Raw genomic sequence first — 144179 nt, forward strand, 5'->3', positions numbered from 1 at the left:
TGTAGGTGTCCTTGTATTTGGGGCATAGATATTTAGGATTGAGAGTTCATCTTGGTGGATTTTTCCTTTGATGAATATGAAGTGTCCTTCCTTATTTTTTGATGACTTTTAGTTGAAAATTGATTTTATTTGATATTAGAATGGCTACTCCAGCTTGCTTCTTCCAACCATTTGCTTGGAAAGTTGTTTTCCAGCCTTTCACTCTGAGGTAGTGTCTGTCTTTGTCTCTGAGGTGTGTTTCCTGTAGGCAGCAGAATTCAGGGTCCTCGTTGCCTATCCAGTTTGTTAATCTATGTCTTTTTATTGGGGAGTTGAGGCCATTAATATTGAGAGATATTAAGGAATTGTGATTATTGCTTCCTGTTATATTCATATTTGGATATGAGGGTATGTTTGTGTGCTTTTCTTCTCTTTGTTTTGTTGCCAAGACGATTAGTTTCTTGCTTCTTCTAGGGTATAGCTTGCCTATTTATGTTGGGCTTTACCATTTATTATCCTTTGTAGTGCTGGATTTGTAGAAAGATATTGTGTAAATTTGGTTTTGTCATGGAATATCTTGGTTTCTCCATCTATGTTAATTGAGAGTTTTGCAGGATACAGTAACGTGGGCTGGCATTTGTGTTCTCTTATGGTCTGTATGACATCTGTCCAGGATCTTCTGGCCTTCATAGTTACTGGCGAAAAGTCTGGTGTGATTCTGATAGGTCTGCCTTTATATGTTACTTGACCTTTTTCCCTTACTGCTTTTAATATTCTTTCTTTATTTTGTGTGTTTGGTGTTTTGACTATTATGTGATGGGAGGTGTTTCTTTTCTGGTCCAATCTATTTGGAGTTCTGTAGGCTTCTTGTATGCCTATGGGTATCTCTTTTTTTAGGTTAGGGAAGTTTTCTTCTATGATTTTGTTGAAGATATTTACTGGTCCTTTGAGCTGGGAGTCTTCACTCTCTTCTATACCTATTATCCTTAGGTTTGATCTTCTCATTGAGTCCTGGATTTCCTGTATGTTTTGGACAAGTAGCTTTTTCTGCTTTACATTATCTTTGACAGTTGAGTCAATGATTTCTATGGAATCTTCTGTTCCTGAGATTCTCTCTTCCATCTTTTGTATTCTGTTGGTGAAGCTCGTATCTACAGCTCCTGTCTCTTCCTTTGGTTTTCTATATCCAGGGTTGTTTCCATGTGTTCTTTCTTCATTGCTTCTATTTCCATTTTTAATTCCTTCAACTGTTTGATTGTGTTTTCCTGGAATTCTTTCAGGGACTTTTGCGATTCCTCTCTGTAGGCTTCTACTTGTTTATTAATGTTTTCCTGTGTTTCTCTAAGGGAGTTCTTCACGTCTTTCTTGAAGTCCTCCAGCATCATGATCAAATATGATTTTGAAACTAGATCTTGCTTTTCTGGTGTGTTTGGATATTCCGTGTTTGCTTTGGTGGGAGAATTGGGCTCCGATGATACCATGTAGTCTTGGTTTCTGTTGCTTGGGTTCCTGTGCTTGCCTCTGGCCATCAGATTATCTCTAGTGTTACTTTGTTCTGCTATTTCTAACAGTGGCTAAACTGTCCTATAAGCCTGTGCGTCAGAAGTGCTGTAGACCTGTTTTCCTGTTTTCTTTCAGCCAGTTATGTGGACAGAGTGTTCTGCTTTTGGGCGTGTAGTTTTTCCTATCTACAGGTCTTCAGCTGTTCCTGTGGGCCTGTGTCTGGAGTTCACCAGTCAGGTCCCTTCCAGCAGAAAAGTTGGTCTTACCTGTGGTTCCGAGGCTCAAGTTTGCTCGTGGGGTGTTGCCTAGGAGCTCTCCGTGGCGGCAGCAATGAGGAAGATCTGTGCCGCCCTTTCTGGGATCTTCCATGCACCAGGGTTCCAGATGGTGTTTGGTGTTTTCCTCTGGCATCAGAGATGTGTGCAGAGTGCAGTCTCTTCTGGTTTCTCAGGTGTGTCTGCCTCTCTGAAAGTTTAGCTCTCCCTCCCACGGGATTTGGGTTCAGAGAACTGTTTATCCAGTAGGTCTCTTCAGGTTCTGGCGGTGTCTCAGACGCAGCGGTCCTGCTGCTCCTGGGCCCTCCTCTAAGGGAACCCAGAGGCCGTATGCAGTTTCCTCTTGGGCCAGGGATGTGGGCAGGGGTGGGCAGTGTTGGTGGTCTCTTCCGCTCTGCAGCCTCAGGAGTGCCCACCTGACCAGGTGGTGAGGTCTCTCTCCCATGGGGTTTGGGAGAATAGAGCTGCTGCGGGCCGGGATCCGCGGGTTTGGGACTCCTGGTAAACACCGGAAGTGCCTGGTCCTAGAGGAATTTTGCCTCTGTTTGTCCTGAGTTCACCAGGCAGGTCTCTTGCAGCAGAAAAGTTGGTCTTACCTGTGGTCCCGAGGCTCAAGTTTGCTCGTGGGGTGCTGCCTACGAGCTCTCCGCCACTTTTATGTCTTTCTTCTTTCTTTCTTTTTTTTTTTCGGAGCTGGGAACAGAACCCAGGGCCTTGCAGTTGCTAGGCAAGTGCTCTACCACTGAGCCAAATCCCCAGCCCTTTTATGTCTTTCTTAAAGTGATGTGTCATCATCATGAAGTGTGATTTTAAATCCAATTATTGCTTTCTGGTGTGCTGGGATATCCAGTTTTTGCCGTGGTGGGAGAACTGGGTTCTGATGATGCCATGTAGTCTTGGTTTCTGTTGCATAGGTTCTTATGCTTGCCAATGACCATCTGGTTATCTCTGATATTAGTTGACTTGCTGCCCCTGACTGTAGCTTGTCACTCCTGTGGGCATGTGATCCTGTGATCTTAGGACTGAGTACGTTCTTAGGAGACTATCTCTCTCTGGGCAAGTTTAGGGTCTGAGAGCTGTGGGACTATTCCAGCTCTGGGTGCAGATGGAGACTGGAAGTGTCCTGTCTTAATCTGCTGTGGGGCTCCCACACTACTGTACTCCAGCATTGTCTCTCTGTGGACAGTCAGTGGAGAGAAAGCAGGGTGCTACTTTGTGGTCTTAGGAGGGAGAGCACCCCTGGCAGACCAGCTTTCTTTGCACAGGTTTTGTGTCCTAGGGCTGTTGAACAGTCCCAGTTCTGGGTTGATGTTAAGAGATATTAAGGTATAGTGATTGTTGTTTCTTTGTTACTTTTGTTGTTAGTGGTAGAATTGTGTTTGTATTATATCTGGTTTATCTGGTGTTAGCTGGTCCTGTTGTTTTTGACAGTGGCTTGACCCTCCTATAAGACTGTGTGTTAGCACTTCTGGGGACCAGCTTTCTTCCAGGTCTGGGTACAGAGAGCTGTGCCTCAGGGTCAGCTCTGAGTGCAGGCAGAAACCAGAAGGATCCTGTCCCAGACTGCTCCTCAGTTCTTCTGTCCAGAGGGTTCCAGGTGGGTCCCTTGGAGCAGAAGCGCTGGTCTTACTTCTGCTCTCTGATGTGTTACTGCTCCTGGTTACTGGCTTTCAGCTGTGTGTGCAGGCAGAGACCAGAAGGATCCTGTCCCAGACTATTCCTAGGTTCCTGTGACCAGAGGGCTCCAGACAGGTTCCTCTTGGACCAGGAATGTGAACAGAAGTGGTGGTCTCCCCTCAGCTCTCAGGATTGTCTGCACTTCTGAGAGTCCAGCTATCTCTATCACAGGATTTGGGTACAGAGAGCTGTGGAACTGAGTCAGCTCCACCCATTTTTCAATTAGGTTTTGTTTGCTTGCTTGTTTTTGGTTTTCTTTGGTTTCGTTTCTTGTGAGTTCTTCATATGTTTTGTGTATTAGTCCTCTTCTTAATGAGGAGTTTGAAAAAGTCTTTTCCAATTCTGTAGGCAGCCACTTTGTCCAAATGATGGTGTCCCTTGCCTTGTAGAAGCCTTTCATTTTCATGAGGCCCTATTTATTAATTGCTGATCTTAGTGCTTATGTTACTGGCATTTTATTTAGGAAGACTTCTCCTGTGTCTACAAGTTCAAAGCAACTCCCCATTTTCTCTTCTATAAGATGTATCTGGTTTTATATTTCAGTCTTTGATCTATTTGGAATTGAGTTTTGTTCAGGATGGTTAAATGTGGATCTTCAACATGTTAGACATCCAGTTGCCCAAAACCATTTGTTGAAGATTCTTTCTTTTTCCATTCCGTATTTTTAGCCTCTTTATAAAAAGTTAGGTATTCACAGGTATATGGATGGATTCATGTATATGTTTAAGATCAATTCGATTCCATTATCAATGTGTTTGTTTTATGCCAAAATCATGTAGAATTTTGTTTCTTTGAGTTTGTTTTCCTTTTGGTTTCTTTTTTTTTCCAACAAAAATGTTAGGAGTTTTATTAGAATTGTTTCAGACCATAGAGTCCAAAAGGAAGTGTGGAATTAATATACATCAAAATAATACCTATTCCTTCCATCCATGAATATGAATAAAGAATAATGTTTAATATTTTTATTTAACTTTTTGAAGGAATTTTCATTTTGTATTTTCCACACATTTTATTAAATGTATTCCCATTTTTATGTCATTAGATATATATTTTTTCCATCTTTATTAACTGAACTATTTCTTATTTACATTTCAATTGTTATTACCCTTCCTGGTTTCCGGGCCAACATCCCCCTATGGGTGTTCCCCTTCCCATCCTCCCCCCATTACCACCCCCCCCAACAATCAGGTTCACTAAGGGTTCAGTCTTGGCAGGACCAAGGGCTTCCCCTTCCACTGGTGCTCTTGCTAGGCTATTCGTTGCTAGGTATGCAGTTGGAGTTCAGGGTCAGTCCATGTATAGTCTTTGGGTAGTGGCTTAGTCCCTGGAAGCTCTGGTTGGTTGACATTGTTGTTCATATGGTGTCTCAAGCCCCTTCAAGCTCTTTCAGTCCTTTCTAAGCTTCCTTCAATGGGGGTCCCATTCTCAGTTCAGTGGTTTAATGATGGCATTCGCCTATGTATTTGCTGTATTCTGGCTGTGTCTCTCAGGAGAGATCTACATCCTTTTGATTTCTTGTAATGTAATCAGGAATGGTAAGATCTCCAACAGTTCTTTATTGATCAGACTGTTTTATCTATTTTGTTTTGTATTTATTTTCATATTATGCTGAGAATTATCCTTTCAAGGTCTATAACGAATATGTTGGTAGTTTGATGTGGATTGCATTGAAACTGTAGATTGCTTTTGATGGGATCATCATTTTTCCTACGTTAATCCTACTGATTCATGAACATAGATCTTTCCATACTCTGACATCTTGAGTTTTTTTTCCAAAAACTTGGTGATGTTGTTATGCATGCTTTTCACTTGCTTCTTTAGAGTTATCCTATGATATTTTATATTATTTGAAGCTATTGTGGAAGGTACTGTTTCCCTGTTTTATTTTTCACTTCTTTTTGTATTTGTATATAGGAAGACTATAGATTTTTGTAAATTAATCTTGTACCCATCTACTTTATTAAAACATTTATTAGTTGTAGAAACCCTAAATCAATACAGCACAAGACTGCTTGAACTTTAGTTTTTATTGAAGTGCTATTTACAATGGCTAAGTTGTGTAACTATCCTAGGTGTCCACAAACAATAAAAAAAATTGGCATATATAGACAAGTTTATATGCAAATGGTATTATATTTATCCAAAATAAATTAACATTTGTCATTTTAAATAAAGTGGATATAACTCAAAATTGCTGTATTATAAAATTATGTATTTCTAGAAATACAAATATTGTATACTATCACACTTCTGAACAATATATTTTGTATAAATATGTAGAATAATGGAAGTCAGGGGTAGAAAGAGGGCTCAACTATTTAGAAGTACACACTGCCCTTCAAGAGAACCAGAGCTCCATTCCAAGGTCTCACATGATGACTCATGACTGCCTGTAACTCCAGTTCCAGGGGATTCTCTTATAGACTCTACTAGCATTAGTTATGTAGTACAAAGCTGTGTATGCAGTCAAACACTCATCTACAAAAGTTAAAAATAAACTAGTCTTTAAAAAATCAAGAATGTTTATATGGTATGAAAGTAGAAGCAAAATTTTCTATGGGACTAAAAGGGGATGGGTATAATAATAGGAAGGTAATATATAGTGTAGACTGTGCTCAAACTACATTATGTCTTTGCAGCTCTGAACCAGTCACTACCATGGTCTTAGTTTCTGAGATAACTAGTGGGCAAGTACAGAACAAAGGTCATTGTATCTTTCATTATATCTTAGTGATAAAGACAGGGACCAAATTCCCTAACAGTATGCTCAGACACCATAGCCTCCTAAGATGACTTGCCTTTTGAATACCTGAACACATAAAGAACTTCTGAAATGTCTCCTCATTGTAGAACCAAAGTGTCTTGTCAGTTTAGAGAGGATGTTTGCCTGGTACTGAACTGTGCTTGTGTAGAAGTGAACCACACTCTCTTCCTCCTAGTAAGAAGGAGCTTTCTTTTCTCTTGATTAACTGCTAAGCATTCAATACTAAGGCACTGCTTCTCTTCCTGTTCCACTGTCAAATATTTCTGGGGTTTCTCCTGATTACTGAAAGACTTTTACTACAATCCTTCACTTCAACAAGCTACATTGGTTTAGTTTAAGGGAGAAGCAGAAACTTTCTGGTTGCCACACGTCTGCCATCTTTCCATTCTCTCTTCCCCTAACTTTATATGAAATGATTGATATTTGGATGTGACAACTAAAATAGTAGAAGAGCAGCTTGCCTAGGCACTAGAGAACTGCGGTGCATATCCTAGCTCTATTCATGACTTGCACTTCTGTAAGGATATCCATTTAGAGATAACTGAGAGAAGTTGAGCAGCATTAGCTAGGTTCTGATTGTTGTAGATTTAACAACCAATAGAGTGTGATATGAAACTGTTATCTTTAAAAGCTTACTGTGACACGAATTCTAATAAAGACAGAAAGCAATGAATCAGTTTTTAAATCATTCTAGTTCGGGGTGGTAGATAAATACATTAAAACATATTTGACCAATAAAGTTCAAATTTTAATGTGAAGCACCCTGGCTTCACAATGGCTGTTGTCGATACATAAAACTTTATGGAGATATGTAGACATGTAGTCAGTTAATTTCTATGTGTAGTGGTTTTTTATTTACAAGTTTTTACACTAAAGTTAATTTTTTTAAAATGCTAATTATCCATTCCTGCATAATTGGTCTGTCACTTGTGTAAAATCAGGCATATTGGGCCCATCTGAAAGGTACTAGGGAATAAGTTATCCCAGGCTCTAGATCTGCCATCTGGTGGACACTGCAAAAATCATAGTGTCACAACCATGTTTCTCAGCCATAGTGTGCTAGAAATAGACAAGGAAATCAGCTATTTTTCCAGAAAAAATCATACTTTTCTGTCCTTTAGGTTGTTATAATCCTTAGACTATTCTTAGATAACAGCCAAATTATCAATTTTTAACCCTATGAAAGTTAAATGTATGTATGTATTACCTATTTAAAATGTTCTATATAGTACATATATTAACTTAAATTTGCATTCACTTGAAATGTCCTTATATAAATCCCAATTGTATAAACTAATTGTATTCACAAATGGAAGCCTACTTGCTTCTAGAACACCAAAGAAAACATAACTCCCTTTGTGTGTCTCTGTGTATGTGAATCAAATAATGCACTAACCAAGAATATAATTTTAAAGATTTGTTGAATTTTTCTCTATCTTTTTTGTGTGTGAACACACTTTTAAAAACATTAAGTGCAATCAATTTGTTAGGAAATTCTTAATTGTAGCATCTTCTCCTTTCCTTTCTGTTCCCTAGTCTGTTCCTGTAACAGACTACACAGAGGAGACATAGAACTTTGGACACTGTGTGGCAACATTCTGAAAAGTTATTGAGTATCAGACACATTTCATTGATCTGCAACAAAAGTAGTAAGATTTTAGCTGAGAAATTATTCCTTGTAGACATCATTTTATATAATAAACACAGAATATCGATGAATCACTCTTGCTCCATTTAGGCAATGAACTGAATGTCTTCATGATGCTGGACACCATGAATGGTCACAAATGTCCAGTGGTAAATAAGTCAGATGCAACTGCTTCTTTTCTATTATTTGTTTGTTTGTTTACTCATTCCCCTCCCAGTCCACCCTCTGTTTGTTCCACATCCCATACTCCTCCCCTACCCCATCCCCATCTCCACAAGGATGTCCCCATCCCACCCACCCTATCAAACTTCTAGACTTCCTGGGGCCTCAGTCTCTTGAGGGTTAGGTGCATCTTCTCTGACTGAACCCAAACCCGGGAGTCCTCTGTTATGTATGTGTTGAGGGCCTCAGCTGCTTGGTTGGTGATCCAGTGTCTGAGAGATCTCAGAGGTCCAGGTTAACTGAAACTGCTTGTCCTCCTACAGGGTCACCATCCTCCTTAGCTTCTTTCAACTTTCCTCTAATTCAGCCAGAGAGATCAGCATTTTCTGTTCATTGGTTGGGTGCACACATCTGCATCGGACTCTTTCAGCTGCTTGTTGGGTCTTTTGGAGGGCAGTCATGATAGGTTCCTTTTTCTGAACACCCCATAGCCTCAGTAACAGTGTCACATCTTTGGACTTCCCCTTGAGCTGGATCCCACTTTGGGCCTCTTGTTGGACCTTCTTTTACTCAGGTTCTTCTCCCTTTCCAGCCCTGCAGTTCTTTCAGACATAAAGAATTGTCAGTCAGAGTTTGATGCTCTGTCTTTATGCTGAAGTTGGGCTCAACAACTTCCCTCTCTCTACTGTAGGGCATTTCATCTAGCTCCCCCACTTTGAGTCCTGAGAGTCTTTGGTACATTCTGGAGGGTCCTCCCAACCTCCTTCCTCCTGAGGTTTCCTGTTTCCATTCTTTCCACTGGCCCTGAGTCCTTTTTCCCCACCCAATACTAGATCATTTTCCCCTCTCCTTCTATCCCCATTCCCCTTTCCTCCCAGGCCCCTCCTTCCCTCTCCCCTTGTGGTTGCTTTCTTCTACCTCCCAAGTGGTACTGAGGTGTTCTAACTTGGGCCCTTCAGCTTGTTGACCTGTTGAGTTCTGTGGAATGTATCTCTGGTCTTGCATATTCTCTACTTTTTGTGGCTAATATTCACTTATTAGTGAGACTGTGCATATCATTTTGGGTCTGAGTTACCTCACTCAGGATGATATTTTCTAGTACCATCCATTTGCCTTTAAAACTAAGGGTATCCTCATTCTTAATAGCTGAGTAGTATTCCATTGGGAAATGAACCACATTTTCTGTATCCATTCTTCTGTCATGGCACATCTGGGTTTTTTCCAGCTTCTGACTATCACAAATAAGGCTGCTATGAACATAGTGGAATATGTGCTCTTGTGGCATGGTGGGTTATCTTTTTGGTATATTCCCAAGAGTGGTATTTCTGGGTCTTTAGGTAGATCTCTTTACAATTTTCTGAGGAACCTCCAGATTGATTTCCAAAATGGTTGTACCAGTTTGCAATCCCACCAGCAATGGAGCAGTGTTCCTCTCTCGACATCCATGCTAACAAGTATTGTCACCTACAGTCTTGATCTTAGCCATTCTGACTGATGTAAGGTGGAATCTCAAAGTCATTTTGATTTGTATTTCTCTGATCACTAAGAACTTTGAACATTTCTTTAGGTGTTTCTCAGCTATTCAAGATTCCTCTGTTGCCAATTCTCAATTTAGTCCTATACCCCAGTTTTTGATTGGATTGTTTGTTTTATTGGCTTCTTGAGCTCTTTATATATTTTGGATATTGCCCTCTATCAGATGTGGGGTTAGTAAAGATTCTTTTACCCAATCAGTATGTTGCTGATTTGTCTTATTGACTATGTTCTTTGCCTTACATAGGCTTTCCAGTTTTATGAGATCCTATTTAACAATTCTTGATCTTACAGCATGAGCCATTGGAGTTCTCTCTAAGAAATTTCCTCAGGTGCCAATGAGTTCAAGGCTCTTTCCCCCTTTCTTTTCTATTAGATTGACTATATCTGGTTTTATGTTGAGGTCCTTGACCCACTTGGACTTGAGCTTTGTGCATGGTGACAAATACGGATCTGTTTTCATTTTTCTACATACAGAAAGCACCATTTATTAAAGATTTTTTCTTTTTTCCATTGTATAATTTTGGTTTCTTTGTCAAAGATCAAGTATATGTAAGTGTGTGGTTTTATTTCTGGGTCTTCAATTCCATTCCATTGATCAATATCTCTCTCTTTACCAATACCATGCAGTTTTTATCAATATTGCCTTGTAGCAAAGTCAAGGATGGTGATTCCCTCAGTCGTTCTTTTATGGTTAAGAATTGTTTTCCCTATTCTCTTTTTGTTTTGTTTTGTTTTGTTTTGTTTGTTTCCTTTTCAAATGAATTTGAGAATTGTTCTTTCCATGTCTTTGAAGAATTGTGTTGGAATTTTGATGGGGATTGCATTAAATCTGTAGATTGCCTTTGGTAGGATGGCCATTTTTACTGTTAATTCTGACAATCCATGAGATGGGAGATTTCTCCATTTTCTGAGGTCTTTGATTTCTTTCTCTAGAGACTTAAAGTTATTGTCATACAGATCTTTCAGTTGTTTGGTTAGATTTACCCCAAGATATTTTATATTATTTGTAGCCAAAACTATATCTTCAGTCATGAAATTTATTGCTCATAATTCTTTCAAATTCTTAATGGGCTTCAAAATGCAGCTCATTAATATGTTATTAGGAATCAGAGGGCTAAAAATAGTCTGACGTATTTTGAGACTCAAAATAAACCACAATTAGTTTCTCAATAGCTGAAGAGACATGTGTCCTTGAATATGTATTTTAATCAACAAAGAAATTTTTAAATGATTAACTAAAAGGAAGAAAGCACAGATGTGATTTTGAAGTAAACTCAACCCACTTTGATGTAAGGATAATTTTAAGATGAAGATGCTTATAAAACTTGAAAATGGTCTAAATAGTGTTCTTCAAAGGTACATGGGCAGAATAATTATGTACATGGTGGGACTGTCCACTTGACTGGATCTAGAGTCATTTAAGAAAGACACCTCTGAGTATGAGTGAATCTCCAGAGAGCTTTAACTGATGTCAGAAGACAAACCTGGTGTCCACAGAGGCCAAATGAGGTATCAGGTCTTCTGGATGAGATGCTGGAGAGATGGTTCAGTAGTGAAGGGCATTAATTCTCTTTCAAAGGAGACAAGTTTGATTCCCAGCACCCGACTGCAGCTCACAGACATTTGTATTCCAGTTCTAAAGGATCTGATACCTTCTTCTGGCCACTGAGGACACCAGGCATGCATGTGGTGCACAGAGATGCATGAAGGCAGGCACTCACACATGTAAACATAAATGTAAATTGAATAAAATTAATAATAAAATAAATAACACTAATAACAATATAAAGGAACTGTAGTTTTCATGCATGCCTGAGACTATAATAAATATGTCTTTCTTTATGTTCCTTCTGTCAGGAAATTTGGTGAAAAAATAGCTAATTCAGAGAATTTATTCTGAGGAGTAAGGTACTCCTGTGTCTCTGACCATGTGGTTTATGGGACTTTGGAACTGATTTGTACAAGGAATGTTAAGAAATCTGAAGATATGGACTGAAAGAATGAGGGAGTGTATGTGCAGAATATAATGGTTCATTCTAGCAGGAATTCAGAAACCCAGAACAGTAATAGAGATGTGGACTGGAAGATTGTGACCATGAATTTTCAGAGAAAATAAGAACACTATTAGGACCTGGGGCAGAGGTAATTAGAATTTTGGCAAAAAATCAGGTTGTATTATGTAAGCCATGAACACTTAAGTCAGAGTCAATTCAAAAGTAATGTCAGTCAGAGAAAAATCAAGATAGTATAATATCCAGGCCACTGTGTACTTATTCAGATTTATAGGGAGGAATAGCAGAAATATATTGAAAAAAATAGTAGTTTTAGGAGAAACTGAGCATGAAAAATTTAACAGCTTCAGAGGAGGCAGGCACAGAGAAAGCTACTATAATTGTTAAGAAATTACCTGCATTAAAGAACAACAGAGTCTCCTTTTGCCCTAAGACAATAAACCATGTGCTGTAAGTTCAAGAAACTACCCATCAGAGCTACAACCAGAAATAGAAGTCCAGGTGGGCTGGAAGAGCCTGAACTCAGAACATTGCTGAGGGAGTCCTGCTCATAACCACCTACAGGAATGTTGAATTAAGTTCCCATGTCATTGAGAGGTGAATACAACTGTAAGTCACTGAGGTCAAACATACTGACAGCAGTATGTGGGAGCATCCTGCATGTGGTTTTTCAAGCATGTATACATGCAAGCTATGGAGTCATAGAGATCTATACCAAGATTTTAGAAAGTTCCTGAGACCGGGCAAGGTTTTTCTTCAAGGAGTCCTAAAATGTAATTTCATGAGGATGGGGAGGTGAAAGTCAATTTGCAATGGATATCTTAGGATGTAGGACATGTTGGGAGCATGGTGTATTTTCTGCAGAAATCTATAGGCATAGATGGGAACTAACTTATAAACATTGTGTGTGGTATGAGCAATAGCACTGAGGGCTTGAGACAAATCTAAAGCCCTAGTGATTCCATCATAAGCTCCAGAGGAAAGACAATGAATTTCCAGGTTTGATATTTCTTTATTCTGGGCTTCAGACTTACCCTGGTGCCTGGGATTTCCATGTGTTTCTGGGAATCTGAACTTAGGTCCTCATACTTGCACAGATTTACTGACTGATCCATCTCCACATATCCAATATAAAAAAATATCTAAGTCAGGCAACATAAAATTAAGTAAAACACCACTAGCTTTTATAAAAATAGGCTTATAGGAAATATAAAAAATATGTAAAGCTAAAGGGTAAGTAAAACTCCCCATTCATACATGAACACTGAGTGGGATTTTCCCTTCAAAATTCAAAGGTGGATGATACATATGGTAGTCTCTAAAGTCATTCATCTTTTTCATTGAAACTAAAGTGTAGGTATCATAACGGATAAAATTATGTTGGTAAGAGGCATATCAACAAAGATGTTTTAAAGATCATTTTGTCTCATCAAAAAAAAAAAAAGCACCATGAATTCATTCACACTCCAGCTTACAAGAACTAAAGGGATGTCAATAGCATCCATGACTGCAACCCAAGCTCTTTGTTGTCAGCATGGAACCTCCCACTGTATACTGCTTCCTAACTCCAGTCCTGTCTAGCCATCTGTCACACGACCAACATTTTTACTACAGCTCCTTTTCTTTCTCTGACCATGTGGTTCTTAGGTCTTTTTATTCCTCTTGCATACATCCGAGTTTGAATGCCATCTCTCTAGAAAGGCCTTAATTGGACGCTTTCTCAGAAACTAAACCCCTCATTAAGTTCATTCTCTAAGCATTTTCTTTACCTCATTTGATGCACTGAGAATGCCTCATGTAAGAAGGCTAGCTCTAGTGTGGCACAGACTACATCTAGCATTGAGCACTGTGCCTGACACAGAAAAACTATGTATGCATATTTGTTGAAAACAGAGCCCAGTAACCTCAGACAAGTATAATAAAAAAAAGAGACTGAAATGATATGAAAGAGCTGTCATAGGCATAGATGCAGAGACAAAAATTATAAATTATGAAAGCTCAGGTCATGTGATGAAATGTTTGAAAACCTAAATGACATTAAAAAATTTTTGTACCAATATAAATTATTGTGATTTTTCTCAAGATTTATTTTATGCACTCCTCAAATAAAATGTGTGCAGGAAGCTCTCCTGCCCTTGTTTTATAGATTAAATAACATTGCCCAAAGCCAGGTTTTGTTATCACAATGAAATACTGGAAACTACTTAAATGCCCAATAAAAGTGTTTAGGAAATTAAACGATGGCCTGCCCATAAAAGAAAATAAACCAAAACCATGAAAAATTATGATACACAGCAGAATTTTCTTGGAGACATGTCAAATGTCTTCCACAGAAAGATAGTATCTTGCCAAATGATATATAAAATAGTATTCTAGTCTTTCTAAGCCATAAACACGGTTTCAATTAAACAAAAAAAATGGGTAAAAACATGAAGCAGATATCAAATTATATTAACTTTAAAAAGAAAGAACAAAATTTACTAATTTCTGTACAAAACTCCTTTTGCCTAATATTTTTTAATGTTTTGTTAAAATCAAAATTTTTAATTGAAAATCAATGTATACACAATGTTTTCTGTGTATTTCCAAACCTTTACTTCTCATATTCCAGTCAAAAAATAAATTTATAAGCCAAAGGAAAGGAGAACATTTGTTGACCACATTCCCTTTGGAATCAATTGCTCCAACAAAAAACAAAACCACTTTTGAACACTTTTGAAAGACTCGTCTCTCTCAGAGTTGAGAGCTGATAAACTGAGGGGCTTTGTGGGAAAGGAAGGACAGATGTGATTCCTTTGACTACCAATCCTTAAGGTTCTACGTCCCTGAAGACTTTTCTGTCTCCTCTTTATCCAAAACAAAATGAAGATACCACATTTTTAAATGTTTCAGGAAAGGTATTAATTGCTTCATTACTGTAAAATAGTACACAATAAATTCATAGCCTCTTACCAGAGACATGCAGAACCAGAGACCTGTGAAAATACAAGTAAACTTACATTTACACAGACTTTCCAGTTTTGTAATCTCCATTATTTGCTATAAAGGGAACAGCCATTTCAAATCTAGAAAGCACCATCACATATATTATATTTCAAGAAGACAAATAAAATCAGAAAATTCCCTTTGAAACTAATTCTGTTCTTTTCATTGACCATACCAAGAAGTCCCTGGAAATGGACCAGAAAAACATATTTTCACAAAACTATAAAATCTACAAAGTGCTTTTGCAAGTATTGTGTTATCTCATAATAGACCATTAATCAAACATTGAAGTCACTTTATTATTTTATTCCTGAAACAGACAACCATCATGCCTTCTTCCAGGCAGGGTTGAAACTGAAATCCAAATTTTCAGGTCTGAAAAGACTGAAATGGTCTTTTCTCTAGACTGGATGATTATATCACTAAGTTAACTACAGAGCATTTTCCAAGTACTTTAGATGCAGCGAAATTAGTTGCAATGAAAATTAGCAGAACACATAAATATTGTCTTTTCTCTGAAAGATATAGGCACAAGTAATTTAATTTACTTATGTAGACCTATGTGGTCGGTGATAGAGGCTGCAAACAGTTGAAGAGTGTCACAGTCATGTTCACGGCTTGGCACTTCAAACAAAAGAAGAGAAAGGGGATCCAACTTTGAATAATTTAGATAAGTCTCCAAATTAAAGAAGAGAGGATTTATGGGAAAAACAGTCTTGTATCTGGGTAGCACAGTTGATAACTGTTAGTTACTCTAATAATAAATTTCTAGCATAGGAAATATTCAAACCGAGATGCCCTTGGAACAACACACGGTCATGATTCATTAGATAAAGCTACCTCGGTGAAGTCATGTCCAGTTGTTTATTGCTCTCTATCTGAAATCCTGCATTAAAGAAACTTTAGTTAGAGAGTTGCCCAGCCAGACTTGGGTGAAATGGATATAACACCCACCAGCAGGGAATGAGGAAAAGGCAACCTCTAGTGGCTATGCCTCAGACTAATAGCCACAATTTCTTCATCTCATCTCCTTTTAAAGTTGAATTCCCATCCCATAGTGATGGAGAGTGAAGACGGGAAACAAAGTGAACAAATATTGAGCTATTGGGGTGCAACGAAAAAGAGTTTGTATCTGAGATCTCCCTTCAAGCTCACTCCTAAGTCGGGGGCCTAGAATAAGAGTGCCACTCTAAATAAGGAAGTTGTTCTATGTAAGCATCAGTAATGAAATCAGGATCTCTGTGGCTTCAGATGTTCAAGTTTGAAGGCCTATGCCACATACTGTGGTATATCTGAGTTTATTAGTTTCAAACAATGCCACAGATCTTTGAAGAAATACATCTGGGTCAAAATGATTGGACTTCATGAATGTGTAGAAGACAGCTGTATAAAAAGCAGAGAGCAAAGAGAATACTGGGAACAGAATGTACATTTTTATGCATATATTCAATAACCTACTTCCTGCAACTACATCGTAGGCAGTTCTCCAGGTTGTCCCCCAAAAGCACCATCAGCAGAGAACCAGTACTCACTACATGAGTCGGTGGGGAAACAGTATCCAAAGCATTATATCTTTTTTTAATTGAATGATTATTTTTTCTATATGCACGAATGTTTTACCTACATGTATTGAGTGTACTACATGCATATCTAGTGCCCTCTGAAGTAGAAAGAGGGTATTGGATTGCATGGACCTGGAGGAAAAGATGATTAGGGTCCCCCTGCAAGAGCAACATGTGCTATTAACCGCGGAGTCTCCTTTCCAGCCCCTCAATCCATAACATCGTAACGTCTTTTATAAACAAAAAGGACTGACACTCATCTCTGAAATGTATTACTATGGACTGTGAACATTTTCTCTCTTTAGCTTTCTGTCATTCTCTCATTCTCTCTCACTCTCTCTCACATAATACATATACACAGACACACAAACATAGGCATATACACACATGTACACAGCATGCACATGAACATGCACACACACATATACATATGCCTGCACACACACACACACACACACACACACACACACACACACACACACACACACGCGCGCGACTTTTTAGAAGGATTTACAGTCTGATCAAGTTAATCCAACAATTGCTGGCTATGAACAGAAACTCCAAGAATCCAGATGTTGCTGAGTCCTGGAGGGTGGATGTCTCAGCTGATCTCAGTATATGCTGGAATAGGAAGTAGGCTCTAATGCCAGGGAAGGAATGTGCTTGCCAGTGAGATGAGAACAAGCAGGCAAAGAGCAAAAGCACTGTTCTTCTATGTCCTTCTGTAGGAGTCAAGTTTAATGTCTGGCCCAGAGTAAAAGTGTGCCCTCCTGACTCAAGGTCTGGATTAAGGGCCCATTTTTTTTCCTAACTCAAATATCTAGACTACAGGAGTGTCTTCCTGTCTCAAAGATCTGGATTCGAAATAGATATCCCTACTTCTAATTAACAAAATTCCCTTTCAGGTGTGCCTTTCAATTTTGCACTTCAGTTAATTCTTAGATGCAGTCAAGTTGACAACAAGAATAGCCATCACATAAGGGACCTGCTGCAGAAGTCCATTTTCTCTATGTGGCCATCATCACCATCAGAAAAGTCAAAATCAAGGCTAACTTTCAAGACTCACTACTTTAGTCCTCTAGATGTTTTCTTTATTTAGTTTGCCTTGGGTTTCTTTTCAGCTATGCTTCTTCTCTTTATCTTTGCTGCAGGCATTGTTTATTAACGTCTTACCTATTTATTTTGTGTGCCTGTGTGTTAAGGTGCATATATGCCAGAGCACACATGTTTAGGTCACAGGCTAACTTAAGGGAGTCTGTCCTCTCCCTCTACTGTGTTGGTCACGGGGTAGGACACATATATATATATGTATGTATCTAGGAATTTTTATAGCCTCTGCATGAGCCACAACATGAACAAAAAGTAAGAAGTTGCCATTGTAGTGTCCCACTTAGCAAAGGTCAAACAAGCAGAATTGCTTTTATCATTCTAGATCTCAATCATTGTCCTAAAGAATTGGTGCTTTTCACTTAAGACTTTCAAACAACCTGTGCATTCGTCAACCCTTAAATTCCTAGGGGAATAAAACGGTGGACAGAAGTTAAGTAGCTTGTATCAATCCATAGCTCAGCAGAGTGAATCGCAGATTCCAAGTTAGACTTTTGGAAACTAAAAATCCTATGTTCTTCTATCTACTCCTCAATTTTAGAACTAGCCTTTCAAAGAAGAGAAAGACATATACAAACTTTTTTGAGTTTTTCAAGCTTGCTGCACGTGCTACCTTTTTTCACTTCCAAACTCTGGTAATATGAGAGAATTAACAAAACACATCAGTGCTGAGCTTAAATCACTCATCTCAGTTATTTAAGCTCTTTTTCTTCTTTGTGAAACAGCAGTTTCTTTTTCATCTTATATTTATAATACATTTCAAATAAAACATTCCATTTCTACTTGCTTTCAGGTTTATGCATTAGAATTGTAAATCATAATGGTAAAAGGAATTGATGAAGGGGAAGGAAAATGTGGCCGACTAACTAACCCAACAGAAATTGAACCATGCGACTGAAAAACACAATTTCTTCTGGAGGAACCAGAAAGTTGGAAATTTCTCTTAGGTCACATTATCCATTCAAATATTCCACCAGGAGCTGCTGTATTCAAATGACCCGTCTTATTGGGAAGATTCAAGCTGGATACCAGTCGTGCGTTTTTAAGGACTAGAAGCACAAGAAGAAATATAGATCCCTCTAAAAACAACGCTAAGGGCTACAATAACTTTTATTTCAGGTTTGTTCACTTGGCCGTGAAGCAAGGGTTCTCGACTTCTGTGTCATGACCCCTTAGGGATAAACCAACCCTTTCACAGGGATCACATATCAGATATCCTGAGTATCAAATGTTTACATTATAATTCATAACAGTCATAAGTCACAGTTGTAAAGTAGCAGTGAAAGATTATGCTTGGCAGTCATCATAACTTGAGAAATTGTATTAAAGAGTTGCAACATTAGAAAGCTTGAAAACTATTGCTCTAACAAATAGTTCTTACAGTTTTGACTGGCATTTAACTGGGTGGTTTGTCTGCTCGTTGGTTTCTTTGTTTGTCTGTTTGTTTACCAATTTACATCTCACATAGTTAAAATTGAGAAGTAAATGGATATTATTTTGGATAAAAGATAAACAACTTAGGAGGGGCAAGTGTCATCAAGAAAAGTATATATAAAAGCCATTAAGGTGAGGTCAGGTGCCTGTAAAATGTGTAGTTCATGAACAACAACAAAACAGACATCCATGGTAATAGTGGAAACCAAATATAAAGTTGAGAGAATAGGAATTGAGCCACGGAATCAGAACAAGGTAAATGCTGAAAAAATTCAACTGCAGAAGTGAAGAGCATGACCTCAATATCCAGCTCTAGCACTATGGCTGTGGGGTTAGGAAGAGAAAGATGATGAGAGGACACATCTAGAGAGTGGCAGACAGTTGCTTAGCTTATGGTGCCTCCACTCCAACTAGCTCACTGTCAAGCTTCAGAATATGTGTTGTATCCTGAAACTGTCTTCAAAAACTCATACTTAAACTCATCTCTTGCGGAGGTAACATCGCAATATTCCCATTTGTGTCTTTCCATTTACCTTTAAGAAAACTGAAAGGACCATAAAACTAAGAGAGTGAGCAACCTACAATTCTCATGCAAGCAGAAACATTGAGACACATGTATGTCGAGTTTTACCTTCAGATGAGGAGGTATGTAAACATGCTTACCTCATATTTAAGTAGGGATGACAGAATCCATTTTAAAATACATATATTTAGGGCCTTGCACAAAGAGATGGCTCTGTTAAATATAAAATCTTAAGGTGCTGAGGGAGGTGGTGGGAAATCAGTGTTTTCCTGGTACTAAGGATGATAGTGATATCGCTTGATAAATTATCTTAAATTATATTTAAGTAATATAAGAAATGCTTTCATACTCATGTAATTTAGTTAGAGATAATGAGTCAGCAGTGATATTCAGCTGAAGCTACTTTATGGAGAAAAGAAGTAAAAACAACTAGACCACTGTCCCATTGTCAAATATACATTTCTTTGAAGACTTTCTCTTGAATAAACTTGCCAAAGATTACCTCAGAGTAGTAAATGGTAAGCTTGTAAAGCTTTTGTAAGGCAATTAAGAAACTGAGATTTCTCCCCACCCCCACCCCCACCCACCACCCCACCACCCTCCCACCACCCCACTCCCCCACCCCCAGAGCTGAGGACCAAACCCAGTCCCTTGCCTTTGCTAGGCAAGCGCTCTACCACTGAGCTAAATCCCCAACCCCGAGATGTCTATAATTAGGAAAAAATTAGGACAGTGAAACTTTCTTTCTTTCTGAGATAGATATATAATTGATTGATATGCAATAGCATGATGGACTATAGATCTTCGGGATTGCCTTTTGCTGTGAAAGAGATCTTTCCCATTTCTGCAGAATTTTCAGGAAAAGTCATTTACAGATCATCTTTCTCCATAAATTTATTGTGGATTCTAATAAGTAAACCAAGGGTACATGTTTTCTCCTGGAAAAATAAATAAGTAAGCCCCATAAAGATAGTCCATTTTTTAGGACACACAGTTATTTTCATACCTTAGTTTCTAATGGGCAATGGTTTTAATAGGTGCCAGAATTTTTTTTATTAACTTGAGTATTTCTTATATACATTTCGAGTGTTATTCCCTTTCCCGGTTTCCGGGCAAACATCCCCCTCCCCCCTCCCCTTCTTTATGGGTGTTCCCCTCCCCATCCTCCCCCCCCCTTGCTGCCCTCCCCCCAACAATCTAGTTCACTGGGGGTTCAGTCTTAGCAGGACCCAGGGCTTCCCCTTCCACTGGTGCTCTTACTAGGATATTCATTGCTACCTATGGGGTCAGAGTCCAGGGTCAGTCCATGTATAGTCTTTAGGTAGTGGCTTAGTCCCTGGAAGCTCTGGCTGCTTGGCATTGTTGTACATATGGGGTCTCAAGCCCCTTCAAGCTCTTCCAGTTCTTTCTCTGAATCCTTCAACAGGGGTACTATTCTCAATTCAGTGGTTTGCTGCTGGCATATGCCTCTGTGTTTGTTGTATTCTGGCTGTGTCTCTCAGGAGCGATCTACATCCGGCACCTGTCGGCCTGCACTTCTTTGCTTCATCCATCTTGTCTAATTAGACGGCTGTCTATGCATGGGCCACATGTGGGGCAGGCTTTGAATGGGTGTTCCTTCTGTGTCTGTTTTAATATTTGCCTCTCTATTCCCTGACAAGGGTATTCTTGTTCGCCTTTTAAAGAAGGAGTGAAGCATTCACATTTTGATCATCTGTCTTGAGTATCAAGTGTTCTACGCATCAAGGGTAATTCAAGCATTTGGGCTAATAGTCACTTATCAATGAGTGCATACCATGTGTGTTTTTCTGTGATTGGGTTACCTCACTCAGGATGATATTTTCCAGTTCCAAACATTTGCCTACGAATTTCATAAAGTCATTGTTTTTGATAACTGAGTAATATTCCATTGTGTAGATGTACCACAGTTTCTGTATCCATTCCTCTGTTGAAGGGCATCTGGGTTCTTTCCAGCTTCTGGCTATTATAAATAAGGCTGCTATGAACATAGTGGAGCATGTGTCTTTTTTATATGTTGGGGCATCTTGTGGGTACATGCCCAAGAGAGGTATACCTGGATCCTCAGGCAGTTCAATGTCCAATTTTCTGAGGAACCTCCAGACTGATTTCCAGAATGGTTGTACCAATCTGCAATCCCACCAACAATGGAGGAGTGTTGCTCTTTCTCAGCATCCTCATCAGCATCTGCTGTCACCTGAGTTTTTGATCTTAGCCATTCTCACTGGTGTGAGGTGAAATCTCAGGGTTGTTTTGATTTGCATTTCCCTTATGACTAAAGATGTTGAACATTTCTTTAGGTGTTTCTAAGCCATTCGGCATTCCTCAGCTTTGAATTCTTTGTTTAGCTCTGAACCCCATTTTTAATAGGGTTATTTGTCTCCCTGCGGTCTAACTTCTTGAGTTCTTTGTATATTTTGGATATAAGGCCTCTATTTGTTGTAGGATTGGTAAAGATCTTTTCCCAATCTGTTGGTTGCCGTTTTGTCCTAACCACAGTGTCCTTTGCCTTACAGAAGCTTTGCAGTTTTATGAGATCCCATTTGTCGATTCTTGATCTTAGAGCATAAGCCATTGGTGTTTTGTTCAGGAAATTTTTTCCAGTGCCCATGTGTTCCAGATGCTTCCCTAGTTTTTCTTCTATTAGTTTGAGTATATCCGGTTTGATGTGGAGGTCCTTGATCCACTTGGACATAAGCTTTGTACAGGGTGATAAGCATGGATCGATCTGCATTCTTCTACATGTTGACCTCCAGTTGAACCAGCACCATTTCCTGAAAATGCTATCTTTTTTTCCATTTGATGGTTTTGGCTCCTTTGTCAAAAATCAAGTTCTCATAGGTGTGTGGGTTCATTTCTGGGTCTTCAATTCTGTTCCATTGGTCTATCTGTCTATCTGTGTACCAATACCATGCAGTTTTTATCACTATTGCTCTGTAATACTGCTTGAGTTCAGGGATAGTTATTCCCCCTGAAGTCCTTTTATTGTTGAGGATAGTTTTAGCTATCCTGGGTTTTTTGTTATTCCAGATGAATTTGCAAATTGTTCTGTCTAACCCTTTGAAGAATTGGATTGGTATTTTGATGGGGATTGCATTAAATCTGTACATTGCTTTTGGTAAAATGGCCATTTTTACTATATTAATCCTGCGAATCCATGAGCATGGGAGATCTTTCCATCTTCTGAGGTCTTCTTCAATTTCTTTCTTCAGAGTCTTGAAGTTCTTATTGTACAGATCTTTTACTTGCTTGGTTAAAGTCACACCGAGGTACTTTATATTATTTGGGTCTATTATGAAAGGTGTTGTTTCCCTAATTTCTTTCTCGGCTTCTTTCTCTCTTGTGTAGAGGAAGGCTACTGATTTATTTGAGTTAATTTTATACCCAGCCACTTTGCTGAAGTTGTTTATCCGCTTTAGTAGTTCTCTGGTGGAACTTTTGGGATCACTTAAATATACTATCATATCATCTGCAAATAGTGATATTTTGACTTCTTCTTTTCCGATCTGTATCCCCTTGACCTCCTTTTGTTGTCTGATTGCCCTGGCTAGAACTTCAAGAACTATATTGAATAAGTAGGGAGAGAGTTGGCAGCCTTGTCTAGTCCCTGATTTTAGTGGGATTGCTTCAAGTTTCTCTCCATTTAGTTTAATGTTAGCAACTGGTTTGCTGTATATGGCTTTTACTATGTTTAGGTATGGGCCTTGAATTCCTATTCTTTCCAGGACTTTTATCATGAAGGGGTGTTGAATTTTGTCACATGCTTTCTCAGCATCTAATGAAATGATCATGTGGTTTTGTTCTTTCAGTTTGTTTATATAATGGATCACGTTGATGGTTTTCCGTATATTAAACCATCCCTGCATGCCTGGGACGAAGCCTACTTGATCATGGTGGATGATTGTTTTGATGTGCTCTTGGATTCAGTTTGCCAGAATTTTATTGATTATTTTTGCGTCGATATTCATAAGGGAAATTGGTCTGAAGTTCTCTTTATTTGTTGGGTCTTTGTGTGGTTTCGGTATAAGAGTAATTGTGGCTTCATAGAAGGAATTCGGTAGTGCTCCATCTGTTTTAATTTTGTGGAATAGTTTGGATAATATTGGTACGAGGTCTTCTATGAAGGTCTGATAGAATTCTGTACTAAACCCGTCTGGACCTGGGCTCTTTTTGGTTGGGAGACCTTTAATGACTGCTTCTATTTCCTTAGGAGTTATGGGGTTGTTTAACTGGTTTATCTGTTCCTGATTTAACTTCGGTACCTGGTATCTGTCTAGGAAATTGTCCATTTCCTGAAGATTTTCAAGTTTTGTTGAATATAGGCTTTTATAGTAAGATCTGATGATTTTTTTACTTTCCTCTGAATCTGTAGTTATGTCTCCCTTTTCATTTCTGATTTTGTTAATTTGGACACACTCTCTGGGTCCTCTTGTTAGTCTGGCTAAGGGTTTATCTATCTTGTTGATTTTCTCAAAGAACCAACTTTTGGTTCTGTTGATTCTTTCTATGGTCCTTTTTGTTTCTACTTGGTTGATTTCAGCTCTGAGTTTGATTATTTCCTGCCTTCTACTCCTCCTGGGTGTATTTGCTTTTTTTTGTTCTAGAGATTTTAGGTGTGCTATCAAGCTGCTGACATATGTTCTTTCCTGTTTCTTTCTGCAGGCACTCAGCGCTATGAGTTTTCCTCTTAGCACAGCTTTCATTGTGTCCCATAAGTTTGGGTATGTTGTACCTTCATTTTCATTAAATTCTAAAAAGTCTTTAATTTCTTTCTTTATATCTTCCTTGACCAGGTTATCATTGAGTAGAGCATTGTTCAATTTCCACGTATATGTGGGCATTCTTCCCTTAGTGTTATTGAAGACCAGTTTTAGGCCGTGGTGGTCCGATAGCACACATGGGATTATTTCTATCTTTCTGTACCTGTTGAGGCCCATTTTTTGACCAATTATATTGTCAATTTTGGAGAAAGTACCATGAGGAGCTGAGAAGAAGATATATCCTTTTGCTTTAGGATAGAATGTTCTATAAATATGTTAAGTCCATTTGGCTCATGACTTCTCTTAGTCTGTCTATGTCTCTGTTTAATTTCTGTTTCCATGATCTGTCCATTGATGAGAGTGGGGTGTTGAAGTCTCCTACTATTATTGTCTGAGGTGCAATGTGTGTTCTGAGCTTTAGTAAGGTTTCTTTTACGTATGTAGGTGCCCTTGTATTTGGGGCATAGATATTTAGGATTGAGAGTTCATCTTGGTGAATTTTTCCTTTGATAAATATGAATTGTCCTTCCTTATCTTTTTTTTGATGACTTTTAGTTGAAAATTGATTTTATTTGATATTAGAATGGCTACTCCAGCTTGCTTCTTCTGACCATTTGCTTGGAAAGTTGTTTTCCAGCCTTTCACTCTGAGGTAGTGTCTGTCTTTGTCTCTGAGGTGTGTTTCCTGTAGGCAGCAGAATGTAGGGTCCTCGTTGCATATCCAGTTTGTTAATCTATGTCTTTTATTGGGGAGTTGAGGCCATTGATGTTGAGGATATTAAGGAATAGTGATTATTGCTTCCTGTTATATTCATATTTGGATGTGAGGTTATGTTTGTGTGCTTTTCTTCTCTTTGTTTTGTTGCCAAGAGTATTAGTTTCTTGCTTCTTCTAGGGTATTGCTTGCTTCCTTATATTTGGCTTTACCATTTATTATCCTTTGTAGTGCTGGATTTGTAGAAAGATATTGTGTAAATTTGGTTTTGTCATGGAATATCTTGGTTTCTCCATCTATGTTAATTGAGAGTTTTGCAGGATACAGTAACCTGGGCTGGCATTTGTGTTCTCTTAGGGTCTGTATGACATCTGTCCAGGATCTTCTGGCTTTCATAGTTTCTGGCGAAAATTCTGGTGTAATTCTGATAGGTCTGCCTTTATATGTTAGTTGATCTTTTTCCCTGACTGCTTTTAATATTCTTTCTTTATTTTGTGCATTTGGTGTTTTGACTATTATGTGACGGGAGGTGTTTCTTTTCTGGTCCAATCTATTTGGAGTTCTGTAGGCTTCTTGTATGCCTATGGGTATCTCTGTTTTTAGGTTAGGGAAGTTTTCTTCTATGATTTTGTTGAAGATATTTACTGGTCCTTTGAGCTGGGAGTCTTCACTCTCTTCTATACCTATTATCCTTAGGTTTGATCTTCTCATTGAGCCTTGGATTTCCTGTATGTTTTGGACCAGTAGCTTTTTCCACTTTACATTATCTTTGACAGTTGAGTCAATGATTTCTATGGAATCTTCTGCTCCTGAGATTCTCTCTTCCATCTCTTGTATTCTGTTTGTGAAGCTCGTATCTACAGCTCCTTGTCTCTTCTTTTGGTTTTCTATATCCAGGGTTGTTTCCATGTGTTCTTTCTTGATTGCTTCTATTTCCATTTTTAATTCCTTCAACTGTTTGATTGTGTTTTCCTGGAATTCTTTCAGGGATTTTTGTGACTCCTCTCTATGGGCTTCTACTTGTTTATTTATGATTTCCTGGAATTCTTTCAGGGATTTTTTGCGATTCCTCTCTGTAGGCTTCTACTTGTTCTCTAAGGGAGTTCTTCACGTCTTTCTTGAAGTCCTCCAGCCTCATGATCAAATATGATTTTGAAACTAGGTTTTGCTTTTCTGGTGTGTTTGGATATTCCATGTTTGCTTTGGTGGGACAATTGGGCTCCGATGATGCCATGTAGTCTTGGTTTCTGTTGCTTGGGTTCCTGCGCTTGCCTCTTGCCATCAGATTATCTCTAGTGTTACTTTGTTCTGCTATTTCTGACAGTGGCTAGACTGTCCTATAAGCCTGTGTGTCAGGAGTGCTGTAGACCTGTTTTCCTGTTTTCTTTCAGCCAGTTATGTGGACAGAGTGTTCTGCTTTCAGGCGTGTAGTTTTTCCTATCTACAGGTCTTCAGCGGTTCCTGTGGGCCTGTGTCTGGTGTTCACCAGGCAGGTCACTTGCAGCAGAAAAGTTGGTCTTACCTGTGGTCCCAAGGCTCGAGTTTGCTCGTGGGGTGCTGCCTACGAGCTCTCCGTGGCAGCAGCAACCAGGAAGATCTGCACTGCCCTTTCCGGGAGCCTCCATGCGCCAGGGTTCCAGATGGCGTTTGGTGTTTTCCTCTGGCGTCAGAGATGTGTACAGAGTGCAGTATTTTCTGGTTTCCCAGGCATGTCTGCCTCTCTGTAGGTTTAGCTCTCCCTCCCACGGGATTTGGGTGCTGAGAACTCCAGAATTTTCTATAATATCTGTAGCATCCTGAGATGAATCTATCTCAGTCATTGGATTCATGCTCACATCACTACAGGAAACATTAACAAAGTTTAACACAAAGAATTTTGCTAAATTGAATTGAAGAGCAAGAATAATTTTTGTCTAAATGTTGCCCCTATTTGGCAAACTGAAGATCTTACATGTGACATCAAGACATGTGATGGCCCATTCCCACCCCTTACCATCTCCAAGAGTTCTGTTTTCTCATCTGTCCTGGTAGGGTTTTGAGCCTTTGAAAGTGGAATCTGATAATTAAGGCAGCAATCTTTTTCTTTACATCCATGACCTCTCTAGAAACATCAGGACTAAGATGATATCTCTCCTGTTTCTTATGCTCCAATTGCAATCTCAGTAGCTGACTCCTTCTGTGGACATGACAGTTCCAAGGCTTTGTGACTAGAGCCAGTCTTCTAAACTTCAGACAGAGTCAAATAGTTCCTGAGAACCTTGAGCTGCTAATACTGTGTACCACACTGAATTACAACAGCACTGACAATCATGGCTGTGCTCAAGGTTTTGCTCAGATATCAGGGCAGCTCAGTGTTCATGGCTTAGCCTTAGGCCCTGTCTATAGCAGTGAATTAGTTAAACTACTTTGGCTCTCAAAGGGTAGTGTGTGTGCATCTGCAGATTTGCAAATGAAACACACACACACACACACACACACACACACACACACACATACACACACCGGCTAATTTTGTTATTTCTTAACTAGCTCAAAGGCTGGACTCTTCTAAACCTCCCCTGCTGCCCACACATTCTTCCCTCCAGCATTCCTGACTTAACACCTCTTAAATCTATATTTCATCTTGTTGCCCTGGCTCTTTCTGGGCAACTCCATTATCACTGCTGCCCAAGATGCTTCTGGGCGTGCCTTCTGGGACCACATTCTTCTTACACCTACATTTCAGCCATTACTCCCTCCTGTTCCTACCCCTTCTTCTGAGGGAAATCCTCCCTTTCTCCTTCCTGTGTTTCTTCTCCCAGGAACCTAGGTCTGCCTCTCTCTCTCTCTCTCTCTCTCTCTCTCTCTCTCTCTCTCTCTCTCCCAGCCATTTGACTTCTATCAGTCAATCGAAAACCAATTGGGGATAGGGGCATTCAGCATTTGTACATGCAGATTGCCGATTTGGGGCCAAATCAAGATAAAGCACTAGAACCAATTTCCAACACTTATCTACTTATCTGGCCCTTCTCTTCCAAGAAAAATAATGCTAACATGTGGCAGTCCAGTCTTTAGCACCTATGTATGAAAACACCGTTACTATAATGTCTGGGCATCCAATAGTTAGTACTAAATTTATGAGTTTGTCTTCCCCAGGTCCTGGCATGTACCACTACAGTTTCAGCTACTAACTTACAACTTTCACAAAGGAATAAATACTCACACAAAGAAACAAACCCAGCAATTGTGTTTCCCTCTTCAGGTGTTCATCCTAATTTAATTTAGATTCAGATTTACAAGGTACACGACTAGTTCATACACCTCCTCCCTCTCCCTCCCTCCCCATCTCCTTCTCCCTCTTTCTCTCCTTGTCCTTCTCTTCCTTTCTCCCTTTTTCTCTCCCTCCCTCACCTCTCTCAGACACATCATGACACATTAGCAATGATAGAGGATGATGAAGGGTGAGAAACAAATATGGGTATCTCAACACCCCCAGCACACCACACCTTCTCCAAGGTTTTCTCTACTGAATCTCAGTTCACAACAATTGTTTAAATCACAATGAGATGTTTACTTCTACTGTTCATTAAAAACTGATTCAATAAAATTAGTTAAAATGAGAAAGTAATGAGTTAAAATAAAACGATCCAACAGTGTCTACAAATGACAATCTATAAGAGAAAATTTAATCAAATTTCTTAGAGTCTAGGAACAAGTCAAGAATACAGCGAATGTGGGACATAAAACCGGAAGTCAGAGCCAACATAATAATGGGGGGGCCGTGAATAAAGGCAAGAAAGGTTAGATGAAAAACTGTAAAAATCGAATTCTGCATACAAAAATGAGATTTGGACATTGATCAGGTAACCTAATTAAAGCAAATGTTTTTGTATTAACTGAGAACAGCAAGTTGCAGGCTATGACAGAAACTCAAGGAAGACAGTGCAGTGTGAAACCCCCAGAACTTGCCTCTTCAGTTTTCGTGACAAATGCAGTTTGGTTTTATGTCTGTTGGACTCTGCAGACTCTTGAAGACTTGAAATTGTTTCTTTATTTTTATTTGGTTGATTGTTTTCATTTGATTGTTTCTACAGTGGTAAATGCATTTGAACATCAAATACATCACCTTTAGGTGGGATCAATAACATCTGTCTGTTTCCAGACCACTTTATTTCTCTCTACTTGAAAATAATTTCTGCTACTGGTAAATTTTCAGTTTTACAAGATGTAAGACTACATTTTGTCCTTTAAGCAATTACAAAAGCATTCAATGTGTAAAAATAGAAGCATTTCAAAATTAAAGAAAGAAAACAGCGTTCTGTGATCAAACCATAGGACATTAAATATTCTAAAAACATTTTCTCATTTTTTTCCACTTGGTATTAACTTTATTCTATTTTTAATAACTTTAAAGTACATAAAGGTTTATTTCCAGAGGCCTCAGGTAATGGGCAGAAGTCACAGGACAATCTTTCTTCCTCTCTTCCCACCAAAAATAAAAAGTTGCATATTTTTGTCAGTGTGTCCTAAAAGGAGAACTGGGATTTGCAGTAGTAATGCTGTACAGTATTCTGGTGTTAAATCAAGACCTCAACAGTCTTCAGTAGAGGTCTTTTTCAGGTTCCTGCAAGGAGCCCTAAGCTGCTAGTGTGACAAGCAGGAGGATGAGTGGGGGTGATGACAGTTATCAGGCAGGGAAAATACGTACTAGATTCTTTAGAATAATTTGTTGCTTTTATTTTTCCCGGTTTTATTTCATTTTTTTTCAGTTGTTCCCCGTGGGAATCAGAGCAGTCACCCCAAGGGAGGATGGAGACATTTCCCCCCATCAGAAAAGGTTTTTGGCACTGTACGGCTATGTTAAGTTTGATACTGACCCAGGTTGGAACGCAGAATGAAAACTGCCTTTAAGAAATAAGTCAGCTTGGAATGCTGGGTGGCAATTCTTAGCTTTTGGTCCCATGCAACCCTGACCTTGCTTGTCAACTAAAAAAACGAAGTTGGTTAGAATCTAACGAAATCACAGGCTCCTGCTATCCCCTGGCCCATGCTCACTGTTAGAAGATGAGTATGCATTCTGATGTTTGTTTCCAGGATGTTTTGAACCCCAAGAACTCTTGGTTGGTAAAATGGCTCTCAAAACTAAAAGCTCCGGCGCTTCTGTCTGGACCACAGCTGTATCAGCTCAAACTGCTCTGCAGCTGCCCTGTGAACAGAAGCTGCACCTTCCGGTGAAGGTCCGCTGACCTGCTGTCCTGCCCACCTCCGACTGAGATTCCGTGAAGGCAAGAGCTGGGCTTCTCAGAGTAGAGAAGCAGTCTGAGAGCAAAAAGGTAGGGGAAATCAAGAAAAGAACTGTTTCCATGAAGAAGCATCCCCTGGTGTGAAGGGAGAGGACACAGGACACACGCATTCACTTAGGCAGCGATTTCTGTCACTGTGGTGACCAACTTCTGACCATTGCATAAGGTCTTGGAATGCTTGGGGACTGGGAATGCATTAAAATCACCGCCTTCAGTAAGATTGAAGTTATTCATCTCAGAAGATTTGGCAGTGATGCTGTCACAGTCCAGGGAGTTCTTGCTCAGCAAGGTTAAGTGTGGTAGCCCTGGCACTTTCCCCATCACCTAAACTTTGACATCCCTATTATTATCGCCACAATGCCCACCACCACGTCATCAAACACCAGGCCAAACTTCTTACAGATATCTAGTGTAATGGAGTTAGTTTTGCCCTTGATTTGCAATGTCCCATTGACACTCTTTTGCATAGGAGCCCCCTGCTTCAGCTCAGTGTCATCAATCACTAGGTTAGAAACAGCTCCTGGTTTCCATTCTCCATTTTTTTGGCTTCCAGTTCCAAAAGAGCAGGCTCCTTCTTTGTGGATGGTTTGAGGGAAGGTATAGTTTGGGGTTTAGGTGCAGGGAACAGTTTCGGGCTACTCTGAACTGCACCGCTCTGAGCTTTCAGGGCAGGGTTCTTGTGACTTTTCATGTCGTCAGATACGTTTCAGGGTGTGTGTGATTTCTCTCCTTAATCTGTGCAAACAGTGCTGAGTGTGAAGCTGAGTTCTCAGAGCCAGAACTGATAGGGATTAGGGGAGGAAGTGAGCCCGGTGTGGGAGGAGGTGGGCCCGATCCCACAAAAGGTCCATAGGGCCATCCACTCAGTTCTTTTGCCACAGGTGCCATCTTGCTCCAGGCCAGGCCAGTGGCATGGAACTTCTTAATGTGAGCCTGTTGTTCTATCCATAAGCTCAAGAAAGTCTCTGACCCAGCCCACATGCTTCTATTCCATGTCTCTGTACTTCTTTGTGGACTTGGTTTTTGTAAAACATGACCACATCATTTATCTATTTCACAAAGAGGCCAGGTTTCTCAGTCAGAGCGACTCATCCCAGGGCCTGGATGCTTTCACGGATAGCTGACACAGAATCGAAAATCTTGCTGCCTTGGTCCTTCTCCAGGAAGGAGAACGTCTTGGATCTGCTCTGAGACAGGAGCCAACAGGTCAGAAAGTTGATTACTAGCTGACTGCTTGCACCATGAAGCTGTAACCAGGAGAGCTCGCTCCAACTTCAGGCCTGTGCGGACCATCTCCGCGTGTTTCTGTGTGTCTCCCCAAATCTCCTTACTCATCGTCAAGTACTCCTCCATGGGAATGGCAAGCAGAGAGTCAAATGCTTGCACATATGGAATTACTCCTTTTGAAGGACTGTCTCCTCATCCACAGTGCATGTCAGAGGTGTGTGACACTGCCTGCAGGCAGCCCACCGCCCTCTTCAATCTGTCTACAAGATTTTGCACGACATAATGTTCCACCTGCTTAACAGTTCTCCCTCACCTCAGGACTCTTCTGTTTTGTTTTTAACATTCAAAATATTAACATTGAACGTGAAAATCATGGAGTGAAGCACACTTGGGTCTGACCAAAGTCATTTATACTTTTAATAAAATTCTTTTCTATACTCTTTATATGAAGTATAATATGAAATGTGATCCTATTTCCTCATCATTTCCCAATTCTATCCCTAAACTCCTTCTTACACATCAACCTGCCCATATCATAACCTCTTCTTGTAATAACGCACTAAGTCTAATTACTGCTGTCCATATAAGCATGGGGCTAGCCACTACAGCATGGGAACCTACTAATCAGTCACACATCCATAAAAGAAAAAATAAGGAGAGGGGAGCACTTGAGGAGTACGTTGAAAAAGAGATTGACCAAAGGAGCAGAGATGGCTACATCTTTTTAGGAGCAAAATGCACCTTTAGTTACCTAAAAGTACCTTTCTATTAGATGCCATTTTTTCATCAACCCAAAAAACTTAAATTCAATCCTGAAGACCCACCTGATGGAATGAAAGAACTCAATCCCATAAATTGTCCTCTAATCTCCACACACATAATATGGTATGCATGAATAAATATGTTAAAACTGAACATCTTATTTTCTATAATAATAGTGATCATTAAATAATGATATTATCTGTGAAAAATGGCAGACGTTGAAAAGAGGAGAGAACATGGAATAAGATATTGGGGAAAGGAAGGGAAAGAAGACAGCCACCATGTTACGTGACTATGCATGAACACGAGTGAAGCAGAGCTTCAGTTCAAAGCAATTTAGCAGGCTCTCTGAGTATACACCCAAAAGAATCAAAATCAGGGGCATAAACAGAACTTGACCAGGGACGCGGCAGGACTAATTATGTCAAATGATAGAAGCAGTTGAAATGTCTATGAATATATATTCACACTCGCATATTAATCAGCCTTTAGCACAGTGGAAATTCTGGCAGGTTTCGGTATTATAAAGCATGAAAACATTATGCCAAGTGAAGTAAGTCAGCAGTCATAGTACAAAAACACGAACGAGTCTATTCACAGGAGGCACTTAGACAAATCAAACGGATGGAAATAAAAAGTGGGATGGTGGTTGTCAGCAGGTCAGAGCGGTTGGGAAGGAACTACTTCTTGGATTTATAATTACAAGTTTCCTGGGAGGGGACAGAGGATCCTAAAGATAGATGGTGGTGATGGTTACACAATATTCAAATACTGAACAACACTGGACGGGAACAAGTAAAAGGTGATCAAGGATGCAACTCATGTTGTAGTTATCATTACAGGTTCTATAGAATGTAAACAAATTCATTGTAGTAATTATTTATTCTGTAGCAGCATTCACCTGAAAATTAAAGTGAAACATAATTTTCAATAGTACTAGAAATCACAAAGGCTCTAAAATCATTCCGTAAAGAATTTTGAAGACTCCTGTGAAGGAAACTTTTATATTCTATGAGAAGACAGAAACTAATACTTTGTTAAATCTATCAGTTTAGATGGAAACCATGATGCTATTTATAGGAAAGGCCCTGGGTGAAACCTTGGCTACATGTGTGGCTACCCTATCCTGGGCATCAACCTACCTTGAATTCATTGTGGCTCTCTTCCTGACGCTTTCAGCAACATGAGTACATTATGTATGGCAGATAGTTCATTCTAGTGTTTAAAACTAATTATAGTCAGGGGTTAAATCAATTCCTGAAAGAGATATTATACATTGCCGTTACATCATTCACTGCGAACTTTGTCTATGGCTGAAGAAGACTGGGTACAATGTCCTAAGAACCATTAAACAGAATAAACTTTATTAGATGCATTTTCAAGTAGCCCAAGGCCATACAGATTCTATATGAACTGAAAAAGCACATAAAGCATATTTGTTTATCACATAGGTTTATGGAGAAATGAGAACTTCCTGCTGGGGCAGACGGCTGAGCCACTTCCTATCAGGTTGCAGCAATCTTACATCTTATGGGTGACTCTTCAGCTGGGACAAACCTCTGCTCATTCTAACTCCCCATTGGGTTTTCTCTAATCTTTCAAGAGTCTGAATTATTGAAATTATATTTATTTCTGACTTTTCTCCCTTTAAGAGAACTGACCACATAGCAGTGTTTCTGTTCCGGGTATAAGAACAGATGGTATAAACTTGGCTTGGTGCTCGGTATTCATGAGTCCGACCTTTCAAAGAACATACTCATTTTAATAGTGATTTTTCTCTAACCTTTCGCTATACATCAACAAAAAAATTGAGATAAAATTGAATACTCAGTAAATAATTCACTACTAAAGGTCTTTATTTCTCAGAATCTACCAATTTAAAACATAAAATGATAAGAAATGTGATTTATAACTTAATTTCCCCAGACCCTGTTCCAAAGAATTATAATACCCACATGCTCTAAAGAATTATAACACAGGCTTAACTGCAAAGGAATTTTGGAAATAAAGCTATTTTGAGGATTTATTCGTATTAATGTGTGTAACAGAGAAAGCATATCGCGTGTGTACACTTGTCCAAAATGGCCAAAAGAGGGTGCCAAATCAGAAGCTGCAGTTACATACAGTTGTGTGCCACCGATATCTCTCACCCTACTCTCTTGCCATGAGAGTCTTTCAGAGGGTCGGGCCCTCTGAAAGATCAATAAGTGTTTGATAATCATTGAGACATCCCATCTCCCCAGCATCATCCAAATATTACAATTTTTAAAAGTAGTTCCTCTCATTTATTTTGTAGAAAATATTATATTATATATTATACAGGAAGAACATTATATTATATAGAGAGAACATATATTATATATAGAGAGAACATTATATTATACTCACTCCCTTCCTGACTCCTCCAAGATCCAGCCCAATGTCGTGTCTTCTTATTTGTAAATGTAAATCATCACATGCAATTATTGCTACCCCCAATATTCTTGAATGTATGGAGGGAGGTCAATCTGCCAAGGCCCAGACCCTTAAAGCTGATGCTCTTTCTCCAAGAAGCTATCAATTGTTCCCTAGCTATAGAGAGGAGTCTTGCACACCTCCCCTCTAAATGCTGAGATTTTTCTCTAGCTTAGATTTGTGTGGGTCTCATGCATTTATGTTTGTATTATTCTTTTTGTTGTATTATTAAATGAGTCGTCATTTAATATCTGTTACTATCATCACACAATTGATGTTCCAAACAAAACATGTCTGTGATTACCTCCTAGATATGATATTTCATCCAAAAAATTAAGTATATGATGCCCCAAATTCTTCCTCATGTGTTTGCTTTAATAACCTTCAGTGGACACCTCACTAGTTCTCAGTTTATTTTCAACAGTCCCATAACCAAAGGAAAACTTATGTAAGTGAATACAACAACAATACTATACAAAAATAAATGTTATACATGAACGGATACACACAAGCTTGGTTTTCCTTTTGGTAGTTGCAAAACAAGTAGAAGAAATTACCGCCCAGCTGCTATTTATAACATTCCCCAACCACCTCCCCCAAGTTTATATGGTTCTATGCAATTTTGTATTTGTCAATAAAAGAGGGAAAGAATCTACAGGACTTTGAATTTAGGAGGCATCACTACGTTTCTACACATAGTGAAACTCCCAGAAGCTCCAACAATAGAGACTTCTGCAAATGACTCTATGGCCAGTGCTATGACAATGTCATCTCCAGAAGGACTTGTACTGTTTGGAAACAGCAAACACCTTCTGATTCCTATCCAGGAATTAAATCGTTCCAAATGACCTCCAAGTGCAGTGATAAATACATAGAAACATGTTACTGGCTAATGTTACTGGTACGTTCTATGTATTTGTTGAGTCTGAAAAGACCAAATCACAGTGTTTGTCATGTAGCTATTTTAAAGAAGATTCCATCACATGTGTTTCCTCCAGAAGTCCTCTTATCTCTTCCTAACCAATAGGCTGTCACAAGTTATCAAAACACATCAATATCATTTACACTAGATGTTACTCTGTCAAATCCAAAGGGAAGTTCTCTTATTGTTGCAGATTAAATATACCTCACCTCTTACCACTCCTCTCAAAACCCCCTCCCTCCACTGGCTTCCTCACCATCCATTGTCCTGCTGTTAGTTTTTGGTTGATTGTCCATTGTCCTCTGTTAGTTTTTGGTTGATTGTTTCCCTTACTTACAGAATAATGTACCTAGCTCCACTCATTTGGTTCACTCCTGTGGTTGATCTACTAGAATTTTCAAATTTTTAGGTTTCATCCTTTTTCTTTATCTCTGCATTTTCTTTATAATTGTGTTGTCATTGAAATTCCAATTTTATGTCTTGTGATCAAACTCTAATCTTGCACATTGGGTAGTTTCTTCAGTATTTCCATTAGTACTTTTAAAAATTGCTGACAATGTTATACATGTGTATAATGTATTTTGATCATATCACCCCATACTACCCTTTCTTACATCACTTCTTATTACCCTCTCTTATGCCTTCTCGCTCCCACTGAACTCCTTCTTCCCAAAAAGTTCCCTGCCTACCTTCATGTCTTCTTTATATGACCCACCGATATTTAATGGGAACATAGATCACTAACCAATGCCTGCGTAACTGAAGAAAATGATCCTCACTCCTTCAGCAACAATTAACTGTTGATAGCTCCAGAGGAAGAGTGGAGCCTCCCAATGCCCTGCCCCATTCATGGTCATCTCATTTTTATTGTTAGTTCTTTGACATTTTATATATGTGTATAAAAAATTACTCTCTCTCAGGTTCTCCTATCTTTTTCTACCAATATCATGTCATTGATTCTCTTTGATTCCCACCCTTTTTTATTCTCTTTCCCAGATTTATGATGTTTTATTTTGTTATATGACCAATGTAGGCTAACCAGTGCTATCTGTGTACCTACTAGACTAGACTCCATAACTTGATGGAGTCACTAGTGGCAATTAAAGGCAATTACTCCATCTTTCCCCGAATCTGTCCCTAGGAAATATTTCAGCAGTGCAGGCCAGGAACACCTCTGTTAATTCTCCATTTTTGCTTTTGGTCCCTACTTGTATTGATGACTTTTGCAGTCATCTTTAGTTATTGAGACTTCATGATTGCAATGTTTATGTATTGCCCAGAAGATGATATTTCCCACTCCTTTTATCTATTTTCTGGTTCTTACATTCTTTCCATGCTTCTATTACAATGTTTCTGTAGTCTCAGATCAGATATTATAAATGTCTTATTTATGTATAAACACTCAACTGTTACTTATTCTTAGAAATGTATTCAACTATGAGTCTTTTCATTCATTGTTACTCGTTAAAAAATACTTTGCTGACTAAGGCTAAGAGTGCTAATTCTCTACTGGTTTGAACATATATGTTTAGAAGATAGTTCAACATTATTTTAATTTAGCTTAAAAATTTAAGCACCTCACAGCACAGCCTATGACTCTCCCACCCGTGGATTTACTGTACGAGGATCTGAGTGGATATGCTATATCAGGTAAGGATTCACTTGTGTAGATGAGGCCTCAAACCCAGTTATCACAGGGTTGGTGGGCTCCATAAATACCATGCCACTATTACGTAAGTGGGCACATTCGACCTGGCAAGTTGGTATTGGAGTTTATTAGGTTTACAATGAGGTAATTTTTTCCTCTGGTGTCATGCATAGGAACTTCCAGTTCTATGAATGCTAGGTAGAAATGGGGAAGGTTCCATCTCAGTTTCTGCTTGCTTTATATCATGCAAAGAAATTGTGTGATATCTTAAAAAACAGGGTCTTATTGTCTAGTTCTGGTGAGCAACCAAGAGAAACAGTAAGAATATGTGTTGCTTGAGATCTGGATTTTTCATAGCTATCATTTAAGTAATTATCCCAAACCAGGCACAGGAAGTTTTTATTTCATAACCTATAAATTCCCTGTGGAAGACTATTTCTCTAACTGTAAGCATTTTTAAGTTGTCTATAGTTCATTAGCTAGACTTTTCTTCTGTCCACTTTAGTTTGTCTATTGCTGCTGTCCTTGATCAGCTCATGTATAGACAGTTACATTATTGGTAATACTCTCGGACTGTAGCTTCTGGCACTACTGTGAGACACAATGTCATAACAAACTCCTCGATCCTCTGGATCTGACAATCGTTATGCCCCTTCCTGTGCCTTGATCCCTTAGCTTTAGGTTCAGGGTTTTTGTTTGTTTGTTTGTTTGTTTGTTTGTTTGTTTGTTCTTGTAGATGTATGCATTGGATTTAGACTTCATATTCTGCATTTTGACTGACTATGATTTCCTGTAATGATCTCTGTCTGTTGCAGAGGAAAGTTTCTTTGATAAGAAGAGTACATTTATTTGTGAGTATTAGAACTAATATTTAAAATGCAATTAGAGGTCATGCTGCTTTAATAAATTATCCATTGTAGGTCCTCCGACAAGATTCATGACTTCTCGAGCACTGGGTAGTTGGCTAGGCTTCTGGTACTAGGCATGATTTCCCACTTTTTAAGCAGGTATTAAGTCCAAGTAAAGAGTTATTGATTGTTACCAGAGTATGAGAGCTACTACTAGACCCTTAGCCTTACCATGCCATGCTAGGTAGTGTTGCAGTTTATAGGTGACACAGGTATGGAGGACTGTTGGTGGTTTCTCTCCTTTGGAAATTTACAATCCCCTTACAGTACAATGAAAGCCTGTCATCAGAAAGGAAGCTTTCAGGCTACTTTCTGCCTGGGTCTCTGAGCCCTGATTCTGAAGTGTATGAAGTCTTCAATAATAGGGACTTGCCTTTTCTTTTGGCATGAGGAAAGGTAAGGACAATAGCAATATCCTGTAATGTTTTGGCAGTCGTTTGGATAACCTTAACAACTCAGAGGGCTTCTTGTTGGATTTTTGTTAGATGGCTTTGCCTATTAGAGAAAGCATTGTCAGTCCAGATGACAAAAATTAATATAAGCCACATGTGTATATTTGCAAATGTACTTGTGTGAATTATGGGTTTACTTGAAGTACATAGTTAATAGTATAATTTCTTTGACTTTTGCCAACACCTTACTATTATTTTATTCTCCTCTCTCCTTTGTATTTATCTTCTCCCCCTCCTTTATTACACCCCCCCCCCAGTTTTTCATATTTTTTCAGGTCAAATCTCATACCTTCTATTCCCCTCTCTATTGCTTTCCCATCCCTTTATCCTGGCAATGGTTCCTTGTTACTTCCCTAGTTCTGCAGGTACTCCAGGATATGTACTTTCATCTGAACATTTGGAGCTAAAAGGCCCCTGTAGAGAGAATATGGTCGCCTCACTCAATATGATTATTCTAGTTCCATCAATTCACTAGCAAAGTTCATGATTTTGTTTTCTTTGCAGTTGTACAGTATTTCACTCTATATGTGTAACACATTTTCATTATCCATTTTTGCTTGATTGCATTTCCTAGTCACTGTGCATGAGCAAGTATCTGCAGAATAGGATGTTTAGAGGCTATGGGAACATTCCAGGGAATAGTACCACTCTTTTAAGGCATCCATCCCCCTTTTAACATCCTCTTTCTAGGCTTCTGGCCTCCAAAGGAACTCAAGGTGAAATACACAAAATTAGAGAATCTTAACTAGGAGTCATGTTTTAATGAGAACATGCAACATTTGTTTTGTGTGCATGGGTCACCTCACTCAGGGTATATTTTCCAGTTTTACCCTTTAATTACCAATTTCACAGTTTTATTTCTCTATATAGATGAAGAAAATTCCATTGTGTGTGTATATATATGTATGTATACATATGTATATATATATATATATATATATATAGAGAGAGAGAGAGAGAGAGAGAGAGATACCATAGTTACATTATGCAGTCATCAATTGATAGACATCTGTGTTGATTCCGTTTACTAGGCATAGAATAGAGGGTGAATAGATTATCAATATCATGAGGATGAATACAGTATCAAACATGAAGAGAACTTATCTCAGTAGTAGAATAAAAAGTCTTAAGTGCATTGGAGACATTCTGGAATTTAGAACAATGGAGTTTTCCATCTGTGTACATGACAACTGAAACAGAATTATAAAGGTGTGATAAATAGTGAATAGACTCTTAAAGCTCATACCTTGAAGTAGTACACATCACCTCTGCTTCCACAAACTTACCAACATAAATCACACAAATAAAGATGTAGAAGGCAGAAGGCAGAAGGCAAAAGCAATCCTCTTCTTGGATGAGGAGAACTGAAATTTTATGAATGAACCTCAATAATTTCTACAAGTAGGAAAGGTGATGGGAACAACTGAGCAGCCAACAAATGTAATAAAGCTGTTGGTCACATGACTGCTGTCTTAGCTACTTGTCTTCTCACTATTTGATTAAAGCAACTTGAGGAAGAAAGTGTATATTGGTTTAATGTTCCTAAAGGCAGGGAAGATGCAGTAGACAGAACACAGACAAGACGGCCACATTGCATCTCCAGGCAGGGTGAGTGTACAAGCAGAAAGAGAGATGATGGTTAGTCCCCATTGGCTTCCTCTTTTATTCTTTCTCTTCACTGTGGAATTCTACTCTATGAGAGAACCTCACAAATTCAGGATGAGTCTTTCCTTAGTGCTCTGGAAACACCCTCAGAGACATACAGTGTATGTCACCTAGGTAACTCTAAATGCATTTGATTATGCAGTTGTCTTCACATCCACAAATACTAAATTGCATTATCCTGAATTTTCTCACTGAACATCTTTTTTTCCCTCTATCAGGAAACGAACTCTCCTTTTGAATATATTTTAATATGTTGCATACATTTAAATGTATGCAGCTCTCCATTTCTAGCATTATTACTTTTGCTATTACCATTATTGCATGTGCAAATAACTGAGAGTGTGCCTTCTTTGTATCCAGATTTTACTCATAAATTGTCAGAAATTTATCATACTATAGATCAAAGGAGGAAACTTCTTCCACTTGGATCTGATTTAAGATGAAAGTGAAAATAAGACTTAACCCTCCCAACAATGACCTTGACCAAGTCCCTCTCCAAACAATATCTCTGACCAAATTTTCAGGGTATTACTTCATCCATTAGACTCATTGTTACACACTCACAGCTACAGAGTATGCAGCCTCACAGATATGAAGTACGCAGTCTCACAGCTATGGAGTACACAGTCTCACAACTATGGAGTATGCAGTCTCACAGCTATGGAGTATGCAGTCTCACAGCTATGGAGTATGTAGTCTCATAGCTATGGAGTATGCAGTCTCACAGCTATGGAGTATGCAGTCTCACAGCTATGGAGTATGTAGTCTCATAGCTATGGAGTATGTAGTCTCAGAGCTATGGAGTATGCAGTCTCACAACTATGGAGTATGCAGTCTCACAACTATGGAGTATGCAGTCTCATAGCTATGGAGTATGCAGTCTCACGACTATGAAGTATGTAGTCTCACAGCTCTGGAGTATGCAGTCTCACAGCTATGGAGTATGCAGTCTCACAGCTATGGAGTACACAGTCTCACAACTATGGAGTATGCAGTCTCACAACTATGGAGTATGCAGTCTCATAGCTATGGAGTATGTAGTCTCACAGCTATGGAGTATGTAGTCTCACAACTATGGAGTATGTAGTCTCACAACTATGGAGTATGCAGTCTCACAGCTATGGAGTATGCAGTCTCACGGCTATGAAGTATGTAGTCTCACAGCTCTGGAGTATGCAGTCTCACAGCTATGGAGTATGCAGTCTCATAGCTATGGAGTATGCAGTCTCACGGCTATGAAGTATGTAGTCTCGCAGCTATGGAGTATGCAGTCTCGCAGCTATGGAGTACACAGTCTCACAGCTATGGAGTATGCAGTCTCACAGCTCTCGAGTATGTAGTCTCACAGCTATGGAGTATGCAGTCTCACAGCTCTGGAGTATGTAGTCTCACAGCTATGGAGTACGCAGTCTCACAGCTCTGGAGTATGCAGTCTCACAGCTCTGGAGTATGCAGTCTCACAGCTCTGGAGTATGCAGTCTCACAGCTATGGAGTATGTAGTCTCATAGCTATGGAGTATGTAGTCTCAGAGCTATGGAGTATGCAGTCTCACAACTATGGAGTATGCAGTCTCACAACTATGGAGTATGCAGTCTCATAGCTATGGAGTATGCAGTCTCACGACTATGAAGTATGTAGTCTCACAGCTCTGGAGTATGCAGTCTCACAGCTATGGAGTATGCAGTCTCACAGCTATGGAGTACACAGTCTCACAACTATGGAGTATGCAGTCTCACAACTATGGAGTATGCAGTCTCATAGCTATGGAGTATGTAGTCTCACAGCTATGGAGTATGTAGTCTCACAACTATGGAGTATGTAGTCTCACAACTATGGAGTATGCAGTCTCACAGCTATGGAGTATGCAGTCTCACGGCTATAGCATATGTAGTCTGTTCTGCAGTGATCCTCCCATTCATTTCACTTGCCTTGTTCTTTTTCAACTCTTGAGTCTCAGATTACCATCTGCTTCAGGACTTATCATTTTTTAAACAGGTTCAGAGGTTTCATTGACATTTTTCACTTGGCTGAGGACAGTAGATTACCTGGAAGATTATCAGTGCTTAACAGCATTGATTGAATGGTAAACCAAAAGTCCATTCTGTATATTATACTACTTCTAAGTACTTGAAAGGAAAGCATTACTTTCTCGTTCAGATTGAGTTGAATGGAATCATACAATCTGCAACTTTACATATATATATAGCTCCTTTTATTCAATATAATTATTGTAAGATTCATCCACATTGGTCCATGTTATTGTTGAGTAGTATCTATTTGGAAAGCTACGTGACTGACAATATCCATTCGCCTGGTGATGAGATTCAGTCCAGCACAGAAGCCACAGCCTTGTATGTGCATCACTGCTTTGACCAATTCTTTGTCTTTCAAAAACTTAGTATTGGTTTAAGTTTAAATTAAGAAACAACAACAAAACGGTTTTTCTCAACCTGTCAGATTTCTCATCCCCCATCTTCTGACCACTTCATACTTCAGGAAACAAAACAACTTCTAGACACTTGGAAGTGTTTTGAGTCTCTTCTCCATCAGTACTTTGCCAGTCTCACTTCTACCCTCAACAAAGGGAATCATTTCCTGTCTGATTTACCCTTTCCTTAATGTCTTAATTTCCTAACGATAGTGTGATTTTATATATGTAATAATTTTTTGTCAATTTTGTAATTTGGCTTTTAACTCCTAGAATACTATCCCACACACAGGCATGCTTATCTTAAAAATCAGACAAAAAGACCATTTTAAGCAAAGTCATATGTAAGCTCCCAGAGAAGATTAATGTCATGTTTATCTCTCTACTGATGATAATGTGGTCATCTTCTATGAAAGACGTGATGGGCTATTATACCTACTTTTCACTGCTGTCAGAATAGCTTTGTTAGAGTTAATACAATGTTAGAGTTAATACAATAGCTTTGATAGAGTTAATACTGGGTCAATGAGACAAGTCTTTAAAGTCTCTGGCAAGTTGCTGCCATGTATTTTCTTTCCATAATTGCTTTTTCCTTCTTGTATTTATAATAGACCTACCAACCTGAAAGTGAATGATAATGCATATTAAATAAATAACTGTTAAATATTAAATGTATGTATACATTTGTGTATACTATAAATAGATAAAGGTATTTAGCATCTATATAATATAATTTAAATTTCTCATGCATGGTATCTGGCAAATGGGAACACAGATATTATTTCATATAAATAGAAACATTCTATATATCTAAACCATTAATATAGTGTTCAAGGAGGATTGAATTATCTAAACATATGTATAATTATATATAGACATGCATATAAGACAGCACATACAGCAGACTTTTTTAAAGCTGTGGGATGTGTGTCGCACTGTAAAAATGGAATAGTTTAAAAATAGCAGGATCATTTTTCTGCTGAAGAAAAGGAATCATAGTGGTGTCACAAACATGGTGTTAAGCTCAGAACCTTCTTGTGTGGCCTAAGAACACATGGGAAGTAGATAAGAGGTTTTTTTTGGGGGGGTATTGGTCATTGTTTTTTATTTTGTTTTGCTTGTTTGTTTGTTTGTTGTACAGTTCAAGGTCTGGCTATCTCAGTCTTCTCCGAATATCAAATATTTATCCTTTAGGACATCACTTCAAAAACACCAGAGCAGGCTGTTAGTATATTGGGGTTACACCTCAGAATATTTCACGGACTTGACAGATGATTGTAAGGAAGGCTGCATTCTGAAAAATCTTTCATCTAAGGCCATACCTTGGGCACATAATATGTTGCTGAAGACTGAGAGGCATGATGGGAGAACAGCTGTGAGTGGGAAGTTAAGATTCTGTGTGGGGCAGCACAGAAGGCTTCAGACTGGTGGGTGCCGGGTTGCATGGCATCCTGGATTCAACAAGGTGTGAATGATTGGGGAACTACTGTTTCAGAGAAGACCTTATGTTACCTCTCAAGGTGAAGGAAGCAAGACTTTGAGCTCTGTGAGTCTCAGTTTCTCATTTCGCCCTCAGTTTCCTCCTGTGCCGTGACCTTCCTACCAACACGTTTTGCATTGGAAACATGATCTGAATCACAGCAATGCTCAGGGCCGTCTGCCTCTCTTTCCTCTTCTCAGTGTTTCATGGGAGATCCAGACTTAGGCTTTGGGCAAGCATATGCAGTGGCGGCAACCACCTGGCCTCTAAGGAAAAGATACTTTCAAGCTGTTGTGCAAGCTGTGTATATATCCTAAATGAAAGTATTTTAAAGATCAAGTAGACTACAGTGCCCCCTCGTTTTAGGCTAAGGAACATTTAAGAAGATATAAAATCACCAAGTAACTCAGCAGTTGATCCCTTCTGGTACCCAACTGTCTCCTCCACTTGATCTCCCAGAAATCCATTGTTCCACTTCTTTAAAGGCAATTTCTATAAACCTCTGTGACTACATGTAAGATACTTTGTAAACGAATAAAACATCAAGTGATTAATTAGTGAATGGTAAATAGAGTGATGAAAATTGAAAATTTGTTTCAGTATCAGTCAATAAGCATACATAAGTATAATAAGTACAGCATAGCCAATAAGCTGCATTGGATATCGCTTTTATGGCCTGCAACTTCAATGATTCTTTTAATTTCCTAACATAAAAGCAGAACATATATGACATACAAGTTCATGAATCTTTTCTCATATGATTCTATCTGACTTTTCTAAAATGTTAGTTGATATTAATAGACTGTCCAGATGCTTAACCACTAATGTTGTTAAGAAACTTGGTATGTTATGCTACTTACTATGAACAGAATTTTAAAAATGCAGAACTCTTTTGCTTATGGATGAGGAGGAAGTTGTGTATGTGAAAATATTTTTCAGGGGACTTCTTGGGAAACTCATTGAGTCCAAGTCTTTGGATATTATCTAAGCCAACAGTATAAAAAAGTTTTGAATTTTATATGCAAGTAAATTAAATTAACTACAATATTTAAGTACCGAAGTAGCAAAGACTAAACTATAGCTAGAAATGTGCAGAGACAGTGATGAGAGAAGCGTTGTTGTACAAAACAGTATACGGTGATGTGTTCTTTGCTTCCCAGCCACACATTTGTGCACTGTTTCAAATGCATCACTAGTTCTCTCTATGCCGGGTTCAGATCATCTCTCAGGAGAAATCACAGTAGATGCTGCCTTTATGGACTTAGTTAAATTTCAATTCAATATTAAATTCAATGCTATTTTTACAAGATGGATTTCATATTGAATATATACTAAGAATTTTATGTATCAATAAATGACAATTCCAAATTAAATATGATAATTCTTTTAGTGAAATACCATATCACTGTGGATTTAAAAACTGCATTATGTGGAAAAAATTGTTTCAGAGATGATATACTCTTCTACCACCTGAGAACCCCATAATGACGTTAATTAATTCTCGATGCTTGAGTTATGTGTTGTTTTATAGGTATCACTTTATGTTTAAGTATTTCTATAAATGAAAAATACTTCTGAATTTGTAGCTGTTTTTCTGGTAGAAAATATTTATAAAATGGAGATACCAGATATTTTAACTTTCTATATTTTCCTATTAGGATAAACCTAAACATCCATTCAACAGGCTAGCTGGAACATGCTGTTTCTAGTAGCACGTGTATATCTTGATAAATGTCTATTGCTTAATCTTGCTGGCCAACCTGATGAAATCAGCTTGATCAAATGAACATAGAAACAAATCTCTGGCCATGCCTCTGAGGGATTATCTAGATTAGATTAATTAAGGTGAGAAGACCCAACCTAAATGTGGGTGCTATTACTCCAGGAGCTGGTTTCCTAGACTGGATGAAATGTGAGAATGTTACCTGAGCATCAACATCCATGGCTTTCAGTTTTCAACTTATGGATACTACATGGCCCAGTACAGTTTTCTCTGCTGTCAGTCTCGGCTAAGGTGGAGTGTATCATCTGGAACTGTATGCCTGTCTTGATAAACTCCTCCCACCTTAAGATGCTTGGTCACACATTTTGTCAGAGCAATGTGATTATTACTAATTCTCACATATGTCTATATTTTAAGACAAATGAGGTGTGAGTGTTGGAAATAGGAAATAGTTTATCAAATAGTTTATCTTAACCTTACTTAAGAAAACAATTGCAGCCACTCTTCTGTTTAGGCATATTGGAGTAACCCTCATGGCTCACCATCTAAATGTAGGATCTGTTTGTGATGGCTAGTGTCATCAACATGACAAAACATAGAACCCTCTGAGGGGTGGCCCTCCAGGGCACACCATTATCTCAATTATGTTACTTGAGATGAGAAGACTCACCCATAGGGAGTGGCACCATTCCCTGGACTGTTATGCCCAGAACCAAATAAAAAGGAGAAGGGGATCTGAAGACATTTGTTCATTTCTCTCTAGTTCTTGCTTGTGGATGTGATTTGAGGAGTGTCTCCAAGCCCATGCTGCTTTCACTTTCCAAATTTAACTATATCTTGAACTGTAAACATAGAGAAACAAAACCGTGAGAGCTCCTTTGAAGGTTCTAGGAAGGAGTGCAGTTTCTCACATACTCTGCCTTACTAAAGACCTGTTCTCTATTTAGGGAAAGTTGTCCTCTTCAATCGAGCACACAGCCTCTGGGGGGATGCTTGGTACCAGCAATTGTGCATGAGGTGCAGTGGAGAAAACCAGAAACATAATCTCTGTGTTAATCCATATCGTGTACCAAAGAAAGCCAGGGCAAGTAAAAAAAAATTAAAAAGAGTCAGACTGCCATAAAGTAGAAGCTTCCTTAAATTTATACATACATGAAGGCATTTTATTTTTTAAACCTGTATTTTTTATTGGATTTTTTTATTTACATTTTAAATGTTATCCCCTTTCCCAGTTTCCCATCTATAACCAACCCCTCTATGCCATTCCCATCCCCCTACTTCTATGAGAATGATCCCCTTTCTGTATATACTATGACTTCCATATAGAGTTTTTCTAGGATCATAAGTGTGTGAACAAAGGAACCTTCTGCATCCCTGTTTCTTTTCATGGCATCTTCTCCTTCTGTTTCTTTTGTCATGTCCTGATATGTCAGTTTTGTTTTAGCTTATATTTTATTTTATTATTACCCCCATAGAAGTCTGTTCGTTTTCTAAATTGAAACAGAAAGTAGCTGGATCCAGTTGCTTGAGGAGGTGAAGAGGAACTGGGAGGAGTAGAGAGAAGTAGGAAAACTGTAATCAGGATATACTAAATTAAAATAACTATTTTCAATAAAAGGAGGAGGGGACCAAAGCATTTTAAAAATCCCTGCTTTTTTTAGTTGCTTTTGTTAGGACATTTTATCACAGCAAAAGAAGTCCAGCTACTGGTCTAACTAACAAGGTTCTTCTTTCTATCTTAATAAACATTCACATGGTAAAAATGTTGCCACTGCTTAGGCTACAAGAAATTCATAGTTCAGTCATGTCTCAAGTGTGCATAATGCTGTATTTCTCCATGTTAATGACAACAGATAGCCAGGGCCTGCAGACCAGGAAGTTATAGTTTTGATGATGTTTTGATAGAACGCATACTGTTGAGCATAAAAAATAGTTTTCTAAAAGTCAGAAGGACTTCTCAGCACAATGAAACGCTATTTGGTCCAATGCTCTAAGTATCTTGAGATAGCCCTTCAGAAGGAAGAAAAGTTCTGCTCCCCTGATAAAAAGAAAACAACAATATTTAATGGTATTTTATAATTCCAGAGGTAATATACACATGAATTCTATATCAAATAGAGTAGGCAAAATATCTAAAACACTTGCTATGTTGATTCTGTATATCAGTTACCATCCCACATAATTAAGGACTTAAAAACAATCATCATTTGCTTGTATGAATGAGACACTTGGAAATACTTTCCTAGGTTTGGATCAGGGTTTCTCAAGATGATCAAAATACTTTCTGGGACTGTTGGAATGAGGTTGGCAGGAACTGCTAATTAGACTACCTATAAATCTTAGAATATTGTCTTGCAAGTTCACTGTCTATCTTTAGCTCTCTACAGAAAAATTCAAACCAAAGAAATTTCCTTGTTGAGAATAAATGAAGGAAGAGGGGTAGGAGGAGAAAGAGAGAGAGGGAGAGGGAGAGAGAGAGAGATTCTTTTTGGCCAATCTTGTGATTAATTGACATCCTATCACTTTCCCTATCTTGTTCCTTAGTATATACTATAACTGTGTATTTAATTCAAGATCTGATGAAGAACAAGGCAGAAAGAAATTATAAGGAAGTGGGTTACTGCTATAATTCAGAGATTATTAGAAGATACTTTAAAAGTTTCTTTCACATTGAGGCTTGGAGCAAAGGCTTTCTGTCTAGTCTGGCCTACAGAACAACAGATTGTGTCTCCCAATCCATAGACCTTGTCAAGCTAATGCCTCAGAGTATAAGAGTTCTATCGGTACAGTACATAAAACTTGTATAAAACGCAACAACCACAAGCATCCGACTCATCGACTAAGATGTTGGAACAAAGTTATACTAGCTTTCACGATCAACAGTTCTCCCTTTACATAACCCTCAGTATAGATTAATTACTCATTGTAATTGTCAAGTGGAGAGAATCAACATAAGATCTGTTGACAGGGGTAATGTATATGCCACAGAAATTCAGCATCCTAGTTTTGCAGGAATACAAGTAGAGGTAATAGTAACAGAAACAGGCCTGAGGAAATGACTCAGTGGTAAAGTGCTTGCTGCTAAAGTGAGAAGGCCCATGTACAAATCCTCACCAGTATAGTAAAAACCAGATAGGCATGAATGGTAGCCACCTATAAATCCCAACGTCCAAACAGCATCCCTGAAGCAAGCTGCCTGGCTAGACAAGCAAGAATGAGAGAGCTCCAGATTCAGCAAGAGATCCTGCCTCAATCAATGAAGTAGACAGTAATAGAAGAGAACACCTTGTTAGAATAAGCTCCTTCCACTCACTGCAATTACTAAAGTCAGTCACCCACTATGAGCTGCATCATTATATCTGAGGCAAAGAAGTTTCTATGATAAAATGGTCTTGTCTAGACAAACATTTCCAAATTGTGGACTGCCAAATAGCACCCAGAAGCTTCATTAATTTTCCATTGTCCAAATCTTCTACATAAACCCCAAGTATCCCCTTTCATTTGGAACACACTCCTTTCCTGGTATATCACTGTTTGCAGTCAACAGTCCATTCTGCTGAGATCATACTTGTCTCTTACCTCCATATGCCTCAAAAATCTAGCACAAGTGATATGAATGTGTACACTCACACATGTGTACCTGTGTGTACACATGCATGCATACTACAGGCACATACACATACACACAAAATTATTAAGAGAAACAAGCAGCCCTCTTTGTCAAAGAACTCGTGGTCGGTTATGAGCCAATGCCATGAGAAGGCATAAAGAGATTGATGTGCTCATTTATGGTAGTGAATCTTCTGCCATATTGCCTCCCCTCTTTCCAGCTATGATGACAGTCTCAGCAAAATAGTCCTCCGGTTAGTTTTCTCAGAATAAAAAAAAAAAGTAACTGAGTCTGCCTTGCAGATGGCTTAACACCAGGAGTCAGCAAACATTTTCTACAAAGGACTAAAGTAAATATTTTGAGCTGTGGGGACCACATGCAATCTGTCACATATTCATTTCTCTCTATTTCTATGTTATGTTTTGTTTTATTTATAACCCTTTATCTAGAAAACACATTCCTAAACCCACAGGCCATATAAAACTGGGCCATGGGCCAGTTTGGGCCTGTGATTATAGTTTTCTAATTCATGCTTGCAGAACAGGCTGTAAGCCCTGTGAGCACCTGTCATCATTAGGGCTTCATTCTAGCATAGCTCTTCAGAAAAGTGAATGCTATAAGCTACCCAGTGGTGCGTTCAATGGTACATTCTACTTTCCCTGGATGAGAGATAACTTGAGATTACCCACTTCTCAAGAGTGTGATGAACGAGGAGAAATCTACCTGAAAGATTGAGGGAGGCACTGTGTGTGTGTGTGTGTGTGTGTGTGTGTGTGTGTGTGTGTGTGTGTGTGTGTGTGTGTGTGTTTCAGCTATGTTGGAATAGTTAAGGCTCGGTGTAGTATGATTGCTGAGCTTTGATGGTGAAATATGGCCCTAGATCTTGGTGATTGTGTTCTTTCTAATTCTCCTCAGGATGAGGTAGGGTGGTTTTTTTGTTTGTTTGTTTTTGTTTGTTTTGTTTTGTTTTGTTTTGTTGGAACTGGGGACCGAACCCAGGGCCTTGCGCTTCCTAGGCAAGCGCTCTACCACTGAGCTAAATCCCCAACCCCTGGTGATTGTGTTCTTACACTGGTATCTAAGTATCTGTATTTAAGATGATTATAGGTCTAGGTGCAAATGTCTGACTTTGTCTTAGTTGGATGGGCATTTTGTTCCTTGGTTTTTGTTTCTTCTTTGGTCTCTGGTCTTGCAACCTGGCAGCTGATGTGACCTCTGGTGCAGCAGGGAGTCCTCATCCAGGCTGGGGGCTGGATTTCTGGTGGCTATCATGGCTTTTGATCCAGCAATGTGTCTCTGTTCTTGTTGGATGGGGGGACAAAATGACGGGGAATGATGAGATTTTGGTAAAGTGTTGGGGCCCTGAGAGCGAGGACCTCAGATGAGCAGCCTCTCTGGAGTTCTGACAGACAACCTGTTCTCACGTCCAGCAAATGAGTCTCTGCCTGAGTTTACCTATCTGTTTTTCTGTCTTGCCTGACCCCAACCTATTCTTCAGATTGCTGTAGCCTGTACCTGAGCAGAGGATATTCACCTCTGTAGGGGCAAGGCATGGCAGCACAGACAGGTAGTGGGGCAGAAAGGGATATCAGAGGCTTAGATGTTTTGGATTTGAACCAAGGCTGTGAGAGGTTTCTGAGCTCAGGTAAGCCTTTTACCTGTTCTTCTGACTAGCATATTTTGGACCCTGAATATCCGACTTTTTAATCTTTTATTAAATTCCCTTTCCCATAGAGGAGAGAAAGAATTCAAAATCTGGAGAACGGGGAAGAATTTCATGAAACACTGCCATTCCAATATAGCATGTGCATGAACACACCGTAGCTATGGATACCCATACAAGAATAGGACCTCCAGGTTTCTATCATGGATAGAAGAAGTGACCGTGATGCCCAACCCATTCTAAAGGAGCCACTGACTTAGTATTTGCTGGAGGGGATGATGTCACATTCTCTGATGATGTAACCACTGTGCTATTACGCAGGTGTAAGGGATTCAGAGGGAAAAGAAGGGATAAAAGAAGGCAAAGTGTATAAATACAATCACAGTACACTGTCCATGTGTATACAACTGTCAAAAAGAGAAATAAATATAGTTCTTATTAATTTAGCAAAGTTGTTTCACTTCAAATAATAATGTTAACCCCAAAGCAATGTAAAGCATCTGAAAAACTGTTATAAGAACCAAAGCGTGCATCCAGTTTAGATTTTCCTAATAGTCTATGCCAAGATAAACTTAACTATGGCGAGACAAGTGAGAATGATGCTTAAGTCAGGGTATAAATTTGTGACAAAGAATTGAAAGCAGGAAGAAGGGAAGTCTGGGATGTACGGTGTAGGTTGAATTTTGTCTCCCTAAAATGCCAATTGAAGTCTAAACCTTGTACTTTCAGTGTGACCCAATAAGAAATCTTTGCAGGTGTAGTCAAATCAAGAATGAGATTGTAGTATAGTAGGGGTACTATAAAATCTGTACACCCCAAGCCCTTCATAACAGAAGAGAAGGAAAACAGGGGCTCATAAAGATGGAGTTAGAACTTGGTTGGACGCAGCTACAAGCCAAGGATCCAGCACAAGTGAGGAAGCCAAAGCGTTCATTCCTTTTAGAAGGGGTAAGGCCAATATGACACATTGAATTTAATCTAAATATCTTATAACTATAACAGGGATATTTCTCTGATTTTAGCACAGGATAAAGCAAACACATGAACCTAGGCACTAATAAAATAGTAATGTTCTATACCTTGGTGGACCTTAGGTTTGTATATTTGTCAAAGCTCAGCAAATGTACACGAGATAGTTGCAGTTCTTCACATAGTAATTTTATTCCTCAAAAAAAACTTTAAACAGATATCAAAATTTGATTAACGATTTATCTGTTGAATTTTTAAGATTGATGCATGGTGATAGCTAAAACTTTCTTTGAATTTCATTTTTAAAATCAAGTGGTATGTGGATGCTTTGAAGATGACAGATATGACCTTTAGCTGATACAACGGGATATTAATTTTGAACCCAGAAAGTAAATATGTAGTTGTTGCTGTAAAGTATCCTGAATTTTTCTACTTGAAAATATTCACAGTAAATTACTGGACAGAGACAAGAAGCAGTATTCCATATCATGATCTGGCTGTTATTCCCTTCTTTCTTTTAGAACTGTAGAAAATCCCTAGTAGTGAAGATCAACACATTCTTTGTAATTTTCCATAGAATACGCTTAGCATCATGAGTAGGCAGGCTCTGAATATGAAAAGACAAAGGTAAGAAATGACGCCTGAACATGTGTGTGTCCAGGGCTTCTCTGATGTGCACAGAACACCCAGCAATCTATAGCTCTGATATCAGCAGAACGGCTGGCTAACTCTAGGCCAGGAAATCCTTGTAGCCAACACTACACAATGCTACCAATTGTAAAGGCTGACTTTTATGAGTCTCAAAAACTTTCAATTACACATAGGCAGAGAGCTAGAAACAAAATAAATTTAGGGACCTTGCCTAATTATGGATTTAGACAAATGTTAGGATCTGTCCTTTTTTAACTATGACAAAATTCTCTTAAACTAATCTCAGTTCTTTTGTTATCTAATATTATTAAATTTATGACAACCTAATACTTGTATATAATCTATTAGGGTCATACTTATCCCTACTACACTTTCTCCCCTTTCCAATCCTGCTGATTACTAATTTTCCTAACTAGTATCCCTCCTACTTGAATGTTCACCTCTCTCTCTCTCTCTCTCTCTCTCTCTCTCTCTCTTCCTCCCCCCTCCCCCTCCCCCGTGTGTGTGTGTGTGTGTGTGTGTGTGTGTGTGTGTGTGTTGTTGGCAGAAGACAGCGTGCTACCACATTCATCCATATTCTCTGGCACTCCCAATCTTTCCACTACTTTTGTTATTTTTTACAATTCTTTTTTGGGGAGATTTTTTAGTTAAATTTCAAATGTTATTCCCTTTCCCTATTACCTAGCCATAAGCCCCCTATCCCATCCACCTCCCCTTCTTCTATAAGGATGTTCCCCTTCCCCAGTGACTCCCCTTTATGCCCCCTGACATTACCCTGCACTGGGGGGGGGTCCAGCCTTGGCAGGACCAAGAGCTTCTCCTCCCATTGGTGCCCAACAAGGCCATCCTCTGCTACATATGCAGCTGGAACCATGTGTCAGTCCATGTGTCGTCTTTGAGCAGTAGTTTAGTCTCTGGGAGCTCTGGTTGGTTGCCTTTGTTGTTCTTGTGCGGTTGCAAGTCCCTTCAGCTCCTTCAATCCTTACTCTAATTTGTCCAATGAGGACCCCATTCTCAGTTCAATGGTTTGCTGCTAACATTCCCCTTTGTATTTGACATGTTCTGGCTGAGTCTCTCAGGAGACAGCTATATCAGGCTCCTGCCAGCATGCACTTCTTGGCTTCAAGAATATTATATAGTTTTGGTGGCTGTATATATATATATATATATATATATATATATATATAGGCTCTATCCCTAGGGAAGGCAGGCTCTAAATAACCATTCCTCAAGTCTCTGCCCCAAGCATTGTCTCCATATCCTCTCGTAGGAATATTTTTTGTTCCCCCTTTTAAGAAGAACTGAAGCATCTACACTTTGGCCATCCTTCCTGTTCAGCTTCATGTGGTCTGTGAATGGTATCTTAGGTAATCCAAGATTTTGAGCTAATATCCACTTATCGGTAAGTGCATACCATGTGTGACTTTTTGTGATTGGGTTACCTCACTCAGGATGATATTTTGTAATTCCATTCATTTGCTTATGAATTTCATGAAGTCACTCTTTTTGATAGCTGAGTAGTATTCCATTATGTAGAGGTACCACATTTTTTTTAAATCCATTCCTCTGTTGAAGGGCATCTGGGCTCCTCCTAGCTTCTGCCTATTATAAATAAGGCTCCTATGAACACAGTGGAGCATATGTCCTTGTATATTAGAGCATCATTTGGGTATATACCCAAGAGAGTTATAGCTGAGTCCATAGATAGGACTATGTCCAAATATCTGAGTAAACTCCAGACTGATTTCCGCAGTGGTTGTTCTAGTTTGCATTCCCAGCAACAATGGAGGAGTGTTCCTCTTTCTCCACATACTCACCAGCATCTGCTGTCACCTGAGTCTTTGATCTTAGCCATTCTGACTGGTGTGAGGTGGAATCTCAAGGTTGTTTTGATTTGCATTTTTCTGATGATGAATGATGTTGAATATTTTCTTAGGTATTTCTCAGCCATTCGATATTCCTCAGCTAAGAATTCTTTGGTTAGCTCTGTACCCCATTTTTAATAGGACTATTTGGCTCTCTGGATTCTAACTTCTTGAATTCTTTGTATATTTTGGATATTAGCCCACTATCAGATGTGGGATTGGTAAAGAACTTTTTCCAATTGATTGGTTTTCGTTTTGTCCTATTGACAGTGTCCTTTGCCTTACAGAAGCTTTGCAGCTTGATAAGATTCCATTTGTCGATTTTTGATCTTAGAGCATAAGCCATTGGTGTTTTGTTCAGGAAAATTTCCCCAGTGCCCATGTGCTCGAAGCTCTTCCCCAATTTTTCTTCTATTAGTTTGAATGTACTAGTCTTATGTGGGGGTCCTTGATCCACTTGGACTTAAGCCTTGTACAGGGTGGAAAGAATGGGTGAATTTGCATTCTGCTACATGCTGACCTCTAGTTGAACCAGCACCATTTGCTGAAAATGTTTTTTTTCCATTGTATGGTTTTAGCTCCTTTGTCAAAGACCAAGTGACCATAGATGTGGGAGTTCATTTCTGGGTCTTCTATTCCATTGATCTACCTGCTTGTCTCTGTATCATTACCATACAGTTTTTATCACTATTGCTCTGTAATACTGCTTGAGGTCAGGGATGGTGATTCCCCAAGAAGTTCTTTTATTGTTGAGGATAGTTTTTGCTCTCCTGGGTTTTTTGCTATTCCAAATGAATTTGCAAATTATTCTTTCTAACTCTATGAAGAATTGAGTTGGAATTTGGATGGCATTGCATTAAATCTGTAGATTGCTTTTGGCAAAATGACAATTTTTACTATATTAATCCTGCAATTTCATGAGCATGGGAGGTCTTTCTATCTTCTGAGATCTTCTTCAATTTCTTTCTCCAGAGGCTTGAAGTTCTTGTCATATAGATCTTTCACTTGCTTAGTTACAGTCACACAGAGTTATTTTATGTTATTTGTGACTATAATGAAAAGTATCATTTTCCTAATTTCTTCCTCATCCTTGTGATCCTTTGTGTAGAAGACAGCTACTAATTTGTTTGAGTTAATTTTATACCCAGCCACTTTACTGAAGTTGTTTATCAGGCTTAGTAGTTCTCCGTTGGAACGTTTGGGGTCACTTAAGTATATTATCATATCATCTGGAATGGTGATATTTTGACTTCTTCCTTTCTAATTTGTTTCTCTTTGAAGTCCTTTGGTTTTCTGATTGCTCTGGCTAGGTCTTCAAGTATTATATTGAATAAGTAGGGAGAGTTGAGGAGCCTTCTCTAGTTCCTGATTTTAGTGGGATTGCTTCAAGTTTCTCTCCATTTAGTTTGATGTTGGCTAGTGGTTTGCTGTATATTGCCTTTACTATGTTTGGGTATGAACCTTGAATTCCTGATCTTTCCAAAACTTTTAACATGAAGAGATGTTGAATTATGTCAAATGCTTTCTCGGCATCTAATGAGATGATCATGTGGGTTTTTTCTTTGTGTTTGTTTATATAGAGGATTGTGTTGGTGGATTTCCATATATTGAACCATCCCTGTACCCCTTTGAGGAAGCCTACTTTATCATGATGGATGATAAATGCAATGAGTTCTTCAATTTGGTTGGTGAGAATTTCATTGAGCATTTTTGTGTTGATATTCATAAGGGAAATTGGTCTGAAGTTCTCTTTTAAGGAGTGTCTTTGTGTGGTTTAGGGATAAGCATAATTGTGACTTCATAGAAGAAATTTTGTAGTGCTCCTTCTGTTTCTATTTTGTGGAATAGTTTGGACAGTGTTGGTATGAGTTCTTCTATGAAGGGCTGATCAAATTCTGCACTAAACCCATCTGGTCCTGGGCTCTCATTGATTGGGAGACTTTTTTTAAATTTTATTTTTTTATTAGATATATTTCTTTATTTACATTTCAAATGTTATTGCCTTTCCCGGTTTCCTGTACATAAGTTCCCATCCCTTGCCCCTCCCCCATGAGGGTGTTCCATCGCATCCACCCCCCCTTACCGCCCCTCCCAACATTCCCCTGTAGTGGGGGTCCAACCTAGGCAGGACCAAGGGCTTCCCCTTCCACTGGTGCCCCAACAAGGCTAGTCTCTGCTACATATGCAGTTGGAGCCCTGGGTCAGTCCGTGTATAGTCTTTCGGTAGTAGTTTAGTCCCTGGATGCTCTAGTTGGTTTGCATTGTTGTTCTTATGGGGTTGCAAGCCCCTTCAGCTCTTTCAATGATTCCTCTAACTCCTCCAAAGAGGGTCCTGTACTCAGTTCAATGGTTTGCTGCTAGCATTGACCTCTGTATTTGACATGCTCTGGATGTTTCTCTCAGGAGAGATCTATATCCAGTCCCTTTCAACATGCAATTTTTAGTTTCATCAATCTTATCTAGTTTTGGTGGCTGTGTATATATGGGCCACAAGTGGGGCAGGCTCTGAATGGCTGTTACTTCAGTCTCTACTCTAAATTTTGCCTCCATATCCCCTCCTATGGATATTTTTGTTCCCCCTTTTAAGAAGGAGTGGGAGCATCCGCATTTTGGCCCTCCTTCTTCTTGAACTTACTGTGGTCTGTGGATTGCATCTTGGGTAATTTAAACTTTTGGGCTAATATTCACTTATCAATGAGTGCATACCATTTGTGTTTTTCTGTGATTGGGTTACCTCACTCAGGATGATATTTTCTAGTTCATTCCATTTGCCTATGAATTTCATGAAGTCATTGCTTTTAATAGCTGTGTAGTACTCCATTGTGTAGATATTCCACATTTTTTAAAACCATTCCTTTGTTGAAGGACTTCTGGTTATTATGAATAAAGCTTCTGTGAACATAGTGGAGCTTGTTTCTTTGTTGTATGTTGGAGCATCTTTTGGGTATATGACCAGGAGGAGTATATTTTTGTCCTTGGGTAGTGGAATGTCCAATTTTCTAAGGAACCTCCAGACTGATTTCCAGAGTAATTGTACCAGTTTGCAATCCCACCAACAATGGAGGAGTGTTCCTCTTTCTCCACATCCTCGTCAGCATCTGCTGTCGCCTGAGTTTTTTATCTTAGCCATTCTGACTTGTGTGAGGTGGAATCTTAGGGTTGCTCTGATTTGCATTTGATTGGGAGACTTTTAATAACTGCTTCTATTTCTTTAGAAGTTATGTGATGGTTTAGATGGTTTTGAGGATTGGTATAAATGTCCGTTTTAGAGAAAAATATCTGCCATAAATCACGGAAAGGATGTATGTAGGTCAATCCTCACCTTCACTACTGTCTCAACGGAGATTCATGTTTACAGCTTAAGTGAAATGTTCTCAACTTCAGTTCATAAATGAACCCTGTAGCAATATCTCAAAAAAGTGCTTTCAGGTTGAAATTGAGGTTGCACGAACTTACTTAGGGTTTATTTCTAAAATGTAAGGAGCTGTGCATTATGTCATAGAATTTTGAATGCTCCCAGTTATTTTTACTTACAACGCATGTTACCTTTACTTACTGCATCATATGACCTCTTTCCTTATTTATTTTAGGCAAAGGTGGAAGATAACAGAGATAGTCAACCAGAGGAATAGTCTCCACTTTTGATGAAGGGTACAATAGAACCCTTCAGCAATGCTATGGGAAGCACGTGATGTTTTATATCTGCTTCCACAGAATGTGTCAGAATAAACTAAAAATGCCATGCTTATGATGCATTCTGTGAGTGAAAAGGGCTTAATGGTTTTATACAATTTCAGTTTTGATTAGAAGAAACAATCCACAAAACACAATGAAACCACAAAATGAAGCTGTAACATTCATGAATAAATATTTACTGGACAACATATATTTTAAGATCTATAAAAATGAAAAATAATTTGACAAAAACATATTAGGAATTGACCAAAATAGTTAACTATCTCCATGTTAAGTTCAAAAAAATTAATGAATGTTTATAAAAATAAAATAAGTCAGAACTACTACCTCTGAAGATACTATGCTTATTCATATACTTACACTGGATCACTACAAAACATAAATCCTTAAAATGTATTCTTCTAATTGTATCTCCTAGAAGTTGCTAGCTGAACAGTCCTTAGACACTAAACCTTTATTTAAATATATTAGTGTATTTAGTAGATTTAGTAGTCATTTTCATTCATAGCTTACTGATCACCCTATTTCTAATCTAAAATTTTATATATCTAAATGTTTTGACTTCTGTGATTATATATATGTATATATGTATACATATATATATATATATATGACCTGTATGTGATCAATATGCTAAAATTTGAGTTACGGGTGTCTTGGAGATGCCATGAGTGTATTTGGAACAGATTCTCTGTTCTGTGCAAGTGTAGTCTACTTTTAAAAGCTGGATATCTCTCCAACCCTCTTGTCTAATTTTCAATACAGTATTATAATTCTTTTATAAACTAAAACATAAGTAAACTAGAGTCAGAAATAAAATATCATTTATTATTTCCTAAAAATAATCAGACAAAAATGATTTTCTGAACTTAAATTATTTACTATCTGAATCTCTATTTTTTCTTTTGTCTCCTTTTATCTGGTTTTGTAAACCTAGATAAGAAAGTTATATTCCCTAAATACTCAGATCCCACCAGGAGAGAGCAGGTCTCCCAAGAGTGCTGACTCACCTGAGAGCACAGGTGAGATGACTGTGTTTGCTCTGAGGGACAAGCCCAGAGCCCTCAGGATGCAGGAACCAAGAACACTGACACCCATTGGATACTTACAGGTTCTGTCTGTGCTCACAGATCATGCTGTGCCACAGCTCTCAGTACACAAATCCCACTGGGAAAGAGCTGGTCTCCAAGAAGTGCTAATACACAGACTTAAAGGAGGATCAAACCACTGTCAAAGACAGCAATAACAGCTAACATCAGAGATAACAAGATGGTGAGAGGTAAGTACAAGAACCCAAGCAACAGAAACCAAAGCCACTTGGCAACTTTAGATCCTAGTTTTCCCACCACAGCAAGTCCTGAAAACCCTATAGAACCCTATAGAACAACAAATATATTAGAACAGAAAAGAAATTATTTCTGTCACATAATAGTCAAAATACCAAATGCACTGAAGAAACAAAGAATATTAAAAGCAGTAAGGGGAAAAGGTCAAGTAACATACAAAGGCAGACCTATCAGAATTGCACCAGACTTCTCAACAGAGACTTTGAAAGCGAGATCATGGGCAGATGTCATATAAACCCTAAAAGAACAAAAATGGCAGCCCAGTCTACTATATCCAGCAAAACTCTCAATTTCTACAAATGGAAAACATGAAGATATTCCATGATAACACCAAATTTTCGCAATATCTTTTCACAAATTCAGTCCTACAAAGGATAATAGATGGAAAACTCCAATACAAGGAAGCTACACCCTAGAATAACCAATAAGTTAATTTTCTTTCAACTAACATAAAAGAAGATAGTCACAAAACATAATTTCACCTCTAAAAATAAAAGCAAGAGGAAACAACAATCACTGGTCCCTAATATCTCTCAACATCAGTGGCCTCAATTCTCCAATAAAAAGACATAGACTAACCGCAGGATATGTAAACAGGACCTAGCATTTTGCTACATACAGGAAACACACCTAAGTGACAAAGAACGAAACTTCTCAGAGTAAAGGGCTAGAAAAAATTTCCAAGCAAATGACCCCAAGAAACATGATGGAGCAGCCATTCTAATATTTAATAAAATCCACAATCCTAACTAAAAGTTTTCAAAAAAGATAAGGCTGGGCACTTCATACTCGTCTAAGGAAAAATCCACCAAGATGAACTCTCAAGTCTGAATTGCTCCAAAAGCAAGGTAACCTCACTCATAAAAGAAACTTTACTAAAGCTCAAAGCACATATTTCAACTCAAATAATAACAATGGGAGACTTCAACACCCCATTCTCATCAATGGACAGATCATGGAAATAGAAACTAAACAGAGATAGCGAAGCTAACAGACGTTATGAAGCAAATGAATTTAACAGATATCTATAGAACATTTCATCCTAAAACAAAAGAATATACCTTCTTCTCAACACCTCATGGTACCTTCTCCAAAATTGACCATATAACTGGTCACAAAACTGGCCTCAACATATACAAGAAGATAGATATAGTCCCAAGTATCCTGTCAGATCTCCATGGAAAAATGCTGGTCTGTAATACCAAAAATGACAGAAAGCAAACATAAACATAGAAGCTGAACAACAGTCTACTAAATGATAACTTGATCAAGGAAGAAATAAAGAAATTAAAGACTCTAGAATTTAATGAAAATGAAGGGACAATATATCCAAACTTATAGGGTACAATGAAAGCAGTGCTAAGAAGAAAACATATCTCTGAGTGGCTTAAAAACTGAATTGTAGAGAACATACACTAGCAACTTGACAGCACACCTCAAAGCTCTACAAAAAAAGAAAGAAGTACACCCAAGGGGTTGGGTATTTAGCTCAGTGGTAGAGTGCTTGCCTAGCAAGCGCAAGGCCCTGGGTTCAGTCCCCAGCTCTGAAAAAAAAAAGAAAGAAAAAAAAGTACACCCAAGAGGAGTAGACAGCAGGAAATAATCAAACTCAGGGTTGAAATCAACTAAGTAAAACAAAAAGAACTGTACAAAGAATCAACAAAACCAGGAGCTGGTTCTTTGAGAAAATCAACAAGATTGATAAACCCTTAGCCAGAATATCCAGAGGACACAAAGGTATTATCCAAATTAACAAAATCAGAAATGAGAAGAGAGAAATAGCAACAGAAATTGAGGACTACCACAATTTTCAGATACACTGAAACTAATAAAAATTAAAGTGGATAAGGACCTAGATCACATGGGAACAGGGGAAAATTTCCTGAACAGAACACCAATGACTTATGCTGTAAGATCAACAATTGATAAATGGGACCTCATAAAATCGCAAGTCTTCTGTAAGGCAAAGGACACTGTCAATAGGACAAAATGGCATCCAAGAGACTGGGAAAAGACCTTTTCCAATCCTACATCCTATAGAGGGCTAATTTCTGAAATATACAAAGAATTCAAGAAGACTTCAGAGAGTCAAATAACTGTAAAAACTGGAGTACAGAGCTAAACAATGAATTCTCAACTGAACAATTTTGAATGGCCATGAAGCACCTAAATAAATGTACACCATTTTTTTACCATCAGGGAAATGAAATCAAAAAAACCCTCAGATTCCACCTCACACCAGTCAGAATGACTAAGGTCAAAAAATCAGGTGACAGTAGATGCTGGTAAGAATGTTGTTGAGAAACAGGAACACTCTTCCATTGTTGTTGGGATTGAAAGCTGGTACGACCACTCTGTAAATCACTCTGGCAGTTTCTCAGAAAACTGGACATAGTACTACCTGAGGACCCAGCTATACCACTCCTGGACATATACCCAAAAGATGCTCCAACATATAACTAGGATACATGCTTCACTATGTTCATAGAAGCCTTATTTATAAAAGCCAGAAGCTAGAAAGAACCCAGATGTCCTTCAACAGAGGAATGGATACAGAAATTATGGCACATTTACACAATGGAGTACTACTCAGCTATTATAAAAAATGACTTCATGAAATTTGTAGACAAATGAATGGAACTAGAAAATTTCATCCTGAGTGAGGTAACCCAATCACAAAAGAACACACATGATATGTATATGCTCACTGATACGTAGATATTAGCTGCAAAGCTTGGAATACCCAAGATTCACAATCCACATGAAGCTCAAGAAGAAAGATGACCAAAGTGTAGATGCTTCAGATCTTCTCAGAAGGGAATAAAAAATACTCACAGGAGGAAATATGGAGACAAATTATGGAGCAGAGACCAGAGGAAAGGTTATCCAGAGACTTTCCCACCTGGGGGATCCATCCCATATACAGACATTACACCCTGATGATACTGGGGATGCCAAGAAGTGCATGGTGACAGGAGCCTGATATAGCTGTCTTCTGAGAGGCTCTGCCAGAGCATGACAAATACAGAGTTGTATACTCATAGTCAATCATTGAACTTAGAACAGGGTCCCCAGTGGAAGAATTAGAGAAAGGACTGAAGAAGCTGAAGGTGTGTGCAACCCCTTAAGAAGAACCAGATCCCCCAGAGATGCCAGGGACAAAACCACCATCCCAATAACACACAGGGATGGACCTATTACTCCATCCATATATGTAGACGATGCCCTTGTTGGGCTTCAATGGGAGGAGAGGCTCTTTGTTCTGTGAAGTCTTGATGCTCCAGTGTAGGAGTCTGTCAGGGTGGGGAGGTGGGTGGAAGTTGGTGGATAGGTGAGGGAGCACCCTTATATAAGTAGGGGAAGAGAATATGGGATAGCCAATTTCTGGAGGGGAAACTGGGAAAGAGGATATCATTTAAAATGTAAAGTAAAAATAATCTAATAGAAAAGGAAATTTATATTCACTAAATATGAAATTGTCCAGAATGTAAATGATTAGCCTTTTTTTACATGTTTAATTCATCCAAATTTTCTCAAATATTATACATAATTTTCCTGTAATGATCTGACAAAAGCATACCTAGTATTTACTGGAACTATAAATATTTAGGTTCTAAAACTACGTAGCTGTTGTAAAGTTGGGTTTTTTTATCTTAAATGGTATTTTTAATATATAAAGATTATTTTCAAGCATATTATCTTGAATTTATTTAAAATTACACAATTTACATACAAGTATACACACACACACACACACACACACACCTTAAAGAAAGTCAATCCACTTGGGCAGTCAACGGTCTCCACAAGAACCATTGACTAACAAAACCTCCACTCCCAGGCACTAGAAACCTTTGAATGATTAATCAGGGTAGTCTAAATCACTCATACACTCACAAATTTGACTATGGCTACTGACCTTGCTTGCTTCTCTCAGAAGTTGAAGGTAGGGTTTGTACCTGCACCTGGGTGAAGACCCTAGGCGCTGGTTTTCCATCCACTATATCCATACCAAGAGGGAGCTTGACCCCCAATAGCTTTGACATACCCAGGATCTCAGGTGAGGCCCCAACACCCTTCCAAATGCATGGCATAACTGAGACATCCCCCGCCCCAGGACCCAAAGGATGCGGTAACCCAAGCAGAGGCACACATTCCTTCTGATTTACTCCTGTGCCCAGGAGTGGACACTGGGCTCTGGCTCTTCACTCACTCTACCTACACCCATAGACAGCTTGACCACCAGGAGTTCTGACACATCCAGGAACAGAGAATCACAAGATCACAAGATAACAGCATCACAGGATCACAGAGAAAGCTGGACCCTCCGGAAGTTCTAACACAGTCAGGATCACAGGCTTACAGGAGGGACAGGCCCCAGTCAGAGGCAGCAAAGTCACTTAGCACCAACAATAACCAGATGGTAAGAGGCAAGCACAACATATAAGCAACAGAAACTAAGGCTAGTTGGAAACATCAGAACCCAGATCTCCTACTACGGAAAGCCCTGAATATACCAACACCTGAAAAGCAAGACTCAGATCTAAAATCAGATCTCATGAAGATGACAAAGGACTTTAAAAAGGGCATAATTAACTCAATTAAAGAAAAACAGGTTCTGTTCCCAGATCCTGCTGGGAGACAGCTGGATTCTCAGAGGTGCAGACACTCCTGAGAGCAAGGTGAGATGACCATTTCTGCTGATATTCCTGACCCAAGAGAAAGCTGCCTTGAGCTCTCAGGACACAGGAACTGAGGAGCACTATGGGACAAGATCCTCCCAGTTTCTGCATGTGATGGATCTGACCCTGGGCCAGAGCTCTCTGTACCCAGATTATCCAGGGAGAGAGCTGGTCTCCAAGTCTTGTGGACATACAGGCTTACAGGAGTGTCAACCCACTGTAAGAGACAGCAAGACCAGCTTACACCAGAGATAAGCATATGGCCAGAGGCAAGTATAAGAATCTAATTAACAGAAACCAGGGCCACTTGGCATCATCAGAACCCAGTTTAGCAAACACAGCATTCCTGGATACCCCAACACATGGGAAAAGCAAAATTTTATTTTAAAATCCCAACTTAAGATAATGTTAGAGGACATTAAGAAGGACATAAATAACTCCCTTAAAGAAACAGAGGACTACACAGGTAAATAGGTAGACGCCCTTAAAGAGGAAATATAAAAATCCCTTAAAGAATTAAAAAAAAAAAGCAAACAACCAAACAGGTGAAGCAACTGAACAAAACCATCCAGGATCTAAAACTGGAAATAGAAATAATAAAAAAAATCACAAAGGAAGACAACCAATGAAATAGAAAACCTGAGAAAGAAAATAGGAGTCACAGATACAAACATGACCAAGAGAATATAAGAGATAGAAGAGAGACTCTCAGGCATAGAAGATACTATAGAAGACATTGACACAACAGCCAAAAACTACAAAATGCAAAAAGGTCTTACCTGAACACATTTAAGAAATCCAGGACACAATGAAAATACCAAACATAAGAATAATAAGTATAGAAGAGAACTGAAGATTCCCAACTCAAACGACCAGCAAATATTTTCCACAAAATTATGGAAGAAAAATTTCCTAACCTAAAGAAAGAGATGCCCAAAATCATAAAAGAAGCCCACAGAACACCAAACAAATGGGACCAGAAGGGAAGTTCCCCACATCACATAATAATTAGAACACCGTATACACAGAACAAAGAAAGAATACAAAAAGCAGTAAGGAAAAAGGCTAAGTAACAGACAAAGGCAGACCACTCAGAATTATACCAGGCTTCTCTTTTTTTTTTTCCAAGCCCCAAGCATACCTTTATTTTTAACACCCTTCATTATATACCAGGCTTCTCATGAGAGATTATGAAGGCAGAAGGCTCTGGGCAGACATAAAACAGACCCTACCATAACACAAGTGCCAGCCGAAACTACTATATCCACTAAAACTCTCAATTAAAATAGATGAGAAACCAAGATATTCCATGGCAAAACCAAATCTATACAATATAGCTCCATAAATTCAGCCTTACAAAGGATAATAGAAGGAAAACTCCAAGACAAGGAAGGAAACTACACCCTAGAAAAAGCAAAAAAGTAAACTTATAGCTCTGAGTGTCTTCCATTAGAAACTGGAGAGAACATACACTAGCAGCTTCACAGAACACCTGAAACCTCTAGAACAGAAAGAAGAATATACACCCAAGAGTAGTAGACAGCAGGAAATAATCAAACTCGGGGCTGATATCAACCAAGTAGAAACAAAAAGAACTACATGAAGAGTCAATAAAACAAAGAGTTGGCAGTTTCTAGCTGGCGCCCAAACCTCCCTGATCCCGGCCCACAGCTCCCTGCTACCAAAACCAGTGGGAGAGAGATCTGCTTGCCCAGACATGTGGGAAATCCTGAGACTGCAGGGCAGGAAAGACTGCCACTTCTGCCCACCTTTGCCTCCATCCCTGACCCAAGAGGAAACTGTATAGGACCTCTTGAAAGGAAAATTATACAGATTTAAGGTTTAAAAATATGAAGTTAAGAGTATGTTTCAAAATTCACAAACTTAGGACTAAACACTGTGAAAAGCAAGTCCAGGCAGCCCCGCCCTGCCGCTAGAACTAACAGACCATAAAAGGAAAGGAATGCAGAACAGACCAGGAGTACCAGATCTGACTCACAGGTCACCTGGCAGGAAGAGATAAGTCCCCAGCCCCCGATATTCAGGACGCCCCAAACCTGCCAATGTGTGTAGCTATACCTTATTACCTCATCGTGTGAAATAGCCAACCATATGTGAACATGTCTATGTGCCTCGTTTGAATCCACCAATCCCCGTAACTATGCATCTGCTTCTGTACGCCTGCTTCTGCTTCCCCAAACCCTATAAAAGCCCCATGCTGGAGCTGCTGGGCGCGCAAGTCCTCCGAAGAAACTGTGTGCCCGCAGGTACCTGTGTTTTCTAATAAACCCTCTTGCTGATTGCATCCGAGTGGACTCAGCTCAGTCATTGGGCGCTTGGGTCTCCTCCTGAGGGAAAGGTCCTCTCCGGGGGTCTTTCACTCTGGGAACAGGAAGATAGGGGCACACAAGCTGCAGGAGCCCCGCAGCCCAGACTGCACCCAAATCTGAACAGAACAGGTCAAACAGCTACCTGCACCCAAATCCCATGGGAGGGAGAGCTAGACTTCAGAGGGGCAGACACACTTGGGAAACCAGAGGAGACTACTCTCTGCCCACATTTCTGACACTAGAGGAGAACTCCTAGCACCATCTGGGACCAGTGTGCGCAGGGACCCAGGAGAAGCAGGGGCAGGCCCTTCTGATTGCTGCACTCACTGAGAACTGAAACCTAGCCCTGAGGAGTGACTTCAGGCCTGATACCAGAGATAAGATCAACTTTCCAGCTCCAAGTAACCTGCCTGGTGGACTCAGGACACACTAAGTCAAAATTCCTCTGGCACAGGTCACTTCTGGTTTTTAGCTGGCGTATGAACCTCGCTGATAACAGCCCACAGCTCCCTGCTCCCAAACCCCATGGGAGAAAGAGCTCATCACCCAGATGTGTGGGCAATCCTGAGACTGCAGGGCAGGAGAGACTGCCACTTCTGCCCACCATTGCCCACATCCCTGGCCCAAGAGGAAACTGTATAGGACCTTTGGGCACAGGAAGATAGGGGCGGTCAAGCTGCAGGAGCCTTGCAGTCCAGATGGCTACTGGATTTAAATGGACCTGGTCAAACAGCAACCTAAACCCAAACCCCATGGGAGGGAGAACTAGACTTTCAGAGGGGCAGACACATCTGGGAAAACAGAGGGGACTACACTCTACCCACATTTCTGATCCTAGAAGAAAACACCTAGCACCATCTGGGCCCCCTGTGAACAGGAACCAAGGAGAAGTAGGGGCAGGCCCTTCTGGTTCCACCTCACAGGGAGAGGTGAAAGCCAGTGGACAGGAATGACTACATGCCTGAAAACAGAACACTCTGTTCCCATAACTGACTGAAATAAAACAGCAAAACAGGTCTACTGCACTCCTGACACATGCCTATAGGATGGTCAAGCCACTGTCAGAAATAGCAAAACAAGATAACACCAGAGACAACGTGATGGCAAGAGGCAAGCACAGGAACCCATGAAACAGAAACCAAGACTACATGGCATCATCAGAGCCCAATTCTCCCACCAAAGCAGACACTGAATATCTAAACACACCAGAAAAGCTAGATCTAGATTTAAAATAACATTTGATCATGATGATGGAGGACATTAAGAAAGATATAAAGAACTCCCTTACAGAAATGCAGGAAAACACAAGTAAACAAGTAGAAGCCTATAGAGAAGAAATGCAAAAACCCTGAAAGAATTACATGAAAACACAATCAAACCAGTGAAGGAACTGAAAAATAGAAATAGAAGCAATAAAGAAAGCACAAAGGGAGAAAGCCCTGGACATAGAAAACCAAAGGAAGAGACACGTAGCTGTAGATACAAGCATCACCAACAGAATACAAGAGATAGAAGAGAGAATCTCAGGAACAGAAGATTCCATATAAATCATTGACACAACTGTCAAAGATAATGTAAAAGGGAAAAGGCTACTGGCCCAAATCCTACAGGAAATTCAGGACATAATGAGAAGATCAAACCTAAGGATAATAGGTATAGAAGAGAGTGAAGACTCCCAACTCAAAGGACCAGTAAATACCTTCAACAAAATCATAGAAGAAAACTTCCCTAACCTAAAGAAAGAGATGCCCATAAACATACAAGAAGCCTACAGAACTCAAAATAGATTGGACCAGAAAAGAAACTCCTCCCATCACATAATATTCAAAACACCAAATGCACAAAACAAAGAAAGAATATTAAAAGCAGTAAGGGAAAAAGGTCAAGTAACATATAAAGGCAGACCTATCAGAATCACAACAGACTTCTCGCCAGAGACTATGAGAGCCAGAAGATCCTGGAAAGATGTCATAAGAGAACACAAATTCCAGCCCAGGTTACTGTAACACTCTCAATTAACTTAGATTGAGAAACCAAGACATTCCATGACAAAACCAAATTTACACAATATCTTTCTACAAATCCAGCCCTACGAAGGATAATAAATGCTAAAACCTGACACAAGGAGGCAAGCTACACCCTAGAAAAAGCAAGAAACTAATCATCTTGCAACAAAACAAAGAGAAGACAAGCACAAACATAATCTCACATGCAAACCAGAATACAACAGGAAGCAACAATCACTATTCCTTAATATCTCTCAACATCAGTGGACTCAACTCCCCAATAAAAAGACATAGATTAACAAACTGGATACGCAACAAGGACCCTGCATTCTGCTGCCTACAGGAAACACACCTCAGAGACAAAGACAGACACTACCTCAGAGTGAAAGGCTGGAAAACAACTTTCCAAGCAAATGGTCTGAAGAAGCAAGCTGGAGTAGCCATTCTAATATTGAATAAAATCAATTTTCAACCAAAAGTCATCAAAAAAGATAAGGAAGGACACTTCATATTCATCAAAGGAAAAATCCACCAAGAGGAACTATCAAACCTAAATATCTATGCCCCAAATACAAGGGCACCTACATATGTAAAAGAAACCTTACTAAAGCTCAAAGCACACACTACATCTCACACACTAATTTCAACACCCCACTCTCAGAAATGGACAGATCATGGAAACAGAAATAAAAGAGACATACAAACACTAATAGAAGTTATAAACCAAATGGACTTAACAGATATTTATAGAACATTCTATCCTAAAGCAAAAGGATATACCTTCTTCTAACCACCTCATGGTACTTTCTCCAAAATTGACCATATAATCTGGCACAAAACTGGCCTTAACAGATACTGAAAGGTAGAAATAATCTCATGCATCCTATCAAACCATCATGGGCTTAAGCTGGTCTTCAATAACAATAAGAAAAATACTCCCATATATACATGGAAGTTGAACAATGCTCTACTCAATGATAACCTGGTCAAGGAAGAAATAAAGAAAGAAATTTAAGACTTCTTAGAATTTAATGAAAATGAAGGTACAACACACCCAAACTCAACGAAAGCTGTGCTTAGAGGAAAACTCATAGCTCTGAGTGCCTGCAGAAAGATACAGGAGAGAGCATATATGAGCAGCTTGACAGCACACTTAAAAGATCTAGAACAAAAAGAAGCAAATACACCCAGGAGGAGTAGAAGGCAGGAAATAATCAAACTCACAGCTGAAATCAACCAAGTAGAAACAAAAAGCACTATACAACGAATCAGCAGAACCAAAAGCTGGTTATTTGAGAAAATCAACAAGATAGATACATTCTTAGTGAGACTAAGCAGAGGACACAGAAAATGTCTGCAAATTAACAAAATCAGAAATAAAAAGGGAGACATAAAAACAGAATCAGAGGAAATTCAAAAAAAATCATCAAATCCTATGACAAAAGCCCATATTCAACAAAACTTCAAAATCTGGAGGAAATGGACAATTTCCTAGACAGATACCAGGTACTGAAGTTAAATCAGGAACAGATAAACCATTTAAACAACCCCATAACTCCTAAAGAAATAGAAGCAGTCATTAAGGTCTCCCAACCAAAAAGAGCCCAGGTCCAGATGGGTTCAGTGCAGAATTCTATCAGACCTTCATAGAAGACCTCATACCAATATTATCCAAACTATTCCACAAAATTGACACAAACGGAGCGCTACAGAATTTCTTCTGTGAAGCCACAATTACTCTTATACCTAAACCACACAAAGACCCAACAAAGAAAGAGAACTTCAGACCAATTTCCCTTATGAATATCAACGCAAAAATACTCAATAAAATTCTTACAAACCAAATCCAAGAGCACATCAAAACAATGATCCATCATAATGAAAAAGGCTTCATCACGTATGGTTTAATATACGGAAAACAAACAGCATAATCCAATATATAAACAAACTGAAAGAATAAAACCACATGATCATTTCATTAGATGCTGAGAAAGCATTTGACAAAATTCAACACCCCTTCATGATAAAAGTCCTGGAAAGAATAGGAATTCAAGGCCCATACCTAAACATAGTAAAAGCCATATACAGCAAACCAGTAGTTAGCATTAAATAAATGGAGAGAAAATTGAAGCAATCCGACTAAAATCAGGGACTAGATAAGGCTGCCCACTCTCTCCCTACTTATTCAATATAGTTCTTTAAGTTCTAGCCAGAGCAATCAGACAACAAAAGGAGATAAAAGGGATACAGATTGGAAAGGAAGAAGTCAAAAATCACTATTAGCAGATGATATGATAGTATATTTCAAATGTACAAAAGTACAACCAGAGAACTACTAAATGTGATTAACACTTTCAGAAAAGTGGCTGGTTATAAAATTAACTAAAATAAATCAGTAGCCTTCCTCTACACAAAAGAGAAGCTTAGAAAAAAATTAGGGAAATGACAGCCTTCCTAATAGTCTCAAATAGTATAAAATACCACGGTGTGACTTTAACCAAGCAACTAAAGATCTGTATGATAGGAGCTTCAAGCCTCTGAAAAAAGAAATTGAAGATCTCAGAAGATGGAAAGATCTCCCATGCTCATGGATTGGCAGGATTAATATAGTAAAAATGGCCATTTTACCAAAAGCAATCTACAGATTCAATGCAATCCCCATCAAAATTCCAATCCAATATGTCATAGTGTTAGACAGAACAATTTGCAAATTCATCTGGAATAACAAAAAAACCAGAGTAGCTAAAACTATCCTCAACAATAAAAGGACTTCTGGGGGAATCACTATCCCTGAACTCAAGCAGTATTACAGAGCAATAGTGATAAAAACTGCATGGTATTAGTACAGAGACAGGCAGATAGACCAGTGGAATAGAATTGAAGACCCAGAAATGAACCCACACACCTATGGTCACTTGATTTTTGACAAAGGAGCTAAAATCATCCAATGTAAAAAAGATAGCATATTCAGCAAATGGTGCTGGTTCAACTGGAGGTCAGCATATAGAAGAATGCAGATCGATCCATGCTTATCACCCTGCACAAAGCTTAACTCCAAGTGGATCAAGGACCTCCACATCAAACCAGACACACTCAAACTAATAGAAGAAAAACTAGGGCAGCATCTCGAACACATGGGCACTGGAGAAAATTTCCTGAACAAAACACCAATGGCTTATGTGATAAGATCAAGAATCAACAAATGGGATCTCATAAAACTACAAAGCTTCTGTAAGGCAAAGGACCCTATTGTTAGGACAAATCGGCAACCAACGGAGTGGGAAAAGATCTTTACCAATCCTACAACTGAGAGAGGGCTTATATCCAAAATATACAAAGAACTCATGAAGTTAGACTGTAGGGAGACATATAGCCCTATTAAAACATGGGGTTTAGTGCTAAACAAAGAATTCACAGCTGAGGGATATCGAATGGCTGAATAGCACCTAAAGAAATGTTCAACATCTTTCGTCATGAGGGAAATGTAAATCAAAACAAGCCTCAGATTGCACATCATTCCAGTCAGAATGGCTAAGATCAAAAACTCTGGTGACAGCAGATGCTGGCGAGGATGCGGAGAAAGAGGAACACTCCTCCATTGTTTGTGGGATTGCAGACTGCTACAACCATTCTGGAAATCAGTCTGGAGGATCCTCAGAATATTGGACATTTCACTACTTGATGACCCAGCTATACCTGTCTTGGACATATACCCAAAAGATGCTCCAACATATAACAAAGACACAGGTTCCACTATGTTCATAGCAGCCCTATTTATAATAGCCAGAAGCTGGAAAGAACCCAGATGCCCTTCAACAGAGGAATGGATACAGAAAATGTGGTACATCTACACAATGGAATACTACTTAGCTATCAAAAACAATGACTTTATGAAATTCATAGGCAAATGGTTGGAACTGGAAAATATCATCCTGAGTGAGGTAACCCAATCACAGAAAAACACACATGGCATGCACTCATTGATATGTGGATATTAGCCCAAATGCTTGAATTGCATTAAATGTACAGAACACATGAAACTCAAGAAGGATGACCAAAATGTAGATGCTTCACTGCTTCTTTAAAAGGGGAACAAGAATACCCTTGGGAGGGAATAGGGAGGCAAACTTTAGAACAGGCTGAAGGAACACCCATTCAGAGCCTCCCACACACATGGCCCATACATATACACCACCCAATTAGATAAGCTGGATGAAGCAAAGAAGTGCAGGCAGACAGGAACCGCATGTAGATCTCTCCTGAGAGACACAGCCAGAATACAGCAAATACAGAGGCGAATGCCAGCAGCAAACCACTGAACTGAGAATGGGACCCACATTGAAGGAATCAGAGAAAGGACTGAAAGAGCTTGAAGGGGCTTGAGACCCCATATGAACAACAATGCCAACCAACCAGGGCTTTCAGGGACTAAGCCACTACCCAAAGACTATACAGGAGCTGACTCTGGGCTTCAACTGCATAGGTAGCAATGAATAGCCTAGAAGGGCAACAGTGGAAGGGGAAGCCCTTGGTCCTGCCAAGACTGAACCCCAAGTGAATAGGTTTGTTGCGGGGAGGGCAGTAATGGGGGGAGCATGGGGAAGGGAATACCCATAGAGAAGGGGAGGGGGAGGTGTTAGGGGGATGTTGGCCTGGAAACCGAGAAAGGGAATAACAATTGTAATGTAAATAAATAATACCCAATTTAATAAAGATGGAGAAAAAAATGTGCTAGCTGACAGGAACTCCTGAGAGGCTCTGATACAGATGAGGTTACTTGCAGCTAACCATTGGATTGAACAAAGGGACCCCAATGGAAGACTTAGAGAAAAGACTAAAGGAGCTGAAGGGGTTTGCAACACCATAGGAAAAACAATATCAACCGACCAAACCCCACCATAGCTCCCAGGGAGTAATCCACTAACCAATGAATACACATGGAGGGACCTATGACTCCAGCCACATCTGTAGCAGAGGATGGCATTATCTATTATCAATGGGAGGAAAACCCCTTGGTCCTGTGAAGGCTCATTTTCTCATTGTAGGGTAATGCCAGGGCGTTGAGTTTGGAGTGGGTGGGTGGGAATGGCAGCATCCTCCTAGAAGCAGGGGGACAGAGTGCGGATATGGGAGAGGGGGAAAAGGGATAACATCTGAAATGTAAATATATAAAATATCCAAGAAAAATAAAATTATCTAAAAAAATAAGTAAATGTCTTATTGAGGGCAACTACACAGTGCCAGTGGCACTTTTATCATGAAGTAGATTCCGTCCACTCACCTAAATTTTAAACTGAGGTGTGCTATATGCAAGTACATATTTTTAATGCTGTATGTCTTCATTGATGTTCCTGTAAGTTTGCTATTAAAATATATTTAAAAACTATTAAAAAATTAGTTCTGCCAGGCTCTAACACTATGAACCACAACAATGACTGTCATGACAAGATGTCCATAAAGGCAAAAGTGGATGCAGCTGATTTTGGTAACCAGGAGCTGTCGAATGGGAAACCGTGCCTGTTACTAGAAGCCTCGCCTAGTTCTTAGGACTAGTAAGATCATGAAGTTTAGATGAAAACCTACTATTGCTGCTTTGCTGAATCAGCATGATTCCTTACTTTTTCTAAAAATTATCTCTGTACCCATAGACATAGGAAGCTACCGTTCTTCATCAAAGAGTCTTCTCTTTACAACCAATGGAGACCACTACAGAAAGTCACAACTGGACACAATGCAAGGACCAGTGAGAGAGGCCAAGCTCAATGGATAAATCTGCAACAGTTCCTGCATTAGAGAACACTGCAGAGGAAGTAGCAAGGTGGTACGCATCAGACTACCATGAAGTCTGCTGGGAAGCTGACTCTCGTGGGAATGGGTGTATAAATAAGACCTGAGCAATAGCAATATAGATAGACATGGTGACACCGAAAGGGGAATCCCAGCCTTAGACAAATAACTGCGAGCAACTTCTGACTTTCGTGAGAGGCGAATTAGCCTCTCCCAGGGAATTGGTGAGAAGGAATTAGCCTCTCCCTTACTGGTTGTTCAACGCAAAGTGGTCAGTCCTGAAATCAGATACACTAACAACACAAAATGAACCTATCATATTACATTTACAAATTTGTGCATTAATATACATATGTACATAACAGTAATAAAGAAAAATAAGCTATCACTTTGTAAGTACGGGTGGGACAGGAGAAGGAATTTAGGGAAGGGACCAGGGATGGACTAAATGGATAAAAGGGAACAGGATCAGTGTTATAACTCTGTTTTAATTTAAAACATAGAAAAAATTTCAAGTGAGTCTTTAAAAGTATGAATACTGTGATAGTTTGTATATGCTTTGCCCAAGGAGTGGCACTATTAGGAGTTGTGGCCTTGTTGAAATACATGTGTCACTGTAGTTTTAATACTATCATCCTATCTGCCTGGAAGATGGTCTTCTCCTAGCAGCCTTCAGATGCAGACAGAGCTCTCAGCTCCTCCCACACCATGCCTGCCTGGATGCTGCCATGTTCCGACCTTGTTGATAATGATTGAACCTCTGAACCTGTAAGCCAGCCCCAAGTAAATCTTGTCCTTAAAAGAGTTGCCTTGGTCACGATGTTTGTCCACAGTAGTAAAAACCCTAACTAATATAAATACAATAACCTTACCACAAGTTGTGTGTGTGTGTGTGTGTGTGTGTGTGTGTGTGTGTGTGTGTGTATTCAGTGAATTTTTATTTTCACATTTTCTTTTTATTTTGGCATCTGTATACCTTTCTTAGTGAAATGTTCCATTGAATTATCTTTTTTTTCTCTTCTTTTTCTTCTTTTTTTCTTTTTTCTTTTTTTCTGGGGCCTCTATATAGCAAGCGCTCTACCACTGAGCTAAATCTCCAACCCCTCCATTGAATTATCTTAATTACGAGAATTTTTATATCTTTCAGGTACTTACCAGATGCATGATATACAGATGTTTCAATTTGTGTCCCGTCTCTTCATCTTTGAAATTAAGTATGTATGTTTTCAATTTTGAGGAAGCATATCTTATAGAATGTTTTACATGGTATAAAATCTAGCCCAAGGTCATTAATAAAGCCTCTTGCTTTTCTATAAATCCTAGTGTTGCCTCTTATATTTCTAGTCCACAACTAAATTTGAGCTGGTTTTTGTTTGCGATGTGAGGACATTACATAGAAGTATCTTTTTGACAACTAAATCCATTAGTCCCCTCATTACTTATCAAAATAACTGTCTTCTTCCTCCTAACCATTCTGGTCCCCACTGCAGCAAATAATGACAAATAGTTGTCAGATGTCACTTCTGGTTTCCACTGCTGCCCATTCCTTCTGTCCTTATCATATTGGTACCATACTGTTTCTACATCTTCAGCTCAAAAAATATTTTCATATCAGAAAAGTTCTCCAGATTTGCCCCATTTCTCTTTACCTTTGTTTGTTTGTTTGTTTGTATATTTTAGGCTTATAACTTACAAGAAAAATCTTATTTTACTCAGCAGAACTAATTGAATTTGGATCGATGATGCCTATAAATAGATCGGACAAATAATAGAATGATACTCAACCTATTGAATGGAAGTAATCATTGAACTGTGAGAAACAAGTGAGTTGACCTTCATATTCAAGTTATGAGCACAGAACAGAAGGAGGAACCAAGGAAGGGCCTAGTGACCTTCTGAGATAGAACAATGTAGTAGACAGTCCCAGGATGCCAAGACAAGAAATCTCTGAGAAACAAGTTATTGGAGAAGACATTCACACAAGGAAATGCTGGATTGTCCCTGCAGTGTTTCTGGAGCCCTAAGTTTTCCTCACCAGGTTTTACAAATGGGACAATTAACTGTATTTCAGCTTCACATCTAAATTCTTAAGATACACTTACTTGTAACTTTGACTGATGTACCAAAGGAGCCAAAGGAAGTAACATTTAAATTAACAAAGAAAATTATTAAAAATAAATAAATAGTATAAGAATAAAAGCCCAAGTTTCATTTTAGAATTGTATGCAGTTTAGAAGATGAAAGGGAGAAATATGCAAATTTAGAAAACATTCCTCAACGAGACTAGACAACTAAAAATACAAATGAAGCCATGGCAAGAAAAATATTTATCATACAACCCACCATGAAAATTACCTACTCATTAACCTTTGATGAATCCAGCTCTCCAAGGAATTTTTATGGATGCATAACTCATGCAATGAAATTAACAGTCAGTGATATATTTAATAACTCAGTGCAAAATGATTTCAATAGCTTGTTCCTACTCTTCCTGTTTTTGGCTTCTGTGAAATTAATACAATTATGTATATTTGAAAATAAATCTGCAGAAATGCAAGACCAATTTTAGAACATTACATCTTGTCCTTGAGTTGCCTCATGAAGACGCATTGTCATTATAAGGATGTCAAAGATGTTCTCATATATTAACTCAGTCCTCCAACTGCATCTCTGATCTTGAATATTTAATGTCCTAGCATTGCTTTAAAGATGTTTTAATCTCAATATAGGCAGTATAAAAGTAGAAATACTGGCATATATTACAGAAACCTCATACTTTATAGCAATTTCGATGCTAGAGAAAATTTCATAAGATAAATTCTAATTCATCAGTGGATTTCCCAGCATGCAGCTTGAATAAACACAAACAGATTAGGAAGAAAATTAACTTAAATTTCCACTACACTTTGTGTAACATATATACATATATGGTATGTATATATCAGATGGCAAAATGAAATAAGAAAAATTTGGAATTAAATCTGACTGAGTGGACTTACAATCAAAGTGGTCTGAGATTGTAAAAACCATCTTTAAAGCTGGGCATGGTATAGCACACCTTTAACTCCTGCACTTGTTAGTGGTGGCAGATAGACCTCTGTGGATTTAAAGCCTATGCAACCAGTAAAAATTGGTTTTGCATTGCTACACATTTATTTTCAAATATTCATAATTGTATTAGTTTCACAGAATCCAACAATACGACCAGGGCAACATAGTGAGACTCTGTCTCAAACAAACGATGTGTTTAAATATTGAATATTTTTGAGACTCTTTGACAAAAGAAAATAATTAAAATCATGAAAATTAACAAGACAAAACAGGAACGGGGAGCAAATGACAAAGTCATTTTAAAAATCTGTAAAGCCTGTGAGTTCAATGGGCTAAAGTATTTGTCAAGTAGTTCATGAATCAATTACCAACTAAACCCCATTAATTCAGAAAAAATTAGCTAAGGCAACTTTATAGAAAAGAACAGAAAATGTGCCTGAAATCAAAAGCTTTCAACGTTTGAGGACTTTTATACTATTGAAAACCCAGCAGTCTATCCATCATTCGAGTCACCCATTAATACATTCTAATTTTTGTTAATTTCTAAATCTATAATACAAATTAGCACAACTCCTAATAAGCATCGATATTATAATCTAGAAATGAGTGCTCGAGATGAGTGCTGGGAAGCTGTAGAGAAAAGTGCTTCAGGAAATAGTTCCTAGACTGATACTAAGTAAAATAATTATGCGTGTGTTAGCCAATAGCTTCTCACTTCTTCCACTACGGCTCTCAGATCCCTTCTGCAATTGCCTCCCCTGTGAGTTTTCAGCACAGTACACAAACACGCCTCTGTTTTAAAATATCTTAACTTCCTCCTCATACGCGAGCAAGAAGTTGAAATTTTTAGAAAAGTGATTCTCAGTGGAGAACTACTATTTTCCTTACTACAGCGAAAACTGAACTCCCTGGTCTCCTTTCTTTGATCTTCTTCCTCCATTACTTCTTCTTTTCCTTCCTTTTTGTTTCTTTTTTTATTCATTGTTTACAACATTTAGTTATGAAAAATTTACTAACAAGCCTCATTCATTTTCTGATGAACTAACAGAATAACAAACTTTAAGTGATTTATTAAAAGAGTTTATTTCTCATCTTTCTGGAGCCAAGAAGTCTAATGCCAAAGTGCTAAAATGATTGGGGACTTTTTGCTGCATATACTGTGACTGAGGTCATCCCATAATAAGGGAATAGCGGTGTACAGACTAAGGGTTTTCTTCTAATAAAACCACTAATCCCATCATTATCCCACACTGGACTCACTTCATCCTACCAGGCTCCCACTCCAAACACCATCAACATACAAATTTGGAGATGAGGCTTCTGTGACCATTCAGGATACATTCAAGCATATCAACCAGCAGAGGGTAAGCTCGCAAGCCTTGTACAATTAATACCTATATCCCTGTCAACTATATTCTGTATCTTATGTGTCTATCCATCATTCGAGTCACCCATTAATACATTCTAATTTTTGTTAATTTCTAAATCTATAATACAAATTAGCACAACTCCTAATAAGCATCGATATTATAATCTAGAATTAAGTATTTGCTTTCCTATTTGTATGCAAAATTTAAAAAACAAAATTCAGATTCCATTCATCTGTCCAATGTAGTTAGATTACAAGATCTATCCTTGATTTGGACATTTTGAGATGATTTTTGTCTGTTATAGCTCTTATAACACTTTCTTACACTTCGACATTTGACTACTTCTTTACAAAAATGCTAAAGAAAAATTTATTATAGATTTTTTTTAACTTGGCCAAAATAAGTATTTCTGTGTTTAAATTGTCTCTGTCAAGCATATGGGACACAGGAGCAAAAGGTAACCAATACAATACTATAAATTTTTCTCAAATGGCCAACAAAACAGCCATATTTTTGTTCTTATTTCTCTTACATGAGTTTATGTTTCTTCTGAGTTTCAGAGATTCCTGTAGAGTACTATCAAATAATTAAAATTTTATGAAGGATCAGGATAAAAAGAGAAGGTATTTTAGTTATGGTTCATGCTGCTACTGGATCTTCTCGTTGTGTTTTTCAATTTGATGATCTCTTTCATTTCAATAAACTATGATAATCATACTTTGGGCAGTAATCAACAGATGTTGTATGATATTTACCATATATCTTCATTGTGACTTTCTTCTTAAAATTTCTTTTCTGAGTTTTTTTTACAAGATACTCCAAATCGTCCACTGTGTGGCTCTGTCTTTTAGCATTATTTTATTTTCTGCTTTGAGGTAACTCTAAGCTTAATGTAAGTGCCTAGATGAAGATTTCTAAAAATTCAGGCAATGCAGCATGCAGTCAGCACAGGCTGAGAGTTTTGATTTTTCAATAAATGTTCTTTTCCTATCATTGCATAAATTTCTTTGTCTCTCATGTGACGTTTGCAGAGGATTTTTCTTTTTATCTTTTGAAGGTTTTTTTCTATTTTTTAATAATGTGAATGTATATGGAACGGAGGGATACATGCATGTGAATTCGGAGGCTAGGAAAGAAAGCCTTAGGCCCTAAATATGGAGCTACAAGCAGTTGTGAGTCACAAGATATGAGTGCTGGGGGGTTGGGGATTTAGCTCAGTGGTAGAGCGCTTGCCTAGCAAGCACAAGGCCCTGGGTTTGGTCCCCAGCTCCGAAAAAAAAAAAAAAAGAAGAAAAAATTAAAAGATATGAGTTCTGGGAATTAAGCTCAGGTCCTCTGAAGAGTACTGGTGCTCTTAACTGTTGAGAACACAGCCTCAGAGGTTTCTTTTTGTCTATGTTCTGGAAAGCACACATTTCAAATAACTTGCTTTTATATACTTTAATAGTAATATAATATGTCTTCATCCCAAACTCTCATGGGTCCAAGATCTACCTTAATGCATCAATGAAGAAAAGGAAAGCTTAGTTTTCTAGGACTTAGCATCTAATAATCACAAATTATCCACAGCTAGTGACTCAAGCTTCCAGTGTTCTCTCTCTTCTTTGTTTTTGGCCAATTAGACTTCTTTTTCTTTTTTTTTCTTTTATTGGATATTTTCATTATTTACATTTTAAATGTTATCCTCCTTTTCCCAAATGGTTTCCCCTCTGGAAACCCCATATCCCAGGCTGCCTCCCCTTGTTTCTATAAGGGCACACCCCACGCAACCACCCACTCCCTCCTGCCTCCCTGCCCTGGCATTCCCCCACGGCATTTGAGCCTTCACAGGACCAAGATCTTCTCCTCCCATTGATGCCTGACAAGATGCCTCCCTCTGCCACAAATGCTGCTGAAGCCATGGGTTGGTCCCTGTGTATTGCTGGTTTGGTGGTTTAGTTCCTGGGAGCTCTGGAGGGTCTGGTTGGTTGGTATGGTTGTTCTTCCTATGTGGCTGCAAACCCCTTAAGCTCCTTCAATCCTTTCTCTAACTCCTTAACTGGGGAACCCTATTCTCAGTTCAATGGTTGGCTGAAAGCATCCACCTCTGTATTTGTCAGACTCTGCCAGAGCCTCTTAGAAGACAGCTATATCAGGGTCCTGTCAGCACTCACTTGTTGGCATCTTCAACAGTGTCTGGGTTTGGTGACTGTATATGGGATGGTGGGGCAGTCTCTGAATGGCCTTTCCTTCAGTCTCTGCTCCATACTTTGTTTTTCCTTCTGTGAGTATTTTGTTCTCCCTTCTAAAAAAGACTGAAGCATCCACACTTTGGTCTTCCTTCTTCTTGGGCTTCATGACGTCTGTGGATTACATCTTGGGTATTCTAAGCTTTTGGGCTAATATCCACTTATCAGTGACTACATACAATGTGTGTTCTTCTGTGATTGAATTACTGTAGGGAGCAGCTCGGCGAAGTAAAGATGGCGCCGACAGCCAGCCCCGTCCGAATGTGAATAACTTACCGCGCATGCGCAGGCTTGTCCCCTGTCAGGGCAGCTGTATGCTAATGAGGTGAATCTGGCGCCGTCCTGTGGTGAACAACAGTACTACGCATGCGTGGGGTTTTGCACCTGCCTTCAGTCTGGCTGGGGCGGTACTATGCTAATGGAAGTTCATGCCGCACCAATCCCTGGAGGACAAGTAGTGGGGTGACTCGTGCCCCACCAATCCCTGAAAGATAATTAGCATACTGTTGTGTATATAAGGCGAGCGGCTTTGCGGCTTGGCGCGGTAACATTTGAAGCGGTAACATTTGAAGCGGTAACACTTGGAGCTGTAACACTTGGAGCTGTAACACTTAGGGCTGGCTGCCGCCGCCTCCCTGTATCAACAATGAAGGTGTCCTGCAGTAAAGGCTGTTGAGAAGAATCCAACCGTGTTGCATCTTCCTTGCTGGCTGAGGTGGGCGCGACAAATTACCTCACTCAGAATTATATTTTCTAGTTCCATCCATTTGCCTAAGAATTTCATGAGGTCATTGTTTTTAATAACTGAGTTGTACTCCATTGTGTAGATGTACCACATTTTCTGTATCCATTTCTCTGTTGAAGAGCATCTGGGTTCTTTCTAGTTTCTGGCTATTATAAATAAGGCTGCTATGAACATAGTGGAGCATGTGTCTTTGTTATATGTTGGGGCATCTTTTGGGTATATGCCCAGGAGTGGTATGGCTGGGTCCTTAGGTAGTACTATGTCCAGTTTTCTGAAAAACTGCCAGACTGAGTTCCAGAGTAGTTGTACCAGCTTGCAATCCCACCAACACTGGAGGAGTGTTCCTCTTCCTCCACATCCTTGCCAGCATCTGCTGTCATCTGAGTTTTTGATCTTAGCCATTCTGACTGGTGTGAGGTGGAATCTCAGCATTGTTTTTATTTGCATTTCCCTGATGACTAAGGGTGTCGAACATTTCTTTAGGTGCTTCACAGACATTCGATAATCCTCAGTTGCAAATCAGTGGCTTAGCTCTGTACCCCAATTTTTATTAGGGTTATTTGACTCTCTGGAGTCTAACTTCTTGAGTTCTTTGTATATATTGGATATTAGCCTTCTATTGGTTGTAAGATTGGCAAAAATCTTCTTTTGCCCCTTAAATATATCAAAATATGCTATTTTATCAATTAGTAATCAAATTATTTAGATTCTCTTTTTCAGCATGGTATCAGAAAAAGAAACACTGCCATAAAAATCAAAATTGTCTAAAAATATCATATTGTTTTCAAATTAATAGAAATTTACTAAAGCAGTAGCACATGTAAGTTAGTTAAATCAATTAGAGAATATATAATGCTTTTTTTAAAAAAAAAAGTTAGCTGACCTATATAAGAATTTGTGCTCAAAAGTGTTGATATCACAAAAATGCAAATTAAAATAAATATGTGGTTAGGTATGCTTTCAGGATGAGATAAGAACTAAACTTTTATTTCTCAACTAGTAATGACAAAAGGTAATGTAAATGATCATTATCAATATTGGTGATGTTTTCTGAGATTCACACAACACACACAGAACATTTTGAAACCTTTAGCCCTTCTCTTCTTTAACAGTTTAACCTATAAACCTGAAATTCTCTCCCAATGTTTTTAGCCAGATATTAATATATATTTCTCCATTAGACTAGCAATACTTTCAGAACTGACTACTCAAAACCAGGATCCTGTTCCTCTTCTATGATGGGTAATCCTCATTGTTAACTAGAATGCATTTAGAATCACCAAAAAACTTAACCTGTGAGTGAGTCTCTGAAGGTGTTTGCACAGAGCCTTAACTGAGCTAAAAGACCCACTGTGAGTGTGAACAGCACTATTCCAAAGGCTGGGGTCTCTCCTAAATTGCAAAAAAAAAAAAAAATGAAGAAGAGGAGGAGGAAGAAAGTGACCTGACTTTTAATGGTGTAAGGAGAAAAATCACTGACCCAAATCATCATGGCCAAATTAATTAAAACAAGCAATTAATTAAAGCAAGATTATTTTTATTCATGTACATGGACTGCCTTCCCCTAAGGCAGGATTCTAGAATTTAGTACTCTACTCGATGTAAGGAAGACAAGGTTTTTATATTTCAAGTTCAGGGATCTTCCAAATGTCGAATTTAGTGGGCAAGATGGGCAGGCCTCCAGGAGCAGGCTATAAATATAACAATATTAGTTATAATGACCTTTTGAAACATAGACAGGATTTCAAGGTTATCCTAACGAGAAAGTCATAACAACAGTTAGTCATAACAACTGTTTGAAACAAAAGGCAGGACTGCAAGATGCATATAATAGCTTTTTGAAACAAAGATATGGTTGCTGTTTCCTGGAACAGACAGTACAAACCCATTTGTATAGCCTAATCATTGAAGGCAGAAGATTAGTCATGAACAGGAATGAACCCAGTTTGTCTTTATTTTAAGATGGCTTTCAAGCCTACTCTGGAAGCAATCTGGTTCATCACTGGTCACTACAGTTCATTTCTCTCTGATTTTTAACTGTAGATTCTCTATGTCTGCCCCACCTCTCTTACCATTATCTCTTTTCCATCGTGGTGGGCATTACCTCAAACCATGAGGCAATGTAGAGTTCTCCTTTCTAATTTTTCTTTTCTAATGAATTTTGTCAAACCAAGAGAAAGGTAACTAACACCTTACATTCTCTGCTCCTTCAATGAGGGGTCCTTCTTCCAAAACAAAAGGCCCTGACTTTGAATACAAGGATTTTTATTCATAAATGGTTAACCATTGGGTACAAATGCAATCACCATTGTGCATATAAATGGATTTAATTATTTACAATAGTGGTCTTTACATTGTTTTCTTAATGTGAGAGTATGATACAAGTGGGATGTAGAGCAAGCTTTAAAAACAATGGGGGAAGCAAATAAAAAAGAAAAATTTCATTCAGTTAATGAAGGTGATATTTTTATTATTTTCTTTTCTCTTTTAATTCTCTTAGTGTTGTTTAAGGAATATAAAAGCTGAAGGGGGAGAATTACTGGCTGCAATCAAGCCTTGATCTCTTTCTGAGAAACATTATTTGAGCATAAAAGTAATGATTTTCTTTTAAACATGGGCTTTTCAAAGATTTTCTCTAGACTTTAGTGTGATTTTATTACATCTAAGGGCCATGCTTCCCCTTTGCCCCAAGAGAAACAAATTTCCCATTTTATGAAGTCAGTGGGGAGCCAGACTCAATTTATAAAGATTAACTTCACAGAAAACTTTTCCTCAGACGAAGTCCTGCTACTTGAGGAAGTTATTCTCTGGTAATCAAAAGCTTGCTTACAGAAACAAATTAACCCTTTAGCCTTAAGACACTAGGAAAAGCTGAGAAAATGATGGCATGTGCACTCTCTAAAGAAACAAGACCTGGGAGCAGATGGAACGTACTTTTGACAGTTGAGGAGTATGCTCCGCAAAGCCAATATGAAATGTAATTCTATAGTAGGGACATACCTTTACATCCACAGTCTACCAGATCCCTTATGCTTTGTACAGATTTAACTATATTAACATAGCATCACACCTATATATTCCAATAATATGCATTTCATACATTCATAGTCTATGCTCTAAAACCTTTCATTAGCCTGAGTGTGATGGGATATGCATGTACTTTCAGCAGTTAGTAAACAGAGCCAGGAGATTCGGGAGTTCGAGGTCATCCTGGACTACAAGGTAAATTTGAATCCACACTACTCTACATGAGACCATTTTTATTTAATATAGTGTGATTGTGATTATAAAGTTTAAATGATACTCCAAGATGAATAGGAAATGTAGGTTAACAGATCGATTCTTTTAAGAAAAACATCCCCATTCTATGTGTTGAAAAGAGGTGATGCGACTAAAGGAAAGATACATTATTTCTCCATTGTCTAATGAATTTTGTTTAGCCTCTCCTACTTTCTAATTGATTGTTATGATGTTTTCTTCAACAGAACTACAGGAAATGTTAAATACTTATCAGCTAATGCCAACAGAATTCTGAATTAATAAGCTAATCATGGAAACAAATCATTTCACCCTATTCTGGGGCTACCATCTTTCTGAAATCTTTGGAGAATTCTTTTTATATTTCTCCTTGAATAAAGAAAACAAAAAGGAACAAAGTAGAAGGTCATCTTTTGTAATTCTTGGAAGTAATTTTCCTGTCATGAATTCATTTTAAAACAAATTATAAGACTTAATTTTAGGCATAATCAATTCTAAAATTCTCTCTCTCTCTCTCTCTCTCTCTCTCTCTCTCTCTCTCTCTCTCTCTCTCTCTCGCTCACTTTATGTGTATATGTTGTAATATGTGGCCACAGCCATGTGGTTGTATATGAGTGCAGATGCATACATGTACTATGGAAGGCAGAAGTTGACACTGAGTGACTTCCTCAATTAATTTCTGCCTTTTTTTCTCCTTTTGAGAGAAACTCTCTCACTAAACCTGGAGCTGCTCAGATGAACACCAGAACTATCTGTCTGGCTTCACCCCATCAGCTTAGGGATTATAAGAAGAATGGACCACTGTATTCAAGCTTTTTACCTGAGTTCTAGGAAACAAACACGCATCCTCCTGCTAGCAAGGTGAGTACTTTTACCTACAGAGTTATCTCCCCAGCCTCATTTTGCTCATAATCTTCGTACAATCTTTCATAAAGAACATTGTCTGATCAGTAGAAGCAAATTGTAGCCTTGCTTAATACAATTAAGGGCACCATAAATAGACCACAGAAATGGCTACTCCACTACTAGGAGGAAGATGTTTGTTGTGGATGAGAAAGAACAGCCAGGGGCATCTGAAAGAGTCAGGAACAGAGAAAAGAAAAGCAAACTGAACATGGTCAGCATTATCTGCTAGGGAAGCTAGAACAGTAGAACAGTAGAGGATAGTGAGAATCCCCAGGGCAGGGGGGAAACCTTGTAGTTATAAAGAGAGTGAGATGGGAACTATAATTTGGAACAGCCTGGGATCTAGTATAGTAGAGGAGTGGTAGGGGCTGTCTAAGCTTTAAGATGTATAGTAAGTACACATAAATAGAGACCAGAGGTGGCTGGATGTTAGCTTTTGATTTTGGTACCATAAGTACTTGTCAAAGAGGGGTTAGATTCCTCTTCAGTAAGAGGAAGGAGACATAGAGAAGTGGCTCTTCCTGGCAGACAGAAACACTTTTCATAGATTTCTGAGGAATGTTGAAAGGATCAGCTGGCAATCCTATAGTCCAATGTGAGTTCAGCCAACATTCTCACTTTGGACTAAATCAGTGTGCCTGTCCCTTTGGGGTACTTGAAGTTTTCTTTCAGACCTAACAGTTGAGATGTTCATTGAATGTACCATTAGATCAGTCTATTGTCATAAATATGGTACGTGAAAATTTCAAGTTATAAGACATCTTGTTGGCCATTGTCTGACATGACTCCTGTCCTTTTAAGTCTTTGAAGTCAGTCTATCCTGTGCATAGATTTACTTCTATCATTCCAGGAGTGAAACAACCAGGGGGAAATAATGCAGCCTGAGGAGGTGCAGAAAGCCGGTTTATGACTTTGTTTATTCTGCAGAAATTTTACTGCTGCTCAAACTGACTGCTTCTTTAGTGCCTTAAATCAAGCAACATAATCTGTGGACTCAAGATCAGAACAATAAACTTTGCTGAATTTACAGGCACAGGAGAACAGCATTCAATAGGGCCTTTTATTATAACCCTATCCTGACAATGTTTTTCCGACTTTCATTGCTTTGGGAACTCACAGGAGAGATGCCAAAGCAGTATGTTGTTTTTGAGTGCGGACCCCACCCCCACAGTTAATCACACCAAAGATTGCAGAAAACAACTCAACTGAGGGAGGAGAGGTCTCCATAGGAAGGCCTCAATAGTAGCCACAGGAAATGGTTCCCCTTCATGTTAGCTGACAACTGACAACGTGTTGGAAGAAAGGGAAATGTGGAGCCATTTAAACCCAACATTTCTCTTTCTTACAGACCTTGCATACAGGGAATTCTGAGGCGTCACTGAAGCGTTGATGAATCACATCAGGCAAAGAAGCAGAGTAAGTTTCCAGGTTCCATGTGTTTTATGAAGAAAAAACAGACAACTCCTTTCCTGTAACTAAGGCTCAGTCATGCTCTTGCTATATCGATAGTATGTGATATGTATTATAGGACACAATAGAAACAAAACTGAGAATTGTGTCAAAGAAAAATCAGTGCAAATAATTTTCTTGTCACTGGTATTAGGTCCCTGGCTTTGATATGGTGAGGTATGAGTGATCTCTGTTAAGGATTCTGAAACATGTATAAATCTGGGCAATTTTTGCTGGCTCACTTGGCCCATGGTTTTAGTAGCTTGCCCCAAACAATAATGATGGTAATAATGAGGCTCACATATTCCCCGGAAGTCTAATAATGTGAGCAGGACTTTCAAACCCAACATCCTAGCTGTATCTTCTTTCACTTAAATGATCACTGGGAAGGGATCCATTTCCCCTGGCTTGTTTAGAGGTTGGGATATTGAGTTATGAATTACAATATGTCAGTGGGGCAGAGTACCTTGAGGTTCCACGCCGAGGTGCCTCCTGAGAAATCACACCATGGGACAGACATGGTATAAAGTAGATTTACTTGGGGGAATGGGAGGAAGTGAGGGTCTGGGGAAAAGGTATGGGCAGACAGGAGCAGAACTACGAGGTTAGAGAGTTGGGATGTAGAAGGACAAAAAGGCCAAAGAGAGGAAGATTAGCTAGGAATGCATGGGGGGGGAGAGAGAGAGAGAGAGAGAGAGAGAGAGAGAGAGAGAGAGAGAGAGCAGAGAGAGGGACAGAAAGACAGAGAGACAGAGAGAGAGACAGAAAGACAGAGAGACAGACAGAGAGAGAGAGACAGAAAGACAGACAGAGAGAGAGAGAGAGAGAGAGAGAGAGAGAGAGAGAGAGAGAAGGACAGAGACATCGAAAGAGTGAGGCGGGATAGAAATATGATGGTGAGCAGCCCATTTATATACAGTGCACACCGGGCAGCAAGTAATGGTGATACATGATGACATAAGGCATTGCTAGGTCCCTGGGAAGAGCCTAGCATAATCACCTGTGAACCAACATATCATGTGATTACTTTGTCCTCTCTTTTATAATTATGTGTTCCAAAGGATGCTAAGGTTTATGGTTAGGGGAGTCAGGCAAAAAGTTGCTGTGAATTTTCCAACCTCTTAGGAACAAAGTTAAGGTTCCAGAAAGGACTACATTAGTAAATCTGCCTAGGAATTTGACAACCGGGGTCCTGTGAGGGAAGGTTTGTCCTCCATGACTTGTTTTAACTTCATTAATCAACTTTTTGTAGTTTACATTATCAAGGTCCTATTCATGTTTTCAGCTAAGCTGCTTGCATGTTCTGATTTGTTTATCTGTTTGCTTGTTGACTAAATATCACTAATTCCTGGGTCATCAGGTCTTCCCTCCCATCTAGGGACTGTTAATCTTTGTACCAAGCTTTAAGACTCACCCTTTCCCAAGGTAATCTCCCAGATCAGGAACAGTTTATAGTTCACTTCCTATATCCACACTTTGAACATAAGATAGATACGTATTTTCCTTTCTTTTCTGGTTGATTGTAATGGTTGCACTACCAGTATTCTTCTGAATAGGAATAGTAAGATTAGATGCACTTTGCTTTTCCTGATTTAGGGGGAAACATTTAGTCATGGTAACTAACAATAATCAGACTAGAGGGTCTTATTTTAGCCATTTGTCAATAAGTTCAAGAAGCTGACCTTTACTCCAGATTTTTTTTTGACTCTATCATGAATGCTTACAGAATTCTGTCTAATACTCTTTCTGATTCTACTGATAAGATCAAAATGTCTTTTCTGTGTTCTGATAGTGTAAATTCACTGACTGACTTTAGAATATCAAAGTATCTTGTATTCGTGAAGTAAAACATACCTATAATGCTTTTATAAACTGCTGCAGTGTAGTTTCTAGAATTTTGTTAATAATCATTTTTAATTATATGTTTATGTGTGTGCTCATGTCTACAGGTATGTGTGGGTACATTGTATGAATCTGCATGGCACAGAGACAGGGGATAATTTTGGGTGCACTGGTATCATTTACCTTGGATTTTGAGACAGTGTCTTTCTCACTGATCCAGACCTTGCCAAGTACTCTGGGACATTTGGCCAGTGAGCCCCAGGGATCTACCTGTCTCCCCATGACTGAGATTACAAGAATGAACCACTATCCTCAAGCTTTGTAAACATTGTCTTAGAGTTTCTATTGCTGTGAAGAGACACCACGACCAAGACAACTGTTATAAAGGACAACATTTAATTGATGCTATCATACAGGTTCAGAGGTTCAGTCTGTTATCATTAATACAGAAAGCATGGCAGCATCCAGGCTGGCATAACACTGGAAGAGCTGAGAGTTCTATATCTTGTTCCAAAGGGAACTAGGAGAAGCCTGACTCTTCCGTACAGCTAGAAGAGGATCTCAAACCCTATCCCCACAGTGACAAAGTTTCTCCAACAAGGCCACACCAACTCCAGCCAGGCCATACCTTCTAATTGTGTCACTTCCTGGGCCAGACATATTCAATCCTTTGCAGATGGATTATGGGAATCAAACTCAGTTCCTCATGCTTGCAAAGTAAACACTTTATCAACTGAGGTATCTCCCCAGGGTCATTTTAATCATAATTCTTACATTATTTTCCATGACGGATATTGATTGTCCTGTAGGATATTGATTCTTCTGCTATATTTATTATCTTACCTAGTTTGCTATTATGATCTGCTGATCTAACATAATGGGGTACAAAGTATTGACTTGTTTTCTGGAAAAAGATTAGATAGAGCACATAGAATTCCTTCTGATCACTTGGTAAAATTTTCTAGTAAAAGCAATGTAGGCTGGAGATTTGGGTCCGGGGTTAAATTATGAAATTTATTTCCATACTACTTTTGGATGTAATCAGATGATTGATTTTACGTTGGATGAGTTTTTGTAGTTTCATCTTTCCGAGGAATTGGGTCATTTTGTTAAGGCTGTTAAATGGACGTATTTAGCAATGCTCATAGAAACATTATATCCTTACATCTGTAGGCTCTATCTTGTTATTCCATATTTGGTATTAGCATTTTGTATCTTTTTCTCAGCACTGTGAGAACTTCATCAATTTTATTGATCTTAAAAGAAAACAGGTCTTTGTTTCATTGATTCCTTTTTTTCCAATTTCAGTTTTTTTTAATTGTACTTAATCTTCATTATTTCCTTCCTTCTGATTGGTGTGTGTTTGCTTTGTTCTCTTATGGTTTAATTAGGTGGGACATAGATCATTAAATTTATATGGGGATTTTCATTCATAATTTTTAAATATAAGCATTTATTGTTCTTCATGTATCTCCTAGTCTCATTTAAGATTGGTTTGAGTCCCAGAACTAACACTGTGATTCACAACCTCCTATGACTCCAATTCCAGGGGATCTGACACCCTCTTATGACTTCTGAGGGCTCACGCATGTGTGTTGTGCACACACATATACATATAGACACACACTTGCCCACAGAATTAAATTAACCAAAGTATTAACAAAAACAGGTGCTACATATTCGTGCATGATTAACCCCTTTTCATTGTATAATGCCTCTTCTTTATTAGTTCTGTAGATTGCATGTCCTATCGGTACAGTATTTTTGATCAAATTGTGTGTCACTGTTGGGCAAGCCTCTCAAAGGAGAACTTGTTCCTGCTCCTGGAAGGTGAAACAGTTATAACAATTATGTGGAATTCTGAAACCGAACTTCATCCCTTGTCCTATATCCATTTGTTTATATTCCCACTATTGTGTCCACATAAAATACCCACATAAATATTCATTGGATATTCTAGCTTGTAGTAAAGCAGTCCTTCCACATTTTATGAGTATTTTCCTATACTGATCTAAGCGAGAGCACTAGACACCTTGGATGGCTCTTGTATCCCTTTCATGTCCCCTCATCATTCAGAATTTCTTGTTGTTAGTATGGTGGGTTTGCCATCTTCGGTTTGCTTTTAGTTTTCTGTTCTGGGTATCCTTGTTCGTTCAGTTTTCCCATTTTACTTCTATGCTGACTGATTAGTCAACATTTTACTTTTAAGAATTCCATTTTAACTTTACTGCTTCCAATCCAGGTCTGTCACCTTCATAGCAATTGCTTCTGGGTATTACATTAAATATTTATTGAAAACTACCAAAGTTAGCATCTTACCAACTCATACAAACTTCATGATTCCTACCTGTCTATTATATAACATAATTGTCCCTAAATTCCCCATCAGTGCTTTGAGAAAGTGAAACCACTTTAACTTAAATGCCAAGAGTCATTTGAACTCTTAAGAAGCAGCCAACACTCTTGTCATTGCTCATGTGTTTGCCTTTATTATTCTTTGTCGTTGGCACATAATATTCTTCTAGCTACCCATTAGAGGTTTGTTGGTAGCAAAACTTCTGCATTTTCTCCACTGAGCAAGTCTCAAGATCACTTTCATTCTTAAAAGAACTTTTCACCAAGGAAAGGGTTTTAAATTGATGCTATTTTGCTTCAAGCACTTGAAAATTGTTCTAGTCCATCATTTGGCTTCCACCGTTTCTCAAGGGAAAAATCTGTATTAATCACATAAGATAAGTTGAAAATTAGAGCATGGAATTCTAGAATGTCCTGATACTAAATTCCAAGAGCCAAATGCATTAGAGAACTATTTTGGGGCTGGGGAGATGACTCAAGAGCTAAACTGCTAGTTGTCTAAGCATGAGGGTCTGTGCTTGGGTTCCCAGCATTCATGTGAAAAACCCAATAAAAGGGGCAGGTACCTGTAATCCTAGCACTGTTAACTGGAGACGGGAAGATGCTGGGATTTGACAAACCAGCAATCCTAACCAAATTGGTAAGCATGAGATTTGCATTAAAAACTAAGGGGGAAAAAACAAAACTAATATCAACTTCTGACCTTCACAGTGAATACAAACACACACACACACACACACACACACACACACACACACACACACAGAGAGAGAGAGAGAGAGAGAGAGAAACACACACACACACACACACACACACACACACTATTCATAGGTGAAAATGGTGCTCTGTACCTATAACTCCATCACTCAGAAGACCTGAGGCAGAAGAATTACCACCCAGTTTAGTCCACATGAAAAGATCTTATAGTTTTAAAAGTAAAATTTTTCTATCTCCATCTGTGCCCTGGTGCTAAGGCGGTCTATCCTACAGCCCTTTGCACCCAAATCCTGCCCAAAGAGAGCTGGTCTCACTCTTAAGCCCACAGATGAAACCCCATTTTTGCTTCAATAGCTGTCCAAAGAGGGACCCGCCAGGAGCACAAAGGGCACAGGAACCACACAGAAGCCTGGAACAGAACCCTTCCTGTCTCTAACTGTGCCCAGAACTAAGACTGTCCCACAGTCCAACATACCCAAATCCTGCCTAGAAAGAGCAGGACTCCCAGAAGAACCTGCCAGGAGCACACAGGGTATAAGAACTGTAGAGCAACCTGGGACCAGATCCTTCAAGCCTACATTTGCACCCAGAGCTAAGGCTTACCCACAGCCCTAAGTACCCAAATCCCTTGTGGACAGAGCTGGTTTATCAGGAGTGTTCTCATTCCTAAGATCACAGGCTCATAGGCCCACAGGAGAGCCAAGCTCCAGTCAGAGAGAGCAAGACCAACTAATATCACAGAAAACCAGATGGTGAAAGGCAAGTACAAGAATCTAAGAAACAGAAACCAAGGCCACCTGGAATCATCAGAACACAGTTCTCCCACCACAGCAAGTCCTGGATACTTCAACACACTGGACAAGCAAGACATGTTTTTAAAATTGTATTTCACGATGATGAAAGAGAACTTTAAGGAGGACATAAATAACTCCCTTAAAGAAATACAAGAGGATACAGGTAAACAAGTAGAAACCTATAACGATAAAATGCAAAAACCCCTTAAAGAGTTACTGGAAAACACAACCGAACAAGTAAAGGAATTGATCCAGGATCTAAAAATGGAAATAGAAACAATAAAGAAATCACAAAGAGAGACAATCCTAGAGATAGAAAACCAAGAAAAGAGACCAGTAGTCATAAATGCAAGCATCACCAATAGAAAACAAAAGAAAGAAGAGAGATTCTGAGGTGCAGAAGATACCATAGAAAACAATGACACAATAGTCAAAGAACATGCAAAATGCAAAAAACTCCTAACCCAAGATATTCAGGAAATCTAGGACACAATAAGAAGACCAAACCTAAGGTTAACAGATAAAGAAGAAAGCAAAGATTCACAATTTAAAGGGCCAGGAAATATCTTCAACAAAATTATAGAAGAAAACATCCCTAACCTAAAGAAAGAGATGCCCATGAACATACAAGAAGCCTACAGAACTCCAAATAGAAAGAAAAAAATTCCTCCAATCATAGAATTTTCAAAACACCAAATACACAAAACAACGAATATTAAAAGCAGTGAAGGGGAAAATGTCAAGTAACATATAAAAGCAGACATTTCAGACTTCTCAATAGAGACAATAAAAGCTAGAAGATCCTGGGCAGATGTCATAAAGACCCTAAAAGAACACAAAAGCCAGCCCAGGCTCCTATATCTAGCAAAACTCTCAATTACCATAGATGGAGAAACAAAGATATTCTATGAGAAAACCAAATTTACAAAATATCTTTCCATGAATCCAGCCCTACAAAGGATAATAGAAAACTCCAACATGAGAAGAGAAACTATACCTAGAAAACGCAAGAAAATTATCTTCTTTCAACAAACACAAAAGAAGATAGCCACACAAATATAATTCTACTTCTAACAACAAAAATAACAGGAAACAACAATCATTATTCCTTAATAGCTCTTAACATCAACGGACTCAATTCCCCGGTGAAAAGATATAGACTAACAGACTGGGTATGTGAAAAGGACCCAGACTTTTGCTGCATACAGGAAACGCAACTCGGTGACAAACACATACACTATCTCGGAGTAAACGGCTGGAAAAATTTTTTTCAAGCAAATGGTCCAAGAAAAAAGCTGGAGTAGTCATTCTAATATCTAATAAAATCAACACTCAACCAAAACTCATCCAAAAAAAGATGAAGGATGCTTCATACTCGTCAAAGGAAAAATTTACGGACATGAACCCTCAAATGTGAATATCTATGCTCCAAATCCAAGGGCACACACATTCATAAAAGAAGCTTTACTAAAGCTCAAAACACACATTGCACCTCACACAATAACGATGGGAGACGTCAACACCCCACTCTCATAAATGGACAGATCATGAAAACAGAAACTAAACTGAGACATAGAGAAACTAACAGACGTTATGAACCAAATGGATTTAAGAGATATCTGTAGAACATTTCATCCTAAAACAAAAGAATATACCTTTAAAAAGCACAAAAATATACAAAAGGAATATACCTTCTTCTAAACACCTCATGGTACCTTCTCCAAAATTGACCATATAATTGCTCATAAAACAGGACTCAACAGATGCAAGAAGATTGAGATAATCCCATGCATCCTATCAGGTCACAATGGACTAAGGCTGGTCTTTAATAACAACAAAAAGAACACAAAGCTCACATACATATGAAAACTGAACAATGCTCTACCCAATGATAACTTGGTCAAGGAAAAAAGAAGGAAAGAAATTAAAGACTTTTTAGAATTTAATGAAAATAAAGGCACAACATACCCAAATTAATGGTGCACAAAGAAAGCGGTGCTAAGAGGGAACTCTGAGCTTTGAGTGCCTCTAAAAAGAAAATGAAGAGAGAATACATTAACAGCTTGAAAGCACTCCTTAAAGTGCTAGAACAAAAAGAAGCACATACACCCAAGAGGAGTAGACAGCAGGAAATAATCAAACTCAGAGCTGAAATTAACCAAGCAGAAACAAAAAGAATAATACAAAGAGTCAAAAAACCAAGAACTGGAGTTTTGTGAAAATCAACAAGATAGATAAACCTTTAGCCAGACTAAACAGAGGGTACTTAAATATTATCCAAATTTAAAATATCAAAAATAAAAAGGGAGACATAAAAACAGAAACTGAAGAAATTCACAATATTATCTGATCCTACTACAAAAGCCCGTTTTCAACAAAACTGGAAAATCTGGAGGAAATGGACAATTTTCTAGACAGATACCAGGTACCAAAGTTGTATCAGGATCAGATAAACCATCTAGTCCCTTATCTTCTAAAGGAATAGAAACATTCATTAAAAGTCTCCCAGCCAAAAAAGAAGCCCAGGACCAGATGGGTTTAATGAAGAACTCTATCAGACCTTTAAAGAAGACCTAATACCAATACTCTTCAAACTATTCAACAAAATAGAAACAGAAGAAACACTAACCAATTCATTCTTTGAAGCTACAATTACATTCATACCAAAACCACACAAAACGCTACAAAGAAAGATAACTTCAGTCCAATTTTCCTTGTGAATATTAATAGAAAAATACTCAGTAACATTCTTGCAAGCCGAATCCAAGAACACATCAAAAACAACCATATGACATGATTAAGTAGGCTTCATCCCAGGGATGTAGGAATGGTTCAATATACAAAAATCCATCAACATAATCCACTACATAAATAAACTCAAGGAAAAAAATCACATGATCATCTCATTAGATGCTGAGAAAGCATTTGGCAAAATTCAACACCCTTTCATGATAAAATCTTGGAAAGATCAGGAATTCAAGACCCATACCTAAACTTAGAAAAGGCAATATACAACATACCAGTAGCTAATATCAAACTATAGGAAAGAATTTCAAGCAACCCCACTAAAATCAGGAACTACACAAGGCTGCCCACTCTCTTCCGACCTATTCAATATCGTACTTGAAGTCATAGGCAGAGCAATTTGACAAAAAATAAAATAAAATAAAATAAAGGAATACAAATTGGAAAGAAGTCAAAATGTCACTATTTGCAGATAGTAAAGTAGTATACTTAAGTGATCCCAAAAATTCCACTAGAGAGCACCTAAACCTGATAAACAACTTCAGCAAAGTGTCTTGATATAAAATTAACTCGAGCAAATCAGGAACCTTCCTCTACTCAAAGAATAAATAGGCTGAGAAAGAAATTAGGGAAATGGCAACACCTTTCACAATAGTCAAAAATAATATAAAATACCTTGGGGTGACTCTAACTAAGCATGTAAAAGATCTGAATAACAAGAATTTCAAGTTTCTGAAGAAAGAAATTGAAGAGGATGTCAGAAGATGAAAAGATCTCCCATCTTAATGAATTGGCAGGATTAATATAGTAAAAAGGGTCATCTTACTGAAAGCAATCTACAGATTCAATACAATCCCCTTCAAAATTTCAACTCAATTTTTCATAGACTTAGGAAGAGCAATTTGCAAATTCATTTGGAATAACAATAAACCTAAAATATCAAAACCATTCTCAATATAAAAGAACTTCTGGGAGAATCACTTTCCCTGACCTCAAGGTGTATTACAGAGCAATTGTGATAAAAACTGCATGGTATTGGTACAGAGACAGGCAGGTAGATCAAAGGAATAGAATTGTAGACCTAGAAATGAACCCACACACCTATGGTCACTTGATCTTTGATAAAGGAGCTAAAACCATGCAGTGGATAAAAGACAGCATTTTCAACAAACTGTGCTGTTTCAACTGGAGGTCAGCATGGAGAAGAATGTAAATTGACCCATTCTCATTTCCTTGTACAAAGCTCAAATCCAAGTGATTCAAGGACATCCACATAAAACCAGATACACTGAAACTAAAAGAAGATAAAGTGTGTAAGAGACTTGAACACATAGGCATAGGGAAAATTTTCCTGAACAGAACACCAGTGGCTTATGCTCAAAGATGAAGAATCAAAAATGAAACCTCATAAAATTGAAAAGCTTCTTAAGGCAAAGAACACTGTTATAGGACAAAACAGCAACTAATAGACTTGGAAAAGATCTTTACCAATTCTTCATCTGATAGAGGGCTAGTAATAAATATTTACAAAGAAATCAAAAGTTAGACTCCAGAAAAACAAATAATCCTATTAAAAAATGGGGTACATAGCTAAACAATGAATTGTCAACTGAAGAATATCAAATTGCTGAGAAGTACCTAAAGCAATAGTTAGCATCCTTGGTTATCAGGGAAATGCAAATCAAAGAAGAAGAACACTCCTCTATTGTTGGTGGGATTGCAAGCTGGCACAACCACTCTGGAAATCAGTCTGGGAGGTCCTCAGAAAAGTGGACAGAATACTACCTGAAGTACACCCGAAAGATGCTCCAACATATAACAAGGACACATGCTCCACTATGTTCATAGCAGCCTTATTTATAATAGCCAGGAGCTGGAAACAACCCAGATGTCCCTCAACAGAAGAATGGATATAGAAAATGTGGTACATTTACACAATGGAGTACTTCTCAGCTATTAAAAACAATGGCTTCATGAAATTCTTCGGCAAATGGATGGAACTAGAAAATATTATCCTGAGTGAGGTAACCCAGTCACAAAAGAACACATATGTTATATACTCACTGCTAAGTGGCTGTTAGCCCAAAAGCTTGGAATACCCAAGATACAATTCAAAGACCATATGAAGCTCAACAAAAAGGAAAACCAAAATGTCCTTCATATAAGTGCTTCCTATAACGTTAACAAAATATTTATGGGAGGAAATACAAGGACAAATAGTGGAACCGAGACTGAAGGAAAGATCATCCAGAGACTTCCCCACCTGGGGATCCATCCCATATGCAGCCACAAAACCCAGTCACTATTGCTGATGCTAAGAAGTACTTTCTAACAGGAGCCTGATATGGTTGTCTCCTGAGAGGCTGTGCCGGAGCCTTACTGATACAGATGAGGATGCTTGCAGCTAACTATCAGTCTGAGTCAGGGACCACAATGAAGGAGTTAGAACTGAAGGAGCTGAAGTGGTTTGCAACCCCATAGGAAGAACAATAATATCAACCAACCAGATCCCCAGAACTCCCAAGGACTAAACCATGAACCAATGAGTACACATGGAGGGATGCATGGCTCCAGCTGCATATGTAGCAGAGGATGGCATTGTCTGGTATCAATAGGAAGAGAAGCCCTTGGTCCTGTGAAAGCTCATTTCCCCAGTGTAGCAGAAATCCATGCTGTTGAATTGGGAGTGGGTTGGTGAGGGTGGGAGCATCCTCATAGAAGCAGAGGGACGGGGTATGGGAGAGGGGGAAGCCAGAAAAAGGGTTAGCATTTGAAATGTAAATACATAAAATATCCAATAAAATAATAAAAACCAAAAATTAAATACATAAATTTCTCTTTTTTAAGTGAGAGATTTAGCAACCTATTATGTCCTATGAGAAGGGAAAGGAAATTAAAGGTAGCAGAAGAGCTCAGGTGTCCCCTGAGGCTGCCAAAGTTTCTTTCTGCTCAGAGATGAAGACAGAACTGACTTAAAGCACTTAAATATCAAGAGCTTCCCCCCAGTGCCACATGCCTGGAATCCCAAGTACTTGGGAGTCTGAGACAGGAGAACTGGATGTCCAGGACACATGTGAGCTACAGACTCAAGGGTAGCCTGGGAACCTTGGTGAGACTCTGAAAGAAATTTTAAAAGTTAAAGAAAGAATTGGAACATGGATCAATATTAGAGAACATGCCTAGTATATACAAGGCCCTAGTTTCAATCTTCAGAATTTACGGAGAACATTTTTCCCTACATCCCCTTCTGCCAAGAGATATCTGGACAGCAAGAGGTCTGAAGATGCAGATATAGATCATTGATGATGCAGGGCCTCAGTCTCCTAGGAAGTTAGAGCACATCCAGAAGCTAAAGGGAACCTTTTATGAGGGGAAGCACACAGTGCAGAACTGAGAATTCACACTCTATGACCATACAGTCCACCAATAATACCTTCCCAGACTGGGGGTCATCACAGGGTTATAGGGTATCCTTTTAAGGCGGTGGAGGAAATCTCTGCCAACCACAAGATTGGCATCTCTCCTACTTCAGAACAAAGTCAGATGTACACCTACTGGTCCTTAGAGGCATCCTCCATCACCATAGCTTTAATTTCCCCACTGTCATATAGACACCTGAATAGATAAACCTTGGCTGTGAGGGGTGACCTGTAAGCCCCTGAGACTGAATCACTTCCTGTCCATTCACACAATCTTGGTGTTTTAATCTCAATATAAGTTTCTAACTTCCCTCCATATAGGTGGTACCAAGCATGCAAAGTGTGAGTGCTTGTCTCACACTTTGCCAAGCTCTGAATTTTAAATTTGGCTTTGATCAGCTCTCTGGCAATATATAAAGGTTCATTTTTTTATTTGTAAAATACAGATAAGTTTGCACTACTTTGTGTTTCTCATGATATCTTCCCATTGCATTTTCATATTTGGGTTTTTGCACTTTGTCCATTTTCACCAGAGTAATTGGTTGATCTATAGATCATCTAGCACGGCTCTACAAATAGATTCCACTCTATAATTTGCACATTTTTGTGGGTTTTTTTTTTTTTGCTTGATGCACACAAATTTCATCGCATCAAATCAGATCAAGCAAATTATTTTCCTTACGGCTTCTGAGTTTTGCCAGGTCCTGTGAGAGTAACATCAAATGGGTCTGATGCGGCCTGTTATACTGAAGGGACCTTCAAGGCCACTGCTGATGCAGATTTCCGAGACCATAATTCATCTTGTTTGCTCTCAGTTTCTAGCTCTCCTTGAATTATTAATCCACCCACATTTCACTTTGTCTGGGACTGACACAATCAAGAACAGGGCATAACCCTTTCCCTTATTTCCCCTGAGCTTCTTCAGGGCTATGGTATATTTAGCATGACATTTTTTAAGGTACCATGGTAACAAAGATGGAGTCCTCACTGCCTAGTGTTCTGTCACTTTGATTTCTAAAGGATTCCTGGGTCACATCTACAGTGGGTATTTTTCAAGATGTAATTTTATTTTCTACCCAAACTTTGTAATCTCACCAGCTGTTGAGACTCCTTCCCATAGTTTCAACCCAGTTGTTAGACCTCCATTTTCTCTGTCTTTCTCATTGCTTCCTTCTGGCCCCTGTGATGTGTGCTCATCTCAGGCAATGCCTCGTCCAGGTTCTATTGCAGTCAGAGTTGGAATACCACATCTACAACTTCTACTATGTAATCTTATCTATATTCCATCTCCCGCTGAGCCTAGATTCAGTCTTTGAAACAAAATCCCATTGGCTTGACCACCACAGAGGCTGATTTTCTTACCATTTATTTTGGGACTACATGCCTACAACCTGTTAAGATGACTATTATTAGTTACTTCGGAAGCTCTATCTTTGGAAGTTCAGATCACCAACATCTTTACCAAAGCCGGAAGAATGGGGGTGGGGAGAGAGAGAGAGAGAGAGAGAGAGAGAGAGAGAGAGAGAGAGAGAGATCTCAGAAGCTCAGGTGAGTCAGCAACATAGGACTAGTGAGAGGCTCTGTATCAAAAACTACAGAATAGAAGCAAATGAGGAAGACACCTGTGTCCAGTTCTGGCATCTATACATGCCCATGTGGTTGACTACACAGTCTGTCTGTCTGTCTGTCTGTCTGTCTGTCTCTCTCTCTCTCTCTCTCTTTCTCTCTCTCTCTCTCTCCCTCCCTCCCTACCTCCCTCCCTCGCTCGCTCCCTCCCTCTGTCTCTGTCTCTCTCGATATATATCTCGATTTCAAGTACAAGGACTAAGTACCAAAGCAGACCACAAGGATCTCAGGTAGACATTGTTAGAAGAGTTCTTTTGTGGAATTTGAATTTATAATTGTTTCTGAGAACAAAATATTTAAGAAATTTAGAGTCTAGTGTGGTATACTGCTGCTGAGAAATAGAGGTGCCCTTCTTTGACTGGAAATTGGGATGAGCAGAAATGACCCAAACCTTGATTAGTGGAATATCACTAGGCACTCAAGGTATGCAGAGAGATAAATGTGCTGGTTATTTTTGAGGTTTACATAGCACATTTCTGGTCTGTGCAGCATGCCTCCATTGCAATCCACATCCATACACCCTGGTCACAGAATGATGTACAGACTCCAGACCTCATGATATGTGTCAGGCCCAGCACCCACATGGCAGATCTCATAACTCTGTCTTTTGCACTAGTGTCCTGTAAACATGAGTTCTCACATCAGGCAATGCACATTTCCCGCCCTGCCTTTGGACGGTCCTACTTGGATATGCACACCATTTCTTTATTACCATGATTCTGTATTTTAAATCCTATTCAACCCCTCCTCTTTTCAATTAGAGAAAATAACACATGCACACATCATTTTTGTATGGGATCTTTGGAGATGTCTGACCCCTAGATCCCTGGATTAGGACATGAAAACCTGTCAAGTCCCTCTGGCCACTAATGTGGCCTTTACAAATGTTTTTTTTTTTTTTTTTTTTTTTTTTTGCTTTTAAATGGTTTGTCATTTGAGTCTAGGTAGACAAATGCTCTTTGTGCCCTGCCTCTGCAATTATCCACCACATGTCCTCCAGCCTGCTATTAAGGTAGTTGTTGTTTTGTTTCTTCCAATTGAAAAAAAGGGACACGAATAATACTTATTCTATAGAACTTTGCAAAAGGTTTTGTGAGAATGGAATGGGTAGAGGGCTCAGAATCACAAAGCACGCATTACATTATATAAAATGCTCTCCTTTTACTTAGATTAAGAGAAGCCATCATGACAGCTTAAAAGTGCCTCTTTGAGACCTTCTTCATAAAAGGTTTAAAGTGACACCTCCACCAGCTTCCTAGAGCACAGAGCACAGCATGCTCTGTGACTGCAACTCCTCTCTTCTCTCTCTCTCTCTCTCTCTCTCTCTCTCTCTCTCTCTCTCTCTCTCTCTATCTATCTATCTATCTCTATCTCTATCTCTATCTCTATCTCTCTCTCTCTCTCTCTCTCCCCGTGTATGTATGTATGTATATATGTGTGTGTGTGTGTGTGTGTCTTTCTTTGTCTCTCTGTCTCTGCTCTTTCCCATCTTTCCTCTCTTTCTTCCTCCCTTTCTTCTCCAGAAGAGCCATCTTTCCTTCCTCTCTCTTAGTCCACCTCTCTGCAACTCCATGCTTACCAAGGTTTACCACACTACATGGCATTCCCCAAGAAACATTAAAATAGCAGGTAGCTGTTTTATGATATATTCTTCCTGTGTTGATAAACTACATGGCAAAACACAATCCTTCCTCACTTTGTAGTCCAAAAGTGCATTCTCCATTCTACCTTCCTTGACCTATTCACATATTCTTCTTATGACAAGAATCTGATAACAGCCTAGGCTGAGGTCCAGCCTCAGCCTGAGAGAGGGTCCTGAGGAAAGGGCAAATGGGAGCAGGATAGAATAACTCGGAGTCAGTGATGGATACAAGCTGACAGATCTGTAATCTGCTTGAGATAGCTCTCTCTTGTAGACCAAAGTCTAGGCTTTTCTTTACTACAATTAAAGTAGCATAAGCTACTTCCTTAGGAATTGCCTAACAGTTTCACCATTTACCCAAGGTTCCCTTTTGATCATTCTACAAATCAGCTTTTTTTGACCTTAGCCCCTTGACTTGTAGAAATAGAAACTAAAATACAGAGCACATTCAAGAGAAATGAACCAGGCAGAATGTGTATGTATGTATATAGATAGATAGATAGATAGATAGATAGATAGATAGATAGATAGATAGATATAGATATAGATATAGATATAGATATAGATATAGATATATATTGATGATGATGATGATTTTAACACAAGTCCTGTGTGCTATGTGATTTGCTGTGCACAGCACTTTTGGTTGTCAAGCCTAGACATAGAGGCTATTTTTATGTGAGAAAGTTAGCTTTAAGTATAATACTTTTTATAAGTTTATTTTTGTTTTGTTTTTGGTTTTGTTTTGCTATTTAGTAAGCTCTTGCTTATGCTGATCCAAGTAGCATTGAAGCTCACTTTTAGAATGCTTACCTACCTCAATATATTCTTTTAATCTTTGAATGTTTTTATCTCAGCAACACCAAGACTTCATATTGGATAGTATTAAGAGATCCCAGAAAGTAGAAGCATCATTAAACCATCTTTTTTTTCTTGATTCCAGGCCACCCCTAATGTCTATTTGGGTTGCTCATACAGCTACCTCCTTTAAGGAGTAGAATATCTGGATTATATTTAGTTGTAATACTTTTGTGGAGGAGACGATTTACCACTAACATTATATAACCATCTATCTGAATCATGTTTTTTTTAACTATTCCTTTTCCTTTTGTGATCCAAATTTTCTCTTCTATTGACCAAATTATGTCTTATTTGTTAATCTTTTTTACTAAGCTGACTCATTGTGCAACTGCCTCTGTTCTTTCAAGTCTGTGAAACTCTCAGACAATTCATACTACATCCCTATTTGCATAGTTGAGAAATCCTGAAAAGAACAGTGTTTACACTAATTTATGTATTGTTGAACTCATGTTTTCAGAGTTCTTTCCAAAAGCCTTAAGGGCTGACTTGAAGGTAATAGTGTCACCATATTGCTGAAGATCACTATACTCATTCCTGCTTCCCTGAATCGTGCTATTTCTGGTAATCATGGAGTCATTAATCTTGGCAGGGAGAACATTCCCCATAAGGCAGAACATGAAATAAAGTATGTATATTATTATGTAAACAAAGTTTAATGCCTCCTGCAATCATCAGCACTCAAGGAGATCCATGTGTTGCTGGCTCTGTTCCAGGGGTGGGAACTGTGTCCAATCGTGCTATCCCTTCCACAACCATCCTGGACCTGGCAACACTGTAAAGAGTTCACCATTTGACCGAGATTTGGTTTGAGTTCTGACCTTACATTGATTCGCTGTGTGCCCTTAAAACCTCTAAGTCCTTGTAGCAGATACTGTAGCATAATATCTGTCTCCCAATAAAAGAGTAGCACCTGTAACCTTATTTGTGCTAAGTGGAAGTTTAATAAAGTAAAGCATTTCTAGGAGGTGCCATGCTCATCTGTAATCCTAGAACTCTAGTGGTAGGGGCAGAAGAGTGGAAAGTTCAAAACTGCCTTGGGCTAGAAAGGAAAAGGAAGAAGGATGGAGAAATGTTAGAGGAGAGGAGGATTTTCTAAACAGAGAAGAAAAGTAAGGATGAGAGGGGAGGACTAGAGGGAAGGGAGGAGAGACACTTCCAAAAAGACCTTGAAAGGTACCTTATACTACCCCACCAACTTTGGCCTGAAGTTTATTTTTATTTTTTGTCTTATTCTCTGAAATAATTAACTTACTCATTTATTCATTTAGATCTTAATGATGATGATTTTATAACAAAGTTACGGTCTCAGTCCTGGGAGACACAAGGTCAGAAGACAAGTTATGTTTCTATTTTCAGGATAGAAATGACATGACAACCCAGAACACAGACACTCCTTGTACTACTTGATTCCTGGATCCTTGGGTCAATAGTCAGATGCAGAGAGAATAGAGATTGCTCTGAGGATATATGAGTCTTTCTCTGTATGTAGGTGCTTTTGTCGTGGGAGCAGAGAACCCTCTGACTTTGCTTTCCCTCCATGCCACTTTAATTTCTGCAGAACCACGGGCCACAGCAGAGGTTGCCTGCACTTTTTGGTTCTCAGAGTCTCCACGTAAACAACATGGAGTGAGCAGTTAGCTGAGACAGTGACTGGAGAGACCATCTTGGGGTAGTAAAACCTGTCCCAAAGCCTAGGAAATTGCAAAGTAGCAAACCTTCCAGCAATGCTGTAGACCAAAAGGGTATTGTAAAGCAAAGGGGTATGCATCTTTTCGTAATTTTATTCTAAAAATTGAATAGGAGCCATGATAGCTGATTCATCAATTCACTTATTGAAAGGTACTATTCATTATAAGACTGCAGATCACAAAATGCGGAGGCTTGGTTAACATGCCAGCTTGCAAGGCAGATGTGAATCTGCCCCTCTCAGAGCAAAATAAAGGAACACAAATGAGAAAGATGGGTGAATTAAATGGAGCGAACCCATGAATTAATAATTAATAGTATATTGAGGAATTAATTAAATGAAGCAAGCCAAGTGGAACGCAGCAATAGTAATAACTGTATGGCAAAAAGTTCGAAGAAGGATGTGAGAGAGGCTGCGGAGTTGGCGCCTCTAACATTGCCACCTTAATTGGAAAATGGAAATATAAATTTGCTTTGCAATTAGAGACGAAAGGTCACAAACCACAGAAAAGATATCATGAAATGTCAACATAAATATCTTCTCCTTGTTAATATATTTCTGCTTTAAATTCTACAGTAATGGGCAACTCTAAGTATCTTTTTAGCTTTAAATTTTTAATTGGCTTAAAAAGTAACAGGTTTCCTTATGGTGTTTCCATATGGACTTTGCTTTAATAGACTCCTCCTTCCTCTTCCTTTTTCCCAATCTCCCCACCCTTCCCTCACCTTCACTAGCCCCTCCCACCAGCCCTGGGCCCCTCCCACCAGCCCCTGGTATCCCCTTTCACTGTAATATCACACGTGTCCTAGTCACCTCTTCACTGCTCTCCCTTAAAGCCTCTTCCTGACATGAACCCCTTTGTAATTCCCTGCCCTCTGCACTCTCTCAGTCCCCTGTCAACATGCACATAAATCAAAAAGGAAGCTACGTGTGAGAGACAACACATGGCACTTTGGACCACGAGTATCTCAGTAACCACAAAGTTTTTCAGTTCCAACAATCCTCTATCAATGTTTATGATTTCATCTTTCATGGTTGATTCCGCCATGCATATGTCCCACCACTCATCTTCCATTTATGTGTTTAGGAATATCTAGGTTGATTCTGTTTTCTGGCTATTAGAAAGAGCAGCCTGAACATGGATGGGCAAATATCTGTAGTAAATAAAGGGTCCTTTGAGAATATGCCCAGGAGTGGTTTGGCTGGGTCATTTGTTGTTCTACTTTATCTTTTTGAGAAATCTTCACATTGATTACCATAGTGGCTGTATCAGTTTACACTCCTACACACAGTGAATAAAGGTTCGTTCTTTTCCAACTGTGTATTAGAAAAGATGGAGGAATACCTAGAAAAAAGAAAAAAGTAAGCTTGAAAAATGTTGATCATAATTTTTAAAAAAATCTTTATACCTCAGTCTTAAAAAAACAGAAACAGGGGCATGCGTGGACCCTGCACCAGCTGTGGAGATGCTATGGGTCCGTCAGGTGTGCAGTGCAAGGGCCCGCTCAGAGCCAGGATTGAAAATCCAAGATAGAGAATCAGGATGCTGGGGGCATTAGCCCCCTTCAGCAAATGGTGGCCTCAGGAGCTGGGGCTGTGGTTACCTCCGTCTTCATGATGCCTCCAGATGTGGTGAAGGTCTGCCTTCAAGTCTCAGAGATCCTCGGTAGCCAGTGAATTGAAAACTCCCTTCAGATTCTGGAGTCTCTCCTACACCTAATCACCCTCTGCTCCTCGGGGAAGCGCCTCCCATACTGCTATGGTGTCCTGGAGCTCCTGGACCTGTGCCCAAATGATACTCGCTGCGCCACCTGGTTTCAGGATCCTACAAGGTTTACTGGCACCTTGGATGCCTTTGTGAAGATTGTGAGGCCGAGGGCACCAGGACCCTGTGGAGCGGCCTCCCAGCTACCCTGATGATGACTCTATCAGCTACCGCCATCTATTTCATTGCTTATGACCAACTCAAGACCTATGTGGTCAATCCTTGACCTCTGACCTCTACGAACCCACGGTGGCTGGTGCCGTCACCCGAATGGGCACCGTGACAGTGGTCAGCCCCTGGGAGCTTGTGCGAACCAAGCTGCAGGCTCAGCATGTGTCATACCGCAAACTGGCTACCTGTGTTCAAACTGTAGCAGTTCAGAGTGACTGGCGCTTGCTGTGGCTGGGTTGGGCTTCCATAGCTCTTCAAGATGCACCCTTCGCAGCTCTCCACTGGTTCAACTACAAGCTGGTGAAGGGCCAGCTGAATGGGCCAAGACTGAAAGACCAGACACCCGTGGACATCAGTTTTGTGTCTAATGGCATCTCAGGAATGGGGGCTGCCACCCTTACCCTACCTTTTGATGTGATGAAGACACAGCGACAAATGTCACTGTGAGCGGTGGAGGCTATGAGAGTTGCCTCCACCTGGCTCCTGCTTCGGAGAATCCAGGCTGAATCTGGCACCAGGGGACTCTGCAGGTTTCCTCCCCAGGATCATCAAGGCTGCACCCTCCTGTGCCATCAGCAGCAGCACTTATGAGTTTGGCAAAAGCTTCTTCCAGAGGCTCAACCAAAAGCAGCCTCTGGGCCACTGAAAGTTGAGCAGCAACTGGCTCTTGCTCGGGTGGAAACAGGAAACTGAACCAAGAGCCTTCCCTCTCAGTCCAGTCACCCATGCTGTCCTCATTTGGATTCCTGCTGTTTCCAGGACTGCCACTCTCCACCTCCAAGTTCAAGACCAAATCTGACAATTGCCCTGCTTTGTATCCCTTATGTTTGTTATAGCTTGACCCGGAGGAGAGCTTGGGCCAGGCCAGCTTCCAAGCCTTCTGCTCCTTTTCTAAAGATGATGATCTTCTGTGCAAAAACAAAAGCGATTTTTATACATGAGTGTATATTTATATGTAAATATATAATTTATGCATGATATATATGTGTGTGTGCATATATAAAACATGTTCTTTAAAAAAGATCCACAATGAATTTTATAATAAGTTGGTATCCCAATATTATTGCCAAACAAATAAGAAATTAATAACAAAAAGTAAAACACAGTTTCCTCTAAAATACAGAGATAAAATCACAGCACACAAATGCTAGTGCATTTTCCCCGGCACAGGCTCAAAATGTAAGGCAGCCGGCAAAACAAAATTCTGACAGAACTGCATATAGTAGTTTTTGTCAGAATAACCCATAATTCAAATTGCTCTTATTATCAAGCATAAAAGGACAGTTCAGGAGTAATCAGGTTACCTGTTAGCAAGAAACTAGTAAAAAAAAATAACCCCAAGGAAAGCACTTGAACAGCCAATAAAGTGCAAATTTAAAATCAATACATTAGTCCATAAAAATAATAACAGTAATTCTATGATTTAAATTTTTGCAGCCTTCTATGCCACATATTTTCTGGTGTTATTGTTTGTTTGTTTGTTTTGTTTCTTTTTGGTTTTGCTTTTTTTATCATGGAAGGTTGTGGAATTTTGAGGGAGTTGGTCAGTCTTGTTCTCTTTTGTTTTTTTTTTTATTATTAACTCGAGTATTTCTTATATACATTTCGAGTGTTATTCCCTTTCCCGGTTTCCGGGCAAACATTCCCCTCCCCCCTCCCCTGCCTTATGGGTGTTCCCCTCCCCATCCTGCCCCCATTGCCGCCCTCCCCCCAACAGTTCTTGTTCTCTTTTGATTCTGAGGTAAGTCGTTCCTGTATCCTTCCAAAGATACCAGACTTCAGCTCTAGCCCAGTATGTGCTTGAGATGATGTCCTGATTGGTTTTGTTGCAAATTGATACAATTTCACCCCTTGGTAGGGCCACCTGAGAAGAGGGACCTCTCTAGAGGAAAATTATCTAGATTAAATTGGCCTATCGTCCTGTCTGTGGGGAAACGTCTTGATTGCTGTAGGATGGCCTGCCCTCTGTGGGCAGCGATATCCCTGGACAGATGAACCTGGGCTGTATAAGAAAGCTAACTAGAATTGGAATGGAATATAAATAAATTACTTAATAAAAATGTATTCAAATGGGTAGGCTGAATAAAATAAAATTGAGTGGGCCTCGCTCAATCCATTGGAAGTACAAATGCAGTAAGGAGGAGTCATAGGCCAGGCAAACACTTCCTTCTAGAAGTAGTGGTTGATCAGAGAGTAGCAACAGACATCTAAGCATTACTGTGTAGACCTGGTGAACTGTGGTGCCAGCTTCAACCACCCTTTCTGATTCTCAAACATTTTTGCAAGGTGCCTGGGAGCCTACCATGCCTTCTATATAATTGCTCATTTTCAAGTTAGAGCAGGTTAAAGCTTCATCATTGAGTCAAATAAGTGCGATGACAACAACCACAGTTCTCTGCGAGGTCCACACAGTGTAGACATGTGATTTTACATAAATCCTTGAAATAACTCTTTGAACATTTTGAAATCAAATATGAAGTATATATATATATATGTGTGTGTGTATACATACATATATATATTTACTAATTTCTATGTATTACTAAAAGTAACTAGCATATATGAAGTTATTTTGGTGACTAATCCCATAACTCATTTATCCTCTTGATATGACTGACATGTATCATAATATAAACACATGCATAACCACTACCCAAGTTCAAGAGAGAGAAGGTTGCCAGGACCCTGGGGTTCTTTAGGAATCCTGAAACTATTACAGTATCTCTCCTCCTAAGTGTAGCTAAGATTGCTAATTTCTATCCCAGTGATTTGTACTTTCTCATTTCAAAGCATGTAACTAAGCAAACTGTTCTGCCTCTGGCATTTTTTTTTTTTTGCACACGTTATGTGCGATTCAAGGATGCCTTCATTTGCAACAAATATGTTTATCTGTATTACTGGATGAAAGCCTGTGGCATGAAAGTAAATAGCATACATTGTGCATAGGGAGTTAGAAATGCCTGGTTTAGGACTTTCGGAATAATGTCGCTACAAGACTCTTGAACATGTATCTTACTTCAGCTAAACCCTCCTAAAAACCTCCTAGCTGCAACCCCTTAATACAGTCCCTCATGCTATACTGACCTCAAACCATAAATATTTTTCATTGCTTCTTCATAACTGTAATTTCACTACTGTTATAAATCATAATGTAAATATACGATATGCAGGTGGTATTATGCAACTCCTGTGAAAGGGTCATTGGACACCAATGGGTTGCGAACCACAGGCTGAGAACCACTGCCCTAAAGGCTCATAAGTTGTATGGAATGTTTCTCTGAATTTCAAAATGCATCCCCAACTGAAGCATCTACCTTAGGAAAGAAGGGAGGCCTCAAGAACCTCAAGTCATAAGTAGAAGATAAATAGGTCAAGTATCAAGGACAATAGAATCTTGGAAGATCCTTTTTTTTAATTGCATTTTTTATTTACATTTTAAATATTATCCCATTTCCCAGTTTCTCCTGAAGTAACCCCCTATCCCACGCTCCCTGATTCTATGAGGGTGCTCTCTCAACCACCAGCCCACTCCCTCCTACCACCCCAACCTGACATTCCCCTACACTGGGGCATCAAGCCTTGACGGGACTAAGGACCACTCCTCCCATTAATGCCCAACAAGGCCATACACTGCTACATATGTGGATGGAGTCACAGGTCCATCCCTGTGTTCTCTTGGGATGGTGATTTAGTCCCTGGGAGCTCTGGGGATCTGGTTGGTCGATACTGTGTTCTTCTTATGGGGTTGAAAACCCCTTTAGCTACTTCAATCCTTTCTCTAATTCCTCCATTGGGGACCCTGTTTTCAGTTCAATGGGTGGCTACCAGGATCTGCTCCTGTATTTGCCAGGCGCTGGTAGAGCCTCTGAGGAGACAGCTATATCAGGCTCCTGTCAGCAGGCACTTTATGGCATCTTCAATATTGTCTGAGTTTGGAGGCTGTACATGGGATACATCCCCATATGAGGCAGTCTCTGGATGGCCTTTCATTATCTGTTCCACACTCCATATTTCCTCTTGTGAGTATTTTTGTTCCCCTTCTAAGATGGTCTGAAGCATCTACACTTTGGTCTTCCTTCTGCTTGAGCTTCATGTGGTTTGTGAACTGTATCTTGGGTAATTCGAGTTTTTGGGCTAATATCCAATTCTCAGTGAGTACATACCATGCATTTCCCTGATGATTAAGGATGTTGAAAATTTCTTTAGGGGCTTCTCAGTCATTTAGTATTCCATTTTTAATAGGATTGTTTGGTTCTCTGAAGTCTAACTTCTTGAGTTCTTTTTATATATTAGATATTAACTCTCTATCTGATGCAGGATTGGTAAAAATTTTTCCCAATCTGTTGGTTGCCATTTTGTCCAATTGTCAGTGTTCTTTGACTTACAGAAGCTTTACAATTTTTTGATGTCCCATTTGTCAATTCTTGATCTTAGAGCATAAGCCATTAGTGTTCCTTCAGGAAATTTTTCCTGTGCCCATGTGTTCAAGGCTCTTGTTCACTTTCTCTTCTATTAATATAAGTGTATCTGGTATGATGTGGAGGTGTTTGATCCACTTGGACTAGAGCTTTGTACAGGCAATAAGAATGGATCAATTCACATTCTTCTCTGCTGACCTCCAGTTGAACCAGCACTGTTTGTCGAAAATGCTTTTTTCCACTGGGCAGTTTTTGCTCCTTTGTCAAAGATCAAGTGACCATAGGTGTGTGTGTTCATTTCTAGTTCTTTGATTCTATTCCATTGATACCTACCTGTCTCTGTACCAATACCATACAGTTTTAATTGCTATTGCTCTGTAATACTGCTTGAGGTCAGGGATAGTGATTGCCCCAGAAGTTCTTTTATTGTTGAGGATAGTTTTGGCCATCATGGGTTGTTTTGTTATTCCAAATGAATTTGCAAATTGCACTTCCTAACTCTATGAGGAATTGAGTTGGAATTGTGATGGGGATTGCATTGAATCTGTAGATTGCTTTTAGAAAAAATGGCCATTTTTCCAATATTAATCCTGCCAATCCATGAGCATGGGAGATCTTCCCATCTTCTGGGATCTTTTTCCATTTCTTTCCCTAGAAACTTAAAGTTCTTGTCATACAGATCTTTCACTGGCTTGGTTAGAATCACACAAAGATATTTCATATTATTTGTGACTATTGTGAAGGGTGTCATTTCCCAAATTTCTCTCTCAGCCTGTGTATCCTTTGAATAAAGCAAAGGCTATTGATTTGGTTGAGTTAATTTTATACCCAGCCACTTTGCTGAAGTTGTTTATTAGCTGTAGGAATTCTCTGGTGGAACTTTTGTGGTCACTTAAATATACTATCATATCATCTGCAAATAGTGCTATTTTGACTTCTTTTCCAATTTGTATCCCCTTGATTTCCTTTTGTTGTCTGATTGCTCTGGCTAGAACTTCAAGTACTATATTGAATAAGTAGGGAGAGAGTGGGCAGCCTTGTTTAGTCCCTGATTTTAGTGGGATTGCTTCAAGTTTCTCTCAATTTAGTTTAATGTTAGCTACTGGTTTGCTGTATATTGCTTTTTCTATGTTTAGGTATGGGCCTTGAATTCCTGATCTTTCCATGACTTTTTAACAGGAAGAGGTTTTAAATTTTGTCAAATTCTTTCTCAGCATCTAATGAGATGATCATGTGTTTTTTTTTCTTTGAGTTTGTTTCCATAGTAGATGGCATTGATGGATTTCCATATATTGAACCATCCCTGCATCTCTAGTATAAAGGCTACTTGATCATGTTGGATGATCTTTTTGATGAGTTCTTGGATTCTGTTTGTAAGAATCTTATTGAGTATTTTTGCATCAATATTCATAAGGGAAATTGGTTTGAAGTTATCTTTCTTAGTTGGGTCTTTATGTGGTTTAGGTATAAATGTAATTGTGGCTTCATAGAATGAATTGGGCAGTATTCCTTCTGTGTGTGTGTGTGTGTGTGTGTGTGTGTGTGTGTGTGTGTGCGCGCGCGCGCGCAAGAGTTTGGAGAATATTGATATTAGGTCTTCTATTATGGTCTGAGAGAATTCTGTACTAAACCTGTCTGTTTGGGGCTTTTTTTATTTGGGAGACTTTTAATAACTGTTTCTATTTCTTTAGGAGTTATGGAACAGTTTGTACGATTCAATCTAATCCTGATTTAACTTTGGTACCTGCTTTCTCTCTAGAAAATTGTCCATTTCATTCAAATTTTCCAGTTTTGTTGAGTATAGACGTTTGTAGTAAGATCTGATGATTTTTTGAATTTCATCAGTTTCTATTGTTATGTTTCTCCTTTCTGATTTTATTAATTTGGATACTGTCTATATGCCCTCTGCTTAGTCTGGCTAAGGGATTATCTATTCTGTTGATTTTCTCAAAGAACCTGCTCCTGGTTTTGTTAAGTCTTTATATAGTTTTTTTTTGTTTCTACTTTGTTGATTTCAGCTCTGAGTTTCATTATTTCCTGTCATCTACTCCTCTTGTGTATATTTGCTTCTTTTTATCTAGAGCTTTCAAGCTGCTAGTAGTGTATGCTCTCTCCAGTTTCTCTTTGGAGGCACTCAGAGCTATGAGTTTTCCTCTTAGCACTGCTTTCATTGTGTCCCATAAGTTTGGGTATGCTTTGCCTTCATTATCATTAAATTCTAATGAGTCTCTAATTTCTTCATTTCTTCCTTGACCAAATTATCATTGAGTAGAACATTGTTCACCTTTCATGTGTATGTGGGCTTTCTGTCATTTTTGTTGTTATTGAAGACCAGCCTTAGTCCCTGGTGGTCTGATAGGATGCATGGGATTATTCCTATCTTTCTGTATCTGTTGAGGTCTGTTTTGTCACTGATTATATGGTCAATTTTGGAGAAGGTGCCATGAAGTGCTGAGAAGGTATATTCTTTTGTTTTAGGATGGTATATCAATAGATATCTATGGGTGTTGAAGTCTCCCACTATTATAGTATGAGGTAAAATGTGTGCTTTGAGTTTAATAAAGTTTGTTTTATGAATGTAGGTGCCCGTGCATTTGGAGCTCAGATATTCAGAATTGAGAGTTCATCTTGATGGATTTTTTCTTTTACTAGTATGAAGTGTCCTGCCTCATCATTTTTGATAACTTTTGGTTGAAAGTCAATTCTATTTGATATTAGAATAACTCCTCCAGCTGGTTTCTTGGGACCATTTACTTGAAAAAAATTCCCCAGCCTTCTCCATTGAGGAAGTGTCTGTCTTTGTCACTGAGGTGCATTTTCCGTATGCAGCCAAATGCAGAGTCCTGTTTATGTATCTAGTCTGTAAGTCTGTGCCTTTTTATTGGGGAATTGTGTCCATTGATGTTGATATATATTAGGAACCAATAATTGTTGTTTCCTATTATTTTTGTTGTTAGAGATGGAATTATGTTTGTGTGGCTATCTTCTTTTGAGTTTGTTGAAAGAAGAGTATCTGTTGATTTTTCTAGGCTGTATCTTCCCTGACTGTATTGGAGTTTTCCATCTATTATCCTTCATAGGGCTGGATTTGTGGAAAGATATTGTGTAAATTTAGTTTTGTCATGAAAAATCTTGGTTTCTCCATCTATGTTAACTGAGAGTTTTGCTGGATATAGTAGCCTGGGCTAGCATTTGTGTTTTCTTATGGTCTATATGACATCTGCTCAGCATCTTCTAGCTTTCATATTCTCTGTTGAGAAGTCTGTTATAATTTTAGTAGGTCTGCCTTTATACGTTACTTGACCTTTTTCTCTTACTACTTTTAATATGCTTTCTTTGTTTACTGTGTTTGGTGTTTTGACTATTATGTGATGGGAGGAATTTCTTTTCTGGTCCAATCTATTTGGAGTTCTATAGGCTTCTTGTATGTTTATGGGCATCTTTTTCTTTAGGTTAGGGAAGTTTTTTCCTATAATTTTGTTGAAGATATTTACTGGCCCTTTAAGTTGGGAATCTTTGCTCTCTCTATACCTATTATCCTTAAGTTTGATCTTCTCATTGTGTCCTGGATTTCCTGGATGTTTTGATTTAAGAACTTTTTATGTTTTGTATTTTCTTTGACAGTTGTTTGAATGCTTTCCAAGATATCTTCTGCCTCCTGAGATTCCCTCTTCTATCACTTGTATTCTGTTTGTGATGCTGGCATCTATGATTCCTGATCTCTTTCCTAGGTTTTCTATCTCCAGGGTTGTCTCCCTTTGTGATTTCTTTATTGTCTATTTCAATATTTAGATCCTGGATGGTTTTGTTCAATTTCTTCAACTATTTGCTTGTGCTTTTCTGTATTTCTTTAAGGAATTTTTGTGTTTCCTCTTTAAGGGTGTCTAATTGTTTATCTGTGTTGACCTGTATTTCTTTAAGAAAGTCATTTATGTCCTTCTTAAAGTCATCTAACATTCTCAAGAAATGTTATTTTAAATCAGCATCTTGCTTTTCCAGTGTTTTGGGGTATCCTGGACTTGCTGTGGTGGGAGAACTGGGTTCTGAGGATGTCAAGTGGCCTTTGGTTTCTGTTGCTTATGTTCTTGCACTTGCTTCTGGCCATCTGGTTATCTCTAGTGTTAGCTGGTCTTGCTGTCTTTAACAGTGGCTTGACCCCCTTGTCAGTTTGTGTCAGCACTCCTGGAAGACCAGATGTCTCCCTGCAGTATCTGTGTACAGAAGGTTATGGCATGGTGTTAGCTGTGGGCGCAGATGGAAACCGGAAGAATCCTGTCCCAGACTGCTCTTTGGTTCCTGCATCCCAAGGGCACAGAAATGATAGTCTCACCCATGATCCCAGTTGTGTCAGCATTTCTGGGAGATCAGCTCTCTTGCAGTAAGATCAGGGCACAGAGGGCTGTGGCACAGTGTTTGGAAGATTCTTAAAGCCCCTACCAACAGTATAAAATGTAATAAACAAGTTGAGGAGGTGAAGAACCTGACCTTTCAAATTACAGAAAGAAGGAGGGGATGGATTTAAGCAGAGAGAAAAAGAAAGAAGGAAGAAAGGCAGGCAGGTAGGCAGGCAGGCAGGGAGAAAAATGTTGGGAGTATGGAAATTTCCTAGGAGCAGTCGCCCGTGTTGGAATGTACTTTCTGATAATGCAACCGATTTTTAGTTATCCCTGTTCCTTGTAAGTAACCTCAGTCATACCCTTGTTAGTAACCCCAATAAAAATATTATTGGTTAACCAAATTGGACATTGGTGTAAGCATTTGTTTGGTCTGTCATAGACTCCCCTTCTGGAATAAATAGACATTTGTCTCCTCAGGACCGTCACACAACCACTTTTTTTCTTTCAAGTGTTCTTTTCTTTATTGTGAAATGATGCATGTGAGATATTGACAACAATGTTAATTAAGCTAATTAAAAGTATGTCAGCATTTTTATTAGCCAATGACAAAGATATGGCTCATGTCTCTGAAACTCTCTTGGTGCAGAAGTTCAGGAGTACAGCATTTTTAAAGATAAGATTCACAATTATATCAGTGCTTGACTGGGGACGGAGCAATAGCTTTTTTTTTTCAGAGCTTAGCAGTATTTTCTAGACACAACATGACAATTATTTTTGATTTACACTTCCTCCCAGTCATTTTTGTCTTATGTTTTAGGCTGCACAAGCATCAATTATTCTGCTTAATACATGGAGACCACAGTCAGAGTCATGGACAGTCCCAAAACATCGCCAAGGCATATGTGGCTGTTCAGAATATGGGAGACTAAGGCGTCTCTTGGCCAACCCAAAATAAAGTCAGGACAAGATGGCATCACCTTAGCAATTTCAGTCTCTCTATGAGTGTTTTGTCTGCATGTTTGTTTCTGTGTCAGAAGATGGTAGAAGGGTTGTGACTGTTTACTCTCACTGGCATAAACTCTCCTGACAAAGTAATTTAAGGATGGAAGGATCTTGTTTGTTTTTTCTTATTTTTACCTGGGGGAATCTTTGTTTTGTTTGAGATACAATCCACCACAACGGTGGGAAAGTGAAGGCAGCAGAAGCTTGAAGAAGATGGTCACATTGCACGAGAAGTCGGAAGAAGAATGCAATGAAAGCTTGTCTCAGGTCACCTTCTCATCATTTCTTATATAGTCCGAGATTCCAGTACAGGGAATGGTATTACTCAATGTGAGTGAATATTTCCATTTCAAGTAATCTAATCAAGATTGTTCCCTTAGGCATGGCTCGAAACCAGATTCCCAGATGATTCGAGATTTCCTCAGGGTCACAATTGAGATTAACTATCACATTCACTCATTTGCTCTTGTTTCCTCTTACACTCATTTGCCCTTTGACCCACCATCCTAAATTGATACAGCATGAGTATGGATGCAACTGCCCAATCTAGGACCACTTTTCCCTAACATCGTGAACCAAAATAACTTGTTATCTTATAAATTATCCAATCATAGCCATTCCACTACAGTAAGAGAAAATGAACTAAGACGGTGGTTTATTCTAGAGAGTCATTTAAACATAATGACATAGTAATGTCTATTACCCTGGGACAATTATCAGCACAATTTAGAGATGGCTAATAAGCCAAAGTTTCATCAAAATTTATGACTCTATCACACCCAACCTTGTCTAGAAGGCTGCCTACTGAAGCAATGCTTTGTAAAATGGCATTTTTAAACTGGGAAAATAACACATTTAATGTGATTCATAATGAAATTGCAGACATCAGAAACTAAACTTCATGATAGTATGTAACTTAACCATTTCAGAGGATGTTAGTGGGCTGCAAATTCATCCATAGCTTTCCGTCACCAGATGGAACCATAGTCATTAATAGACAGGTCTTTGTCCATGCAAAAGGTTTCCTGGACACGAGAAATCGAAACTAAGTCTTTCCTTGGGTCTTAAAGTAATCCAAGTTTTTTTTAAAAAATTATGATCGTTTTTAATTGAAGAATATGAAGAAACTAACTTTTCTAAACCCACATTGCTTGAAGTTATTCATTTCTTAGAATTGAGATATTTTTAATTCATAAAGCAAACTTTCTGTTACTATACAATGCATTCCTAATCTCTACCTTCTCCTCTTTCATACACACACAGACACACAGACACACAGACACACAGACACACACAGACACACACACACACACACACACACACTCTGAAGTGAATGTGAAATGGGTAAATAGTTAAATTGTTAGTACTAGTCTATTTATAGTGCCAGCCTCTCTGCTTAATTATAAAAAAAAAATCTAAAAAGTACAAAGAAACACTAAGCATATTCAGGATCAAAAGGTGGAATTTTCACAAGCATGTTGATAGTCTGTGCACATGAAACATATAGAAGTTTTCAACATAATCTTAGAAGTGGTATTCAGACACATAGGAAATTCTCTGTTATTATACACAAAATGGTGAGATTCAAGGAAGAACCAGAATGACTTGAGATAACAAGTGGAAGCTCAGACTATTTCTGAAGATAAAATTTTTTGCTCTTTTAAGACAACAGGGAGTAACCTAAAACATTTAGAAGCGTACTTATCTTTGTTTCTATTTTCAATACAGTCTGACCTTTTACAACTATTTCAATACCTCTGTACACCCAGATCCCTATCTCTTCAGCTTTTCCTGTCACCTCAGGAACACCTAAGTTTGCTACTCCTTCCATGTGATCCCCTTACATTGAAACATGACCATTTTAACTATACATATGTCACATGCTGTGTCTGCCTTAACTGATGGGGTGCCAGAGCACCACTGCCACTCAAGGGAGGCAGAACACAGTTCATGATAGGGGTCCCATCCTGTGTTTTCCCAGGTGAGAAACAGTAGGATCTAGAACAGATGTTGTGGTTCTCAGTCTCCTGTATACCCAGATACCACTAGGTACCCAGGGAACTGAGAACAGGTCGGAGAATCTGTGCTTCCCTGATATGCCAAGCAGGAAGGGCATGATTGGGCCCAGAACTGGGGATGGAAATCAGTCTGGTCCTTGGCTGGAAGCCATTTTGGTTCTGAGTGAATTCAAAGAGAAGGACTAAAAGAGAGAAGGCTTTCTCCAGGTGATTCAGACATGGCTCTTTATGATGAAGGTCTCCCTTCTCCAAAGCAATCCTTGATGAAGGGAATAGTCCTTGCTTATTCACACTGCTTAATTTGATGTCAGATGTAAATGTATACATCTTACTCCAAGTAGCCAGGGATTAAATACCTTTTGAAGGAAGGAGTTCCCAGCAAGGGAAGCTCATTAGCTAAACACTAGAGGCCTATCTAGATACCTCATTAGCACGGAGAATTTCAGGGTTTTATGCTGCATGACTGTCATCACCCTGTCACTGGGTGATGATTATGTTTTCTAGATCAGGTACTTTGGCATGGAGCTGGCCTCAGGCCTACAGTTACCAAGTCTGTGATTTCCCAGGGTTTAGGCTGGCTCAACTTTACCAGTTCTTCTGGGACCACTCTGGTGGCATGGTCCACTTACACCACAAACTATTGTTAATAGAAGCAATTGTAAACCACAACAGCAGCAGGAGTGGTGACCATAGTGAATTTAATTTATTAGTTACATCAAAGGCAGTACTCAGTGCACAAATTTAAGCCTTTAAGCCTTACAACCATATGACAAAGATTCTATGTTCTGTGTGGAGAAACAGTTTAGAAACATCCACAAGCAGGTGTAGAGTCCCTATATCTTAATATCCTGTAAGAGTCAGCTCCTGTTTATAACAAATTGCAACTGGCTTAGCTTGTAATACTAGTGTTTGGAAACTGAAGCAGGAAGACAATTCAGTTTTTCAGGTGTTCATGAATCTTGGGTAAATTGAAGCTTATCCAAGAAGTACTACAGCTCCTTTCTGACATGATCTGGCTAGCATCCATATGCCTAGGTATGCTTGAATGATGTAGACAGATGACTAGAATAAGGAAGACAAATAGAATACAAGAGTGAAGAAAAGCATGACCCTTGAGCTAATGACTTAGAAACACCACCCTAGCATCATCATCATCACCACCATTATCATCATTATCATCATTGTAAAAGAAAGGCCTGAATTTGTTCTTGGTTGTAATAAAGTCACCCATATATACTGTGTTGTGTTTGTTATTTTTCCATTGCTGCATTAAAATATCATGACCAAGAAATTTGTAGAAAAAAGGGAGTATATTCAGGGTAAGTGTCTTCGTGGTAAGTGAAGGTTTGACACAGCAGGAGCAGGAAGAAGGCTTAAGGCTCACATCCTGAACCACAAGCAGAAAGCAGAACTGGAAATGACATGTCTCTTAAACTCTCACAGTCTGACCCCTGGAGCCACACTCCCCCTAACAAAACCATACCTCCTAATCTTATCCAAACAGCACAAACATTCAAATGCTCAAGACTGGAAAACATTTCACTCAGACCATCACATTCTACTCCCTGAGATTCATAAGTTTGTGTTCATATCATAATGCAATACACATTGAGTACAACTTCAAAAATTTCAACTCTTAAAAGTTCAAAATCCTAAGTCTCTTCTGAGACTCAAGACAGACTCTTAAATATGACTTTCTCTAAAATAAAAAGAAGCATATTTCCAAGATACATTGACACAGAATTTACATTGTCATCCCAAAAAGGAGAAATGGAGGCATAACGAGGATATACTTAAAGAAACAAGGTCAAAACCTAACAGAGCAAAGCACTATCCGATATCAAAGGGCTCAGAAAGCTCTGCCTTTTCAACTTTGCTGCCTTCAACAAACATTCTTTCCTTTAGTCCAGTTCTACTCCTTATATACAGCTCTCCTTGGCACATATCTCATAGCTCTGGCATCTCAAAGATCTCAGGATCTCCAGAGCAATCTGGGCTTCATTTGTACAATTTCAAACGAGAGCCTCTCAAGGCCTTTGTCTCTCTCAGGGACTTCAAGCAGGAATTTCTTTGACACATTTTACTGGGCCTCATCAGCTCTGTGAACCATAAAGGAAGAATCCATAACCCCGTTTATGCATTCATCCTCCATGAGTCTATGCCAGTACTGTGGGAGTGATATCATCAAGTTCAGCTGCAAATAACTTTTGCAGGAGTTTTTGATGGTGGTTTATACCTAGGAGCAGAAAATTCCTTAGGCTTTTCATTTTATAAGTTAAAAGTTTAGCTAGGAGGAATTTTTGCCCCAAGGACATAGCTCCTTTTTCTCTAATGCTGATCAGACATCTTGTCTTTTTCAGCACAAACTTTGGCTTCAACATTAGGTTTTCTGGTACTCTTTTCTCTTTAAACTGTGCATTTTGTATTTCTTTCTGTTCCATTTGCACCTTTTCATTGTCGACCTTTATAAAAGTGATTATAAATAACCATACAACAGGATCAATGTTGGCTAGCTTGAAATCTTCCTTATCATCAGGTAAGTTCTTAAGACAAAGGCAGAAAAGAGACATATTTTTAAACCCAACTACCAAAACAATAGTCCCTAGCTCAGTTGTTAATATTGTTCCCCTCTGCAAAGATTAAAACAGAGGCAGAAGGAACACCCATTCAGAGCCTGCCCCACATATGGCCCATACATATACAGCCACCCAATTAGACAAGATGGATGAAGCAAAGAAGTGCAGGCCCACAGGAGCTGGATGTAGATCTCTCCTGAGAGACACAGCCAGAATACAGCAAATACAGAGGCGAATGCCAGCAGCAATCCACTGAACTGAGAACAGGACCCCCGTTGAAGGAATCAGAGAAAGAACTGGAAGAGCTTGAAGGGGCTCAAGACCCCATATGTACAACAATGCCAAGCAACCAGAGCTTCCAGGAACTAAGCCACTACCTAAAGACTATACATGGACTGACCCTGGACTCTGACCTCATAGGTAGCAATGAATAACTTAGTAAGGGCACCAGTGGAAGGGGAAGCCCTTGGTCCTGCCAAGACTGAACCCCCAGTGAACGGGATTGTTGGGGGGAGGGCGGCAATGGGGGGAGGATGGGGAGGAGGAACAGCCATATAGAAGGGGAGGGGGAGGGGTTAGGTGGATGTTGGCCTGGAAACCGGGAAAGGGAATAACAATCGAAATGTAAATAAGAAATACTCAAGTTAATAAAGAAAAAAAGAAAAAAAATATTGTTCCCCTCTGAAACTTCTTGCACTAGGACTCCACGAATCATATTGTATTCAAAACTACTATCATTAAAGCTCTTTCTAGGGTGATCCATTGAAATCTGCTTACAGCATTCAACTGCTTCTCTAGTATCAAGTCCCAAAGTCTTCCACAGGCCTCCAACATACTGACTGCACAGTCAAGTCTGGCAATAACTCCATTCACTCAGAGAAAATTCTGTGTTAGTTGCTCTTCTATTGCCATGATAAAACACCCTGATCAAGACATTCTGTAAAAGAGAGAGTATATTTGGGTGTATTGGTTCTGGAATAATAAGAGTTTATTATGACATAGTGAAGGTGTGGCAATAGATGCAGGGCTCACATCTTGAAGCACATACATGAAGCACAGAACGAACTGTAAATGGCATGAATCTTTTAAACTCTCAAAGCCTGCTCCCAGCAACACATTTCTTCCAACAAGGCCACACCTCCTGATCCCACTCAAACAGTACTACCAAACAGGGACAAAGCATTCAAATGCCTGATGGTATGGGGAGCATCTCATTCCCACAATGAGGAGTATTGAGGTCACACTGGGAAGTATTGCGACCATGCTAAGACAAAAATGACTCAGAGACAACACTAATTAAGGCAATCTGTTTGATTACCTACCACCTAAACTATACTCTTTTCATAGTTCCTGATTTTCATATTTTATTTGCATAGAAGCTAGAAGTGATTTGGCAGATTAAAAAAACAAGGTTATAGTTCAATGTTTTGCTTTTTTGTGTAGAAATGAGAAATGACAATCCTTGATGTAGTGTAAAAATCTAAATGAAGGGCATATTTATGATATATGACTATGCAAATCTTTATTTCTTTTAATGAATATTTTCGTTATTTACATTCCAAATGTTTACTCCATTCCCGGTTTCCGCTCCAGAAACCGTCCATTCCATTCCCCCTTGCCTGGCTTCTGTGAGGGTGCGCTCTCACCTACCTACCCACTCCCGGCTGCCTCCCTGACCTAGCATTCTCCTACACTGGAGCATTGAACCTTCATAGGACCAAGGCCCTCTCCTCCCATTGATGCCCGACAAGGCCCAGCCTCTGCTACATATGTACCTAGAGCCATGAGTCACTCCATGTGTACTCTTTGGTTGCTGGTTTAGTCACTAGGAGCTCTGGGGTATCTGGTTAGTTGACATTGTTGTTCTTCCTATGGGGTTACAAACCCCATCAATTACCTCAGTCCTTTCTCTAACTTCTCCTTTGGAGGCCTTGTTCTCAGTCCAAAGGTTGGCTGCCAGCATCCGCCTCTGGATTTATCAGGCTCTGGCAGAGCCTCTCAGGAGACAACTATATCAGGCTCTTGTCAATATGTACCTCTTGGCATCCCCAATAGTGACTGCGTTTGGTGACTGGATGTGGGATAGATCTCCATATGTGGCAGTCTCTGGATGACCTTTCCTTCAGTCTCTGCTCCAAACTTTCTGTTATTCCTACGGTGAGTATTTTGTTACTCACAAACTTAGAGGGGGGCTTCTAAGAAGTACTGAAGCATCCATACTTTTGTCTTTCTTATTGAGCTTCATGTGGTCTATGAATTGTATCTTGGATATTCCAAGCTTTGGGCATAATATCCACTTATCAGTGAGTACATATTATGTGTGTTCTTTTGTGAGTGGGATACCTCACTCATGATGATATTTTCTAGTTCCATCCATTTACCTAAGAATTTCATGATGACATTGCTTTTAATGGCTGAGTAGAATTCCATTGTGTAGATGTACCACATTGTCTGTATCCATTCCTCTGTTGAGGAACATCTGGACTCTTTTCAGCTTCTAGCTATTATAAATAATGCTGCTATGGACATAGTGGAGCATGTGTCCTCCTTATTATGTGTTGGAGCATCTTTTGGGTATACGCCCAGGAGTGGTATAGCTGGATCCTCAGCTATATGTCCAGTTTTCTCAAGAACCACCAAATTGATTTCCAGAGTGACTGTACCAGCTTGCAATCCCATCAACAATGGAGGAGTGTTGCTCTTTCTCCTCATCCTCACCAGTACCTGCTGTCACCTGAGTTTTTTATCTTAGCCATTCTGACTGGTGTGAGGTGGAATCTCAGTGTTGTTTTAATTCACATTTCCCAGATGACTAAGGATATTGAACATTTCTTTAGGTGCTTCTCGGCCATTCGATATTCCTCAGTTGATAATTCTTTGTTTAGCTCTGTACCCCATTTTTTATTAGATATATTTCTTTACTTACATTTCAAATGTTATTCCCTTTCCCAGTTTCCTGTCCATAGTCCCCATCCATTCCCCCTACTGCCCCCCATATTCCCTTGCACTGGGGGTACAACCTTGGCAGGACTAAGGGCTTCCCCTTCCACTGGTGCCCTAACAAGGCTATTCTCTGCTACATATGCAGTTGGAGCCCTGGGTCAGTCTTTCAGTAGTGGTTTAGTCCCTGGAAGCTCTGGTTGGTTGGCATTGTGGTTCTTATGTGGTAGCAAGCTCCTTCAACTCTTTCAATACTTCCTCTAATCCCCCCCAAGGGGGTCCTGTTATTAGTTCAGTGGTTTGCTGCTAGCATTAACCTCTGTATTGGACATGCTCTGGATGTGTCTCTCAGGACAGATCTATATCTGATCCATTTCAGCATGCATTTTTAAGCTTCATCAATTTTATCTAGTTTTGGTGGCTGTATATATATGAGCCACATGTGGGACAGGCTCTGAATGGCCATTCTTTCAGTTGCTGCTCTAAACTTTGCTTCCATATCCCCTCCTATGGATATTTTCCCCTTTTTAAGAGGGAGTGGGAGCATCCGCATTTTGGTCATTATTCTTCTTGAGCTTCTTGTGGTCTGTGGATTGCATCTTGGGTAGTTCCAGCCTTTGGGCTAATATCCACTTATCAATGAGTGCATACCAAGTGTGTTTTTCTGTGACTGGGTTACCTCACTCAGGATGAGATTTTCCAGTTCCATCCATTTGCCTATGAATTTCATGAAGTCATTGTTTTTGATAGCTGAATAGTACTCCATTGTGGAGATGTACCACATTTTCTGTATCCATTTCTCTGTTGAAAGGCATCTAGGTTCTTTCCAGCTTCTGGCTATTAGAAATAAGACTGCTATGAACATAGTAGGGCATGTGTCTTTGTTGTATATTGGAGCATCTTTTGGGTATATGCCCAGGAATGGTATAGCTGCATCCTCAGGTAGTGGAATGTCCAATTTTCTGAGGAACTTACAGACTGATTTCCAGAGTGGTTGTACCACCTTGCAATCCCACCAACAATGGAGGAGTGTTCCTCTTTCTCCATATCCTTGCCAGCATCTGCTGTCACCTGAGTATTTTTAGCTTAGCCATTCTGATTGGTGTGAGGTGGAATCTCAGGGTTGTTTTGATTTGCATTTCCCTGATGACTAAGGATGTTGAACATTTCTTTAAGAGCTTTTTGGCCATTCAGTAAGACTCAGTATTATTTGATTCTCTGGCATCTAACTTATTGAGTTCTTTCTATCTATTGGATATTAGCCCTCTATCAGATGTAAGATTGGTAAGATCTTTTCCCAATTGCCATTTGTCCTATTGACACTGCCCTTTGCTTTTAGAAGCTTTGCAATTTTATGAGGTCCCATTTGTCAATTCTTGATCTTAGAGCATAAGCCATCAGTGTTCTTTTAGGAGATTTTCCCCTGTGCCTATGTTTCCAAGGCTCTTTCCCACTACTATTATTATTTATCTTCTCAAGGAATTAATTTCTAAGCTTGGAGATTATTCATCTGTCTAAAGCCACATCTCTAAGATTAGAGGCTTTTCAATAGTGATAAAAACTGCATGGTATTGGTACAGAGACAGACAGATAGACCAATGGAATAGAATTGAAGACCCAGAAATGAACCCACACACCTATGGTCACTTGATTTTTGACAAAGGAGCCAAAACCATCCAATGGAAAAAAGATAGCATTTTCAGCAAATGGTGCTGGTTCAACTGGAGGGCAACATGTAGAAGAATGCAGATCGATCCATGCTTATCACCCTGTACAAAGCTTAAGTCCAAGTGGATCAAGGACCTCCACATCAAACCAGACACACTCAAACTAATAGAAGAAAAACTAGGGGAGCATCTGGAACACATGGGCACTGGAAAAAATTTCCTGAACAAAACACCAATGGCTTATGCTCTAAGATCAAGAATCGACAAATGGGATCTCATAAAACTGCAAAGCTTCTGTAAGGCAAAGGACACTGTGGTTAGGACAAAACGGCAACCAACAGATTGGGAAAAGATCTTTACCAATCCTACAACAGATAGAGGCCTTATATCCAAAATATACAAAGAACTCAAGAAGTTAGACCGCAGGGAAACAAATAACCCTATTAAAAAATGGGGTTCAGAGCTAAACAAAGAATTCACAGCTGAGGAATGCCGAATGGCTGAGAAACACCTAAAGAAATGTTCAACATCTTTAGTCATAAGGGAAATGCAAATCAAAACAACCCTGAGATTTCACCTCACACCAGTGAGAATGGCTAAGATCAAAAACTCAGGTGACAGCAGATGCTGGCGAGGATGTGGAGAAAGAGGAACACTCCTCCATTGTTGGTGGGATTGCAGACTGGTAAAACCATTCTGGAAATCAGTCTGGAGGTTCCTCAGAAAATTGGACATTGAACTGCCTGAGGATCCAGCTATACCTCTCTTGGGCATATACCCAAAAGATGCCTCAACATATAAAAGAGACACGTGCTCCACTATGTTCATCGCAGCCTTATTTATAATAGCCAGAAACTGGAAAGAACCCAGATGCCCTTCAACAGAGGAATGGATACAGAAAATGTGGTACATCTACACAATGGAATATTACTCAGCTATCAAAAACAACGAGTTTATGAAATTCGTAGGCAAATGGTTGGAACTGGAAAATATCATCCTGAGTGAGCTAACCCAATCACAGAAAGACATACATGGTATGCACTCATTGATAAGTGACTATTAGCCCAAATGCTTGAATTACCCTAGATCCCTAGAACAAACGAAACTCAAAACGGATGATCAAAATGTGAATGCTTCACTCCTTCTTTAAATGAGGAAAAAGAATACCCTTGGCAGGGAAGGGAGAGGCAAAGATTAAAACAGAGACTGAAGGAACACCCATTCAGAGCCTGCCCCACATGTGGCCCATACATATACAGCCACCCAATTAGACAAGATAGATGAAGCAAAGAAGTGCAGACCGACAGGAGCCGGATGTAGATCTCTCCTGAGAGACACAGCCAGAATACAGCAAATACAGAGGCGAATGCCAGCAGCAAACCACTGAACTGAGAATAGGTCCCCTATTGAAGGAATCAGAGAAAGAACTGGAAGAGCTTGAAGGGGCTCGAGACCCCAAAAGTACAACAATGCCAAGCAATCAGAGCTTCCAGGGACTAAGCCACTACCTAAAGACTATACATGGACTGACCCTGGACTCTGACCCCATAGGTAGCAATGAATATCCTAGTAAGAGCACCAGTGGAAGGGGAAGCCCTGGGTCCTGCTAAGACTGAACCCCCAGTGAACTAGTCTATGGGGGGAGGGCGGCAATGGGCGGAGGGTTGGGAGGGGAACACCCATAAGGGAGGGGAGGGGGGAGGGGGATGTTTGCCCGGAAACCGGGAAAAAGAATAACACTCGAAATGTATATAGAAATACTCAAGTTAATAAAAAAAAAAAGATTAGAGGCTTTTGTATCTGGTTTAAGTAAAAATATCATTTTGGATTTCTCTAAAACCTCAGAATGCACCTTTTCTTATTGGATATGTCTTACTTATTTACATTTCAAATGTTATCGCCTTTGCCAATTTCCCATCCATAAGCCTCCTATCCCATCCCCTCTCCATCTTCTTCTAAGATGATGTTGCCCCACTCATCCACCCACCCCTTCCTGCCTCTCTGCACTGACATTTTCCTACACTGGGGAGTCGAGTCTTGGCAGAGCCAAGGCTTCTCCTCCCACTGGTGCCCAACAAGGCATCCTCTGCTACATATGTAGCTGAAGCCATGGTCTGTCCATGTGTACTCTTTGGATGGTGGTTTCATACCCAGGAGCTCTGGTTGGTTGGTTTTGTTGTTCTTATGAGGTTGGAAACCCCTTCAGCTCCTTCAATCCTTACTCTAATTCTTTTAATGGGGACCCCATTCTCAGTTCAATGGTTGGCTGCGAGCATCAGCATCTGTACTTGTCATGTTCTGGCAAAGTCTCTCAGGAGACAGCCATTTCAGGCTCCTGTTAGCATGGACTTCTTGGCATCAGCAATACTGTCTGGCTTTGGTGGTTGTATGTATATGGGCTGGATCCCCAGGTAGGGCAATCTCTGGATGGACTTTCCTTCATTCTCTGTTCCAAACTTTGTCTCCATATTTCCTCCTATAATTATTTTTGTTCCCCTTTCTAAGAAGAACTGAAACATCCACACTTTGGTCATTATTCTCCTTGAGTTTCATGAGGTTTGTGAATTGTATCTTGGGTAATCTGAGCTTTATGTCTAAAATCCATTTATCAGTGAGTACATAACATGTGTATTCTTTTGTGATTGGGTTACTTCACTCAAGATATTTTCTAGCTCCATTCACTTGCCTAAGAATTTCATGAAGTCATTGTTTTTGATAGCTGAGTAGTACTCCATTGTGGAGATTTATCCATTCCTCTGTTGAGGGACATCTGGGTTCTTTCCAGCTTCTGGCTATTATAAATAAGGCTGCTATGAACATAGTGGAGTATGTGTCCTTGTTATATGTTGGAGCATCGTTTGGGTATATGCCCAGGAGTGGTATAGCTGGGTCCTCAGGTAAGGAAGTTTTGTTTCATTGCATTGAGCATCAGCCATGAAAACAATGAGAAAACAATTACAAACTTACTTTATGATACTTTTGTCATCTATCCAAAACTAATCTATATTAGGAAAACTCCAAATTAACATGATAAAATGATAGTATGAATTTATAAATCTACTTTCTAAGAAATCCTTTCTATTCTCTGGAGTTAATGTTGGAATTCAAAAATGTGCTACTCAATTAGAGAATTACTGCTGCAACTGACACTAAATTATTTTTATAATTAAAATGAACATTGGAAAGAACACACATTTCTAACTTCATTTACTGATATATTATAGTGTCATGTGAAATATACATCTAATCTTTGTTCCCAGTTCCCAATATAGAGCTTCAAATCTGTTGACACCCCCTGCTTAGTCGGAAGTAATGAGTCAGTGCTTGGCAGACCTCTGGAGGAAAGACTTGTCACAAAAAGATCAGCTCACAATTAGAAAAGTTCAACCTTTCAATCTCACCTTCATGGAAAGGGAGGTATTTAGAGTTTTGGTTAACGTTGAACTGTGTTGAGTGTAAACGTCCCCCAAATTGATTGGAAAGATACTTGATTAGTAAAAACACACTTAGATACTGGAAGGACTTCAACAGAGACAGATCTCTTAAACTGAGGCTCATAGAGACCCCTGCATGTGTACTTTACGTCTGTTTCCTTTACTGTATTCTCTGTGAGAATGTACCACACATAGCAAATGTGACTGACTTCTGTGAACTGTTCTAGCAGGTGTTCTCATCTGAGGAATGCTCATAGGACCCTCTCATTTATAGCCAAGGTGAGAGCAGCCTGGGGACTGATGCCTACGGTGAGCACCTAAAGTTGGAATAGAACTAATTATTTTAACTGTTAGGTTTTTGCTGAATTCAGTTTGCATCAGAACTGCTGCTGAGCTACAACTGACCTTGAATTGTCCAGTTAAGAGTGGGCACAGATCTTGTGCATTTTTCTCAATTGAAAGGTTCTATACTGAGAGTAACCCAACACTAAATATTCTCTCTAGTCCTTGAACTTCAGCTATTTTGCCTACAAAATATAAATATGGTAGCAGGCATAGAAATTATGAGGCAAATTAATTAAATACACATATGCAAGCTATATCCCTCCAAATATCACTCAAAGCTCTCCAAGAGCATGAAGCAACCATTTCCAGTCGTAACAGAAACACTTTCCTATGGTTTAAAAACGACTAGGCCTGAACCCCCAGTGAACTAGACTATGGGGGGAGGGCGGCAATTGGGGGAGGGTTGGGAGGGGAACACCCATAAGGAAGGGGAGGGGGGAGGGGGATGTTTGCCCGGAAACCGGGAAAGGGAATAACACTCGAAATGTATATAAGAAATACTCAAGTTAATAAAAAAAAAAAAAAAAAAAAAAAAGAGAGAACAGAGTGGATTTAGGTCTCCGGATTCATGCCTGGAATGGCTGTCTGTCACCCTCCTCTGAGCAAAATCCCAATCATTACTTACAGGTCTATGTAATTCTCTGGGATCTGTCATTCTGCTCCTTATATTCTCTATCTTCCCGAAGCTTTCATCATTTGTGTGTGTGTGTGTGTGTGTGTGTGTGTGTGTGTGTGTGTGTGTGTGTGTGGTGTGTATGTGTTGTGTCTTCTGTATCATTTACATATCTTGATATCTAGGAAAGAACTGAAAGCAAACAGAATGAAATTAGAACAGGAGAAAAAAATAAATAAAAACGACTAGGCTAAAAATTCCTGAACATATGTTTTCTTCTCCTCTGTTCACTCATAATTTATTCCAATACAAAGAATCTGTTGCCTCGTCCCCCTCAAGCCTATTCATTTGGCTTAGAACATCAGAGTCTTACCTTTCCCCTCAACAGCCATTGTACCTCATTAAGTGCAAAGAAAGACTGTAGTTAATTTCAGAGCTTCAGATGGACTTTGGCCTCTTTCATTGCATTGTCACCCATTAGCAGCACATGCTTCCTCCCATTCTTACTGTTCAGTTCTTGTTGCCTTTGGTGTGATCTCTCCCTGCTGTTTCGCCGGTTTTTAACAGCACAAGTGGCATTTAGTGACCTGCCCTGGTTTTAACGTTCAGTTCCACCCTCCATTAAAGGCAGACTAATTAAAGGAGGGGGGCATGTGTTGGCCCGGAATTAATGAAAGCGAGTGTAAGAATCAAAGCAGAGCATTGATTGTCTGTAGCTCTGAAACACACATTTAGCCTCACTGTTTGAAAATCTGGGTTATGATTATTGACCTAGTGATACATTAGTGGTGCTTCTATGTCTATGGCGGTAACCAGATCCATTTTAATCAGTGCTATATATGTGTTGACGTTTGTTTGCTTTTTAGTTGGAAAAGAATTTGATTTGAGTAACGTGAGAGGACTTCATCACTGGGAAGCGTCACAGAGCTAAGATCAAGAGAGTGTCATTGTCTGCTATCACGCTCCTTTTGAAACTTAATTTACCAATTTGCATTGCATATTTTCTTGGCACAGACATAGCTTGCGCTTGCGAATGCTAACATCTCTCCTGTGTAAGCATCATCTTCCCCATCTCTACCTTAAGCTGATTTTTTTTTTTGTAACAAATAATAGGGCAACCCTCGTTTTAGACTTCAACTCACTCATAGCAAATCTATTTCCATGACCACCAACTTTCTACCTTCTATTGTTTATACCTCTCCCATATTAACTTCCATCCTGGGCTGTATTATAAGTGATGTGCACAAATGAAGGGAGCTGTGAATACTGAAGAGATGAGGGAGCAGAAATAAGTGAGTCTAAAGTCTATCTTGATTTTTAGACCAGGTACATTATATAGCTGTGAATGGCCTCCTGGAGCCCACTCTATAGATGAAGCTAGCTTCAAACTCGCAGTGATTCTCCTGCCTCTGCCTCTCCAACTCTGGAATTTCAGGAATGAGCTACCATACTCCGCAAAAGAACAATTATTTAAAGCGAGTGTAAAGCTGAATTAGGACAGTGGTTGTTTGTTTGTTTGCTTAACTTACTTATATTCTTGAGCGTCTCACAAGCATGGCTGTGCCTATGGTAGCAGAAGCTGGAAGAGGGCATCTGATTTCCCAGAGTTGGAATTAGAGGCAGTTTGAACCAGCCAGTGTGGGTGCCCAGCTCAGATCCTCTTGAATAGCAGCAGCCTCTTGACTACTGAGCCATAGCTAACTATTCAGAGAATTGTTTTCAACAGTCACATGTTCCAATCAAGGAATGCGTTTAATGAATGGAATATAAGAGGACTTACGATATTGTGATATTTTAGCCAAATTCCCGCTGCTCGTCTATTACCTAAATCTAGAGCAGCAATAGACCAGAAACTTCAGTGCTTTCAATACATCGTTCTGTTCAATTTTCTTCTGCGTATTCTATTTGACCTTTTAATCATTAAGAGGCGTCGGACTTCAAAACAAAGCTCAAGAACATTCCCAAACCATTGAGTAAAATACCTGAGATGTTTTTACAAACAATGGGGGAGCTTAAGGGCTTAAGATTAGAGAATACGTGAGGAACAAACTATGACGTTTCATTTGCAATAAGCTTGGGTCTTAGAGAGGTTATGCTTCAGATTAGCAGATGGTTCTGGGTCTCCTCCTCCAACAGATGCTGGTCTGGCCTTTTGCCTACCCTTTGTTTAAAACAATAGTTTGTCACAGGATGGGAAAATGCAGAGAACCTACTGTGTGACCAAGCACATGCATGAAGGAAGGATGAGGAGACAGTGATACAGGTGATATGTACAGGGAGAGATTTGCCTCCTTGAGTTCCCAGCCATTGGAGAAGAGGAAGAAGGTCTTGTGCTCAGACTGATGAAAACTTGATGTCAGACCGATTCTTGACATTCAGCTGACACACCTACTATTTTGTCCAGGTTCACTGCAGTCTTGCAAGATCATAAAATAATCTGCTTCTCTTTCCTCCCTCTATGTCTTTAGTACTTGTTACCTGCATAAAAATTTCAATATGAGACCCATTATTGTATGTAATTACTTTATGCCAACAAAATATAAAATGAAAAAGTGAATATGTGAAAACATTCTTACTTTTAACTTTATTATATTCATAATAAAAAATGACAGAGCAAATGCAAATTATATCCATCCATCTTGATGGATAATAATGACCTCTACAAAGGAATTGCCACTTGTTTTTACATAAGATGACTTATTGTAATTCTGTGTGATGGCTATGATTGTGGGAGGATTAATTACTAAGGAAGAAAAGGAAGGTGGTGACTTTCATTAGGAAAAGAGTCTTTTAACTGTTTTTTTTTTTTTTTTTGTTCTTGCAATCCATGCATCTACAAAGATCTTGGGAAATCCAGAGCCTCTTGACTCCTCTAAGGCCAAGTGACTCTTGGAAGGTGTCTACTTTACTCTTTCAAGAAGCTTTTGTGCCTCTTATAGTTTGTGTCAAATCACTCCACCTTGCTTAGACCTGTTGGACTTAGCTGGTACATTTTTGTATAGTCCTTGCGTATCATTCTATCAGTAGATCGTCACAAATGGCATTAACTCCTGGTGGGAGAGCCTCTATCATGCAGACTGACAAACTGACAAGGGAGCTCTGTGAATGACAGACAGTTCCTTCTATACCCCCCACCATCTGCATCATCCATTCCTCCGTGACAATTCACACGTGTACAGTTACACAGTGATCACAGTTACATTGCTTTCAAACGGCCCCAGTGCCTTCAACTATTTTCTGCACTATTTCCTCTCCTCTCCTTTCTCAACCAACACTGTGCAAATGTTAAAAAGTTCCTAACACTTGTCCTCTGCCTGTCAGTTTTAGTCAAGCATCTGACTGTCTAGATTCACACTACATGACTAATTGTCTGGCTTTTCACTCAAATCTCTTCATTTCCTTCTCTAGTATAGACTTTTCTTACTGCTCTGGCAAAATACATTTGACGAGTAGTTTGGGGGTGGGCCATCATGGTAGGGAGGGAGTGACAAACAGAGTCACTCTAGTAGTGGCAGCGGGACCTCTAGGCATCCTGGTATCTGCATGGTATCTGCAGTCAGGAAGCAGAAAAAAAGTAAGGCTGCTGCTCTAGTGGGTTCTTCCTTCTTTTCCTATCAATTTATGAGAAGATGCTGCCCACGTGAAAGATGACCCTTCCTCCTTCTCTGGGAGCACCCACCCAGACATGTCACTTGTGAAGACTCTAAATTACTCCAAATCTAATAAACTGACAGTGCAGATTAACCGCCACTCAACTCCATTGTGTGTAATAGCCCAGCCAATGAGTCAGTGAATCAGGAATCACATCTGTCAGAGTTAGAATCGCATCTAGTTCTTTAAGATCCTCGATAGTGCTCATTGAATGTGTCCCCTTACATTTCATATACTAAAGCTACTTTTAAATCCCCCCTTTCTCTTTCTACCTGAGACTCGTGACAAATGAATTCCATTCATTTTCTGGTGCCGTTCTCAGTGTCCTGAGCATATTTTTGCACTTACTGCTCTTCTGATGTTATGGTTCATATGTTGTGAAATTCTGGTAAATGGCTCAAAATATGTTCTTTTGGTTTGTTTGCTTATTTTAGCAAGCAATCAATTTGTAGAGACTCAAATTACAAACATCTACGGCATCAACGAAGGTCTAATTTCACTTCTCTTTCCCTTAATTGGGTGACTTGCAATCTGCCCTAACAACCAGGGTTCAGAGTCAGCCAGAGTCTTGGCAGAGAATAATAGATTGGGAACATGTATATATACCCATGCCCTGTTCATACTCTCCCTTTCCTCTCTCCTGTCTCCCTCCTAGTGTCCTTCCTTCTTCCTCATTTTCCTGCCTCTGTCCTGTCATTTCTGTCCACAGGAAAGACATTTGAGTTTTTGGTACTCTCGGTTCCACTAACTGTGAACTATCTCTGGGATGAATCAGATACAAATTAGAAGACCACCAAATCGAAGGGATAAAATGTGAAGGTCCATGTTCAATACAAAGGGGTCTTAGATATTAAATTTAAAACTTACAAATAGGAGTCACTAGATATCTGCTTGTCTAGGCTTCCTGACTAACCCCAATTCTCACCAAAATTTTGTCTTAGGAATCACTAGCAGTGTGGTGTGTTGACTAAGTTTATGCATCATGAGAGGCTGGTAACAGGATATGTGGTATAAAGGAAGGCAACAGGAAAATCTTTGTTGCAGAAATGGACATAAAAGAGGAAGGGAAGGAAGTATCCAGGAGGATTCACCACAAGGAATTACTGAAATTGAACAGTATCTAGGAAATAGTGCTCACCCCATAGATTCAGCCAGTAAGGAACTGAGTTAGGGTCCTACATGATAGAGGAGTAACTGTTTTCCGTAACTGGCTTGTGTGTGTCTGTTCACCAAACACCTATCCTTCTTGCAAGACCATCATTCAGCCTCACTTCAGCTGTACCCCTGGGTCTCTGCATCCGTTTGATTGTGTTTGGATAGAAGTATGTGTTCCGCTGTTTGAAGTTCTCTTTTAAGAGTTGCCTCCCCTCCAGAAAGCTCCAGCTTGTATTCATCTGCTGAAGTCCATTGAATTTTATTATTTTTTTAATTTTTTCGGGGGGAGATTAATCATACTTTTAAAAAATATTTAACTTTAATCTTTTTATTGGATATTTTATTTATTTACCTCCGATCCAGTTTCCCCTCCAGAAACCCACCCTCTCCTATCTCATCACCCCTTCCCCTGCTTCTATGAGGGTACTCCCTCAACCACCCACCAACCCACTCCTGCCTCCCAGTCCTGGAACATCAAGCCTTCACATGACCAAGGGCCTCTCCTCCCTCTGATGCCAGACAATGCCATCCTCTGATACACATAAAGCTGGAGCCATGGGTCGCTCCATATGTACTCTTTGGTTGGTGGCTTAGTCCCTGGGAGCTCTGGGGGATCTGGTTGGTTATTATTGTTGTTCTACCCATGGAGTTACAAACCCCTTTAATTCCTGAAGTCCTTTCTCTAACTCCTCCATTGGGGACTCTGTGCTCAGTCCAGTGGTCCACATTCACCTCTGTATTTCTCAGGCTCTAGCAGAGCCTCTCAGGAGACAGCTATATCAGGATTCTGTCAGCAAGCAAGCACTTCTTGGCATCCACAATAGTATCCGGGTTTGGTGTCTGTGTATGGGATGGATCCCCAGCTGGAGCAGTCTCTGGATGGCCTTTCCTTCGGTCTCTGCTCCACATTTTGTCTCCGCACTTCCTTTAGACTGGAACAATTCTGGTTTAAAAATTTGGGGATAAGTGGGTGGCCCCCCAACTGGGGGCCTTGCTTAACCTCTGGATATGGTCTCTGTAGGTTCTCCCTCTCCTTTTTTGGGGCATTTCAGCTAATCTCATCCCAGTTAGTTTCTGGGAGGCTCTTGTTTTCCTGGCATCTGGGACTTGAGGATGGCTACCCCCAGTTCCTCATCCCCCATTGCTACACACCTCTGGTTTGTTGGTTTGTTTGTTTGTTTTTGTTTTTCCTTTATAATCCAGTCATCATCCCCCTTCTGTTCCATCCCCTTACAGTTCCTCATCTTATTTATCCTCCCTCTGTCTCCAAGAGGATGTCTCCAACACCCCCACATCCCACCCGGCCAGGCTTCCCCACTCCCTGGGGCCTTAATCCTTCCCAGGGTTAGGTGCACCTTCTCTCACCGAGGTCAGATCAGGCAGTTCTTCTGTATATGTGTCGGGGGCCTAGGACCAGCTAGTGTATGCTATCTGGTTGATAGCTCAGTATCTGAGCAATCTCAGGGGTCTGAGTTAATTAAGATGGCTCGTCTTCCTATGGGTCCTCCTCCTCAGCTTCTTCCAGCTTTTCCCCTATGCAACCACGGGGGTCCCAGACTTCAGTCTATTGGTTGGGTTTAAGTATCTGGGTCTGTTTCAGTCAGCTGCTTGTTGGGCCTCTCAGAGGACAGCCATGCTAGGCTCCTGTCTATAAGCACACCATAGCATCAGTAATTCTGTCAGGCCTTGGAGCCTCCCCTTGTGATAGATCCCAATTTGGGCTGTCATTGGGCCTCCTTTCCCTCAGTCTCTTCTCCATTTTTGTCCCTGGAGTTCTTTTAGACAGGAACAATTCTGGGTCAGAGTTTTTGAGTGTGGGTGACAATCTCATCCCTCCACTTGTTGCCCTGTCTTTCTACTAAAGGTGGACTCTACAAGTTTCCTCTTCCTACTGTTGGGCATTTTATCTAAGGTCCCTCCCTTTGAGTCCTGAGAGTCTCTCACTTCCCAGGTCTCTGGTACATTCCAGAGGGCCCCCACCTCCCACCTCCCACCTCCCACCTCCCACCTCCCACCTCCCACCTCCCACCTCCCACCTCCCACCTCCCACCTCCCACCTCCCACCTCCCACCTCCCACCTCCCACCTCCCACCTCCCACCTCCCACCTCCCACCTCCCACCTCTCACCTCCCACCATCCTAGGTTGCATGCCCTCAGGGATTTGTACTTGTCCCATCTAATACCTGATCATGTTCCCCATTTTCCACCACCCTCCCCTCTCCAACCCAGGGTCTTTATTTCCTCTGCTTCCCACACCCCGTCCCAAATTTCTTTCTTCTCCCTTCCAAGTGGGATTGAGTTCTGTGGATTGTTATCTTGGGTATTCTGTACCTTTTTGGCTAGTTTATATTTTATCCTAAAAACATGAGGCTTGATGCTTAGTTGGTGACTCAAGCATGTCAGGGATAGAACCCCAGTAGATTTATTTGCAGTTAGTCATAAGCAAAACAGAAATTAGGGCTGCTGACCTGTTAAAACTGGTAATCCATAAGTAACATATGTCTCCCCAAAAACCCTTAATGGTCTATGAGCCACACAAATAGCAAAAATGCCCTCTCAATACATTTGAATGTTCAATATATTTTCTATGGTGAAAATATGTTAAAACTCAGGAAGAACACCATTTAGTGCATTAGACAGTTTACTAGGTATAATTCAGATCATAGGACATTTTCAACGACCATCCAAACCATGAAATCATAACAACAGGGAATAACTACAAAATTTAATTTATACAGCATATACTAGCACTAAACTTAATTCAATTTATTGCTTGACAATAGAGTCTGTCTTTGTTCATGTTATTCTCAACTCCAAATGATAACATGTAAAATCTGTGGTTTCTGTATATAAACTCTGACAACGTTTAACTTTAATGATAATTTTATCTATACTATGGTAGAAAATGAAAAATATCTATATATAATTATGCATTCACAACTTATCTAAATTTTCACACTTTTTTTAAAATTTCTGTGCTACACAGTTCATGATATGTGATTTTTTTTTGAAATTGTGACATACAATCTAGGTATAAATGGACCTTCATAACTGAAAAGGTCAACTGTATATGTATATATATATGTGTGTGTGTGTGTGTGTGTGCATGTGTGTAGTATATGTATATGTATACATGTGTATAGGTATATGATGTATATGTGTATGATGCATATGCATGTGTATATGTATAGATTTATTTATATATGTAAACATACCTTATTAATGGAGAAATTTGGACCAGAGTTGGGTGACATGCAAATAGGACACAAAATATTTACTATTGGCTTAACAGCTAGACATGGATACTATAAGAAATAACCACCATAACTCGTAGTATGCTCTCATAGACCTAGAGAGAACCAACAGCCTGTTTCACCTTTCATCTAAGTGCAGAGGAAGTAGGCAATAAAATACAAGTGTCATTCCACATCAGAATTCCAGGCAACATTAGCAAAGCTGCGATATGAAGAGAATTAACTAAGATAAAATTGGTATCAAACTGAATCAGTTATAAGAACCAATTCAGAAAAGGAATCCAAATGCATTAAAATTACATATGAAATTGCCAAAGAAATAAATTGAATCAATACCAAAAAGGATAGGAACATCATTTATTACCCAAACTGAGTTATAATTTTAAGTGATATAAAATAATACTGATAATTGGGAGTCCGGACTGCTTCTAGGCCTGTTGGCTACGGTGATGTGTATAACAAAGGGAGCCAGGAATATTCAGGCATGTGAAGCACATGTTGTTAAGCATATGTGGCATTACCCCTTCCAGATTTTTCTCATCTATATTCTTTCCTTGGAAATGGGAGGTGATTTAGTGATACAGGTCAGTGTAAGAGGAGCCTTTGACCTTACCTATTTTATATACCACCATCATAAAATTCAAAAAGAGGGGAAAAGGATATTTAAGGTAAAAAAGGACCTTGGCTACTTTGTGACTTTTTCTTTCTTCCACCATATTCTACCCCTTTATTCCACCCTTACAAACTCCCTAACTCGAGACCCCTTATGAACAACAATGCCAACCAATCAGAGCTTCCAGGGACTAAGCCACTACCTAAAGACTATACATGGACTGACCTTGGACTCTGACCTCATAGGTAGCAATGAATATCCTAGTAAGAGCACCAGTGGAAGGGGAAGCCCTTGGTCCTGCCATGACTGAACTCCCAGTGAACGGGATTGTTGGGGGGAGGGCGGTAATGGGGGGAGGATGGGGAGGGGAAGACCCATGTAGAGGGGGAAGGGGTTAGGGGGATGTTGGCCCGGAAACCGGGAAAGGGAACGACAATTGAAATGTAAATAAGAAATACTCAAGTTAATAAAGTTAAAAAAAAAAAGAGTAATACAAACTCCCTAACTCTACATAGGAGAGAAAGTATGATAGAGGAGAACGAGGTGACATCATCATTAGAAGTCTTCCTGCTGATTAGAGATGTTGAGCTCCTTGGAGGAAGTAGATCATGTATCTAATTTCTTATTGTTGCTCCTTATTTGTGCATGACAACCCACCGAACTGCAACCAGCAGCAAATAACCAACAACCAACCCACCCTGCCCCACAGGGCCCGTGCACTTATCCACCCTCTGAAAATTCCCAGAATTCCAAACGTCACGCCGTCACAGAAGCTATCTGCAGCTGGCAAAAATCATGCCTCTGCCAGAGCACAAGGCAAACCAGAGACAGCTGCTGTGGAAAAACTGAAGTAGCACCATAACCCACACCTAGGATTAAAATTAAAACATATTCTTGAAATATTTATGTTTTTTAAAGAAACCAATATTCCAAAATTGTCACTGCAGTAAGGGGCAACAATTTCAGGGCAAATGAGGTTTCACAATGGACAATCATGTCCAGATGAGATATTTCTCTCTGTTTATTAACATGTGAATTGACTGGAACAAAGAAGAAAAGTCAGCTAAACGAGGAACTGTATTGTCAGAATTATAAATGTAGCCTTCAAAATGATCTCTGAGTTTTCTATGCGTGGAGCTTGTGTCTGCTTGCTTATTTCGTGTATTTATTTAGATATCTAGTGAGCGTCTCAAATTCAACTTGCCCAGACTAACCCTTCTGATATACTTATTCTAGCCTTAAAACTCCCCATCCGCATTATCCCCTGCTATGATAATGTTCAGCTCATCTTCTTGGCTAAAATTATCAACTTACTCCTTGTCCTATACTGTTCTGATGGAAAGTCAGCCCACTCTTACTGCCTTCAGCGACACTAATGTGATTGCCTTGTATCTGTTCTTATCCACTCTTGTCTCTTGGCAATCAACTATCAATTAAAGCATCAAAGCAAAAGGTTTTGGTTTCAGGTTTATTTGTTTATTTGTTTGTTTGTTAATTCTGGAGATGGAGAGAATGTTTCAGTGGTTAAGAATACTTGTTCTTACTAAGAACCCAGTTCCACTTTTTAGAAACAACCATAAATCCATTTTCAAGGGCTCTCACTCCCTTTTCTGACTGCCTTGGGCACCAAGAATGTATGTGGTGCAGATACATGAATTAAAGCAAACCTTTCTATGCAGCCCACTATTCTCTCCCTCTCTTCACCTCTATACTCTCTCTCAGCAGCAGCTAATTCCTCATACTTCTGACAATCAGTTCTGCATTTTATATATACTTAGAAACATAAAAGTAACTCTCAATTGTGACTTTTTTCTTATTTCAAATCTTATACATGAGGACACACCGTATATCTATACAATATATATTTCTGTAATAAGATTATTTTTTCATTTTGTATTGCCTGCAGATTTATCCGTATTGGTAAGTCACTTTCCCTGCTGTAAAGCTATAATCAAATAAAAAGAACTATTTATGCATGCAAATGTATACACATATGTGTTTTACTGCTAGTGAGCATGTGTGTAGTTCTTTGTCTTCATTACTATAAGTAATGCTAGCACAGAGATAGGACATATATAAAAGAAATAATACATACATACATACATACATTGTTAGGTAACTAGAGAGAGAGAGATAAATAAAAGATATGTTATTGACAGATAAGAGACGATGACTAATAGGTAATTGATAATAAAGTAGAGAAACAGAAGGATATATGGCAGGTAGATAACCTCGTGCAAGTGGTGCATATTATAATAATTCTGTAGTGTTCCAATAATATATTATAATTCTTAATATTCATGAATAAACAAAAGCTTGAACTCACAATTTTGCTATAAAGAAATTATGTTATATCTGCTACTGGCATACTGTAGAGCGACTGGTAATAATTGTACCATATCCCAAATGCATGTTGTCTTACTAATACTGAATTCCCTACTAACCAATTCTTTACATAGGACATATTTCCATTTTAACTGCCAAATTGAATGAAATTATGGCAGACACCGCAACTCTCTTCCGATATGGTAGGTTATGTCCAATGATAGGCTGAACTTGTCAATGAATGTCTGCCATGGTGTGAGAAACTAAATGACTCGCCATGAGCCAAATATGATTTCCATCAACCGACTCTTCAAAAGAGACCCTTCACATCTCCAAGGGATGAAACTACTCTCTTAAAAATTTGCAACAAGATTTGAACACACACATAAATAATTTTCAGTTTTAGCTCTCAACTCAGGGGATTATAAGTCTCAATCCCAGGGACTCCGTCACCTAGATGTAAATATAAAATGTTTCTGTTCATTTAGGGAAAACAAAAGAACAAAGTGTGGACTCTAAATTGACTCTGATTAATATATTGCCCTTTCAAATCTGGGATTGAAAGGATGAACGCCCACGAGTCAGCATCAAATGAACAGAGGGCAACAGCTGCTGAAAGATTAGAAATGATTTCCCTGTGATTCTCAGTGTGCTAGTGAACTGCAATGTGGTGGAGGCTGGGAATGAAATTAAACGGAGCTGCACGTCAATGAAGATTTTGTTTTCAGCCGCTATGAACTTTAAGATGATTAACAAGACACAAAGTGTAGATTCCAAGGGCTCTCTTGAACACTCTAGGGCAGACAGAGTTATGAACAAGCAGAAGGTGGTACAGTTAACATGACAAGTGGGGGGCATGGAGAAGTGGGAAAAGGTTAAGTGCTAATATGGATTAGAGAAATGGAGTCAGTTACAAAACCCATGGGCACGACAGGAATGTTTCTCTGATTCCCAGGACTGAACCCACTCTGGTCTGCCCTCTGCCTGTTGTAGGAGGCACAGTTTGGAGAAAGGATTGGAGGAATCAGGCTTGTTAAACATGTGGACCTGTTTTCTTCAAGGGAAAGAAACAAAGCCTTGTCACCTGAAAGGCTGTAGTGGAGGATGCAGTGAGACAGTGATCTTTTTGCTATTATACGGCAGCAGCCATACTAAATACCCCTGAACCCTGAGCATTGTTTAGGCCTTTATCCTGAGCTTAGTTATCTCAGTGACTAGAAACCCACTCTTTTATAAAGGAGTTCCCATGTACTTCGCATTCTCCATCAATAAGCACTTACTCTGGGCACTGTTTATCAGTCATTGGAACTCAATCTTATTGTAAATGTCTCAGATGCTTTGCTGCCTTGCTAGGAAGTTTCTATGTAACGATGCCTAAAGCTTTGTGGTGATACTTGTCACTTAGGAATCTCTTCCCAGTTTTATTGTGCTTAAATGTGTATGAAAATTAAGCCGTGAGGTCGGACTCTGAAAGTTCCCACCCAGTACCTGCCAAAGTGCTGCTGACTTAATGTTATTCCTTACCGCATGTAAATCGTTTCCCTGCCAGCCACAGTGCTCATGTGGGACAGTCTAACGTATAGGATGAACACGAAGCATAAGTCAAGACCCACATCTTTCTTCTAAAGCCCCAGCTACCCAAGAACCACAGGCTAAACCAGGAACGAATTTAACTCATCTCAGCCACCCTGAATGTTTTCATTATGCTGCTAATGAGCCAGGTCCAGTCAACAAGCCCCCAGGGGTTGCTGTAAGCTGTTTCCTCAGACCTGGAATGAAGAAAGTAGAAATTGTTCAGATCTTGTCTTGCTGTTGTTGGTTTCCAAAGATGTCAATGAAATGACAGGAAAAAATTTCCCAGTTAATTATTATGACCCAGAACATCTCTCTGTACACAGACCTCTACATTTCCAAAGGCACTATCTGTTGCCCACCAACCTCTGAGGCATTCTTTTCCAGAGCCCATTATTTCTAAATATGGAATGTCTAGTCCTCCTCCTTCAGAGCCAGCTCAATGCAGATGCCCAGGTTCATACACTGCCTCAGATGCTTTGAGACTAGACTTCATTCATATCCACTGATTACTCTCTCCAAGGATATTTTCCTACATCTTATTTCTCATTAATTTTGTGTGTATGAATGTTTTGGCATGCATGTATGTATATGTATCATATTTAGAGGCCAGAAGAGGGGTGGAAATCCCTGGAAATGGAGTTATACATAGTTGTGAGCTGCCATGCATATGCTGGAACCAAACCTGTGTCCTCTACAAGAGCAGAAAGCATTCTAAACTAATGAAGCATCTCTTCTATTGTCTCTCCAGAGAATCCTGGGGCACACCAAATACGTAGAAGCGGAACCTCAGGGAAGAAGCATAGCTGTAGCCCAGGATTGTCTCTAAGCACTCCTGCCAGGCTTAAAGTGCAATTGCTCATGAATTGGGCTTCTAAGAGGCTTTCAGATACAGTTTATCTTCCATAAGCTTGAGGAAAGCCTTAAAACATTGCAATCAAGACATTTGCTGAAAGGTAAGTCCAAATTTTAACATAGATATTTAGTGACAGGCAGCCAGAGTGTCCTTGTAAGTAGAGCCATCCAATACCTTTGAGGAAGGTTTCCGTACCTTCAAGTACTTGTATTAATTCCTAAAATATTAGACACATGGTATTTATAGTTGAATAAACTTGGCTATGAATACTGTGGCTTCCCTAAAGCTCATCCCATATTCTGAATCAGAAAATCGAAGCATCTTCTAGAGTAAAGACTTCATCAGATTGAACCCTCATTAGAAAATTTTCGGTACTCTGACACCCCTCAGGTTTTCTAGAAAAAGTCCAAAGGCTCCTACTTGATATACACAGTCAGAGTGATGCTGTGACATTCTGTGTCCACATAAACCACATCTGTCTGGGAACCCATAGCTGGCAGAGCTGATGGTGATGGGTTTCTCTGTCATATGAAGAGATTCTTTGAGGATGGTGATG

At 39.3% G+C, this 144179-nt stretch overlaps 2 pseudogenes; one reads left to right on the top strand and one right to left on the bottom strand.

Moving 5' to 3' along the window:
- Positions 1–30055: 30055 nt before the first annotated feature.
- On the bottom strand, positions 30056–33083 carry Cap1-ps1 (cyclase associated actin cytoskeleton regulatory protein 1, pseudogene 1; annotated as a pseudogene).
- A 7993-nt stretch (positions 33084–41076) lies between these two features.
- On the top strand, positions 41077–107493 carry LOC148000412 (mitochondrial glutathione transporter SLC25A39 pseudogene; annotated as a pseudogene).
- The last annotated feature ends 36686 nt before the right edge of the window (positions 107494–144179 follow it).

Source organism: Rattus norvegicus, chromosome 16 (assembly GCF_021556685.1).
Source record: "Rattus norvegicus strain SHRSP/BbbUtx chromosome 16, alternate assembly SHRSP_T2T, whole genome shotgun sequence".
Taxonomy (NCBI): domain Eukaryota; kingdom Metazoa; phylum Chordata; class Mammalia; order Rodentia; family Muridae; genus Rattus; species Rattus norvegicus.